At 37.9% G+C, this 144,179-nt stretch overlaps 2 protein-coding genes across 6 annotated transcripts; one reads left to right on the top strand and one right to left on the bottom strand.

Moving 5' to 3' along the window:
- Positions 1-26,972: 26,972 nt before the first annotated feature.
- Positions 26,973-125,320, top strand: mcph1 (microcephalin 1). 2 transcript variants are annotated; one of them, XM_084092747.1, is made up of 15 exons: positions 26,973-27,044; positions 27,520-27,572; positions 29,038-29,129; positions 29,210-29,328; positions 40,466-40,553; positions 41,585-41,696; positions 41,800-41,931; positions 61,562-61,654; positions 61,745-62,923; positions 63,358-63,458; positions 73,463-73,500; positions 79,147-79,309; positions 79,429-79,506; positions 123,013-123,250; positions 124,939-125,320. In XM_084092747.1, the coding sequence occupies exons 1-15, from the start codon at positions 27,013-27,015 to the stop codon at positions 124,989-124,991; spliced, it is 2,571 nt and encodes an 856-aa protein (XP_083948873.1). In that variant the 5' UTR covers positions 26,973-27,012; the 3' UTR covers positions 124,992-125,320. The 2 variants fall into 2 exon arrangements, with proteins under 2 accessions (XP_083948873.1, XP_083948874.1); XM_084092748.1 differs by having other exon boundaries at positions 26,986-27,099.
- On the bottom strand, positions 87,401-114,108 carry angpt2a (angiopoietin 2a). Of its 4 annotated transcripts, none has more exons than XM_084092751.1 (10): positions 113,414-114,108; positions 113,105-113,339; positions 109,374-109,529; positions 105,753-105,874; positions 105,346-105,581; positions 97,488-97,615; positions 96,331-96,432; positions 96,072-96,238; positions 91,412-91,542; positions 87,401-88,629 (listed from the first exon to the last, which is right to left on the bottom strand). In XM_084092751.1, exons 2-10 carry the CDS (start codon positions 113,132-113,134, stop codon positions 88,469-88,471), a joined length of 1,233 nt encoding a protein of 410 aa, XP_083948877.1. In that variant the 5' UTR covers positions 113,135-113,339; positions 113,414-114,108; the 3' UTR covers positions 87,401-88,468. The 4 variants fall into 4 exon arrangements, with proteins under 4 accessions (XP_083948877.1, XP_083948878.1, XP_083948875.1 ...); XM_084092752.1 differs by having other exon boundaries at positions 105,355-105,581; XM_084092749.1 differs by having other exon boundaries at positions 113,105-114,108.
- Positions 125,321-144,179: the final 18,859 nt, after the last annotated feature.

Raw genomic sequence — 144,179 nt, 5'->3', positions numbered from 1 at the left:
AGAAACACACTGCACACAAAGATATACATAGGGCCCTATTTTAACGATCTGAAACGCAAGTGTCAAAGCGCAAAGCGCAAGTAACTTTGTGGGCGGGTCTCGGCGCTGTTGCTATTATACCGGCGGGATAAATGACTCTTGCGCCAGGCGCAAATCTAAAATGGGTTGGTCTGAAGTAGCTTCATTATTCATAGGTGTGGTTTGGGCGTAACGTGAAATAAACCAATCAGAGCGACATCTCACATTCCCTTTAAGAGCAGACGCGCTTTTTCCTTGGCGTATTGCTATTATAACGGCGGATTTGCCAGGCGCGCGCCAGGAGCGGTTCACAGCCGAGGAGAGCAACGCTCTCGTCACGGCCGTAAAAGAGAGAGAAGTGACATTGGGGATGGAGAAACACACCCAAATTAGCTTCGGTTAAACAGGTATATAATAATGTGGGTAAATGTGTAAGCTAGATGTATGCTTTTATAATAAATTGTCTATCTATCTATCTATCTATCTATCTATCTATCGTTTGTAATAATATGATTTGCAAAAATGAAAACTGCTGCTTCTGTGTAGATTAGAGAATCAAAGTGTATGCGCGTTGTGCACGCTATACATTATGGTCAAGCATGCGCCCTTAAAATAGCATAATGAACAACGCGCAACGCGCCACTGACTTTAGACTAGGTTTTTTCTGGCCAGTGGCGCAATTGTTTTATGGAACAGTAAAATAGCACCAGGGATTGTTTGCGCCGGAACACGCCTCCTTTTTTGCGCTGAACCGCCCAGGGAGCGCAAGTTCATTCCCTAGTTTAGCAACGTGCTTCTGTGGAGGGAAAAGCGCGCTTTGCGCGGGTGCAAAATAGGAATGAAACATGCGTCGGTGTACAAAGTCAATTGCGCTGGGTGCAAGATAGGGCCCAGAGAGTTCTGGAGGCAGGTTGATGCAAGTCCCGATTGTCTTTAAAGAGTCCAGTGATGTGGAGGCTTGATGGCAAACGAAACCCAACAATTGCAGACAACAGTCATCAAACACATATATCTCCCGTCAAAGGCAGTCCGCAGCAGCAGTCAAATCATGAACCTCATAGAAGTACTCAATGTGGCATAATCCCAACCAGGACCACAAAACTGGCACAAATTCATTCAGCAGATACAAAAAAGTCCTTCTACAAAACACAAAATGCCTCCTGTTATTTATCTGCATCAAATCCCCTATATTCAATAAGCACAAAGATAATATTTCACCAGTAAATAAAACTTAAACATTAACATGAACGTTTTACTTACAGTTGAGCATGAAACAAATTGTTTCCCAACAGGACCTTGTTTGACCAAGGAGGTCAGCCATGATAATTTATTCTACTGCTCACCTGTCTCTATCTAAACACAGTTGTCTCACTAATACCCCTAGTGGTAAGGAGTGTAATTGCGGTCTAAGTAACTGACAGGTGTCTGTTACATTCTGTGACTAAACCTTGAAGGGAAAAGATATCGCCTATGGGGTCAAAGCCTCACTGTTAGACTTTGCCGCAATTTTACAGTTACTTACCGCAAAAAAGCCCAGTAAAATACCACTTATATTATTTACGGTTAACTACTGTAATATGCACTGCATTGTGGGTATTTCTTATGAAATTTACAGTAACTTACTTTATATGGAATTTACAGTACTTTACTGTTTACGCAAAAGCAGTAGTGCTACTGTAAATGATTTTTTGAAGTTTTATGTATATTGCATTTATGTTTTAGGCATTAAAATATCATATGATAATGTTTTATATCCCCCCCCCCCCCCATCTTGTTCTGCAGATGAAAATCATGAATCTGCATTCTCATTTTTAATTTTTGGATTATGAAACACTGGATGTTTACAAGTTAAATAAAATAAATAATAATAAAAAAAACACGTGGATGGAAGGATTTAAAATCAGTTCTTAGTGAGAGACCAGAGTAATTTTTATATTAGCATTTTCTGCAATAACAAAATAAATAAATAAATATATTGTATAATATATATATGTAATAAATAGACCTATATATGTACAACAATTCACAACTGGTTCCCATACAGGCAATATAAATGATATAAATGTATTTTTATTTTATTTCAAATTAATATAAACTTAATATATAAAAACTTTGCTTAGGCCTACACCTCACAAAATTTAAATTGTTGCAAAGCCCGCGCAACAACCTGGCAGAATGTAAACTGAGGTTTGTGTGACGTCACGTGTTGAGTGCGCGCTCATAACGGACGTCCCTGCTGAGAGTGGATCGCTAGACGCCAGCTGGGGGGGTTTCTGAGGTAAGTACTTTTTACTGAACAAATTTATTTTATAAGTTACTTTTACAAAGCAAACCATTACCAATATCAATTAACCCTTTCATGCATGAATTATGATAACCTCAGTCAGGATTTTTTTCCTATGTGTTTTTATTGCTCTTAGGGCATGAAAAACAAGAATTGATTTTTATTTTATTTTTTTACAAATTTTTCAAAGAGCTCTTCAGATGGACAGCATGCGGTTGGTTTAAACTTAAGATATACTATATTAAATATAAGACAATAATCAAACACATAAAGTATGTGAATTTAACAAACTAATCAATACAATTATATCGAATCATGTGAAAACTATAAAATATATACAAAAAATATAAATGCAAAATATTGCAAAGGCTTCATACAACTTCATATAAGTTGCACTTCGCGTATCTTTGATATCAGAACATGAGGACGTGATTCCATCAGAATTTTCTACAGTCTGTCAAGGTACAACTGTGGAAACCACTCAGATGCTCCCTCCAGTGCACCAGAGTATGGAGATTTACCCTTATTAGCAGATAATTCTGATTATGTTCAAGATGGACATGCACATTTCTATCATAGCCCTCCTCTGAGAAAACCTGGCGATACGTTTTTTTCAATCTCATCTGAAATGATCAGTGTTGGGGGTAACGCATTACAAGTAATATGCATAACGCATTCAGATTACTTTTTGATGTTATGAGTAAAAAAACGCATTACAAGTAACATGCATTACGTAATCAGATTACTTTTTGATCTAACAAGTAAAGTAATGCATTACAAGTGTCATACATTATGTAATCACATGACTTTTTTTGATGTCAATGAAAATTACATTCTAATAAAACAAGTACATTTATTTACAGTAAAAAAAAGTCACTGCAGATTAAGTTTTTAAGTTTTAAATTTCAAAAACAATATTCACATTATAATTATGAATTGTAGCTGAAATATAGCAATTGATGCATGACGTCCACTACAGTGGACATGTGATTAATCAGTTTTCTCTCAAAACTTGGAAAATTTTACTGCGATATGACTCATTAGATATTGCTTGATGCTGCAATATTTTTTTTTACCTACAAGAGTCTCCTAGGATAGAAGGAATGGGTGGATATTCCGGAGCAACTTGGCATGTCTGACTGACCCTTGGCCATCTTGGTTTGGAGGGAAAAAAAATCGAAACACAAAGGCTTGCCACTTGGTTGCAATTTATAGGATGATGCACCAGGGTCCAATGAAGAGGCTGATGTGCAACTTTGCCATAAAAACCGTGCAAATTCAAGAAAATGCTTTTTTAATAGCTGGCCACTGTAGTGACCACTATGCGTGAAAGGGTTAAATATAGCTAAATTTATGAAGAAAGTAAATAATAAATTCTAATAGGCTTTTAATAACAGCTCGCAGGACAGTCTAATTTTCCTCGAAACTGCCGCTTTAATATCCCATTAAATGCCATAGAATTGACTGACTGCCTTTTCCAGTAGATGGACCCAATCTAATATTTACACAAACAAAGTTTTTCTGTTCTTTTTACGACCTGTTATGACATATTTTACTCATCAGTTAAATGTGTGGCGTTTTGAAGTAAGTTAGGCCTAGCGCGTTTTCTCAAAGGCACTCTTTCGCGCTCTCTCTGCCCCAGGCCCGGTTCTATGGGGGTGCTATGCACCCTCAAACGCAAGCCTCGATTAATACTGTTATAATATATTGGCGAAACAGATTTGCCAAACCAAACGCTCTAGTGCATTATTTGTGCTTATTTGTTTTCGCGCTCTGGAGAACGCATGAGTTTTTATTCAGTGCCGAATTATGCAGGCTGGCGAAAACTCTCATTAACAAAGTGTAGTAACGTTAGACACGATGTAAGAGATGTGACAGCTACGTATAAATGCTGGATTCACTCTGCACAGGACCGAATATGACATGTTAAAATAGTAAGGCATTTAAAGCAATGTAAAGGCAGACTAATTGAAAAATATTCATTGCAAAATATATTTGTTTTTAATTCTATGCCAATTATTGGTAAAACTGTCATCTGATTGTGTAATTGATCAATCTAGCAGTCATCCTAGATCTGTCATTTATCATGTTCATAACATATAGGCTAGTCATTTGCCAATAATCATTGCTGAAAAATAATGTTTCTTCTATTTCTCTCTTTTCCCTGTCAACAGGAGCTAACAACAGCCCAAAGGCTCTTTTAAGAGCCTCAGCACTGAGCATCTTTGGCTTTGTAAGTATGTTTTGACTAACTATCAGATGCATTATGTGATTAACATATTGTAATGCAGAACTTGCAGCAGAACTTTTTTTAGGAGCACTTGTGTGAATCAAGAAACATTTCTGATTATTTTCAGTTGTACACTTCTTTTTCAGGATTCTTTGAATAGAAAGTTCAAAAGAACAGCATTTATCTGAAATAGAAAGCACTACTGTTCAGTCAGTATTTTTTATTTAATTTTTTTTGGTTGTTGAATAAAATTAATACTTTAATTCGGCAAGGATGCATTAAATTGACCTAAAGTGACAGTAAAAACATTTGTAATGTTTAAAAAGCTTTCTATTTCAGATTTAAGTTTGAAGGGTCATAAAGTTACTCAGTGTACCTTTAACGTAATTGTACATTCAGGCAATTAATAGAGTTCCCTAACAAGGGATATGCAATAAAGCTATACTATTTAAACTAACTCGACTGGTAATAACTGCTGTTGCACAAGTTGATTCCTCGTCTGTCTATGAACAAATTTAGATTAAATAAACTCATGACCATTTCTCACACATTTTTTCTGTTTTTTTTGTTGTTTTTTTCCAGATCAGCCATCAGTGGTTTACCGTATGGAGGCCAGTCAAGACCAACTGGGATGCTTTTTCATGCTTCATGCTTTTTTTGCGTATTGTCATGATCCCTGCTTTAATTTGTTATGAATTCAGTTCTCTTTTTGCATCCTCCTTTTGATTCTAAACTGAACTCAAATGGCACTGGGAATTGGGTAAGAGACAAACATAAATTACTTAATTGGGGAAATTGAGAGATGAAACCATGCTGATGACCTCTGTCTGTGGTGAAGTAGTGTGTTTGACGTGTAATTAAACTCGAGGTTCTGTGGGGTGGACTGAATCGATTCCATTCCTAGAGCTTCCGGACAAATCTTTGGGGTGCGGACTGATGGGGCAGTGAACCCGAGGTTACCCCATGAGTCAGTCCTAGAGCTTCTCATGGACGATTTTAGGGAATCGTTGTTTTTTTTTTTTTATTTTTTTTTTTTTTTATACGTTGATTTCTTAGGCGTGCCGCAAGAACACCACAGACACAGTGTAATCACCATGGGAAAATCGTTGTGAAAAATATGATACACCGGTGTATTGCCAGATGAGAAGTTTATCTATGTATTATCTTTTTACTCTTTTAATTCATTTTATAACTGTACTGTACATCTTTTTAAATTGTTTTTATAAGTGCCCCTATTATGCTATTTACTACAACACTTACCTACAACAGGTTTACGTGCATCAAAGGTAAAAAAAAAATTAAAAAAACTGTTTAATTTTCTCATAATATACATTTGCACATCACCACATTTTTTCAAAGATTCTTAAACGGCTCGTCAGATGAATCAATCTCTCTAAATCACTTCTTTCCACATGCTACTGGCCAGACAGCTCAGTCTGTTGTGATTGGTTTACTGCGTACAGCGCACGGTCTTAAACAAAAACACCCATTGCCATAACAACATCAGCTGTCCTGAGGCTTCCTACACCGTAAACTAAACACAGTAATGAACAATGACGTCGATTTTACCATATCAATCCGAACGCGAGTCCAATAATGAAACGCTGGAAGAACTAGTTATTCAACCCGAACCTCCATCACAAGGACGACTCAAGCAGGACGTTTCTCAGTGATACACTGCATTAATGGACACAGTTATAGATAATCGTGGCCCACAAACTGATTAAGAAAGTGATAATGTGAGTTAGCCAGTTAGCAGGAGACCTATGCAATATAAAACTCAAAACTAAGTATTTTGAACTCCATCTTCCAAGAGCAAGCGGTTTGCGAATCCTGCATTGAACTCCGAGATTTGAGAAGCAGTCGTCAGTGAAATAAAGGGAACACAGCAAAAGTTTAGGATTCTACTGCTATGATATCATGGTAAAGATGAACTTTAACCACTGATTCTTCACATGCTCGTCCTTGGGCAGTGAAAATAAAACTGGCTTTACCTTCACATTGTAGAGCACACCATCTTCTCAACATGATGCTATCCAGCATCCACAGGGATCAGCTGTAGTGTTTGAGGGGTTTCAAGTTTTCCCTGGTGTCGGCAATATGCTAATGTTTCGTCTTGACGTCACAACTAAATGGCTTATGACTCGTTTGAAAAACGATTAGGCCTCAGAGGCCTCGTTTACACTGCAGGTCTTGATGCCCAATTCTGATTTGTTGGCTATATTAGATTTTTTTTTGACCGTCCGTTTACACGTTCTTTCAATTGTGACCCATATCCGATTCATGTGTTTACAATTGCCATACTATCTGAAACATTGCGCATGCTTAAAGGGTTAAATTATCTTACACAGATGGACAAACATGAAATATGCTTGATGCTAGCTCTGCGATGTATGCAAAGTTCGCCAAACATCACCATGATTATGAGGTTGGAGGAGGACGAAAAGTGCCATCATTGCAGCCTGTGCATATGCTTCATTTATTGTGTGCGAGAGAGATCTCAGGACTGGTGGGAGCATATTGTGGCGAGCTTTAACAAGAAGCAGTGGGTCCGAAATTTTAGGATGAGCAAGCCAACCTTTGATATGTTGTGTCAATGTTTGTCCACATTCCTCTCCTACGACGACACAACGTTTCGACAGGCCATCTGTCCCTTTGCGGATGCGCATCGGGGTTGCTTTTGTTGGAGAGTTAGGAGAAGTAACCTAATGCCTCAGAAAATCCGATCAGCCTGTTTACATGACAGTCGCATTGGCACATATCCGTTTTATATCTGATTTATTTCCACATATGAATGAGGCCTGAAACCGATCTCGAAATATCTGAATGCATGTGTGTGTGTTTTTTTTTCAGTTTACACTATCATAGAACACATCCGATCCGTGTCACATATGAGCAAAAAATCAGAATTGGGTTACATTTCACTTGTAAACGAGGCCTTAGAGCTGTTACACTCTACATGAAAGGTCATTTTCAAAAATCCATAATAGGGGCACTTTAATTTTCCTTGCTTTTATTTTGTGATTATTTCAATTCCTTACTGTGTAAAGCACTTTTAATTGCCAAAGTGTATCACGTGCTATATAAATAAAACTGCCTTGCCTAATGTTGCATCACAATAAATAAATAAAATGGATGTAATTGATTGTGAGAGTGAATAAAAAATATGCTGATGTACAAGTTGCTTTTTTGGAATTTATTAAATTCAATAGCATTCATGTAAAATATAAATAATAAAATAGTGTAAAATGGGCATAATACTGTGAAATGAAATTGCGGTAAGGGCATCATACTGTAAAATGAAATTGCGGTAAGGGCATCTTACTGTAAAGTTAAATTGCAGTAAGGGCATCATACTGTAAAACACATTTACAGTAAGCTACTGTAAAGGGGAACTTACGGTAACTTACTGGCAATAGTGCTGCCAGTAAGTTACCGCAAAAATACGATAAAATGTCTAACAGTGCTGTTCCCCAATGGTACCTGCTGAAACCTTTGCAAGAGGCATATATACCCCTCGAGTCCCAGCAAGTTCTCACCAAGGTGGTAGGATCCAGCGATCCTTTGCGCCACTTTGCATACCTTGTTTATTCGTGTAGCCTGCCCTCCAGATAATAAATATGCACTTGCTTTGCAATTCATCCATTGGGTTATTATGGAATAAAACTAATCAAGAGTTCTAGACTTTGACGGGTTCTTCTTATTTGCTTTCATGTTGCTGTTCTCATGATTGCTGTATGAGATTTTTATAGACAACTTTGCCTATGGTCTTGAAGTTCTATCACACCACATGTAGCTACTTACATGTATGCTTACTTGGCATATGTAACTCTTTAGGTATTTACAACACCACTGGTCACTATATGATAAAAGTGTGAAAATCAATCATAAGTATAAGTTTATATTATTTCAAGTTTGCTCTGTGTGGATGTATTGTTCTGTTCCAGTGATGTTCTATGACTAAACCTTGAAGGGAAACGATATCACCTACGGGATCAAAGCCTGTTCCCCAATGGTCTCTGCTGAATTGGTTCTGTATTGTCAAGACTTTTCACCACTACAGATGGCTGCCAACAATTCTCAGCTCTCAGTCTCACCCTTTCTCCCTCAATCAGAGTAGGCAGGTTTCTTGCCCCACAAACATAGTAAAACATTTGCTTCAACTGCCTGTCCTTCAGGCTTTTCTGAACATCTTTGTGCAGTTGAGGCTATAGCAGTTTACTCGCTGTTGGTAGGCTTTCAATCTACGGCCCATAAGAAGCTGTGCAGCAGATAACTTCACTCCTCTATAGAGGCGTATTCCTGTACTCAAGAAGAGCAATGTAAGGATCTCATTGACTTTCTTGCACCTTTTTGAGTAGGTTTTTGATGGTTTGTACAGCTCTTTCACTTTGCCCATTAGACTGAGGATATCTTGGACTTGAACTCCCAGTTATCTCTGAAGTTGCTGAATTGAGCACTGACAAACTGCGGTCTGTTATCTAAAACAACTTAATCTGGAATCCAATGTCTTGCAAATATTGACTTCAGTGCCATTATTACATGCTGACTTGTTGTCTGTCAACTCTGTAGCTTTCTAGACAGCTTCAAGTTTCTCTTCTGAAATCGGTGGACATTCTGACAACTGAGGTTTCTTCCTCCAGGTAGGCTCTGCTAAGTGTATCTGCTGTAGGTGTAAGTTGTTGTAGGTTACCTGGAGATCATACAATTGAAGTTTCATCAACATCCTCTGCAGTCGTGTTGGTGCTTTTTCTAGAGGCTTTTTGAACACTGTCTCCAGTGGCTTGTGATTTGACTGCACTCTTACCGGTTTACCAAAGAGGTATTGTTGGAATTTTTCACACCCATACACGATGGCTAAAAGCTTTTTTTCAATCTGAGCATAGCTTTTCTGGCAGTCAGTCAGTGATCTTGATCCATATGTTACAGGATGTCCTTCCTGCAAGATGATAGCACCTAAACCCTCTGAACTTGCATCAACAGAAAGAGTCACGTCCTTGATGATGTCAAAGAATCTGAGAACTAGGGCATTGCTCAGTTGTGACTTCAGCATCTCAAAACTCCATTGCTCTGAAGTTTCCCAGTGCCAAAGTATAACACTTTCCAGGAGTTTCCTCAGTGGCGCACTTATCTCAGACAGGTTTGGAACAAACGCTGCAAGATATTGAACCATGCCAAGAAAACTCATCAAGGCAGCTTTGTCTTGTGGCTTAGGCATCTCCACAATTGCTTTGATTTAGTCTTGTTCTCGCTTCAAACCTTCTCAACTCAGTACATGCCCTATGTACTTTATTTCTGACATTCTGTTCTTACATTTTTTCCCAATTTAATTCCAGATTTATGCTCCTGATTCTCTCTAGAAGTCGCCTGAGCCTTTCAACATGTTCTTCTACATTTTCTCCCCACATAAGTATGTCATCCATGATATTCACAACTCCCTCCAGGTCCTCGAGCCTTTGAGCTATGCACTTCTGGAAGACTTCAGGGGCTGATGATACACTGAAACAGTGTATATGAAACAGTGATACACTGAAACAGTGTATATTTCTAACCTCACGAAATAGTGTCTGCCAAAAGGTGTTTTAAACATACAAAGTTTGGAACTTTCTTCATCCAGTTGTATTTGCCAAAAACCATGGGTAGCATCCAATACAGAAAAAAACGTTTGCATTTGGCATTTTACTCACCACTTTAACTGTCTTGAGTGGGAAGTGTTTTCTTTTCATCGCTTTGCTCAAATCTTTTGGGTCAACGCAGATTTGAAGTTTGTTCGGCTTCACAACAGTCACCAGACTGTTGACCCAGTCCATTGGTTCTGTATTTAACTCGATCACTCCAAGACTTTCCATTCTATTTAGATCCATTTTATTTGGTCTTTTAGCTTGATCTGCACTTTTCTGGGTGGATGTATCACAGGAGACACTGTCGGTTCAATCTTGATATGATGCAATCCAGGTATGCACCCCAAACCATTGAACACATCATCAAATTCCTTCATGGTGTCTTCTTCAAAGTCTACTTTATACATTTTTTTGACCAGTCCTAACTCTGTGAATGCTGAGCTTCCCAGAATAGCAGGTATACGGAAACGGAAATGGGGTTGTTTGTGGGCTGGAGTGTCTATTATTCAAGCTCTCAACGGAAGAATATACGGGTGTGAGGCGTTTGGAAAAATAGGTCCACAGTTTTACAACGAATGGTAAAACACCTGTTGGAAAGCATCTTTTGCAGCGATTTTTGTGTGAGCATATCAGTGAACACCCCTGACCACTCGGTGAGTTTCACGTCTTTGTAAACGAAAGTTTAATGCGTTTTAGGAAGGACTGTTCCAGTGCACCTATGCAGCCATTGTGGAGGTGTGTGTGTGTGTGTGGGGAGGGGGGGGGGTGCTACCACAGAAACCGAAGATTCTCTGGCCAGCAGCATGTGTCCAAATTTCAATCTTAACCTTTCTATTTCATCAGAAACGATCTGAAAACAGGCCTTTAAGTGTAAAATACCGAACTTGTCCTTTAAACTCAGTCTCTTTGAACTGGCAGATGAAATTTACTTTGCCCTTTGGCTCCATCTTGTGGCCAGAGTACACCACTGACAAGCAGTTTGACGTGCACATTGGCACAGATTTTCCTGCAACTGCTCTGAAGTCTATATGAAATCAACTTGCACTCCGCTCCAGTATCCAGTTTATAAGAAAGCCCTCTTCTGTTTACTTTAAGTGTTTCTTTCTTTAAGTGTCTTTCCCCACAACTGTGGCATCAGTTGCTTTTTTAACCTGTGTCTCGGTTTTCTTTCTAGTCTGCTTCTCTTCAAGGGCACCCACAAACAGTTCTGTGTGATCCTCTTGTTCAATATCATGAACTTTTCTCACTGTGAACCGTGTTTTGTCTTTCTGGGGTTTTTTTGTTGTTGTTGTTGTTTTTTTGCACATACATGCAAAGTGATTTTTTTCTGCAACATATTTGTCCATATACAGGACACTTCTTCGGTTCATGCCTGTAATGCATTTGGAGCAGAACTATTCTCAGGTGACTTCTTAGCTTTTATTTTTAACTTAAGTTAAAACTGACTGTTCACAGTCACTTCAGTTTCCTCATGGAGTGCTTTAATTTAGCTTTTTGTGACTTCACTCGCTCTGCAGATATCCACAGCTTTGTTCAGATCAAGATCTGGGGCCCGTTCTTCGTACGTCGCTAACTCAGTTAGCTGGATTTGATTGTTGGCGATTTGGCATGATCTTGGATTGTTTGGTTCTTCGAAGCTCATCCTGGACTTGCTGTCATAGCAACAGGTGCGCAATCTTAAACCTGCTCGGGAGCAGGCTTATTTCATGTTAACAGGATTAGATCGCGCCTTCATAAGCGGAGCTGATACGGGAAGTCCAGCGCAGCGCGATAGTGCACTTTCTGAGATATATATTTTTTCTCGTGAATCGTGAGATTGTCGTTTACATTATTAATTTGTTGGAAACGCACATTTATTTTCGACTTGTCGGAGTCGGGCTTTAACTACAGCACAAACTGTTTGCATTGCCCTAAGATTATTTGCGGCTCTTTCCTTTACACTATTGGAGATGCGCGAACTTGACTGAAAGTGGTGTCTGTCGTGTCATTCGGAGTTGACCTGGCGCTTTTAGGTTTTAAAAAAAAGTTTTGGTTTTTTTGTGGCATTTCCAACTAATTAAGACCCAATGCTGTAAAGTAGTTTTTTTAAGGCTATCATAATTTTTTTATGAAGATCATGCAATCATGACCATGCCGATTACAGTATGTGTCACTCAGGCTTCACTAACGTGATTGGTACCATAGACTATAGGCTACCATAGACTGCCATCAAGGCCTCAATGAAGAGGATTATGTGAACAGAAAGGGGATTCACAATGTAAATGTGTAGCCCAGTTACTATTGTGATTCTTAATATTCCAGATTAATAATATTATATCAAATAAAAAAAAGGCAGTAAAATCTTCCATATCACAAATGTGAAAGCAAAATGGCAAGGATCTGTGCATGACATAATAATTTTCAGAGATTCACATTCATGCACATTATTTGAAAGTGGTAAGGAAAGTTCCACAATTAAATATCAAGCTCACTGTATTACATACACTTATGCTGATCCAGAACTGCATTTTTTATAGGTGATTATGACATGTTCCTGCCTGCAGACAGGTGTTTTATGACCCCATTCCCTGACCCAAACCATTTACAATGCAGCTCTAGCCAGGACAAGGGCACACAATGAAATGAACTTTGGCTAACTAAAGGGAAGATTTCAGTGTCTGAAAAGTCTGAGGGTTGCACACCTGACAGGGCCTGTGGCATTGTTGCATGTGCCATATTACACAACATTGCCAAAAAAACAACAACAAAAAAACACTTTTCATTAAATGTTTAATAAAAGACAAATATGCTTAGTTCCTTGAGTTTTATTTCAATTGTTCTTTGTAAAGAAAAGCCAGGGGTCAAGTGCCTGCAACAAGAGATATTAGACACATGCCTCATGCAACAAATAAAAAGGAAAAGTTGGCTATATACTGCCCACCTGTAGGCCTATGTCTCCTCTGTCTGTGCAGACTCTTCTGTAGGCCTTTCTGTAGATGTGGAATCCTGCAACTTATATTGCAGCCATAAAGCATACAAGTATAAATTAAGTAAAGTTATTTATGCACTTGCAGGTAGGCTAGTTCCTCCATATGACAGTTATCTGAGAGGGTTTATTCAATGGAAACAAATGGACATTACAAAGCCTTATACTTTCTTTCCTTTGGAAAGTTAGAAAATGTCCACTTACTGCACATATTTCAGCCACCACTTTCTTGGGAACAGAAGTGTTGGTGTATTATGTAAAAGTGCACAAAAGAGGAAAACACAATGTCATTACAATGAACTACACTCTGGAAAATGTGATCAATAACTCATGGCAAAATATTTTTACATTAACATAAGTTTATCCGTTTTCACTTTCACAAGTCAAAGCAATTCATCATTACTCAAGATTTGACAGTTGAAATGACTATACAGCCTTAATTTAATGCAGCAAAAATTATTTTACAGTGTAGGCTACTAAGATCTTTTCTATTTTTTTCTCAGCCTTTCTCTTGGTTGCTTTTATAAACAAACACCATTTATTTAACAGTGCCTTTTATAAAAGAGACTATAATAGAACTAAAAATTAGCCTACCATTATGTAGAATATTTTTGTACTTCACTTTTATTTGCTCCCATGTTCTAGTGTGGTGACTCTGACATTACAATGAACAAAGTAATTATGCAATTATTAAAATACAAAAATATAGGCTAATAAGTGATAAAAACATCTAACATGGCCACTTCTAACGGATTTAAATTGTCTGCTACTTTTTGCCAGCCCTCTCTCCTGGCTTTTGCAGACTTTGAGGTGTTCCCTGGCGTTTTGATTAAACATTAAAATTCCGAATAAACTTTGACTATTAGTTCATGCTCTGCTGAGGAGAAAAACTGAGCGCGCTCTTTGGCCACGATGAGCAGCCAATAGCAGGGTTGCTGATCAATGTTTCTACTATCGATACATATCCCCTTTTAACCATCGCATGAACGCGCAATTATCTCAGATAACTCAATCCAGCGATACTAATCATATCCGGCAAGTGTGTTCGAAGAACCGAGTTAGCCAGATCATGATTCGCACGATGATATCATCTTGGATGTGTCATTTGATCTCGGATGTAATAAGCAATGTATGAAGAACGGGCCCCTGGTTTTATTGAGTCAACAGTCGAGCTTTAATTTGATCATTGTTTACACCACACACTTTGCGGTCTCGGATCAGTGATTCAGTGAACTGTGCAAATTCACATTCTTTAGCTTTGTTTTTTAGAACTAGACATTGGAAGTAATACAAGCCCTTTCTCTCCCGGTGTAAATTGATGTTGCCGTGTGCCTCTGTTGTACAGCCGACTTTGTTTGTCTTGAGCCTGGAGAAAATTCTCCATTGAGAGCCGACTCAACGTGTGGAATTTTGCTCGGAGGTCTATGACATACCGAATTTCACTATGGCTGGTTTGAAGGCCTCTCTAATGACGTCAAGCACCCCACAGGGCTGACTACCATAGAAAAGTGTAGTGTCTGGACCGATAAGACGCACACAAATTATTCATCATATTTAACAAATAATTTGGCAAACTCACTCTCCCAACAAAGGTCTGTGAACCATCCCCCAAAACTGCAACTAACATCCCAAATGCAGCTAACACCGGGCCTCTGGTTGCAGGACACATGAAGACTGAAGAGGTTTATGGCTAGGGATGCACCAATACCACTTTTTCCAGAACGAGTCCGATACCGATACTTTAATATTTGGTACTTGTCAATGCTGCGTACCGATACAGATACCTGTATTTTCACTGCATTTGTAATTTTTAAATGTATTGGTTAGAGAAACCAAAAGAATATAAATCATATTAGTTGGCTTAATTTGTTCAGCAAATATATATTTCCTTCAGTTATTTTCATGCTTAATTAAGCCTGTTAAAATGTATTGTATGAGCTTCTGTTACTTTCACTGTTCATTCTATTGCTCTATCATATTTTATCTATTATTTAATAGCACATTTATAGCTGCTTCAGCAGGGCTCAGTGCTAAGGATTTGGTCACTGGTTCAAATGTTTAGATGAAATATCACAATTCTCTATTCTAATTTTGATACTACAGCAAAACTAGCCTAATTAATTATGTAAATGTAAAACATTTTTAAAGACAAGTAAACAGTCAGTAATAAAATAAGAACAAATAATCAAATTACAAATAGCACAAATAAATACAATAGAACAAAGGCTACAAATGAAATAAACAGTATTTTTAGAGTTTTTCAGGTAGGTCTAACAGTAGATTTCAGGTACAGAAATATTAATAATCAAATGTGAAATAACACTGCATGTTCATGTGTATAAATTAAATATAGATGGATATTTTACAAAGTTACAAAAGGTATTTAGTAAAGAGCACTGAGTGATTTATTTGTCATTTGTCTGACTAACATTAAAACACAGCAGCAGGTTTATTAGACTGCTGCCCCTTTATGACCGAATGCACGGGTCCAATATTGTCTACATGCACTTGAGATACTCGACAAGATGGGAGTTTTTACATAATTGTGTGTGAATTCATCCATACAAGCGCAAGACGTGAAAGAGAATTTATTTATTTATTTTTTATTTAATTTTAATCAGGGACAGTACACATTAATAATACATAGCCATATGTAAAATGCGACAGATTTAGCCAACACTGGCTAATTTTCATCCGTTGTCCCTTCTGCAGGTTGATGTTAAGGACATATACAGCACAATATAAAAAAATAACAAATAGAAAACTACCATACCAAAATACCTATAAATGTTCACAATTTTGATTTAACATTAACCAACTTTTCAGCTTTTTTGAGAAACCACAATGACCTGTTATTTGTTTTAATTCTTTCAACTCCGTTGGAAGTCTATTCCATTCATGTGTTCCTCTAAAAGCCAAAGATAGCTGGCCAAAGGTAGTTTTTCTTAATGGCACCTTACAATCACCCCTAATACCAGCTTGTGTATACCGTCCTGTTAGCTGATCAATATAATCCTTAAAAACCGGAGGAGCAATGCCATTCAAAATTTTTAAAATAAGTATCAAATCAGCATATTGAATCAAATGTTCCCAACTTAAAAGGGAGTACTTTGCTAAAATACTACAATGATGAAAACTATTTTGCTTTTGAACCTTGAGAGTTTGTTTATATATGTTTTCAATGGGCTTAAGAAATGACTTGAATGTGTTTGTCCAGGTAGTCATACAATATGTAATATGTGGAACAATCATTGAATTCATAAATAAGACTGCTGCCTCTGTAGTCAAGCAATTTCTAATAAATCTAAAATTTGCTAAATTAAATTTCACTGTGTTTATCACTTTCTTCACATGTTTTTTAAAAGAAAGCTGAGAATCTATTATTATTCCTAAATATTTAAATTTGTGTACTACCTCAATTTTCTGCCCCTGGATGAATACTTCTGCTTTTGCGTCATGATCTGGCCTTTTAGTAAAAAACATACAAACAGTTTTTTTTATATTAAGATGTAAACATGATTTAACGATCCATTTTGAAACCAGATCCATGGTATCAGTCAATTTCTGTGCCGCCTGTTTTTGACTTTTCGCATGTACATACAGGACAACATCATCAGCATACATTTGACAAATAACATCTGGAGGACAAACATTTGGCAAATCATTTACATACATACTAAACAACAATGGACCCAAAATAGAACCTTGTGGAACTCCAATATTATAATCTCGATATTCTGATGTTGCATTTATAACTCTTACACACTGTTTTCTATTTTTTAGATAAGATTTGAACCACATAATGGCTTCAGTCGAAAAATTAAAATTAAGTAACCTAAAAAGTAGAATGTCATGATTCACAGTTTCAAAGGCTTTCTTAAAATCCAAGAACACAGCACCAACTACCCCTCCTTTGTCCATCTTAGATTTGATATTTTCCAACATAAAACAGTTTGCTGTTTCTGTTGAATAATTTTTTCTAAAACCAAATTGCATAGGATGAAGAGAAAACGTACTATTATTGAGATATGTAATTATTTGCTCTGCTACCCATTTTTCAGCAACTTTAGACATTAGGGGGAGAATACTTATTGGTCTATAATTACTTATTTCTACACAATTTCCAGATTTATAAATTGGTGTAATTACTCCATATTTCCATACAGAGGGAAAGATTCCTTGCTTTACTGATAAGTTAATAACCTGAGTTAGTGGTTCTCTGAGTAATTCTTTATGAGTTTTTTAAAAAATGGAATCTAATCCATATTTATCTCTAGCTCTGGAATTTTTAAGAGAGATTATTATTCTGTCAACATTTGTGTTGGACACCTGCTTAAGAGTAAATGTAGGTAGAGCAGTATCCGTCACTGTAATACAAGGAATTTCTGGACAAAATGACTTAGAGAGAGCACTTATTGTGTCCACAAAGTAATTGTTAAAAGTATTTGCTATCATACCATGATCACTAATACATTTTCCTTCTAACTCAAGTTCTATATTTCGCACTCTTTTATATTTTCCTGTTAAATTTTTCAAATTTTCCCATATGCGTTTTGTATTACCCTTTCCTTCTTCTATTATAGAAATATAAAATTTAGCTTTTGTTTTTTAATTTCTCTTATTACTTTATTCCTTAATTTATTAAAATGTTGCTTCTCGTATTCCATCCTAGATTTAAGAAACTGTTTCAGTGCATAATCTCTCTGTTTCATAAGTGACCAAATATTTTCATTTAACCACGGCAGACAATTTTGCTTCCTCGGTCTACTTTTAACTTGTCTCATAAAACTATCTACAGTATTTTGAATGATATCTGATAAAACCTTTGAATCTTTTTCAGTACAATTATGAGAGAAATGCTCTTCCCAATTGATGTCTTCTAAAGCCTTTTTTAAAGGTCCCGTATTATGCCCCTTTTCACAAGATGTAAAATAAGTCTCTGATGTCCCCAGAGTGTGTATGTGAAGTTTCAGCTCAAAATACCCAACAGATCATTTTTTACAGCGTGTTTAAATTGTCATTTTTGGGGGCACAGAAAAACGCGCTGTTTTAGTGTGGGCCCTTTAAATGCAAATAAGCTGCTGCTGGACGACCCAGGGGGCGGAGCTTCATGAGCTCGCGCTCAGTCTGTCAGGACAATTTCATCTCACGGAATGATGATAATATCAGAAACTCTCAGTAACGGTGTTCATTTCGTGTCGGACAATAATGCCTACAGAGTCAGAGTGCTGTATAGAGATGAAACAGGTATAGTTTAGTAGTTTAATTACGGTTATTATAACGTATTTGTCATCTGCTTGTATGTATCCATTATTTATTAACAGGGTTGGGGAGTAACGGAATACATGTAACGGCGTTATGTAATCAGGATACAAAAATCCAGCAACTGTAATCCGTTACAGTTACGTCAAAAAAACGTAGTAATCAGATTATAGTTACATTTTGAAAAAAGGGGGAATACTTTCAGGATTACAATGGTTTCATTTAAAACTAAATAAATACGTATTTTGGCATAATAACACTATATTAAGCGCTGCTTGATTATACAGTAGTTCCTGGTTCTGTTGCCAGTAATGACTCACGTGTGCAACGCGCTGGTGCATGAGCAAATAACAGCTTTCTACAATCTCCTCAGACGCAGATTGAATCACTGCTGCTAGTAGAAACGATGCTGCCTGCGGGTAAAATCGCTTTTAATTCATGGAAATTCCGCTGCTATTTTGTAGAAATTAGGAGAGTAGATTTTTTAGTACCCAAAATGTCCTTTCTTAATCTTTTCTCACGTAACGGGATGTTCGCTGTCTAGGTAACGTAAGGGAACTCCCACTGCCAACGCCCCAAGTTCAGTCAGGCAAATTAAGAAAGATCACGGCGGCTTTAGTCAACATGTAGGCCTATTTTAAAATAAACTAATATGTAGATTGTGTAAAAATTTTAAATGTTGTGTTTTCATTTTTTAGTTAAAAATTTGTTAAAAATAAAACAAAATAATCTGTAATACCATACATTAGCCACTAGATGTCTGTATAGCCCTTTACATAAATATATATTCAGGCCTGTGTCTATATTTTGCAAATATTGTACTGGACCAAATTCTTAATAAATATAGATATATTTTTTTTATATAGCCTAATATTTCTTCTTGCTTGACTTTATTTATATACGTGACCTTGAAGTAATCCAAAAGTAATCAGTTACATTACTTTCATATTATAGTACTTGGATTACGTTACTGAATACTTTTTTTAGGAAGTCATTTGTAACTGTAACGGAATAAATTTTTAAAGTAACCCTCCCAAGCCTGTTTATTAATAGCCTACAAGTCTGCTGTCTGAATGATGATCAAACATATAAGTTACTGATGAGTTTAATAAAGTTTATTGTACATCACACAAAAGATGAAGCGTCAGTTTTACTTCAGAAAATCACCATAAGAGCTGAGTAAACACAGTAAGTTATAAGAAGTGCGCAAGTACATAAACGAATTTCGGTAGAGTTGAGGGAGCATTCCTGTGGGCGGAGGTTAGTCAAAAAACGGTTCTAGTGACGTCATTAAAGAAGGAAGTAGAGGGATGTAGTCCAAACGGGCAGTTCGATGTAGGCGACTTCTGTTAAATAAAATATCTCGCTTGGCATTGAACTTTGAGCTTTATAATTTTACAGATATTATTTATGCTCTAACAGCAACATTACACACTAACTAAAGTTTGAAACATGGGATCACGAAGAACGGGACCTTTAAATGACTAAATTCACTTTTTGGTATTCTAAAATTATCTGTTTTTTTTATTTAAAGCCCGATGACTAAACCTTTTTTTTGTCAATTTTCTCACTATAAGTGTTAAGTTATGGTCAGACAATCCTGTAATCATATTAAAAGACTTAACTATATGATCAGATTTATTGGTAAAGATTAAATCAATTTGTGTTTCAGACGATCTAGTTATTCTTGTAGGTCCATTTACAAGTTGTTCCAAATCAAAACTTCTAGTTATGTTTTTCAATTTTTTCCTACCAATTTTATCTAACCAGTTTACATTTAAGTCACCGAGTAGAATAACTTCTTTAGTAAAATCACACATTTTAAGAAGCCCAAGTAATTTATCATAAAATTCATTATTTGTTGATGGTGGTCGATAAACAGCTATAATTATAAAAGACATTTGTGGTGAGAGGGAAACATCTAAAACTAAACATTCAATATCAAAATTATAAGCTATTTGTAGCTCTGTACACCTAAATCTATCCCTAACATAAAACATAATACCCTCACCCCTACCAACCAACCTATCTCTTAGAAAAATATTATAGCCAGGGACATCTAACATTGCTGATGGTGAAGTACTACTTAGCCATGTTTCAGTCAGACATAAAAAATCTAAATTCGAATTTCTGACAAGATGTTTCATTTCATCACACTTTGCCATAATACTGCGAATATTTAAATGACCGCCCAACAGTCCTTTTGGTTTGGCATCAGTGTCCCATAAGATCCGTGCATGATTTACAGTTTTAAAAAGTTTCATTTGTCGCAATTTGACAATCGCCGGGTTTACTCTATACTTAAATCCAACCTCTAAGCTTTCTTGATTTAAAAATTGCGAAGATGAAACAGCCAACACATTTTCGGATGGTAAGGAGTCTGGATTACTCACGTCTGTCTTTGGGAGCTGTGTAGAATCTTGATTGCTCTGTGACACCATAACGGAGCACTCACCCTTCGCTTGATGAAATATACCATCTACAAGTCCTTGTGTTTCAGGAACACTCAAGATGGATTTCAACAGTCTGGGTTTCCGATATACACAGCCCGGATTGCTTTGCAACACATCAGCGAAACACTCGCCCTTTGGTTGTTTAGGTCCACCACCGTCCACAGCAAACACCACTGGGACATTTAGACCGGCTGTCGTCGTCATCGGCCCAGGACCTAGATGTTCAAAGTCCAAATTACTCTGTAACACCCTAGCGAGGCACTCGCCCTTCCAGTGGCGTAACTTTGTTTTAAAAAGTGGGTGGGACAGGTGGGGGGAGGGGGGGTAACTCAATGCTAAATCATAAAACAGATGTATGTACAATAACATTACATTACGATGTCCAGCAATCGATTTAAATAGTACAGTGATTGGGTTTGATTAGTCGTTTAATGAGGCCTATTATATGTTGATCCGACTATTTTAAGCGTGTAATTAAATGGTCCAGGGGCAGAATTTTCGCCCAGCGTGTCAGAGGTTCTTGGTTCTAACCGCACTCATATATATATATATATATTCTCGATTATGTTTTTCAGTGGTTGTATATCAGGCATGGACACGTTTGTGTGCATTTTGTTTTGTAATTTAACTGGAACGAATAGAGAGTCTCTCCACAACGGATTGAAGCGCGCGTCCGAGTGAAGACTGTGCGCGAGCCACAAACAAACACAGTATCCGCGCCACTGATCGCAGCGGCAACGAGCACTTTGATCACTTGATTTCAAAAACATGCAGACATGGGCGAGACAGCTCACGCGCCCATTGGCTGCTCTGCGGCAACTGCACCAGCCTATCGAGAGAGGCCCCTCATGACGTCAGAACCAATGAGGGCGCTTCGCGCCCAATACGTCATGTCCCGCCAAAAGAGGGTGGGGCTCGGCTATAAATATAGCTTCGAGAGGCTGGTTTGACCAATTTTTCATCTCTTCAGCGAAGCTCACGCATCGCTGGATCCAGAGAGGAAGCCGCGCCGTCTGGAATAAGCACTCAGCGGGATTAGCGCCACATCTGAAGCTGCTGGACGACAACTCGCCGCCTTCAGTCGCCGTTCCTGCTCACGCTTTCCGGCGTATATATCCTTTACTGCTGTGTGTGTTCGCCACCGCGACACACATTTTCTCTAAAAGAGCACGAGCGTCTTTATCAAGATGCCTCGTTCATCCTGTGGCTCATGCCGAGCTCCACTCAGCGACGGGGACCACCATGTCATCTGTGTTTCCTGCCTGGGTGAGGATCGCGCTCGCTGAAGCTGAAGGCGGCTGCCCTCACTGTGAGTTAATGCCTATGGTGACTCTGCGGACTCGCCTGGCATTTTTCTCCGAGACTGCACCTTCGCCCGCTGCGTTGCCGTGCCGTAAAAAGCGCCGCGCTCAGCAGGTCCCGGAACCTCCTCCATCCCGCGAAAGCTCTACTGGGACTACGAGGAAGCTGAATGTGTGGAGGGCGACAGTTGCTCTCTCCTAGCGTCGACCAGTGAGGACTGGTCGAGCTCTGCGGACCTCGCACCGTCTTCTCACCGGCCCCCTGGGAAAAGAGCCAGCATTGAAGCGGAGCTTATGCGTCTGCTCGAGCAGGCCGTCGAGAGCCTCGGCCTTGAGTGGTCGACGCCCCAGCAGCCTGCACACAACCGCCTGGACGGCTGTTTTCTGCAAAGGGACCGTGCTTCACAGCCTTCAAGACCAGCGCCCTTTCTTCCTGAGCTTCACGAAGAGGTCGCTAAGTCTTGGAACGCTCCCTTTTCAGCCAGAGTGCGTGCTCCCGTGTCTGCAGCATTCTCCGTAGTCGACGGTGCTAAAGACAAAGGGTACCACTCTCTCCCCCCCGTCGAGGAAGCGGTAGCCGCCCATCTTTGCCCGCCCTCCGCTGGACGGCGTGCTAAGACGGCGCTGCCATCTAAAGCCTGCCGCACTACGTCAGCTTTGCGCGGTCGCGCTTACACCGCCGCCGGGCAGGCTGTCTCGGCGCTTCATTCAATGGCCATACTCCAGATCTTCCAGGCCAACCTTCTCCGCAAAATGGACGAGGAAGGACCGGAAGCTGTGAGTCTGTCGGATTTGAGGAGCGCGACGGATCTCTCCCTTCGCGCCACTAAATCCGCTGCACAGGCCATAGGGCGGAACATGGCCTCTATTACCGTGGCTGAGAGGCACCTGTGGCTTACGCTCTCGGAGATGTCGGACTCGGAGCGCTCTGCGTTTCTCGACGCCCCCGTCTCCTCCGCTGGCCTCTTCGGATCTTCTGTCAAGGATTTCGCAGACAGATTCGCTGAGGTTCAGAAGACATCGCAGGCCATGAAACATTTCCTGCCCAAGCGCTCAAGCTCCGCAGCAGGTCGCCCTAAACAGCCGCCTGCTCGCAGCTTCCAGCCGCAACCCTCAGCTGCCGCCGCTCCACAGCGCGGTCAGGCCCGGAATCAGAGACCGCGCTCTCGCTCCGCCGCCCGCCGCCGCGCGGGCCCCGGCCGAAGATTGTGGTAAAGCCCGAGGCCTCTAAGTCTTCCTAGCTAGCTTAAGGAAGCGACGGTGTTCAAGTCCCGCTGCGGCCGGACTTCCACCGAAAATTTGGTGAAAAAACAAATTTGGTGATCTGGTCATTCGCTTCCTTAGAGGAGCTAAGAGGCTGAATCCTCCCAGACCTCCCTCGGTTCCCGTTTGGGACCTTTCCACGGTTCTGGAAGCCATGAAAGGTGCCCCATTCGAGCCAATACAATCAATAGACCTAAAACACTTGTCTCTCAAAACAGTGTTTCTTCTGGCTCTCGCTTCAGTGAAGCGCATAGGGGACTTGCAAGCGCTCTCAGTGAGCGCGACGTGTATGGAGTTTGGACCTAATGACTCGAGAGTCATACTCAAACCAAAGCACGGATATGTTCCTAAATCCCTCAATACACCGTTTAGGGCACAGGTGATCTCCCTGTCGGCCCTGCCGGTATCTGAAGAGGAAGGGGATGCAGGCTTCCTTTGCCCGGTCAGGGCGTTAAGAGCCTATGTGTCTCGCGCATCCGTTTTCAGACAGACGGAGCAGCTCTTTGTTTTGTTCAGCGGACGTTCTAAGGGACTAGCCGTGTCAAAACAGAGTTTATCCAGATGGATAGTTGATGCTATAGCGCTAGCTTATACATCTAAGGGCCTGCAATGCCCGTTAGGTGTCAAAGCGCACTCCACGAGAGGCATGGCCTCGTCGTGGGCTTGGTCTAGTGGGATTGCCTTGCAAGATATCTGTATGGCGGCAGGCTGGGCCTCCCCGTCTACATTTATAAGGTTTTATAACCTCGAGGTTCCCGCTTTACAAGCTAAGTTGCTCTCGGTCTAAATTTTCAGTATTGCCTGCCCGATGCTATCGGCTCAGGATGCTGAAACTGCTAGAGCGTCGATCACTGATCGTCTGTTTACTTCTGTGGGCAGTGCGTAAGTCCCCCATATTTATCAGTCCAGGCCGAGTTCGCCCTGGCTGTGTGGAACACTTGATATAATTTGCTCTTATTAGAGCTCTATATTACAGGAATGATGCTATTCTAGCCCCTCTTCCCGGATTCTCTGTGAGTCCCGTGTGATTAGGCACTGTATGAGCCCCGGGCACCTGCCCTTGGGACTTTAGTGTTGTATCTCAAGCACGCACGGCGTTTTACACTGTGTTCCCCTAGCGTAAGATATTACGCAAGTACGAGAGAACCTCTCGTAAGAGAACGTACTCGGTTACTAACGTAACCTTGGTTCTCTCTAGAGAGGGAACGAGTACTTGCGTATCTTGCCGTGCATGCATCACGCTCTGGTTCACTTCGGCGATGAAAAACTGATCAAACCAGCCTCTCGAGGCTATATTTATAGCCGAGCCCCACCCTCTTTTGGCGGGACATGACGTATTGGGCGCGAAGGTTCTGACGTCATGAGGGGCCTCTCTCGATAGGCTGGTGCAGTTGCCGCAGAGCAGCCAATGGGCGCGCGAGCTGTCTCGCCCATGTCTGCATGCTGCTGCAATGCGTTTTACATTATTGCAAAATTAAGGATAATTTTTGGCTTCAGTATCTCGTGGAAAAGAGGTTTTCCCCTAGCGTAAGATATTACGCAAGTATTCGTTCCCTCTCTAGAGAGAACCGAGGTTACGTTAGTAACCGAGTACGTTTTTGAGGTGTACAATCCGCAGCAAATGCCACCGGGATATTCAAACTGGCTGTAGTCGCCGTCGGCCCGGGACCTAGTTGTAAAACTGGACTGCTCTGCAAAATACCAGCGAGGTACTCGCCCTTTGATTGTTGATGTATACAATTCAATTCAGTATTCATGCTCTGTCTGAGACGCAGGTTTTTAGGGCGCACGCTTCGGATGTTCGCGTTCATGAAACTGCTTGACTTACAAACATCCTGTAATATTGTATGGAACGACTCAATATACATACATCATGCGTTGTGGTCATGTCTAGGCGTAGGTCCACCATCTGATCTGGATACGGCCCGGATCCAGCTGATTACAGTAAACCTCGGAATAAGCAGAAAGACTAACACTAGCGTAGATGTCATTCTTCTTATGATGAATTCATTCTTCTTAGCGAGTACATCGGGTGTTATATCAAGTCAAGTCAAGTCATCTTCATTTATATAGCGCTTTTAACAATGTAGATTGTTCCAAAGCAGATTTACATTGATAATAGTAATTAAAGTAAAGCGTTTTGGCTTTATAGCAGCTCTAGAATAAAGTTATTGTCCATCTAAAGTTAGTTTGATTGATTCACTTCCGTCGCAACGATCATTAGTTATTAACTTAGGGGCCACTAACACGACACCGTTTTAACAGAAAACTCTTAAGTTCTTTCTGCGCAAACTTCAAAAACGCGAACCAGTGAGAACGCCGATGGGAAGTCCTTCCCTACAAATCAACCCTCAACATACTACTTGTCTGGCCTTAAAATTAATAATACAGAATTTGTAGGCTATCGCTTCCACGTATAGCCACGTGAACCGGAATTATCCCAACAACGCTTTATCTGTAGAGAGGTAAAGGGAGGGGAGGGAGGCCTTCACAGGGAAGAGCTTAAGTGAGCCTAAGAGCCTATATGAAGTGGGAGAACTAAAAAATTATTTATACTGTAAGTATTATATAACTAAGGGGTACTTAATCTACTATTATGATACAACAGCCTTACATTTGGGAGCAATTTAGCGAGAACATAGACTGCGAACCTTTTTGTAATAATGGTGTACCAATACATATTGTATAGGCTTTTTAAAAATTACAGGGTACAAATCCATGCATTTAAACAGTTTTTTTTTTTTTTTTTTTTTTTATAGCAAAAGTGCAGATGTTTAAGTTTGGGCTTACATGTTTCAAGGCAAGTAAAGCTAAAACTATTGCAATTTTTTGAAATACTGGGAAATATACTCTTATTCTTATATGTAGTTACAGGGTGCTTGTTACCCTCTTGTTTCATGTAGTTACAGGGTAAGTGTGACAATTCAAGTAGCCTAAGACGTTCCATGAACGTTGTACTTAGAATGTTTTATGATAACTATAAAAACTATATATTATTATTTTATAGCAAATAATAATAACGTTAAAAGGACTCGAGAATGTTGTCCTATAAGAACGTTTTCTCTCAACATTACGAGACCGTATATTAGCTATTAATGACATTATAAGAACGTTCCATAAACATTATTTTAAGAACGTTTTGTCCAAACATTTACATAACTTTTAAATAACATTAGTGAAAGTTATGGGAGCGTTCCTGTTAGCTGGGTTTTTTTTTATTACAGTACAATTAAAATTGCATTAAGGCAATACAGTAACCAAAATTCTTTTTAAAAAACAACAAAAAAATATGGCTTTGTTTTAAGGCACTTACATTTATGAATATAACATTTCCCCAGTATGAAAATAGTAAAAAACTAAATGTTTACATCTTCCATTATTATACCAAATGTTATGTCATTTTTAGAGCACTGAGCAATCAAATTAATTGAAATTTTATGCAACAGTAGCCATTCATGTCAGACCAAAAGGCACTGCTGTTTGAACAGTCACAAAACAATTGTACTGTTACATCACTACACTCCAGTTCAGTAGGTGGCGGTAATGGCACAGAAACTGGTTTACTAACCGACAGAAAACAACACAAGAAAAAGAACCATTACCGCGAAATGTCAAATGAAAACAACGTGTGTCAACGGCACAATGAGGTAAAATAAAAACAAAGATAATTTCGCATTGTTGATCCGTTGTTCTTCAGTCAAGGTGAGCAATGAACAGCGCCCGGTGTTTCCTACTAAACATTTTAGATGTTTACGTCTCACCACGTGTGAGAATGTTGGTTTCTTTGATAGGACAGTTGCTAACTAGGGTGATCTAGTTAGTAAAAGTTCTGCATAGTTAGTAAAAGTTCTGCATTTGCTCTTGTTTTGTTGTTTACGACTTGCTTTTTAGAATTACCTCTGATATTTGTCCTCCTTAATTGATTAATAATTTTGACGTGCTGATCTTGAGTTAGACTTCATGATGCGGGTACGTGTTGCTGGACTTAACTCACCATGCTTTGTTTTTCATTGACATATTGTGCATGTCTTTGTTAAAATCTTTGCATATTATAATGCTTATTATCTGCTTTGCTTGCCTCATGTTGAGATTTCATGTTTTATTGTCTGTTGTTTGGTGCAGTTTTAGAAGGAACCCTTTAGAATCAGTCATGACTTCCACTGCATTCCTCAAAGGTAACGTTAACTTACTGATGGATATTTCTTCAATTAGGATATATTTTGGTAACACTTTACAATAAGGTTCATTAGTTTACTACCTCAGTTTACATGAACTAAGAATGAACAATACTTCTTCAGCATTTATTAATCTTAGTTCATATTCATTTCAACATTTACTAATACATTATTAAAATCAAAGGTTGTATTTGTTAACATTAGTTAATGCACTGTGAAGTAACATGAACAAACAATGAACAGCTGGATATTTATTAACTAACATTAACAAATATTAATAAATACTGAAACAAATGTATTGATCATTGTTAGTTCATGTTAGTTAATACATTAACTAATGAACCTTATTGTAAAGTGTTAAAACGATATTTTCTGTCCTCTAGGATGCTCTTATTTTAAAACATGGATTAAAATTGTGTTAACATTTTTTAACACGGTCTCATAGCACAGTGGTTCCCAAAGTGGGGGTCGCGACCCCCCGGGGGGTCGCGGGACCCCGGCGCAGGGGTCGCGAGATGATTTCTAAAAAAAAAAAAAATGATTTCTGTCGCGGGGCAGCAGTGCATTTATCATGGGGGTCGCGGGCTAAAAAGTTTGGGAACCCCTGTCATAGCAGAGTGTCAGTTTGAAATCTGAATATTTTTAATTTTAACATTTCATGCACAGTGCTTATTTAATTTATTAGACCATCTGTCATAAAGAGAAAACACAAATATTTTAGGAATCTGTCAAAAAATGGTGTTGTCATTTTATTAGGCAAATAACAAACTGAAACAACTAAATTGTCTTTATTCACACATATTAACTAAAAAAAACTTAATATTTTTAATTTTTTATGCTGTCCTTTGGCCTTGATAACAGCTTGCATTCTTGCTGGCATTTATTTACAGTACTTTTCCACAGTCTCTTTTGTTATTGATTTCCAAATAGTTTCTAGTTGTTCTCAAAGACTTGCTTTTGATGAAACTTTTGTGCGAATCCACTAAATCCCAAATTTGTTCAATAGGTCTCAAGTCTGGGCTTTGAATTGGCCAACTGTGCCTAAAGAGCTTACACATACTGGTGGATTAACCTTTACAGAAACATAAAAATAAATATTTTGGTAATCCCCAAAACTGTTAGTTTAGGGCAGCTGTGGCACAAATTTTACATTGGGTGGTGCTCTAATAATTTGGTTAAGCACTGTATATTGTATCAAATCAGAGTTAATTGACTGAGCTGCTTTGCTTTAGCTTGTTCAAGGGTTTTCCAACTCTCTCAAAAAGTGTGAAATATCAATATGCTATCAATAAGCCAGACTTCCACATATTATACCAAAAGATCTTTATTCCTGGATGTGATAAATGTTTTAACATTTGAAGATTATTTGCCAGTGGTGCCATAACTTTATTATTATTATTATGAAACAAACTTTTTTTTGTGCATTTGAATTTGTTTATCCACTGTTCTGTTTCTCCCTTTGAAGACGTGGTGGCGTATGTTGATGTGTGGTCTGCGAGCCGGGTGGAGGATTACTCTGATCCGTTCATCCAGCAGCTGTTGGACATGGGTGCAGAGGTGATAACTTTTTTGGCTACTGTGTTACAAATGAAATTTGTATTAAAATGTAAAATAAATGACCACATTTTAAATTGCAGGTATCAAAGACACTCAACAAACAAGTGACCCATGTAGTCTTCAAACATGGCCGCCCGTCCACATGGAAGAAGGCCCAGAAAATGGGTGTAAGGATTGTTTCTGTCCACTGGGTAGCCAGGTAAAATGTGTAGCACACACAATTAATCTTCTGCATGTTCATCTCAACATCTCAATAAAACCAGCAGTAGGGCTGTCAAAAGGGCTGAATTTGAATTTGAATTTGAATTTAAAAGGCATTATTTCAGTTAGAGAAAAAATAGCTTTTGGCTTGTCTCCTTAAGGCCACAAGAGGTCACAATGAGCCAAATATTCATGCACAGCATTATTAACTAATATGACTGTCTTTTAAAAAGTGTATAACGTTTAAACTAATGTTCATAAATCTTATAATTTCGTAAATTAAATATAATTTAGTAAATTCCATGAACAATTATAAACATAAAAGCATCATTCAAGAGTCGAAGCGCTGACCACACTGAGTACTTTTTTTTTCTTTCTTTTTTTGAGATTTTTAAAAACATGACATGCAGTGGAATGGAAAAAAAAAATACCCACAAAGTCTCAAGATATATTTTTTAAAAGTTAAACTTTTAACTTTACATGGCTTTCTAAACATGCTGCTCTCTTGTGCGAGACGCAAGCGCAACAGTCAAAGTTGTCCGTCTTGTGCATGTTTACACAGAAATCAATGGAAAAGCAGTGCAGAAAATGCGTTCTGTTTGTGTGAACGGCTTGGTTATGGTTTAGACCAGGGGTGTCAAATTCATTTTCACTGAGGGCCACTTCAGCATTATGGCTGCCCTCAAAGGGCCGGTTGTAACTGTAAGACTGTAAAATGTTACTACTCCTTAACATATTGTTAAAAAATTGTCTCTTTATTTGATTATTACTTATTTAACCCTCTGGGGTCTGAGGTGTTTTTGGGGTCCTTGAGATGTTCTGACATGCCCTGACATTTGTGCTTTTTTCAGTTGCTTATAAACATATTAATGGCAAAAAAAAATTACACTCTATTTAGCACAAACAGGGCTACCATAAAATGTGAGCAACAAGAATGTACATGTTTGCATTTTTGAGAGAATAATGTTTATGCATGGTTATTGAAAAAACTAAAAACTAAAGTTTCTGAAATAAGGCCACATACTAAATATGTGTCAATAAGACTTTTGACTAATGGATGTTGCCTAGAGTTTTTTCTTCAAAATGATGTGAAAATCACCCTGCCTTATCATTCACATAACACAATACATTGATTTAAATTTTGCAAAGCACTTTCTGTTTGGAAAGGCAGTATTCGAGTGGGCGTCAACGATCCAATGACACCATCATGCATATTTAGTGGTTCGCACCTGAGGAGACAATGGGGCCCGCATACTTAATGAGCCATTCATTCAGGTGTGTCACCTATAGCCACAAGAAAGAATGCAAGAGCAACAGTTGGAAGCATCTCAATTTTTATTTATTTTTTCACAAATTGTGCTTGCAAATCGGCCTATAATATCCAAGGAAAACATGTCTAGTAATTGTGCAGTTAATTCAGAAAATACTGTATTTTCAGTTTTGGAATATTTATCCTCTCCCCAAATTTGTCACTAATAAAACACAATAAAAATTATTTAAAGAAAAGGCTTATATTTACCTTTTAATAGTTTGTTTACATCTACCTTGTAAATATATTTTTTTATTAAAAAGGTTACAATTACAACAACAATTCAAGTGTAATCTTTCTTTGTAAAAACTAAAGTATACATTTTATCATACATATTTCAAAGTTAAGGATTTGATTGATTATTTGATTGCTTTATTTTTGACAAAACATACTATATTTAACATATGAGCAAAAATTGGCAAACAAAAGCTTATTTGAGGTGGCAGATATTTTACAGTAAAAATGTATAATCTATCCAAAACTAATCAACGAAATGTTGTCTTTCATATGTCTGTAACATAGGTCTTTCGTTTTTATTATAAGAAATATAAATGTTAATTTGCAGTTTAATACGTTGCTTATACAAATACATTTTATTTCAACATATTTCAGTCGATTTTTACTCAGTATAGCAATACAGTTTGCTAAAAGCGAAACATTCATTCACACACAGAAACGCCTGACTGTAACGTTGTTTTTATGAAATATTAGGGCATATAAATGTTAATTTGCAGTTTAATACGTTGCTTATACAAATAGCCTACATTTTATTTCAACATATTTCAGTCGATTTTTACTCATCTCAGTATAGCAATACAGTTTGCTAAAACATCATCATTCATTTACACACAGAAACGCGATTTAAATTTAAACTGTCTTTTTGCGAGCTGTGGTAAACAGCGCGCATCTCTGCCGTTCATTCATTCACAAACAGAAACGCGATTCACTTGAGAAGGAAAAAAAACTTACTTCAGTATTCCTCAGCTCAGTCGAATCCTTGCTCCTCGAAATACCCGCACTTCTGAGGTACATTTTCCATTATTATTATTCCTCACAGCGCTGCGAGACGGTGTAAACAAGTACAATGATCTGATTAAACTTGTGTTTTCGAGCTGATATGGGGGCGTTCACAGGTTTGCGTGGATTGCTTCAGTAATTTGCGTTTGAATAGCGCGTGCTCTCCGTGGGCGGGGTCACATTAAAAATAATTAGATGAGATGAGAACGACTGACATCTCTCTCTTTTCTTACAGATTACATGAACTGAGAATATTTGTTTTTTATATAAATTACTTCTGTTTGACTGAGTATTCGCTGAGTTATTGTTCATTTTCGGATGCATTTCAGAATGGACTTAACTGACAGAGAGAAGGCAGAACTCGCTTCGTGTTTATTTTTCTTTATTTGGCAAAAAGCACAACACTTTGTTTTTATTGTGAGTATACACAAAAATAATACACATTTAACAGGATCGATTGATGTATGAAACTGGTTTGTAAGATCAAAGTCAACAGAGTATTTGGACTCTCGTTTGAACTAATAGGAAAAAAAACGAGTAAATCACTCCGGCGTGATTGCCGACCTCAGAGGGTTAAGTTACAAATACTATGCATTTGCAGGGGCGTTTCTAGGTTTTAAAAACATCAGGGGCTGAGTCCGAAACATCAGGGGAGGGTAAATTTGGATTTCTCTGCCCTACATTTGTGGATTTTAAGGTGTTTGAATGCCGAAAAAATTGGATAACAATAGCTTTAAAAGCATGTCAGTGGGCAGTTGCATAAATTATTTGTCAAGCAGATAACAGATTCTTAAACATTAGAATCAGTTTAAATGTCGCAATGAATGATCCACACTGCAAAATGGAAATGCAGAATGTTTCTGCTTATTCTGTTGACAATACACAATCACATATTCCAAACAGGAATGGCCTTAAATGAGAAATCTTTCAAGGATTATTTTGCATAGATGTTACATTTCAATCAAACAGCAGTGCAATCTTTATGTGTCCAGAGGCAAATGAGCAATTTATATTAGCATTAAAGATTGGTTTCAGCAGCTTGGTTTTCACGAGTTAATCAATGTTTTTGGCACTAATCAGTTCAATTAAAGTTCAATTGTTCACTCATAAAGACAGTCACTTGTCGCCACCTACTGGCTTAATGATGCAAGTCAAACGGTGAAAAGGTTGATACTGGTGCCTATATTAAAATATTAAATATCAATATATTATTCTTCATTCAGTTCTATGCAGCAGAATCAGATTTAACAGATTTAGTTTTTGACCAATTGTCAAAATAAAGTATAGTCCTACAAAGCTATTATTATCAGAGCATGTGAGCAGATAGCAGGGAGAGGACCAGTGAATGAGAGTATAGCACCATTTTACCAGTGTTGCCCAGCATGGCTATACACACCATGTTACAGCACAGTAGTGCTATTGCAAACAGAAACGAGTCTAGAGAAATTTCATGTCGGCATGTTTTTTAGCGGACTTTGCCTTTCCGGTGAGCGACTGAGCAGAGCGCGCAACATACACACACACACGGAGGTTGCAGCGGAACATTGAGCAGAACGCGCTGCGAACACGGAGCAGAGAGCACAGCGCAGACACACAGTGGAACACGCTTCGAAGTTGTGCATTTTCGGAAGCGGAGCCGCTCACAAAGTCACAAAACATGCTGAGCCAGAGTGAAACCAGATCGCCGAACACGGAGGGGCGCCCCAAAAACCTAAAATACAATTTTCGTCAGAACATTTTTGACAGCCTAAATTTGGTGCATCCCTAATTTTAAGACAATCATATATGCTCTCGCGGGCCTTATAAAATAAAGTGGCGGGCCGGGCCTTGAGTTTGACACGTGGTTTAGACGTAACCAAGATTTTCTCCGCATTAAAGGAACACGCCGACTTTTTGGGACTTTTGCTTATTCACTGTATCCCCCAGAGTTAGATAAGTCCATACATACCCTTTTCATCTCCGTGTGTGCTGTAACTCTGTCTGACACACCCACCGCTAGCCTAGCTTAGCACAAAGACTGGAGGTAAACGGCTCCAGCTAGCATACTGCTCCCAGTAAGTGACAAAATAACGCTAACATTTTCCTATTTACAGTAGGTAGTCAACAAGAATGCTTATTACCGCCGCACCAGCCACCGCGGCAAAAATAAACCCGTCGCATTTCAAAGTCATTCGTGAAATGACCGCCAGGTGGCGCAAAGGGATATTGTGCAAAACAGCAGCAATTGCTGCATTTTGAATTGTAAGTGGGGTTAATGTCAATTAACAGTAAGGATGAAATACTACAACTATGGTAAACAGAATTATATTTTTTTAGAACAGAAAAATAGAATCAAAGCTTAAAAATATAGACGACAACAATATAGCCTATATTTCATATTGTAGACGTCGGTGGGAACATAAGACTATTTCCTGGGGGAGCTGCACGATAACAAAAAAACACAAAAACAAATTAATAACAAAAATAAATTGGGTGCAATGAAGCGGATTATTTTTTACTATTCTATTAAGGAATGAGACGAATGAAGAGTGTTTCTCGCTTGTGTGAGCGAACACTAATTGCTGGACAAATGAACTCCTGGGCATTTCTCAGTGAGTAAATTTGTGGCCGAGTGGTAGAACTTAGCTTTCAATCATTTTAGATGACATTGGTTCAAATCCCGAACAAACTGGACTACTGTAATTTTTATATTATTAATGCATTTTATATTATTAATGCAGAGAGATTTATCTAGTTCTAAAACTCTGTTACACCATATCGGTTTTTGCTTATATTTATAAAATAAAATTACCATGCATTTCCATTTTACACTAAGGAACAAATATTATCCAACAGAATGACTGAATTTACATCTGTATAATAATTCCAATCGTAATTTCAAAAGCAGTTTTGTTAAAAACATACAGTGAGGAAAATAAGTATTTGAACACCCTGCTATTTTGCAAGTTCTCCCACTTGGAAATCATGGAGGGGTCTGAAATTGTCATCGTAGGTGCATGTCCACTGTGAGAGACATAATCTAAAAAAAAAAAAATCCAGAAATCACAATATATGATTTTTTAACTATTTCTTTGTATGATACAGCTGCAAATAAGTATTTGAACACCTGTCTATCAGCTAGAATTCTGACCCTCAAAGACCTGTTAGTCTGCCTTTAAAGGAGAACTCCGGTCAATTTTAACATTGAGCTCATTTTTTTGTACATTTGGAGTGCTGTCAATACAGAGAACAACGACAAAAATCGGTGTTGCCTACACCGAGTTATTCTATTTTTAAAATTTGCACCCTGTTGACTTCAATGGGGCAATGTTTAAACCTGCTTTTAGCCTCTTAACATCCTTGATGTGTCATTACAAGTGCACAGAAAATGTGAGTGATTCCTTCTGAGTGAACACGAGTGGATCTGACTGCAGTAGATTTAAAAGATATGTATAAAAATTATGTTATTTAAGCCAGCGCAAATACCTGTTTACATCCTGTTTTTCGGTTGAAGTCCAAAGTAGTCGATTGCCGAGTTCACGCGCATAGGTTTAGTTACCAATGATCACGCGCGTGAACTCGGCAATTGACTACTTTGGACTTCAACCGAAAAACAGGATGTAAACAGGTATTTGCGCTGGCTTAAATAACATAATTTTTATACATATCTTTTAAATCTACCGCAGTCAGATCCACTCGTGTTCACTCAGAAGGAATCACTCACATTTTCTGTGCACTTGTAATGACACATCAAGGATGTTAAGAGGCTAAAAGCAGGTTTAAACATTGCCCCATTGAAGTCAACAGGGTGCAAATTTTAAAAATAGAATAACTCGGTGTAGGCAACACCGATTTTTGTCGTTGTTCTCTGTATTGACAGCACTCCAAATGTACAATAAAATGAGCTCAATGTTAAAATTGACCGGAGTTCTCCTTTAAAATGTCCACCTCCACTCCATTTATTATCCTAAATTAGATGCACCTGTTTGAGGTCGTTAGCTGCATAAAGACACCTGTCCACCCCATACAATCAGTAAGAATCCAACTACTAACATGGCCAAGACCAAAGAGCTGTCCTAAGACACTAGAGACAAAATTGTACACCTCCACAAGGCTGGAAAGGGCTACGGGGAAATTGCCAAGCAGCTTGGTGAAAAAAGGTCCACTGTTGGAGCAATCATTAGAAAATGGAAGAAGCTAAACATGACTGTCAATCTCCCTCGGACTGGGGCTCCATGCAAGATCTCACCTCGTGGGGTCTCAATGATCCTAAGAAAGGTGAGAAATCAGCCCAGAACTACATGGGAGGAGCTGGTCAATGACCTGAAAAGAGCTGGGACCACCGTTTCCAAGGTTACTGTTGGTCAACACTAAGACGTCATGGTTTGAAATCATGCATGGCACGGAAGGTTCCCCTGCTTAAACCAGCACATGTCAAGGCCCATCTTAAGTTTGCCAATGACCATTTGGATGATCCAGAGGAGTCATGGGAGAAAGTCATGTGGTCAGATGAGACCAAAATAGAACTTTTTGGTCATAATTCCACTAAACGTGTTTGGAGGAAGAAGAATGATGAGTACCATCCCAAGAACACCATCCCTACTGTGAAGCATGGGGGTGGTAGCATCATGCTTTGGGGGTGTTTTTCTGCACATGGGACAGGGCGACTGCACTGTATTAAGGAGAGGATGACCGGGGCCATGTATTGCGAGATTTTGGGGAACAACCTCCTTCCCTCAGTTAGAGCATTGAAGATGGGTCGAGGCTGGGTCTTCCAACATGACAATGACCCGAAGCACACAGCCAGGATAACCAAGGAGTGGCTCTGTAAGAAGCATATCAAGGTTCTGGCGTGGCCTAGCCAGTCTCCAGACCTAAACCCAATAGAGAATCTTTGGAGGGAGCTCAAACTCTGTGTTTCTCAGCGACAGCCCAGAAACCTGACTGATCTAGAGAAGATCTGTGTGGAAGAGTGGGCCAAAATCCCTCCTGCAGTGTGTGCAAACCTGGTGAAAAACTACAGGAAACGTTTGACCTCTGTAATTGCAAACAAAGGCTACTGTACCAAATATTAACATTGATTTTCTCAGGTGTTCAAATACTTATTTGCAGCTGTATCATACAAATAAATAGTTAAAAAATCATACATTGTGATTTCTGGATTTTTTTTTTAGATTATGTCTCTCACAGTGGACATGCACCTACGATGACAATATCAGATCCCTCCATGATTTCTAAGTGGGAGAACTTGCAAAATAGCAGGGTGTTCAAATACTTATTTTCCTCACTGTATATTATATATTTTGGGGTTCTCTATACAGAAAGAGTTTTTATAAACATGGTTTTAAGCAAGGTGCGATTTGCCAGGGGGGATGGGGATTTCCTTCTGGTCTAAACATCCCTGCTTCTGCTGAATTATTTTACCCAAAAGTTTGTCTGTCGTCTCTGTCTCCGGGACCTGCGCGTCACAAAAATGAACCGAAAGCCACTTGCCTCAGCTTATTCATGATAAGAAATAGGCTATGTCTAAAGCCTTTAAATGTCTAAATATTGAATAAATGTTATCTGATTATGTAATCCATATGAAATCGAGAGGTAGGCCTACAGAGGATCTTCTCAAACATGCTATCATGTGAGCGCTTTCCAATGCGGAAGGACAAGGCAAGAGTGAAAATCTCGCTCTTATTAAATGAAAATCGCCAAACAGATCAAATAATTTATTTGTCGAAATGTTGCTATATTGTTCCATTTAAGTTCATAATTATTCATATCGTTTTATTCACAAATCGCACCCTGGTTGTAAGGATCCAAACATCCCTGTGGAATTTAATATTGAGTTGAACATCTTGTTCATGACAACAAACGAACATGCGTTTGAAGATTGTATTTAGTTTTGCTTGGAAAAAGCTGGCCCAAACCAAAGTAGCGTTTCAGTTCTTCAATTATTAAAATAATGAAATATTTAGTTAATAAACTTTTATGACAGAAATATTACTACATGTAGCCTAAATTATTTAATTCCTTCATTATCAACACTTTAATAGCCTAATGCTAATGTCTAGAATAGTGATTTAAGTGTGAATTGCGACTTCTCTTTGTTTTAAAGGGATACTCCACCGTTTTTTCATATTAAACTGTTATTCCCTTAACTAAGACGAGTTGATACATACCTCTCTCATCTCAGTGCGTGCACTTAATCGCTCTAGCGCGCGGTGACACTCTGATAGTACCTAGCTTAGCCCAGTATATTCAATGGTATCTGACAGCAATTAATTTAGAAGTGACCAAACACATAAGCGTTTTCCCTATTTAAAAACAGTTACACGAGTAGTTATACAACCAAGTATGGTGACACAAAATAAAACGCTATTCTAAGCGGGTTAAAAAGGATAACTATAATGTATGGCGTAATAGCACTTTTGGGAGTACTTTGACTGGCGCAGTAAAAAGTCACGCCTGATCCTCTTCCTCTCGCTTCTGTCAATAGTGGGAAGAGGATCAGGCGTGACTTTTTACTGCGCCAGTCGAGAAATATCGATTTCTCGGTTTTAATCGATTCTTAAATCCCAAGAATCGATTAGTCATCCTGTTTTCAGTTGATGAATGAATGTATCATTGTAGCGCGCATCCCATCCAATAAATCTCAATAATCTTTGTGCTTTGTTACTATTGATATGAAACAAAGTCTCAGATTTCAAATTACGTCCATTTCCTTACGAAATTCAAAAACATAAATACCGTTTTGGCGCTATGGCGTGAGATCGTTCTGGCGCAGCTCAGCTCAAGAGAAGCAGCAGCGCGGAGTGCACAGGATCTTGTCTTCCGCCTTAATAATACCAGTTACGGTGCGAAATAAACATGAATGAGCATCTGAAAGTATGTTAAAAGGTAGAGTTCAACTTATCGAAATCCGTATCATGTGATATGGAATCGCTCAATCAGTGTTTCAACCGTGGAAAGATGTCAGTAAATCAGCTTGTAAAGTGTCATGTAACGTCACATTTACCTCAGAAAACCATATCCAGTGACCATAAACTCGTCAGTCAGCTAGAAAAATTAACTCTAGAGAGGAGCTTTTTGTTAAATATATGCACCATATTACATATTCATTGTAATTTTGAATGTTCTTAAATTTGTAATGCATGTTTGAATAAATCTGGCAGGTTTTTATGACAGCCACCATTTAAATGTTTATATTTCATATAACTTTATTATTATAAAAATAAATAAAAGTGTAATTTAAGTGTTTGTATACAAATCAGTTCAATATTATACCTTCAATAGTAGGCTAATGAAGCCTAGTAGGCTACAACTGACTCCCATAGTTTACAGCATTAGTTAAGAGATTTGTTTTCCTTGAGAAAATTTGCCATGTATTGTACCTGATATCCAAAATAATCAATATTGAATCGAATCGAAATCAACTATTTGAACTATTTTCATTTTGTACTGTTTTAATTGGTTAATTTTGCTGCAGTTTCTTTGGCAATACAAATTTAAAATGTCTCAAGAATAAGATTCTGTATTTCTTATTTTGCATCGCAAAGGGAATAAACTTTAAACTCGATGTAAACCTGTTTTAAATAAATAAACTGGCGATGCATAAGGATGTAGTGTAACAACGCCCAGTTCCAGGAATGCACTAATATTTTGTTGGTAGTACCAGTTTGCAACAATTATTAGTTAACATTAAGTTGTTAACACTTTGGAAAAAATAATAATTCGTCGTTACACTACATCCTTATGCATCGCTTTCTGCCAGGACTTTTATGTGCTTTTCCCAAACCCCTGATGTGACGTCGACGTCCAGGTTAGCAGTAGCATGAGCCGCCAGGCAAGTGTTATTTAAATAAACTCCTGATGTACTTACAAACTTTCCAATGCCTCGTTTTATGAGTACAGAACCTATTTGTACTACTGTATAAGTTTGATACCATTCTGGGCATTATTAGTGAGCTAATTTACGAGATACATACTTGGATCCGTAAGCGCCTGCACTAAGCCATCCAGCTGATTTCTCTAAATAAGCTCTAACTAAATGTTCAACCAAGGGAAAAAAAGCTTCTGGGGGGGTGTTTGGCTAGAGGTCATGGTGCAAAGGACCCTAGGTTGATTTTACTCCGAACCATCCCTTTAAGCTTCTCTATTTCTGCAATGTTTTGCATCTAGCGCCACATATAAAGTGGGTTCAACTAGCTTGGCTAACAAAAACATTAAAACACAATATCATCATCCCATCTTGTGCACCACTGCTTGACACACACCTAAAATTCGAGTTTCATGTAATGTGCAAATCGGTGGGCGGGGCTAAACAGGCAGTGTTGAAGTAGGCATTGATCATCTTCTGCAGAGGCGGTGTTTGATACCCTTTGACGTCATAGATCCCCACTTTGAAAAACCTGTCATTCACTGTGCCTGGTGTCAATAAAAGCTTTTATTGGACTAACAAGGAAGTTTGCAGTTCTGAAACTTACAGGATATTCTTATAGTATGATGACCTCTTGTATGTCAAAAGCTCAAGGAAAATTTGATTTCTCAGTTCATGACCCCTTTAAAGTCAGTTATATAAAAAGTAGATCAGTCTAATTTGAATGAGAAAAGTAAGACTGATTACATCTTGACCAATTGCTAGGTGGTCAAATTAGTTCTTAAGACACAGTCTTAACATAGTGGCTAATTTTATGCAACTAGCCACTAGTCCAGTTTTAGTTCTCGGACTCCATCAGTAACCTTTTTTTTGTGTGTTGCATTTCTTTGGATGGCCTTTAGATGTCTCTAGACCTCAATGTTTCCTTTTCATGAGCCTTTCGAATTCATGATATGTTTGCAGATGCAAAGAGAGTAACGAACATGTAGACGAAGATCTTTTTCCTGCTCAGAATGAAGAATCCAAACATCATCTTCTGAATAAAAGAACCGTAAGAAAATAAAAGAACATGCATATATTTTTACTAGAGATGCACCGATTACAATTTTCTTGGCCGATTCCGATTTCCGATTTTTCATTGAGTTTGACCTGCCGATACCGATTTTAGCCGATTCCGATTTCATTTTTTTCTAACCACTTTACAGCACACACAAATATTTATTTTCTATCTTTTCTTTAATAGAACATTTTACATTTTGCATAGAATTTTTTTTTTAACAGATAATCGCTATAAAATAGTATGTATATACACACAAATATAGCCTTGCAGTATAAAAATATTTCTATATTTTCTGGCTAGTTTACTTTATTTATTTTGTATAATCATAACCATACTTGCGACCAAAACTGAATAATTAAAACAAGTTTAAATGGGTAAATCTTCTACAAATATTTTTGAATCTTCGTTTTCTTTTTTGACATACTCCAGTTCTTGTTAAAACACACTAGACATGCTTATTCTGTGCATTTTGAGCACTTTTTGTGTGAAATAATTTTTTTATTTTGTCCATCAAAAGTGTGCTTTCACTTTAATTGAGCGTGGGCAGCGCTGCGAAAATAGACTCGGCGCCGAAACCCCCACTTCACTACTGCTCACGCGACACTCCTGCTTGACGCTCACGCGCTGCCTTCTTCTGCTCCCGGTGTGAATGCACTCAATGATTAACATGCACGCCGGAAAAAATATGCGCTGCTCACGCCCCACTGACGCTTGCGGTGTGAAACGGCAGTAATTCATGAGGTTTCCTACATGTGTGTTCCGTGTGCACGTGTGATGCTGATGTTGTGCGATGTTAATCATGCAGCACCCGAGTGCATTTGACCGGCATAAATCGGCATATGTTAGACTAACCGGCCGGTCGTCGGTCATGGCCGATCACGTGAAAATTGGCCAATTCCGGTCACCAGCCGATCAATCGGTGCATCTCTAATTTTTACTTTGACTGGTTGCTGTACAAATCTAGGTAAATAAGAATGAAATAACCCCACACTTGTTTTTTTGTGTTTGATTTGTTTTTGCAGCACCGTTGCATGCAGCCTAGAGATTTTCCTGTAAAGACCCCTGAGAATGACAGGCGACTGAAAAAAAAAATTGACAAGATGATGGAAGACATGATCTCCTCATCCCCTGTTGGTGAGGAAAGCATACGTTTGTTTCATTAATTTCATGTTTATTTCATTCAACAATTAAAAAAAAAAAAAATTTATGCTTTTTTTAATATATTTTTTATTTATAGTTTCTGACACATCACCCTTCGTTATTGATGAGGAAAGTGGAATAGTGTACAGTCCCTCTTTAAAACGCTCTGACAGCATGGCTCAGCGACTGAGAGAAATGAGAGCGCAACGTGAACATCTCTCACCCACTGGTATTTCCTCAAATCCTTTTGAGAACTATTTTAATTCCTGATCTAATAATTTTGTGATTTTTCTAGGGGTGTTATAGAGATGTGAATCTTTGAGTTGACAGTGAATTGATTCGATTCACTATTCATTGGTTTTCATTTTAGGGCTTTTCACATTTGAAATGTTTAACCCTGGGTCATTCTAAACCACAACAGAATACTGGGCTATCTTGCCTTTTCACATTGCTTATAATCTACCCTGGGTTAACAGTTAATCCTGGGTATTCATAATACATACCTGCAAACTAGCGAAATTCGGGGTGAAGTTGCAAGTAGGGCTGGGCGATATGGCCAAAAAAAATTATCATGATAATTGTTTTATATCAGTTGTTTTATATCAGTTTTATATCGATAATTATCACAATAAATGTCAAATCTTTATTTCTTTCAAGTTTAAAGGCAGATTTTTTTAACCAGAGCGTTAATTGTGGTTTTAAACTACTCTTTATTGTCAGAACATATCATGACAAACACTTGCCAAACAGGTGAACATTTCACAAATCTGAGGTAGAACATTCAAACATTTGTAATTTTTCCTTAACAAAATAAATATCTTAATAGAAACATTAATTTCTTAGTTTCTGCATGTGCTAATGGAGGATATTCTTTCAAGTCTTGAAACAGGTTTGTGTTGCTTGACTTTGATGGCACGTATCTTCAGCACAGTTTGCAGTGCAGGCTGCAATATTAATATTACATGTTTTATCTCGAAACGCATATTTGACAGTGAGTTGACTGTAGTATTAGCTTAACGCTTGAGATGCAGATTTACTATGTTAAATTTATGTTCATTAATAAAAACAGTAACATCTGTTAATTTTTTTAACAACCTCATTTTTATTTGGTAAAATGTAATATTCTGATTGTTTGAGTTTTATTAAAATTAACCATTGGTCATCCAGTATCATGCATTTAGATCATGATAACCACAGATAAAACCAGGCATAGCCTATAGCACCTCACTATCATGGCAAAATGTAACTTTATGGTTTCTTTGGTATTTGTATGAAAAACAGTAATCTAAATACATAATTAAATACTGTAATTATATTCCATTAGTCCTTTAATACATTGACTACGTTTACATGCAGCCAATAACCCGTTCAAAACCGTAATATTAGCAATAACCTGGTCGTGCATGGCCATGTAAACACCGGCAAAAACCTGAATATGCTCATGTCCCGGTTTTTAAAAACTCGGATATGATCCCTGGGGTACCCCTTTTCTAACCCGAATATTTGGTCATGTAAACGCGTATCAGCATATCCCCATCAAAAGGAACATTGATTTGTGTTCTGCGCATGTTCTATTCGCAAGGAATCTTGGTCTTTTGAGTAGAGACGGCGCATACAAAAACCCGCGTGCAGTATACCGGAAGTAAACAAGAAGTAGAGGTAAACATGGCGAGACGCAGCACAGCACCACACTTTCGGAGCGAGGAGGAAAGCACAAACAAAGGCGATCGGTATCTGCCCCGAACTATTCATTATCCGCGTGCTGCTGCTGTTGTTGTTGTCTTTGGATACAGGAAGAAGAATCGGAAATGACGCATATTGCGTCTTAAGGTTGTCTGTACGTCCAGACGCTAACCGTGCGTCGCCGTTTACATCGGGATATTTCCAATTGATTACAAATTCCATGTATACAGGAGTAACTCTCTCTGCTCACGCATGTAAACGGGTTAGTCCGAATGTTTCAGAAACCCAGAAAGTGACCTTAATCCGACCATAACCCGAATATTGACAGCTTGTAAACGTAGTCATTGTCTGCATTAATAATATGATACAATTCAATATGTATATCCCACATTTCATGGTGCAGTTAATATTACTAGGCTAACGTTACAGTAAATCCATGGTAAATTATGGGAATTTGTAGACGGAAAAGCCTTCTGACTGTATCGTTGCGCACAGTGTTTCTCCTGTTTGTCAGCACTGTTTCATCTGCCTTTAAACTGGTTTAAATCACTGAGACATTTGTGTTCTTCACTGAATTCAAGCGATTCTCACTGGATCTCGTGACCGAGACCGATCAGAGTAAACGCTTCTGCTCTAGTGAGCTCGCGCTGCCGTTTGGACTTTGAGCCGAGCGGATAAATGGTCCGTGTGGCGCGCGGTTCAAATGAGTTTCGTTACGCTTTTGGCGCATAAACATTATCGAACATTTATCGAACTCTTGATATCGTTTTATCGAGAAAAAATTATATTGCGATAATTATCGTTATCGTTTTGTCGCCCAGCCCTAGTTGCAAGCACTGTAAACTTCACAATAATTATTGGAAATGGGCTAATTTGACTGGAGGGAGACCATGGTCGTCTCTCGAGCTGTCACAATCTTTTTTTGGCGCTCTAACGTTGCGTGACAGATCGCTGTAGCGCCTCAGTTCAAGCAAACAGCAGCACCAAGCGCACATGAACCGATCACCTGTTCCGCTTTACAGCACGAAAAGAATCATGAATGAACACAGGGCTCGACATTAACGCTTGTTGTCCGGGACAACTGTAAGACAAGTGGCTTAACTTTAGTGACGAAAAATAACTAGGGAAGCATCTAAACATTAGAATAATTCTGATTTAATTACATTCAATGTAAACAGTGGTTGATAAGGGATAGTGTATTTCTGGTAACAAAATCTCGTTGAGGCTTATGCTGACTGTCTCTTTGTGAGAGACTTTTCGTGGAGAAATGAGCATAACAGCACACACAAAAAACTCACAGACGAAATATATTGGGGTAAAAATTCAAAATGTTTTTTTTATTATTAACATGATATAGTTAAGTACCATAACACGACTATGGGAGCTGTTTTGCTGAATATTTTCACGATTGCAAATGTTACATTGAATTTATAGTTCAATAAAAAAGTAGCCTAGTTAATATTAAGTTACTACATTTTAAACGCAAACAATATTGACTGTTTTTGTTCTATTTCACCAACGAAAATAGTTCCAAAGGTAAGCAACACTCTTAATTTTTCACCTTAATTCTTAATTCTTTTGCAGCTAACATGTGTCATTTCTTCTCCACCTGTTTTTGTCTGACCCTACTGACCCAATGAGCATTTCATTGTCCAATGGTCATGCCTTAACTGCAATATCTCGTAATCTAGTTAAATCTTTTTTTTTTGGCTTATTTTATGTGTTATGTGCTTAAGAAAACGTGCCTAATAATTATGCACACCTGAATATAAGGAATTTTTCATTTCCAGCCTTCATGAACAATTATATATCACTTATAAATGATTGGAATTGGTAAAATGTGTCTGGGAAAAAAACTATGATCAGAAAATCAACGTGCCTAAAAATTCTGCATGCACTATATATATATATATATATATACAGTGAGGAAAATAAGTATTTGAACACCCTGCTATTTTGCAAGTTCTCCCACTTGGAAATCATGGAGGGGTCTGAAATTGTCATCGTAGGTGCATGTCCACTGTGAGAGACATAATCTATAAAAAAAAATCCAGAAATCACAATATATGATTTTTTAACTATTTCTTTGTATGATACAGCTGCAAATAAGTATTTGAACACCTGTCTATCAGCTAGAATTCTGACCCTCAAAGACCTGTTAGTCTGCCTTTAAAATGTCCACCTCCACTCCATTTATTATCCTAAATTTGATGCACCTGTTTGAGGTCGTTAGCTGCATAAAGACACCTGTCCACCCCATACAATCAGTAAGAATCCAACTACTAACATGGCCAAGACCAAAGAGCTGTCCAAAGACACTAGAGACAAAATTGTACACCTCCACAAGGCTGGAAAGGGCTACGGGAAAATTGCCAAGCAGCTTGGTGAAAAAAGGTCCACTGTTGGAGCAATCATTAGAAAATGGAAGAAGCTAAACATGACTGTCAATCTCCCTCGGACTGGGGCTCCATGCAAGATCTCACCTCGTGGGGTCTTAATGATCCTAAGAAAGGTGAGAAATCAGCCCAGAACTACACGGGAGGAGCTGGTCAATGAGAAAAAAGAGCTGGGACCACCGTTTCCAAGGTTACTGTTGGTAATACACTAAGACGTCATGGTTTGAAATCATGCATGGCACGGAAGGTTCCCCTGCTTAAACCAGCACATGCCAAGGCCCGTCTTAAGTTTGCCAATGACCATTTGGATGATCCAGAGGAGTCATGGGAGAAAGTCATGTGGTCAGATGAGACCAAAATAGAACTTTTTGGTCATAATTCCACTAAACGTGTTTGGAGGAAGAAGAATGATGAGTACCATCCCAAGAACACCATCCCTACTGTGAAGCATGGGGGTGGTAGCATCATGCTTTGGGGGTGTTTTTCTGCACATGGGACAAGGCGACTGCACTGTATTAAGGAGACGATGACCGGGGCCATGTATTGCAAGATTTTGGGGAACAACCTCCTTCCCTCAGTTAGAGCATTGAAGATGGGTCGAGGCTGGGTCTTCCAACATGACAATGACCCGAAGCACACAGCCAGGATAACCAAGGAGTGGCTCTGTAAGAAGCATATCAAGGTTCTGGCGTGGCCTAGCCAGTCTCCAGACCTAAACCCAATAGAGAATCTTTGGAGGGAGCTCAAACTCCGTGTTTCTCAGCGACAGCCCAGAAACCTGACTGATCTAGAGAAGATCTGTGTGGAGGAGTGGGCCAAAATCCCTCCTGCAGTGTGTGTAAACCTGGTGAAAAACTACAGGAAACGTTTGACCTCTGTAATTGCAAACAAAGGCTACTGTACCAAATATTAACATTGATTTTCTCAGGTGTTCAAATACTTACTTGCAGCTGTATCATACAAATAATTACTTAAAAAATCATACTTTTTTTTTTTTTAGATTATGTCTCTCACAGTGGACATGCACCTACGATGACAATTTCAGACCCCTCCATGATTTCTAAGTGGGAGAACGTGCAAAATAGCAGGGTGTTCAAATACTTATTTTCCTCACTGTAAATGTATGGTGTCGCGATGTAACGGTTAAAACTTCAAGTGGTGATGAGGTCTTAAATGTATGGAAGGGGTCTTAAAAAAGGTCTTAAAGGTATAGTGGAGGATTTTCTTTTTCCGGGTGGATCATCAAGCCTATTGGTCCTCCTAGTTGTCAATCATTCTGGTGATATGTTTACGTAAGGCCGTCGTACGTGCTCATCATCACTTTCAGGTGTATTATGTGTGGTGAGCTACGGTTTCAGTCATTCATTGAAGCTCGCCGTTCTCACCGGGTTTTTTCAAAATGTCTGAGGGTCGCAAGAGAAAAAGTGTCTACGAATTGTATGACGAGAAGAGAAAGGCCTCTGAAGAAAGAAACAAGACCAGAGTGTTTTTGGGAGAATATTTCACACGCTGGCGTGCGCTAAAAGCACAGGTTGGGCTTCCCACTGATGCCTCAGTCGCGAAGTTTCTACTCGACAGGTAAAGTTTGGCATGCTATTTGGAGAAATCCATTTAAAATCACTGCTAGTAAAAGTTAATGTAAGCTATGATTAGCGATGGCGAGTCTGACATGGTGGAAAAAGTGCAAATCTTCTTTTGGAAAGTAGGCTTGTATGAGCCATGCCGACAGCAACTTGTAAACAGAGCGTGCACGAGGAGAACTAGGCTCGTGCATGCTCTCTCGTGCACACCTTTAATAGGCGTTCCCTCTCGGGAGCAGGTAGAGTGTTGCGCATGTGCATTTTTTCAAAAAGTGGAGAGGGCAGTTCTTTTCTAAAATTCGGGAAGATCCTCCACTATACCTTTAAATTTAATTCCATGATTCTTGTATATACCGTTTTAGTATTAGGTAGGGCTGCACGATATTGAAGAAAAGTGCAATATGCGATAACTCATTAAATAATGCGATATGTGTAAAAGAATAATGCAAGTGTGTAAAATAAACTTAAATTATCTTTTAAATATATTTAAAATTATATAACCTACATGTGTTTCACATTCTTTTTGTGACAAGAAAATATCCCTACAACTTCTGAAAGTGAACAGCAGTGTTTTACTGGAGCATAAGAAGTGTTATTTTAACATCAGTGTAAGCCACGGGGTTTAGGGTTTCAGATAGGCCTAGGTATTAGGTTTATTAAAAAACAGAAACCGAATAATCAAATGTAAAAATGAAACACTGCTTAGTTTTCACTGTATGAATTAAATATATACTGATTCTTGTTAAAGCTACAAAAGTTATTCAGCCAAGAGCAGTGAGTGATTTTCTCTTTCTTTTGTTCATGACCCCAGTTATTGCAAGCTGTTGCAATATGCATATCACGATATATACATTTGCAATATTTCGATAATTTCAATATATTGTGCAGCTAGTATTAGGCTATGCTATGCAAAAATAAAGGTAATTTGGAGATCACAGATTTCTTGGATTGGATTGTCCTTTTGGCTCTCTGGTGGTAACATTGGTATTAAATCCTTCATAAATGGATGATATTTAAAAAATTGCTGTTTGCGCCCTGGTCATCAGAAATTGTATATTAATTAAGAATATCCTGCATGTAGGGGTGGGAGATATTGACCAAAATGAATATCTCGATATTTTTTTCCAATATCTCGATATCGATATTCAGAAGATATTTTTGCCATCCTTCAAAGAAACTTGTGCAAACTGGCAAAGAAGGTCCAGTTGGTATTTTGACTTGCTGCATTTGACCTATTATTGTAGGCTATAGAAAAAAAAACAATAAAGGAGCTAACTAAACAGAATCTGAGGTAGCCCCTACTTTTTCCACTTACAAAAAAATAAATAAAAAAACGTAACTAGGCACCTCTTGGAACAGTGATTATTAAATCAAACAACAATATTGTTGATGATAAATTCAAAGTAAAAAAAATTCTTTTCAAAACGCTATAAATCCATCCATTTTTCCCCAAAACGCTATAAATCCATCATTTTTCCCAAAAATTGATGGTTTGTCTTTTTAAAAAAGTCTTTTGTCTTTTATTTTTCGTGTTTGCATTTATGAGGAAAAAAACACGTGACACGTGACAGTTCTCCATTATGGACGCGATGGCTCTGAAAGCGGCAGTAAAAGACTTTCAAACTTTCACAGAGACCTCAAAACAGAAAGCACAAAGCCTTTCTTTAAAACGAATTTCGTTTTGTATTAATTGTATCTTAATTTTAATAATTTTTTCATTAACCAATTTCCTGGATTTCATACATAAATATAGGCTAGCAATCACAACAAAGGTGCTTGAACTGGAGATTATATCATCATGAACCGAACCGTAGCCTACTCGCCTCACAGGCCTAAAAAATGTGAAATATATTTACAGAAAGCTGGTTCTAAACAAAACCATCCAAAACAAAATAAAACTATAATAAATGTGCATTTCTCCGGTGCGTTCACTAGCCTACTGCGAAGATCGCGAGTCTATCGTCGACTTCATCTTTGCAGCCGACACAGAAATTAATAAACAATTAAAATATCTTATTGCAATATTTTACATATTCATAATCATTACTTTTGCTGGTTCTTTGAGGCAGCTTTTTAGGTTTATGGCGTTTTGGAAAAGAGCTCTTCACGTACAAACACCGTTTCACCAAGGCACAGCGGCCCTTCAGCACATAAGAACAAAAAGAGAAAAAGCACGGACTTACTAATTACGAAACTTTGATGTGGTTGAACTGGTGAAACAGTCACAAATTCCTCTGCAACTCAAACCTTCTCAGTACGAGTTATGAAGGAAGAGAACAGCATTACAGTTTTCAGCGCGTCCTCCTCTGATTGCTGATTCTTAAATCATTTTACAAAACGGTTTTGCGCATGTGCTTCTGCGTGCACTATTTCGAATTTACTTATGAATGTGCGTTTTTGACGACACGGGACCATGGACTGGGCCACTCGGAGGTTGCTTCCGGGAATAGTACTGCCCTACAGTATTAAAAATCGCTACATATAATTGTTTAGAATGTTATAGTGTGCGTTATTTGTTTTCTCTTTAACTTCTTTCAGCTCTTTTCATGTTTGGGGGGTCGGATTGTACAAATTATGAAATATTCGATATCCCAATTTTGCATATCGTCCAGACAACAATTTGGATATTATCGTCTAAACGATATATCGCCCACCTCTACCTGCATGTTTATTTAGAATATCCTGTTGACTCTAGGTTTGTTGGATTTGGACATTTCAGTCAGCAGAAATAGACAAATTTGTGCAATTGGGCATTGCCAGACTCATAAATGAACTTTTCAGCGCTTTGACAAATCAAAATTCTTTTGGTAACTTTATTATGGTAACTTTTATATTAAGCCACTAGAGTTTTAAACCGCTAAAATTTTCAGTCTGAGGATTCAGTAAGCGAATGCATTCAAAAAGGCAGTCCAAAACAGCGCTAATGCAGAAAAAAACACGGCCGATTAAATCAGAGATGGTAGAGATAATAGTGACTCACGTCCAGTTTTCAAGTGTGTATTTAGTTTTAAAAAACAGTCCTCCGTCGCAACGCTGTGGGAAATACAGACTGAACCGCAGGTCAAAACATCCAACTGGCATCTGAGCATTATGATAGCAAACTACGAGTTTTGGCTTTTAGTATGAATATGTTAGCCTTACTGTTGTCTATAAGCTAGTGTGCTCCCAAACAATGACAAAATTCGCATTTAGAAGATATAAGCATTCTGACTTCCACCAATAAGGATCAATGATTTTGATGGCATCACTCTGCACTTCAGTTTCTCATCAGACTTTCTGTCCAATCAAATGCTTTCTAGAATCTAAAGTGTCCCGCCCCCTGCATTATTAATAGACGCTTTAGCTGCAGCCAAAATTGTACTATATAGTCAAGGCAAGTCACCTTTATTTATATTTAAGCAATAAGCCCCACTAAGCCGTGTTTTACAGTGGATTTAGAACAGCTAAGGGGCGTTGTTAAGCACGATGCGGAGCTATCCCTTTTTCAGAAAGGAAACAGAGTTCCATTCAGACTGTGTTTACGTCTTCTGGGGCTGATGGCCTTGACGGATTCTGTCATTCCACTGGGACTGTTGCGAATGAGGGAGTTTCAGCACTGGACTCTTGTGTCCAACCTCAACCGCAAAGTGATAGTGACGTCACTCTGCATGGGCGCTCTCTGTCAGTGGAGAGATCACTCTTTTCTCAAATCAGGGACTCTGCTGGGGGCAGTTTCTCTGAGAAAGGTGGTTACAACGGATGCTTTGCTCACAGGTTGAGGGCAGAATAGTCAAGTCACCATTTATATAGTGCTTTTAACAATATGGATTGTTTCAAAGCAGCTTTACAGTGTCACAGTGATAATAGGAAATTACTGTAACAGATTGTTTAGGCTTTACAACAGCTCTAGTATAAAGTTATTGTCAAGCTAAAGTTAGTTTTGATTGATTGATTCACTTCCGTTGCGAAGACCATTAGATATTAACTTAGGGGCCTCTAACACAACACCGTTCTAACAGGAAAACCCTTAACGTGCTCCGGCCGCCCATCCGCACAAAACAGTGCCTGATGTCTCGAGAATAGCGAAAGAGAAGTGGCCCGTCTCGCTACAGAACGCACACAAACTTCCTAGAACAGTTAACAGTGTTTCTGGCATTAAATAATTTTGTGCAGTTCCTAAGGAACCACCACTTTTTGATCAGATCAGACAACACAACAGTGGTAGAATCAGGGGCCTACTTTGTTATGATTTTAGTATCATAATGATTAATAAATGCACGCACAAATATCCGTGAACTTGATTTGAACAAATGCCTTTCAACTTGTGTGTGCAAAATTCAGAATTAAATGAATGTGCAGCAATTTGTACAAATAGAGAGTCTGTAGGCCTACTATACTGTTGTAGCCATTAAATAAGCACATTTAGTTTCATATTTGTTAAAATATTATAATGTTATTTTTTTCCATTTATGTTGATAATGAAAAGTGAACAGCACGAGTAAGATAGGATGCACAATATATCGAGAGACATGGAGCGGGTCAGACATGATTTTGACCACTTCATTAAGTTTTGTTTTATAGAAAGCCTTTCTTTAAAGTGAATTTCGTTTTATATAAATTGTATCTTAATTTTAATTAATTTTTCATCAACCAATTGCCTGGATTTAATAAATAAGAAGCAAATATAACAGACAATATAATCATGGAGGCGCCCGCGCGGTCAATTGCATTGCACGTTAACTGGAGCGCATCTCATCCTAACTTAACGAAACTCAGTGTATGCCTCACACAGACATGAGAAATACATCAAATACACAAAGCTTGAAATGTCTTTAAACGAAATAATTCAAAACGAAAAGAAAAAGGCTACTCTCTGATTACATAATCCATTATGTGCATTTCTCTCTATAGGCGCATTCACTACGAATATGGCCATCGTCAACTTCATCTTTGCAGCCGACACTGACAGAAAACACTAATTTATTAATAAAAATCAATGCACTTGTCACCGGATTTACAAATGCACATCTTGCTTGTTGCACGCACACATATTATGTCGAAATAACGAGATATTATGTTCAAATAACCTTATTATTAATAATACATATTTTAGAATATTTGATTGAATGCTGAATGTTGCACTTGTTCAATTTAATAAAATTAAAACTTTAATTGTGATCATTAAAATAATTGAATATTAAATATTTAGTGGCCAAGTTTTGCTCAATTATTATTAGTATATATGAAGAGTTCAGATGCAAAAGCCTCTAAGTGCCATCTGAAATTTTCTTATAGAATGATCATTTTTATGAAGCTCGTATATTTAAGTTCAGTAATTTCACTTAAATGACAATTAATAGGTAATTTTCATTGCCATTTAAGTGAAATTACTGAATTTAAATATACAAGCTTGATAAAAATGATCATTCTAGAAGAAAATTTCAGATGGCACTTAGAGGCTTTTGCATCTGAACTCTTCATATATATATATATATATATATATATATATATATATATATATATATATATATATATATATATATATATATATATATATATATATATATATATATACACAGGGTGCGATTTGCCGGGGGGGATGCGTGGGATTTCCCCCTTTCTGGTCAATGTATCCCTGCCTCTGCTTAAAGGGATAGTTCACTTTGAAATTAAATTTTGGTATGTTTTAGCTTACCTCAAGGGCATCCAAGATGTAGGTATCTTTTTTTCCGCAGTAGTTTCAATTTTTATATTTTTAGGTCAAACCGTTCTTGTCTGTCAGTCATTTAATGCAGGTCTATGGTCACTGTCTCAAAGAGCATGCACAGAGTCCAAATTAAAACAATTCCCCGTCGTCCAAATTAAACAATTCCCCATCGTAAGTACACATTGATGGCCTAAGACACAAAACGAGCGGTTTGTGTGAGAAAACGAACAGTATTTATATCGTTTTTACCTCTTATACACAGCCACAGCCACGATTCTTAGATGCATCGCGATGCGGACGTGGACGATTCTGAATCGATTCACAAAATGTCAAAAATCTATTTTCTAAAAAAAAAAGGTTTTTTTTTCTTCTAATAACGTAATATTGACGGAACGCAAAAGGCGGAACTCTAAAGCGGACGTGCAGTGCACGGACAGTCTGTGGCGTGCGCATAACAGAGTCGTGCACATAACAGTCTATCACTGCATCCCAATGTGCACCCAATATCCACCCTATCTGCCCTAAATAGTATTGACAATTACTAATGTCACTTACTATTTAGGATGGATAGTATGCACATTGGGACGCAGGCTATGTAGCAGACGCATGATGGCTGAGCGCCAAATTCGAACGGCACCCTCTTCGTTAAAAGCTAACGTATGGAAAATTGGCAATTTCATTGTTACCTATTTAGTATTTTTTGTATGAGAGCTGCTTTCTGTATGGTTTAGTTTTCACATCAATATACTGTAAACCGATCTGTTATACATACGTTATACTGCCCTGCAATATGTGCAATGCCAGTCACAAAAAGTTACATTTTGACTGTGCTCTCTGCAGATGTTCATTCACTTTTTTTGTATAAGCTGTTTTTGATTGTGGTATACAGCAAACATTTCAAGTCATAACTCTTTATTATTTAGTTGTGTATAAGAGCGGCTTTGTATGTTACTAATTATTCAGAATATGCATAAGTCCACAAGCATTATATGAGAGCTGCTGGTACATAATTCTATATTTTTGAACGAAAACTGTTTGTGATTTTGCTACAGCAAAATGTTTTTTTTGCCTGAAGGATTATATTGCTCATTGGAAATAACAAGAGGATGTTGGTTAGAACAGAAGTCTATTATTAAATGCTAGAGATTCAGAATATGCTGAAGTTTGTATTAATTCACTACAAGTATGCTGCTAGTACAGGCACACATTTATTTTCCTGTTGGTTCTTTGCAATGTTGGGACATATGCTGGCAAATGTAACCTTACAGTTGACTTGCCAAATCACTTCCATTTGTTTTATTAATAAAATTAATATAGGAAGATTGAAGTAAGTTCCTTATGGGGCATCATAAATACTTTGCTTTAAAAGTACCAAGTAAGTCAAAAAAAAAAAAAAAAACGTTAATAATCGATAATCGTTACCCTGTGAATCGTAATCGAATCGTGAGGTGCCTAGAGATTACCACCCCTAATGTTAAGTCAATGTAAAGACGCGTTTACGCACGTCTAGAGGTCCTTCGGCACAAATGAGGCGTTTAGCGTGGCGCGGCCAGTTCGCACGAATGAGGCAAATTGACTAACACAGATAATGCATCTGTCTTTTCTATCATTTCACTGTAGCTCAGCATCGCGATGTAAAGTTAACGTTATTACTTTATCAGCAGCAGTAAAACTGTTTCTACTGTGATGGTTTAACTTTGCAATCAATCCGTGGTTCAGCAGAGGCTGATATATAGAAGTAGCCTAGCACGAAGTAAAGCGCTGTAATGTGCCATTCATAAATAAGTGTTTTGACATGTCTAGCCGAGTGGCACTATTCGTACTGGTAGGGAGATTTAATTCTTGCATGTTTTTTCATTGTGCATGAGTTCATATGTGTGGGGAAAGATAAGCTATTAGAGTAAAAATATTGCGTTAAAATAATTGCCTAGGCTACTTCATGAGTTAATAAGAAAAAATATTTTACAATTCCTGCAAATGCAGTGATGAAGTTCATGTTCTCATGATTTATTTTTATGAATAAAAATGTTTTAAAACATCCCCCCCCCCCCCTGTTTTTTTCATAAATCACACCCTGTATATAGCTCCCCCTGTCAATGATCTAGCACCCCCTCAGCACATGCGTTAAAAATTCTCTGGCGCTGAGAAGGTCAGACTCAAAAGGAAAAAAAATATGGAGGAGGAGGCAGTGAAATGCTCCAAAATAACAGACATGTTCCCGGGCATCAACGAGCAAAGATACTACAGGTGAAATAAACTGAAGCACATGTCGTCAAAGCTAGGCACAGATGGGAATTAGCACCAGCTACCAGCCAGCCAGCCAAAAGCTTGTGAAATTTGAAAGTAGCTGTGGTTAATATGAGACAAATGAATAGTTTACTATTGAGTGACTCTTGAATTTGTCCTTCAGTGGTTGGCAGATTTCCCTAGTTTTAAAATGAGTAACTTCCCTTGGCTGCTGCTGCTATGTTAAGTGTATACGGATTATGTTAACACTAGCAGTTAAGCTAACGAGCAAGGTGTCGTGTCACCGTGAAAATGGACCCTTTTCAACAGGGTGATAATGCGTTTTAATGGTCATCATCAGCATAAATCCTGGAAAGTTTTTTTATATTTTCAATTTTAAAAAATATGTATTTACATTTATAACAATATACTTTATATTATATTACCTTTTTATAAAATTACAAAAAACTAGTTAATGCTGCTGTGAGGGTTTCTAATACAGCGTCTGTGGGAGTGATGACAAATTGACATATATTTCTCTCTTCTGAGTTCTGACTGCCGTTATCCATCTCTCGCAATTTTTTTCCTCTCTTTGAAAGTTGTGAAAAAACTATAGAGGAGTTTTTCTTTTGCTATTTGAGCAAATGGAAAAAAAAAAAAAAAAATTATATTCTCTCATTCACCGCTATATTTTTTAGCAATTTATTTATTTTTTTGACCACCGAGGGCCAGTGGTCTACGAAATTTCCCGGTAGATTTTTTGGTCCCACTCCGCCCCTGGGTAGAATACATAAATCGCCAGGGAGGCACACAACGCTTTTCTCTGTTCTCTGATTAACAGGAATACCATAGGTCAACACCCACTCGTATGCAGGTTAATGAGAGGTGTGCGTCATGTGTAGGGATGGCGAAAACTAAAAAATTTCTTGACCGACCACCGAGCCTCATTAGCCGGTTGAAACCGGTTAACCGATTAGTTTAAAATATGCGACGCTATTTGAAATAACAGCCGCGTCTGCAATTTCGCAATGCGGGTGTCGCGTTTTCAGGTGATACATAGATGATGTGCTACTACTGTATTTAAGCACTGTATCACACAAGGGGGTCGCGCAGCGCCACGTCTTTTAAATTCGAACACATTATTCTCTATGAGTATATCCGCGCTTGTATACACACCTGCGACGCTTTTCGGCGTCTGTCCGCGGCGCCCAGCTACGGCCAAAGAGTATAGAGTACTTCTTGTTCAAAATCCTGCCGTTAATGTATATACTGACTTCACCCTGTGCTGCAATATACATTTAGTTTTACATTAATTTACAGAAATCAGCCGCTTGAATGAAAATGGATGATGTTATCGGATTTTCAGGTGATATTTTCAATTCATTCAGTTAACGGACGCTCTGAGGTAACGTGTTCAGATTGCAGACTCAGCAACCATTCTATTTAATTGTACAGTACAATCATAACATAGTACAGACATTATCTTAATTTCATAATGTCCTTAAACATAACAATATTGCTGGCCATAAACTGAAAAAGTGCGCGTCCGGTGTGCGATACCTCGAGTTGTCCTAGATGTAGCGCGGCGCGGCGCTGCACTGCGCGTCCGGTGTGCGACCCCCTTACAAGTTGCAACTTACATCTGTGTCATTCTTTTTGGTGAAATGGTCCCACACACTACTTTTCTTTGCACGCTTCATCGCGTCATCTGCCCTGGTTCTAACCTCGAGTGTTTTAGCCTGTAGCCTTTACTTTTCGCAAACCTTGTGAGCGCGCAAACCCAAACGCTGTGACCTCGCGCCAAATGTTTTTATTGGTTTATTAAGTACAAACAGGCGAGTTATGAAAAAAAAAAAAATAGTGTGAGGGATTTGTTCACTTCACACAAAAAGATCTTGGAATGAGATGGCTAACTGTAGTAGCGTTTAGTCCACTGTCTATAATAGCCTAATTTAGAGATCACTTTTTTTTTTTTAACCGACTACCGACAACTTTGATCGGTTAACGTTGATACGGTCAACCATCGGTCAAACGGTCATCGGTTAACATCCCTAGTCATGTGCACAGGGTTTCAAAGCCACTGGTTCCGTGGGGTCTGTCTGTGGTCCTTTAATGCCAGGGCTTGAAAACAGAAAAAAAATTCAGTCGGTTCATTCCGAGCAGAATCAGTATTTTAACTTTTCTATTCTGTTCATTCAAAAATCTTCTGTATTATTACCGTTCCGAAACTCTTTTGATTAGAAAAAATACCGGGTAATAACGTTTTTTTTTTTTTGCCTGTATTTTAATAATAATAACAGCGTTTTTTTTTTTTTTTGTTTTTTTTTTTTTTTTAAACACGAAGAACATCATCTGGTATTTGCCGTCTAGTCATAGCTAATACAACATCATCTTTTTTTCAAGATATTTTAAAATGTTTGCTGCATGGTTAAAAAAAATACGCTACCTCCTATAAAATTGCGTTTTTAAGAGGAAAAAAGATAAGTCGCGTATACGTCGCATTTTATTACATTCAGAAATAATGTAAAATACCGGTAAACGGGAAAATGTTTAAAAACATTATAAACACTATAAACCTATAGGCTATTTTAGTTTTCTTCACTCCACAACAAATCCTCTAAAGTTAACAGTATTCAGCTAAATAAACGTCAAGCCACAACGAATTAATTTAAATTGAAACTGAAGCCTGCTCATTCGGTACAAATCCAAATCATAGATCCAAATGTTCCCAATATTCGCAACGTATTTGAATGCTAAACTATTATTTATTAGCCTATGTAAACTAGGCTTTGTACTTCACTCGCATTATCGATGTAAAACATCATCCACATAAAACACACAGTGAGACAGTGATCACGCTGAACGACACAGCTTGTAGGACTATTTAAATTGAGCAGTTTTTATATGCTTGTTTGACTGCATTTTATTTTGATTATGAACAGGCTGTAATGTCAAGTTAGCAATGCTAAAATATGTTGTGCGCCCATGAGGCGCCGGCGCGATCACTGGAAGTTTTCCTCATGTTATCAGAGGACCGGGGTTACGTAAGTAACCTAAAAAAATGTCAGTTCTCCATTCAGAAAAGCGCTGCAGGTGCATGATGTGTGAATCTGCATGTTCTATTGTTTATGCGGCTATTTGCGCATGTTAACTAAACCCCTGTTAAAAAAAAAAAAAAAACCTTTGTGCTATCACAGACTCTTATTTATTGTCATTTCATTCTAATTTAACATTCTAATCTTGTCATTTTATGGTTAATGATCGGTTAATGAGTGACGGTTGATGTTCAAGAACAATAATCAAATTGAACATCCCTAATGTGAAAATATCATTTGGAGCTTAAACTTTATCTTAAGCTCTTTTAAAAATATATAATTTATTTCTATAATATGTGTAGCATTCTATCTTTTTAAACAGTGTATTTGTGTGAACTGTTGTGTTTAAAGTCTAACGTGAAGTATTTGAACAACTAAAACTAAAACAATGTAAATGCTTTAATAAATAAATAATTTAATGTTTTGGTAGACATCATAATATAGTATAATACTGGAATGCAGAAATACTGCATAGAACAAATATTAATGTTTGAAAAAGTGAACAAATTGAATAATTTTTGGGCTGTTGGTGTCAGGTTGTATGAGAATGTGCTGTCTGTATGATTACATGTTTGCAGTTTAACACACAAGTGTTTGTTTTATTATTTATACCACAACAGTAAATGAGTGTCTTAATAGAAATTCTGTAATGTATATTATCTTGAAAAAGATACCAAATTAGTAATATCCGAAAAAGCATAATGGGGCACTTTAACCCTCTGAGGTCTGAGCTGTTTTCTGGGCCCTGGAGGTGTTCTGACATGCTCTGACATTTCTGGTTATTTCTGTTACTTGTGACATTTTCATGGCTAAAGTCTAATTACACTGTATTCAGCACAAACTCTGCTACAATAATATATCAGCACCATGTATGTAAAAGTTTGTAGTTTTGAGATAATGACATTTATGCGTGGTTTGTGAAAATACAAAAAAAAAATCTCACTGAAATAAGGCCATGAAACCCATACTGATTATTTCTTCACAAGACTTTTGAAAATTGTATGACGTAGCCTAGAATATTTGCTGCAAAACTATGTGAAAATCACCCTGACTGCTCATTCAGATAAGACAATATATTGATTTAAAAATTTTACGACGTGTTTTGTGTTAGAAAGCTTTATGCGCAAGCTCATTAATATGTAAGCTTTTCTCACCTGAGAAAGACAAAGAACCTCCCCTAACGGCCCTATTAGGAGCTATCAGGCCCTGCCATTCTGAGCAACCTTGCACAATACTGTAAATGAGGAGATTTAAAAAAGAATGGCTTTTAAATTGTTTGGATTCATTTACAACACAACATAATCCAAAGATACACAACAAATGCCAAAAAAGCACTTCAAAGACAGAGACCTTTGTGCCATTCCTAAAAACATTGTACATACCTTTCATTTCCAAGATTTTCACTTTACCGTGTTCACGTACAGAGACTCATGTGAATGTTGAAGTCCTCAGTGGCATCTGGGCCCTGAAAAAAAAAAAGTGAACATACTGATATCAAGAGAAAGGCCTGCACGATTTTGGAAATAAATATTAGATTTTTCTGGTTAAAATTGCTTTTTAAAATTCCTTTTTAAAATTCACAGAATACACACACACACACACACACACACAAATGTTTCCAACAATATATAATATAATGATGAACACCAGGTTTGTTGTGCCTGTAGGCATAAGGTATATGCGCAGTGCCAGATAAAATAATAATAACAATAAATAACCTATAGCAGTATAAATCTTCCAAAAGATTTCAGTAACAACTAAGCTAGAGAAAAATATATTGATTATCATGTTACTTCAAATGTTTCCATCCGTTATGATGATATGAAATGAGATAATAATAAAAACATGAAGCCGTTTGGTGCGTTTTGCTTTCATCCAAAATATGATGTGTACATTCAAACGCGATCGCGCAGGAAAATATGATGCATTCAAACGCGATCGCTATCAAAAATATGATACATTCAAACGCGATCGCTATCAAAAATATGATACATTCAAACGCGATCGCGCTCAAATATAAAACATTATGGTTACCATATACATATCTACGTTTGAGCAGATATCCACAAACACAGTAACAGTAAACACGGGTCTAAATATTATAATATTCCCCATATATCTAGCAACAGTTCAACTGCAACGTGACATTTATGCAACAATAACAAACTAATATGTAAGAATTTCTTACCTTACACCTTTTTTGTCTTCAGATCGCGTTCTTCTTCTTCTGAGGTAGCCTAAATCCAATGTAAGCTCAGGCACGTCTTTCAAACTCGACGAAAAGTGAAGTGAAGTGTTTTGTTGTTGAGGTAATGAGCGAGACGCGGTCCATGTGGAGATTTGCATGTGAATATCTTTTGCGCGAGTGGGCGTGGCCAAATTAACTGTAATGAGGAAGCGTTTGAGAAGCTGGACATCTTGTTGGTTTTATACAAATTACTTAAACAGAGAATATTTGTTTTCGTTTTGAATCCGATCATTTAAAAGTACACACTTAAATGTTTATAAAGGTATATGGCTCATAAATGTGTGACAAGTATTCACTGAGTTTTGTTTCAGTTTATAGACGTGCTCAAGAAAAAAAAGTTCACCGCGACGGAGAGGCAGAACGCACACCCTGTTTATTTTCTTTATTTTACAAAAGCACAATGTTTTGGTTTGATTGTAAGTGGACACATACAAAAGGAGAAATATCACAGATTCTTTTTTTATATTTCTTTTTTCTGTATGACTATAAATGACTGAGTAATTTAAGTTTATAGTGCTACAATGTGGAGAAAATCCAGCAAAACGCGCCCGCGCGTTTGTCGACCTCAGAGGGTTAACACTGGTTGCTAGCACAAAAAGTTGTACCGCTTACTGCACATTGTCATTCTTGTAGTTATCTACAATGGCTAACGAATCATTCGCACATTCATAGAACAGTTTTCTTCCACATTGGAGTATAAGGTGGATGGGATTCTTAAACTTCCCCTTTTTCTTTTTTGGGTGCAGGAATGTACCCCACATTGTGCTAGACTAGAGAATACCGCTTGGTGTGAATAGTTTGCACATGTAACCCAATTTATATTTGTATTTTTAATAAATGCATTGAGAAAAATAAATGAATTGTTACACCCTACAGAATCGCAAATAAATCTTTCTTTCAGGCTTTTATTTAATTTTGTATATATTTAATTGTCTTGTCCCTCAGCCTCACAGATGCAGGAAAGCGGCTCAGGATATGATTCATCTTTGAGAACTTCTCTTGGGGCATCTCCAACACTGTCTTTCTTGCAACAGCTAGGTTAGGGAAACAAAAGTCTGTTTTGATATTGGAAGAATTACCATAGTATCCATTTTACATTACATAAAAAGTGTTTAATTTTTTTTACAGAGGAAGAGCCTTTGGATTGTTTCTCAACCTCTCATTGTCACTCCTCAAAGAAAAGAGATGAACAAGAGAAGCAGAACTACAATAAGTCAATAACGAAAATAACAAGTAAAATAAATCACACACCTCCTGAATCAGACACAGCCATGGCCATGAGTAATCTGTCCAATGGTGAAAGTAATATTAATGTCCCACCATTATCTTCAAGATCACGACGGTCTTTAGTGAACTACACTGGAGGAAAGAAGCAGTCCACTTTAAAGGGTTTCTTTCACAAAACCTGCTCTGAAAGAAAACAAAGCTCACACCTCAAACCAGAAACTGAAAACATTGGAATATCTGCAGAGTTATCTTGCAGCCCTGAAAGACCTAAAAGTTCCCTGCCTGAAAGCCTCACAAAAACAAATCACAAAAACAGCAAAAGTATACAGCACTCCAAAGAACTGCAGACCAACTCTAAACATTCCTATTCCAGGAATTCATCGTCAGCACGCAGTTGTTTCATAGCAAATGAAAATGTCATTCAAAATGATGAATCTGTTACGTTCAAGCCTGTTCATAAATGTCAACGTCAAACTTCTGCTGCACTGTGTTCAGCTGACTCGATTGGTGATCTTCCTAGTAGAGATGTTGAAGATGGTGAGGTGTTTGAAGACATCTTCTCACCAGCCAACAATGCCCTTAAACAGAGGGTCATTTTGTTTGGTTCAACCTCAGAAGCAGTGCACATGTCCACTTTTGACCTAGAGGACTCAAACAAGAAGAGCAAGAGATTGTGTAGTAAAAAGCGAAAACATGAAAATATTGATATTAAAGACTTGGTTCATTCATCAGACCCTGTGGATATGATGGAGGAAATTGTTCCTGAGACGCATGAATCAAGGCCTGAATGTTTGTCTCTGGGGACGTTTGAGGTGCCTCAGTCACCCAGGTTTGTAGAAGTAAAATTCAAGCCATTGGCAAAGAAACCAAGAAAGCAAACTAGGCTGAGCTCTGCTGTTCTCTCTGAAGTGAAGGAACGTAAAAGCTCATTTAAACTCAGTCCTGCTAGCGAAAAGGCATCAACGGCTTCCCCTCCAATGTCATCCTCTGCGGTTAACATGAAGCTGCAAATACAGGAGTTTCTCAAACCTGACCCTGACCCCAAACGTGGTATTGAAAAGAGACAGATGGGTTTAAAAAGTATGTGAATTTTATTTAGTTTTTTTATTTGTAAATTGGACCTTGCTTATCTCTAAACAGAGCTGGATTTATAAATTCAAATGGCGGGGCTTGGCAGTATATTGGTAGAAAGTATTAAAATGTAAAAGCTGTATTTCAGGTGAAAATTTGCATCCCTGGAGCTGTGTTAAATTGTACTTAGTGGCTGCGCAATGATATCTAGGTCCCTGCTAAACTGTAATAAGATGAATTCTTTACTTTTTTATACACTATACCTTTCTTTGTATTAGTTGAGAAACACTCCACAATAAAGCATGCTTTTAAAATGTTGCACGGTTGACCAAACATTTAAGAAATGCTCGTCTGCTGCTCGTCTGCTGCTCAGCTGTGTTGCTGCACACCTGCTGTGTGCTGCTCTCCTCTGAACTCAACTTTCTTTGTTTGCATTATTTCAGTTGCAGGGAAAGAGAATAAAAGCACTGCTTATGGGATCATTGAGAGAAGTTATGAAATGTGTAGCAAACCGGAAACTATGAAAAAGGACAAGTACATGAAGGTAAAGTAGCTACAGTTTTTTCATGGATTTTAGGTGGTACTAAAGATATCAGTTGGGCAAAGATTCATGTAAATAAGACATTTATGTAAGCTAATTTAATGTTAAAGACATTTTTGAGAAATTGCAAACAAGTGAAGTTAACTATCATGAAAGCAGTGTTTTTTTTTTTTTTTTAAGGGAATTAGTACTCTTTCGCTCTTGCTGACGAGGTATTATCTTTTTCTGTGAACAGCACAAATTCACAGCCCAACACACAAACGTAGTGCCAGATTTATTAACAGCCAGCGCAAACCCTCTTTTGAAGTTAAACTACTGTCAGGATCTACTAAAGGACACGCAGTAGAAAAATTAGTAATGAAAAGGTGTGAACAGTTTTTTTTGCATCTGACCTTGCATATGCAGTATTTGTAGGAGTTTCCCGTTCAGATGCAATATTTATGGGAGCAGAGTTTTTAAATAAGTTATGATTTACTAAGGTTTGCGCTAAGCAATTTACTGCTATTTGCACCATTTAATCAAAAAAACAAAAGCATGTGTTAAGCCACTTGTGTTAGTAGATCACACATGCCTGATTATCATCGGCTCTGCTTGTTTTGTGTACATTTGCGCTAAACTTTAGACTGCATTGGTCATTATGGAAATGATCAGGGCTGCGTTTCCCAAAAGCATCGTAAGCCTAAGTTGATTGTATTGACCATTGGTGGCAATGGTCAATTTAGGCTTACGATGCTTTTGGGAAACGCAGCCCTGGCTGTGTCTGTGTTTCTTCAATGTTTGTATTGTCAGTAAATCACCCCCACTCCCATCTGCGCTTTTATGGGGTTACGGTCTTATGCTAATTTACCCTGTTTAGTAAATCTGGCCCTTAGTGTGTACAAAAGTAAACAAAAAGGCCCTTAAAATCAAATATTGAGATGAATTTTTAAGCCAGTACTTCATAGCATAAAACTCTTGTGGTTGGAACGTTCTGTTTATTCACATTATCATGCAAGCAAACTCGTATATAATGAAATTGGTTTTCTTTTACCTTGTATAGTTTTGTTCATTTTTCTTAAAGGGCATATGTGTTGTGCAACCCGCCTGGCATCTGTCTATTTTGATTCGCCAAGAAACAAATTTGTGCAGAAATACCATAGTTAGATTAGATGCTCAGTCTTTGACATCAACAGCAAAAGATATATAGTGTTTTCTCCTCTCTTTAAAAATTTGGTATGATTATTTCATTTCTTTTGCTGTCCTGACTGCATGATTAGATGGTTAGTTAGTTAGTTAGTTAGTTAGTTAGTTAGTTAGTTAGTTAGTTAGTTAGTTTATTTTTATTAGCATTTGTCATTGCTTTTTTCGCTGCAATCAGAACAGACCCACTGCCCTAGTCCACTAATAATTGTATAGCAACAAACTTTTTTTTTTTTTTCTCTTGGTAGGATAGCCTTCTTAAAGCTATCCTGGGCGCCACAATGTTTTTTATTTGCAATATTTTGTCGTCTTTACTTTTTAATGGTCCTTTCTTACATAAGAGGAATAAACCGTTTAAAGCTGTATTCTACCCCATGTTTCCAGGTGAAGACAGAGCTTTCAGCTTGATGCTTCTGTCTCCATGAGCGTAGTAATTTGCTTTGATGCAGTTGTTATATGCAAGTCTCCTTGTTGCCTTCTTGGCTTCCTGTGTGCTTTCTTTGCTACTGTGACATGCACCTGGCAGAGGTCTGTTTGCTTTTTCTCAGCCTGAACTAAACTCCTTCCTGCCGCAGAGAGAAGCAACAGGCTTTTGTCTCAATCCCCAATGTGATAAAGTCCAAACATTTTATTGTGGTAAAGAATTTACAGATGGGCATTTGTCATCAGTGTTCCCTTTTGACAAGATTAGAGTATACATACTTAAATAATGATAATTGGATTAGAAGATCTCACTGGTGATCCAGATGCTAAGTATGATAATTTATGGAGAGGTACTTTTATGGCATGAGCAGGATGATGCTTCTCCTCTGGGACTTTTCTTTTGAGTGAAAGTCATGCTGAGGGGTGCTTTTTCCAAAAGATCATCAGCCAACTATGTTGCAAGTTCCGTCGTTAACTACATAGTTCAACATTGTCTGTGTTTTCCGAAACCATAGTTCCTGAGAATGTTCGCAAACAGCAAATAACCTGTGGTTAGAAGCATATTTTGTTGTTAGTATGACGTGGACTTAAATAGATCATGCTCTTGGGCACAATAAGCAAGCCAACATGCAGTGCATTCTCTATCTTAGGATCCTACGTAGTTTGGAAAAGTATGAAACAATATTTGTTTCCAGGCTATTTCAGGCCCTATTCAGTTTTCTAAAATGTAAAATTAAGAAAAGAAAAAAAAGAAAAAAAGTATCATAAAGAGTGATTTTCATGGCAAAAGTTTGCGAAAAGCGAGTCTCTTTTGAACTTCACTAAATGAACCATCAACAGTTAAAAGTGCAAACTATCATTTTATTCAGACTGTACTTTGCTGTTTTCTGTTTTGGTGATCGTTCAACTAGTCACGATTATAGTATTAAACCAGTGTATCTGAGGTGAATGTATGCAGGTTATAAAGCATTTTAGATTTCTTATTATCATGCAAACACATTATCACTTGAAAAAAACAAACAATTGAAATTACCTGAAAAAATATTTACATGTGATTGTACTATGCTGAACGAATCATTTGTTAAATATAATTTGAAAAATCTACAGAGGTTTTGAAATCTACAACAAATTAGAGAGCTTTGGTGATCAAAAGTGGAAATCGTTGGTCAAAAATATTTTTGTGCACAAGTTGACCACCAACTGCAACTTCCAGATGCCATCTTTATTTTTTAGCTTAACTGACACAGATTGGAATGCACAGAATTGTGGGATATCATTGGCAGTGAAGGATGTATCTGCTGCCTTCAGAGATACCTTCATCTGATCGATTTTTGTAGACAGGAAGTGAAGCTAACATTGTATTCGGACGTGCCTTGATGCCCTCCTCCTTGGAATGCATCCTCTGAAAGCAGCACGACTAGTTGGTTTATTTCTCCAACGATGTATCGTACTGTGGGAGTTAATCAGCGAGTTACATCGTACAGGAAATGCACCCCAGGCAAGGGCTATTATAGTAAACTAAAAGTAATGATTTTTTTTTTTTAAATGGTTGTAGTTAAAAATAAATATTAACTAAACTAAAAAATATAAAAAATAACTGAAATTAAATAACTTGAAAAAATAAAAGCTGTAAAAAAATGCTAATAAAAATGACCAACAAAAATAAAATGAAAATGAACAGAAAAAAATCCTTTAAATCTTTAATAAAAACTACAATAATATCAGTGATACTAAAATAACAATGATTTAGGCATATTTTGCCATATTTTTCTGTAATATTTTTGACAAAAAGAAATTGTTACAAATATGAAGTAAACACTGCAAACAACAGTGCACTCAATAATCTGGTAAGTTGGTGTGCACTGGGAATCATTTTTTGATTCAGCTACAGCTAGTTTTACATACAGTAGATACAGTGAATATGACGTGAATACGACTGGCCAACTGGATGTAGCACAGCATCGTTTCAATACAGGGATTGATCTTGTCCAGTAACATCTTAACTCTCCTGTCCACATTCAATTTACGTGGAACACAGTTCAGAGTACACAGGTTTTTATACAGTCTACAAATGTACCCTTCAGAAGATCTCTCGGCTGGATTCGCTAAAGATTGAAAGATTTGTGAAATTTTCAAAGACACTTTAAATTATACAGATGCATATTTACATAATGTCGACTATGTAAATATGCATCTGTAAATGAGAAAGTATTATAGCGTTTGCCTTTCTATTACTAATAGAAAGACAAACACTACAATTATTTTTCATATCCCGTTCAATTTTAGGGCGATATACTGTTGTAAGTGTTACCTGTAAAACATCATTCATCCTTATTTTTATTTTTCAAACATTTCATTACACATTTTAATTTTGTTTTTGTTTTTTATGTTGTAAGTTAATGTTGCAAAAAATTTTAGATAATACTTTACAATAAGTTTTCATTAGTTAACATGAACTAATTGCGCTTCTACAGGATTTAGTCATCTTTGTTAATGTTAATTTCAACATTTACTAATACATTATTAAAATCAAAAGTTGTATTTGTTATTATTAGCTGATGCACTGTGAACATTAAGAGATTCTTTTGGATGCACTGGGTCTCTCTCGCAGTCTCGGTCTCTTACGAGGCGCTGTAGGGCTTAAATCAAACTTTACTCACTCATACATCACTCAAACACTTGCATGCACATGTTAAGTAGTCACACAAATGTCTATACTATTGAATGCTCAAACATGCACTCACCTAAAGGATTATTAGGAACACCATACTAATACTGTGTTTGACCCCCTTTCGCCTTCAGAACTGCCTTAATTCTACGTGGCATTGATTCAACAAGGTGCTGAAAGCATTCTTTAGAAATGTTGGCCCATATTGATAGGATAGCATCTTGCAGTTGATGGAGATTTGTGGGATGCACATCCAGGGCACGAAGCTCCCGTTCCACCACATCCCAAAGATGCTCTATTGGGTTGAGATCTGGTGACTGTGGGGGCCATTTTAGTACAGTGAACTCATTGTCATGTTCAAGAAACCAATTTGAAATGATTCGAGCTTTGTGACATGGTGTATTATCCTGCTGGAAGTAGCCATCAGAGGATGGGTACATGGTGGTCATAAAGGGATGGACATGGTCAGAAACAATGCTCAGGTAGGCCGTGGCATTTAAACGATGCCCAATTGGCACTAAGGGGCCTAAAGTGTGCCAAGAAAACATCCCCCACACCATTACACCACCACCACCAGCCTGCACAGTGGTAACAAGGCATGATGGATCCATGTTCTCATTCTGTTTACGCCAAATTCTGACTCTACCATCTGAATGTCTCAACAGAAATCGAGACTCATCAGACCAGGCAACATTTTTCCAGTCTTCAACTGTCCAATTTTGGTGAGCTCGTGCAAATTGTAGCCTCTTTTTCCTATTTGTAGTGGAGATGAGTGGTACCCGGTGGGGTCTTCTGCTGTTGTAGCCCATCTGCCTCAAGGTTGTGCGTGTTGTGGCTTCACAAATGCTTTGCTGCATACCTCGGTTGTAACGAGTGGTTATTTCAGTCAAAGTTGCTCTTCTATCAGCTTGAATCAGTCGGCCCATTCTCCTCTGACCTCTAGCATCAACAAGGCATTTTCGCCCACAGGACTGCCGCATACTGGATGTTTTTCCCTTTTCACACCATTCTTTGTAAACCCTAGAAATGGTTGTGCGTGAAAATCCCAGTAACTGAGCAGATTGTGAAATACTCAGACCGGCCCGTCTGGCACCAACAACCATGCCACGCTCAAAATTGCTTAAATCACCTTTCTTTCCCATTCTGACATTCAGTTTGGAGTTCAGGAGATTGTCTTGACCAGGTCCACACCCCTAAATGCATTGAAGCAACTGCCATGTGATTGGTTGATTAGATAATTGCATTAATGAGAAATTGAACAGGTGTTCCTAATAATCTTTTAGGTGAGTGTATACTGTATGTAATGCTCACACTATGTGAAATGCAGACCGTTACATCTGTTTCTCGCACATACGTACAAACACTTTGCGTACATTCACTTATGAACTGCTTGTGCATACACAAACTTTTCAAGTTTTTTTTTTACACTAATGAAATGATACAAACTCTTTGAGTGCATACACCAATGACATTCTAATACACGGAAGACGCTCTTTAAAATTCATTGGTACATATGCATGCAACTGATTTTGTGTGTTAATTTTGGTTTTCAGGGGAAAACTCAAGTCATTTTAGCATAAACGGAAGCTGTTCAAGTGTAAATGGAGGGCAGTTCAAACATTTTTTTTAATATGATGGTAACACTTTACAATAAGGTTCCTAAGTTAAAGGGTTAGTTCACCCAAAAAGGAAAATTCTGTCAGTAATTACTCACCCTCATAAGTTCACGTAGTGTAACAGCACAGCGCTTCTGGCTTCCAGCATCACACACATGACCAGCGTGTGCCAATAGTGAGCCTACGTTCTGACGTACAACCCAGAAGCGCTGCACTGTTACACTATGTGAACTCACTCAGAGGCCCACACAGAAGAAAATGAATAGTTGAATAAAGTCGTTATTTTTGTTTGTTTTGCGCACAAAAAGTATTCTCGTTTACTTTCTTGTATAATCCTAGTACTTCCTACAGAATTTCAGTCTGTACTTAATGTTTTTCTTGGAGAGAAGTGGCTTCTTTGCTGCCCTTCTTGACACCAGGCTGTTGTCCAAAAGTCTTGGCCTCACTGTGCGTACAGATGCACTCACACCCACCTGCTGCCAATATTGAGCAAGCACTGCACTGGGGGTGACGCAAATCCATGGCTGACTCTTCAGGAGGAGTCGGTCCTGGTGCTTGCTGGACACTTTCAGATGTCTTGAAGCCTTCTTCACTGCAGTTGAACCTCTCACATGAAGTTCTTAATGATCCGGTAAATGGTTTTTACTGGTGCAATTTTTGCCATTTTGATGCAAAGGAATGATTGCTGCACTTCTTCCCTCCTTTTATAGCAATCAGCCAGCTCTTATAATCCAATCAGAATGATACTTATTCACACTTTTTCCATGTGCTGATATAATTAGTGAAATTATGTTAGCAGTGAATGTGAATAAACAACAACTGAAGCAGCAAACTTTGCAAAACTGTCACTGCCTCTACTTTTGGCCACGACTGTTTTGTCTCAACGTTTGTATGCAAGCGTGAACGTTTCATAGGTGTGTGTATGCGAAGGGTTTGTATTTATGCGTGAGTAACATTAGATGTGTATAGGTCTGCATTTCACAGTGAGTGTAAGCATTTCATATGTATGTTTGAGCGTTCAGTAGTATACACACGTTTGGCTACTTAACGTGTATGCAAGTGTTTCATGTATGTACTGTATGAGTCAGTGAAATTTGATTTACGCCCCACATGGCACCTCATAGTCTCGTTCAGACACACTGGGTCTCTTAGTCATTACATCTTCTTTTTCTTCATTACATTAAATTGCACAGGAAATACAAACACTCATCTCTTTATGCAAACTCATTTTAAAAGAATTACTGTCCCAAGACTTTATGTAAACCTTGAAAATGTGTAATTCACGGTGCCCCACACAACATGTGTAAAAAGGATATTAACTTAAAGCATGTTTCATTCATTCATACCTTATTTTTAGTTTAAATGTGAGAATGTTTATTAGGGATGTGATGATATACAGATTTGTTTAAAAAATTTGCGGTATGGTTCTTTCTGTTTGGTACACGTGTACCGAACGAATACAGTGTTGTTTTAGTGTTTAAAACTAAAGAGTGAGTGTTTAGCTGAAAAATAAAGGACACAGCAGTCTGAGCTGCTGCCTGATAAGTGCACCATGTTGTCTTAAACATGAGACGTGCTTTATATTAAGCTCTTCAAACTAAATCATAAGGTTATTTGCATATTTGCACTAAGTTTAAACAGGTCTTAAAAGGCCTTAAATTCGATTTTAAAAACCCTGCAGATACCCTGATTTTACTTATCTGTTCCTTCATTGTATGCCTAGCTGAAATGTGGGAATAAATTAATACAGCTTGCATTAATACAATACATACAATTGTATTAATATAATTCATACAATAATACAATTTGTCAAAAAAGATTTTCAACCTTCATTCTGACACTGTCTGAGATTATCCATTTATAAGAGGTGGCTCCTTTAAGGCTGTTATGATTGGCTAACATCATTGCATAGGAAAAGTTGTCAACGTCCACTCGCTATTGCACATGAGTGTTTTGAAAACATTATCCATATAAAACCACCACAGGTTTACAGGTTTGAAATTTACTATGCTGCTTGGATTCATTCTAAATAACAAACGCATACTGTACATATAAGTTCGTAAGTGCTAAATTTGCTTCTGTGAATACTGTATCAATTATTTTAACTACAGTGATATACCATGCCATTTTAGCTTGTTCCTACAATTCTTTGATCTCTTTTGTAGTGACTCTTATCTGAGTGCTCCACATTGAAAGTGCAGTGGTGTACCAAATGAGCTACTGATCAAGTTTGCCATGTCAGAAAAAGCATATTCATAGTATGTGATGCAAACATCAAAATGTATTAGTTTACAAATTATGCATTTTGGTAAAAGGTTTTGAGGTCATACTCGTGGTATTAAGTCTTTTGGTAATCTGCCCTTGTAATCCTTAATTTAAGTGAAAAGGAATAATGTCTTAAATAGGATTATGTAGGTTTTTATTTTATTTTTTGGATACAACGTAAACAAAGGATTTGTATTGTTTTTGTTTTTTTGGAAGGCTTATTTTGGACCATTTTTTTTTTTTCACTATGGACACTGCTTGAATGACCACTTTCGTCTTCATTAATATCTAACAGATAAGAATTAGTTTTTCTACTTTTCTCATGTGGTTGTATTTATTTGAAAATATTGTTAATAGTAAATCACTTTAATGATTTTGAATTCTTTTTGTTATTTTGTAAGAGTGCAAATGCATATGTTTTTTTATGACATAAGGCACGGATAATGGCTTCAAAGTGAATAACAAATTCTACCAAATAATTGGGGGGGAAAATCGGCTGCCCCTTTCACTCCTTGTGTTTGCTGGATAACTGCCAAGAGACCGGATAGCAATTCATCTACATAAATCTCTAAAATGACTACTCAATAATGAGTGTGTGAAGTGAATGAGTATAAACTTTATGAATAAAATGAGCAGAGCACGATTGCAAATGTAATAGCCATGTTGCCTTGCATCTCTCAGAAATAAGAACTTGGGTGAGTGATCTCAAGTAAAATACTACATTAAACACATTTTCTACTATTTGATTGATCTCGTCTTTTTAAATGTTTTAAACCTTATGATATTACCTTACGATATTAAATGTTTCACACAGAAATAGCATTTATGTATTCTGTATAATATGTTCAGATCTGTATTTGTATGCATAGTAAAAGTTGTTTTAGCAATTTTCAACCAAAAAAATAGCGACGTAACCCCTACATTGCTGGGAAATATAATGTAGTGATTCAGTAGTGAAGCTATTTTATTACTTAAAGTCGGGGCGGTGTCAATAACAAGCTTCTTTGCTCCTGAATGTTTCTGTGTGTGTGCAGCATGATCTCTGTGAATGTGTGCGTGCGCTTCAATGAAAACAGCGCATTAATATAGAACGGTGATTAAACTGACTTGGAACTACCTGTGCATTAAATGTTTTTATTTTAATAAACATATTCCTGCCAAACTAATTCTGTATTGAGACAGACTATGATATATTAAAGTTTAATTCAAGGGTTACGTTTTGAGAAAACTCCACAGAATATTTGATCTGAATCAGATGTGTATGATATTTAACAGAAATGTTTTACAGGTTGAGCATCTACAGAATTGTCTTCCTTGAACAGTCTGACACATTTTACGAGCAATGACGTTTGCTTCTGTTGACTGGAATAATAATTGGCACCTGGCCACATGTTTGTGTCATGGTCTCAGAAAGGATTTTGGTAAACATGTTATGTGTAACCTGTTTTAGCTGCCCTGTTCATTGATGGATGTAAACCCCAACTTCCTGTAGGAATAGAGAGGAAGACCATTCATGTGTTTGTACTACAGGGCTGTTGTACTGAGGCCAGGGTACAGGGGACAGATAAAAAGGTGTCACAGTGTTCTGTGCTTAAACGGCTCTCAAATGCTTCCCCTCCCATATGGCCTTGGGCTTTCATTTCCTTTTTGTTCACCAAATATGCAGATATCCGGCATGTGTTTACTGGTTTATGCTACTTGCCAACAAAACAGGAGCTCAACAGTACATGTGTCTGAGATAATAGAAGTTTAGTTGATTGGCATCAAATAAACTGTGTACGAGTAAAAAGAAATGAACTGCAACAATTAATTTCTAATCTTTCAGTGTTTTTAATTGATTCTTTCTGTCTTTCCAGAAAAATAGATCCTTGGTAATGACAAGCATGCCCACTGAGTGAGTATCTATTATTGTGTTTTCTGAGTACTTTGAAACAATGAAAATAATAAAGCTGGGTCATTCCATGTCAACTCAACCCCGGCTCAAATTTTTGATGTTGTTAATATTTTTTTCTTGTGAAAGACAAACATAAATAGTAATGAAAGCCAAAATATCAAATGTCATGGATGAATATTTGAGTAATTGACTATTTTGTAGAGGTGGGTCAAAATGACAATTTTCACCTGAGATTTGGAGTAAAATTACAGGGGGGTAAAATGACTAGAAAGATAGCAGCATCATTATTTTATTTTTACACAGAGATTGGTAGGTCTGTTAGTAAAATTTGTTGACTTTAGTCATCTGTGTTGGATTATATGCCAATGGTGACCGTACAAAATGGGAAAAAGCACTTGTGTTTTTCCCCCTGAAGTTTGCATGTTGTAACTCAAGAAATATTAAAGATATCTTTATAGGTTTAAAACCTTTTAGGTTTTGGTTCTTAAACTTTTCTTTTGGTGTCCATATTTCTGAATCCCTTATATGGTTCAATTCCAGAGAATCTCTAAAGAACAAATATTGTTAAAATTAGAAATATATCTTGTTTCCCTCTATCAAAACAATTGACACTCTTTAATGTGTCGTGACAGATCGCTGTAGCACTTCAGTAAAAGCTGCTTGTGAACCGATCATCTCTTCCTTCTAGTTAATTTGTAGCATCAAATAAACATGAATGAACATCAGAAGGAATGTTGTTTCAACCGTGAACAGATGTCAGTACACCGTTTTTCAAGTTCAAGTCCACCGACGTTAATCTACTAACTCCCCTGACTGCTTTGTTGGACAAAATGGTCGATTCGGCGGATTATGATTGGTCAGATCGTCTGTCAATCAAACTCCTGGCGAAGGGTGAAGTGCTAAGAACACACCTGTCTGAGTGCCAAAAACAATTAGGAATTTTTTCAAAAGTTTGCCTGCCTGTAACTCAAGAAATATTAAAGATATATCAATATGATTTTAGGAATTTTTGGAATTTTCAATTTTAATTCTGGTTCAGTTCCAGAGATATCAGAGTCTCAATGCAGCTCCATGTCCAAATTGTTGAATTTTACCCATTTTCAATAGTTGAAAACCAAATGTAATTTTGTGTTTATCCATTCATGACTGTTGTCACCACATATAAGAACAGTAACCCAGGGTTTAGGAATGTATAGTGTGACGTCAAATTATGAATAACCAGGATTAATTGTTAACTCTGTGTAAAGTATGAACATAGTGAAACAAAATAAGATAACCCAGGATCCCATTTACCCGGGGTTTAGAATAGCCCGGGGTGAACTATTTCAAGTGTGAGAGCCCTTAAATGTTTCAAAGTTTGAGGTATTATCAGTGATACCACAAAATATGCCCCTTAGCAGTGGATACTACTAAGTCTATGACTATGCTTCACATGTTATAACAATAGAAGGTTGTAATACTTAAACCATCCAGTTGAGGAAAATCTTGGTTTACTGATGTAAATACAATGTGTGGGGGGAGTTCCTAGCAGGCATGAAATTTGTTTCAAACATGTAGTTACAATACTGCATATTTGTCTTGCTAGCTTTAGAAGCTGTTAAAATGAACAAACCCCTTCTTCCAAATATCTATAACTGATTCAAATATAAAATCTTATGAACAGGCTACTGAGAGCAAGTTAATGTTTCACAACTTGACCATTTCAGTGTATTTTTGACACTCAGGCAGGTATGTTCCATGCAATTGTTTTGATAGAGGGAAACAAGATACATTACTAGTTTCAACATTATTTATTCTTCAGACTTTAATACAATTAGCTGTCTGCAAAGTGACCCACATTTGGTTTTTGACAGTTAAAATGGGATCCACATCTATGGTACTGAACCATAATAGGGCCTTACAAATTAAAATACCAAAAGAAAAATTTGCTAAGAACCAGAATGTAAAATCATATTGAGATATCTTTAATACTTTGAGTTACAGGCACGCAAACTTGGGAAAAATTATATTTTTGGCACTCAAGACAGGAATGTTGTATGCAATTAATTTCATACTGTAGAAGCAAACAAGATACATTTCAAAACAAGATTATTATTATTTTTCAGACATTCCTCTTTAAAAGAAAAAAAGTATCTTGTATGCAAATTGACCCACATTTGGTTTTTAACCATAGAAAATGCTTACAATTTAACAATTTAATCTTGGAGCCACATTGAAATCTCTGGAATTAAACCACATATGGCCTTCAAAATGAAGACACTAAAAGAAAAGTTTAATAACCTAAAACTAAAAGGATATTAAGATATCTTTAATACTTGAGTTAGAGGTCTGCAAACTTTGGAAAACTGATTTTTTTTCCAGTTTTTGAACTGCCACCATTGGCATATAATTCAAGAAAGATGGCTGAAGTCAGCAGATTTTACTAACAGACCTACCATTCTCTATGAAAATAACACAATGATGCTTCCATCTTTCTAAAGTCATTTTTACCCCTTTGTAATTTGGCTCCAAATCTCAGGTGAAAATGTTCATTTTGGCCCACCCTTTTACAAACTGGTGGATTACACAAATATTAATCTAATCCATGAAATTTGATATTTTGTCTTTCATCACTATTTATGTTTGTCTTTCACCAGAAAAAAAATATGAACAAAATAAAAAATTTGAGCCGGGGAAGTTTCCAAAATTAGATTTTGATTTGACTCGGAATGACCAAGCTAACTGTTGTGCTGCATGAATACAAGCAACCCTCTAGATCAGAGGTCTTCAATCCTTTTCCTGGAGGGCCACTGTCCTGTATTAATTTCCAACCCGCACCGCAATTGACAATGTAAAAGTTTTTTCCACACGTTACATCAAATATTAATGGTTCACCTCCGGCTCCTGCTCACTAGGCCTGTCACGATAACTACTTTTTGTTGGGCGATATATTGTCCCAAAAATTATTTTGATAAACGATATTATTGTCATCATATGACCATATGCCACTGAATATAATAATAATATAACAGCATATTAATGCCTTCACACTTTCAAATGACAATGAACTTTCAATTTTAATATTTAGGTATATAAAACAGAAACACTGTGCAGTGGAATGTAAAAACTTGTTCTCTGTAAATGAACTAGACACTCGCGACTTCCGCGTCCCGTGTGAAACAGCCTTAAAGTCCCCATTTAATCAAAATTAAATGCAAAAATACAAGAGCAGATCATATGCGCGAATCGCCACAGACAACACAAAAGGTATTGGACCCATTCGAATTCTGCACAGAATGATATATTTTAAAGGGAGATTAGGAGGAGAAACAGTTAGACAGTATCGGCATTAGAAACAGCACTGACATAACACCAGTACTATGCACCAACATAAATTACACTTTTTTTTCAAACTACACATCCTCAGCATAATTATGATCACGCTTTTGCTTTGGTGACAGTTTCATATTAAATATAAAAGGGGAATCTATTAGACTCTGGCTGTCATAAGTTGTCAAATGCTGCTTTGTCAAGCTCAACGGCTCTGGTCAAGCTGTGATATTAACAAAGCGCTATTGGCTATTTTAAAAAGGGGGAGGAGCTGCTCGATATGTTGCGCCCTGTCTTCCTGTTTCAGTGGAAATGACATCAACACATTAAATAGGGCCTTTAACGCTAGCTGCGAGCGTGCACCATTTCACGCTGTCATGTTTATATTTGCACAGGAACAGTGAATGCCGACTTTGATACTGAGTGCATTTGGACTTATTCTTATTCTTCAACTGTCTGTACTCTGTAGTTGTCAGGAAAACACTATAACACTATACCTTTTCTATACCTATCTTTTCACCTGTCGATGTCTGCTCTGTGTATAAAGGAGCTGCTTGAGTCTCCAACATGGAGAGCAGATAAGATGAGAGAGGCAGTGCGATCGGCATTTATAATGGGCAATATATCACGTCACCAAAATGATCAGGTCATGTCCATATATATTGCGATGAGTCAATATATTATCTTGACAGGCCTACTGTCCACGTGCAGAACTCTAATCTAAAGTAAGGTTATGACCAAATTCGGTATATTATAGGATGAGAAATTATATATCAGAATAATGGAATACATCAAAATAAAGTTATTTGTGCTGAAAATTCTAACCATGTGGGAATGCAGATTTTTGGATAAAGTTGTGGTCATACACCAGTATAAATAGTATAAATGTCGGTGTATAAAACTGAAAATAAACTGGACAAACATGATTCGTGAACAGGTTTTGTGAAGGTAAATTTAAGACTTTTTAAAGACCTTTTCAAGACCAAGTAAAGAAAATTTAAGGAATAAATTAAAGTGAAAACAATACGACAATATGTTCTCGAAGGGCGTTTTCACACCTGGCTCATTTGGAGTGTTTGTTGATGTTCTCCCTTAGTTCGGTTCGTTTAGGCAAATATGATCATGGCAATTGCGCTCGGATCTGCTCCAAAACAATCTCTCCGAGATCGACTGAATGTGGTTGTCTCAGCCCAATTAAAAACAAACTCTGGGGCAGTTTGGTTGAGGTGAGAAAGCAATTCAACCCAACGGACCAACAAACCAAGTGGTATCATAAGTCATAACGGGAAATGTGTTATATACACTTTAGAGGTTGAAATTACAGCATTCAGCAAATAAAAAGTAGCTTTAATCGCTTTGCTCCCAACCAGTAGAATATGGAAATATCTTTTACTCCACCTTCTGATCACACTGCAAAAAAGTGATGTGTTCTCAGTATTTTTGTCTTGTTTTCCAGTGCAGATGTCTAAAGATAAGCTGCAGTAAGCGATTTGAGAAACACTGTTGATTATTTGAAATCAAGCCAACCAAACCCCTTTCTTAATTTCTCCGCCTCCAAATGCACACGCATGTAATGCACGAGTGGATGTCTCTGTAAAGCTCTTGCCTGATCATAACCCTTCTTTTTCCAGTGATTTTCCTCTGACCTTTTCGCTTTTGTAAAGTCTCGGTCCTCTCTCTTTCTACAGTCTTTCTTCAAATCTTCCTCCTGCTCACTCTCTCTCTCTCTCTCTCTCTCTCTCTCTCTCTCTCTCTCTCTCTCGCTCTCTTCCCCATCCTGAGTGTATACACCCCCTACTGCTTATTAGCTACAAGTGTGTGGTGGTGCTCGGTCTGATCTCTTTCAACAGCGTTTATCAGAAATTGCTTACTGGGCCTTTAAATCAAGATACATTTACTTGAGATGCAAAATGACACAAAATATAAAAATAAAAAATTCTGTGAAGTTCATCAAAATGAAGTGATGAACGTTTATGATTAAAACAAGAACAATATCTGCTAATGGGTTCAGAAAAATAAACTTAATTCAAAGGGAAGTTTTCATAATTGACTGATAAACATTTGTTCTTGTTTAAATAATGAACTTTTGTTACATTTTTAAAGACTTCATTTTAGATTTGTATCTCAAGTAAATGTATCAAAGATGTTTAGATATTTTATATTGGAAAACGGAACAAAAATAATTATTTTGCAGTCCATGCAACCGTCATGCCATGACTTTAAGACTTTCTGCTCTTGTTTAAGACCTTTTTAAGGCCTTAATTTGTGTAAGGGTGAATTGAGACTTGCAGAAACCATGAAGTTTATGATTTTTGTTTGTTATGTATTTGTGTTTAGGAAGCAAGAGGTAGTCTTCCAGCTGGTCAGAAATCTGGGTGGTTTTACAGTGGTCGATAATGTGTGTGAAAGCACCACTCATGTGGTGTCCGGCAGCCCACGGCGGACGCTTAATATCCTGTTAGGCATTGCACGTGGCTGCTGGATCCTCTCCTTTGAGTGGGTGTGTATAGTGCTTATTGCTTTGTGTGTATTTTTTCATAACTGTGATAAACATCATTCTGTAAAGATTTAGGTGATAGTTAATATATTGTATCTTTATTTTTTTTCTTATCTGTGCAGATCCTATGGTGTTTGGAGCACAGGCAGTGGGTTCCTGAAGAACCATATGAGCTATCCGATCATTTTCCAGCTGCACCTGTAAGTACACAAGTACACCTATATTAATAGTGCATACAGTCACAAAATCTGATTTTGCCTGCAGTCTGAACATAGTCTCAGATCTTTATTCCTGGCCATTTCTTCTGCATCCAACACATTGATTACGAGAGCTCATTGTTTGAGTACCGTCTAATCTACCCAGATTTTAATATATGGCCTTGTTAGGAGAAGATTAACAATATTCTCTTCACATATGACTGGTTTTGGATCATCAGTAATTTACAATAGGGATGTTTTGTCCCCATTATGACCACGCAGGAGAGATGGTGTTTCAAATCGTGTACTTTTTTTTAAATATACAAATTATATTACATAGTTACAGCTACATTTGTAATATTAGACAGTCAAAATGAAGTGAACCTGCAGTGTTTTGCGTTCACAATGGGTATAAAAAAAACCTCTGTGGACATAAGCGAACTAAACTCGGAGCACCTACTGATGGTCCTGATGAGAACATTTGTAGTGCTCGCATAAACTGTTTTCAGACCTCTGACGCTGAAAAGAATGAGTGAAAACTTTTTGCTTGGGCATTGTGAGAGTGCTTGTGCTCATGACTGCGGTTGAACATCTAAACATACAAAATACAACGAATGAGATGCTCATCGACAGATTTTCTTCCGTCTGTTCTTCAAAATGTAATCGTGTGTATTTTGATATTAATGCAGTACAGGTAATGACATCGATCTGTGGTCTCCTAGTGGTTTACGCACAATTTAGCATTTTGTGATTAATATCCAACAACAACAAAAGAATACAATGACTTTATCTATACAATCCTTTTTTTTTTTTTTTTTGTCTGTTATATATACAGTAGCACACCTGCAGTCATGTGTATGCAACATAATTAGACACTGCTGCATTTTATGTAATACATTTCAAATTATGAAGTACAGATGGCACTCAACTAGAATATATTTTTTGCTGCCTCGGTTGCGGCAGCCAATGCATTTCTGCTCTTGACCACTAAGTGGCTCTATAACCAAAGATTTTGACTAGTTTCACTTGTAATACCTGTATTTCATTAAAACGTATTCTTTATATCTATTAGCCTGTTATTTTCTCCTTGCAAAAATGATTTTAAAAAATGCTATAGAAAATGTGAATTATATAGGCTACACATTTATTATAGGCTTTGTCAATGTTATGACCACATTATTTAATATTTATCACAAATGGAGAAAAACATTTACATTTATTAATTAGAAACACTTTCTGGTGCTTTATTTATTGTCATTTTTATTAGTTTTTTTTTTTTTCATAAACGCACAAACTCAAAGGTCTTCACGGCAACCCGTCAAAACAAAAGTTTGGTTTAACTTGACAGAAATATATTACTGTTGAACAGTAGAATTTAGATACGTCTCAATGTAATAATACTACTAACAGTAATACAAATAAATTATCATCAAAACTTTTTGTAACCAGTTTGTGTGGTATTATCATATTAAAAGCAGAACTAAAATCAATAAAAACCATCCTTACATAAGTGTTCTGGTGCTCCAAGTGTGTCAAGGCTGTGTGCAGTGAAGTTGAAACGGCATCCTCCGTTAATCTACAGACCCTTTCCAAAAAATTAGAATATCATGGAAAAGTTTATTTATTTCCATAATTCCATTCAAAACGTTAAACTTCCATAGATCATAGATTCAGGGCCCACAACTTAAACGATTTCAAGTATTTAGTTGTTTATTTGTACATAATTTGGGCTTCCAGCTCATAAAACCCACGAAAACAGGATTTCAAAAAATTAGAATATTACATGAAATCACACAGTAATTACACAGTGATACCATGGTCATTGAACCAGGTTTTGGTTATTTTGGCAGTGTGGGCAGGTGCAAATCCTGCTGGAAAATGAAGTCAGCATCTCCATAAAGCTTGTCTGCTGAAGGAAGCATGAAGTGCTCTGAAAATGTCCTGGTAGACGGCTGCGTTGAGTGGACAGCACAGTGAACCAACACCAGCCGATGACATGGCTCCCCAAACCAACACAGACTGTGGAAACTTCACACTGGACTTCAAGCATCTTGGATTGTGTGCCTCTCCATTCTTCCTCCAGACTCTGGGACCTTGGTTTCCAAATGAGATGCAAAATTTGCTCTCATCAGAAAAGAGGACTTTGGTCCACTGTGCTTTACTAAATCCAGAGTCAACGCAGCCGTCTACCAGGACATTTTCAGAGCACTTCATGCTTCCTTCATTTTCCAGCAGGATTTGCACCTGCCCACACTGCCAAAATAACCAAAACCTGGTTCAATGACCATGGTATCACTGTGTAATTACTGTGTGATTTCATGTAATATTCTAATTTTTGGAAATCCTGTTTTCGTGGGTTTTATGAGCTGGAAGCCCAAATTATGTACAAATAAACAATTAAATACTTGAAATCGTTTAAGTTGTGGGCCCTGAATCTATAATCTATGGAAGTTTAACGTTTTGAATGGAATTATGGAAATAAATAAACTTTTCCATGATATTCTAATTTTTTGGAAAGGGTCTGTATTTGCACGGTAGGCAAACTGATGATGGTCAAAATCGGGGGGGAATTGCTGCCTTTATGTGTGTCACAGTGTTAATTTTGTTAACGAAAACTATGACGAAAAATGTTCGTTGACAACCTTTTTTTCACTGACTGAGACAAGACGATGAGAGACGACACCCACGTCATTAAACGATAACTGTGACTATATCAACACATACAATATCGTTGACGAAAAAAGACTAGACTGAAATGTGAAACATATTTATTTTTATTTTTTTACTTGACCAAAACCACTTGTTTGTGTCAAATAAAGGAGACGACAACACATTGACTCTTTTTACGAGCGTTCAGGCTTACGGTTGCCAGATTTCAATAATTGAACCTCCCAGTCAGAGCTTTTCTGTTAAAAGAACACGTTTTCTACCCGGCCTTTTCAATAGTATCTGGCAACCATGCGCGCGCGCTCTCTACACTGCTGAAGAAGTGCGATGATCTGAAAACACAGACAAGTAAACTGGAGTTCAGCGATCTTCATTTGAGATTTTCTACTTAAAGTGTCATTCAGTCGGTCTGTGTTCTGTCACGAGCTGCTTGCGTTATCTGTGCGACTAAATCTGCGATCAAAATGCAGGCTGATATCCAGCAGTGTTTTTAATGTTGATCATATTATACGAGCAAGAATGCAGTGTTTTCTGAATATACACACGATTTCAAATGTGACATTGATTTTATACAACAGTTCAACAAACAGAAGGGTAATATTAAGTGATGTACTACATTTAAAACAGTATTGTTAGTACAGTAGGCTTATTGCTGTATTTTGCAACAAAAGCCATAGCAGAACTGCAGCACATACTATAGCGGTGATTCGTGAATGAATCTGTGGCTTTGAACGAATCGTGAGATTCAATGACCCCTGACCCGTTCATAAATATAGCAACTTGCTTCGTTACTGAATGAATGAATGACTCCATGACTCACTAAAGACAAACCCTGCGTCCCAATGTGCATACTTTTCGCCCTATCTGCCCTAAATAGTATTGACAATTACCAATGTCACATACTATTTAGGCGATTTTAATTTAATATTTAAAAGTATCACTCCGTTTTTACCATCATTGCATATTTATTGAACATTGTTTAATTTAAAGCATTATTTATTTTATAAAGGTACTTATAAAGGTAAAAAATGAACTGGAAAAATCGATTAAAGGGGGCAAATATTGTCCCTTAATGGAAAAGGTGTGACTGACTGCAGTCTAAGTGGAAGAGAAGGGGTACGGCACCCTAAAAACCACTGAACTAAGGAAAAGGGGTATGTAGAATTGCACAAGTGCTACTGCTAAAGAGTGCAATGTCAATACAGCCTGTTACCTTAATTTAAATTTCTCATAAGCTTAATTGAATTGGCCTAGACAGAAAAATTATGATGAATTTTTTTGTCTAAAGACAACATAAAAATTTATATCGGTAACTGCAGTTTGACTAAAATTTGACAAAAAATGCAATGACTTTTCGTCAACTAAAACTAGACTAAAACTATGAAAGACAAAATGACTAAAATGTGACTAAGACCAATAAGCATTTTCGTCTGAAGATGAAGACTAAGACTAAATCAAAAATGGCTGCCAAAATTAACACTGGTGTGTCAGTATCAGCCTTTCAAAACACTTCATAATAATAGGTTTCAAAGCAATCTGTCTGTATTCATTCAAGCATTTTGCTGTAGATTTCTTTGGCACAGGGATAATAGTTGATTTGAAACAAGTGGGGACTATAGCCTGTCGAAGTGAGTTATTGAATATATCGGTGAACATGTGCTAGCTGTCTCAGCACACTCTTTTAAAACTCTTCCCTGCACTCCATCTGGTTCAGCTGCTTTCTTGATGTCAATTTTCGTCAGAGTGGACCTCGCTTGTTATGGGTTCAGAATGAGTGCTTGCTTCCGTCATCAAAACGAGCAAAGAAATGGTTTAGGACATCAGGGAAAGCAGTATCATTGTTGGGCATTTGGCTGTTACCACTCTTGTAATCAGTGATTGCCTTGATTCTTTTCCACATGCTGCGGGAGTCATTTTTGTTGAATTAATCCTCAATACGCTGTTTATAGTTGTGCTTTGCATCCTTGATGCCCTTCCTCAGTTTTCCTTGTGCATTTCTGTATTCCTCTATGTCCCCAGATTTAAAAGCAGTATCCTGAGCCTTTATAAGAGTTTTAACCTCACTATTAATTTAAACCAAGTCTTCTGATTAGAAAACACATTGATGTGGTTCTTCTGATTGGTTCTTCTTGTAGTCACATTATCAGGGCAAAATGTTATGTATGACAGGACTGTCGAGGCATATTCCTCTAGGTTAGCTCCTTGTGCAAAGGTGTCCCATTCAGTGTTTTCAAAAGTCTAAGTCAGATGCTTTGCTTGCTCAGATGATTTACTTCGTTTTACAAGGCCGGCTACCTTTTTTCCCTAAGCTAAACGAAATGGACTTAGTGTCTGAGTGTTTTTTCTCTACGAAGCTCCCCCTAGTGTCTGGTAGTAAATGCTTTCAAACACTCTGTCGTAAAAACAAACTGTTGTCCCTCCCCCCCTCGCCACGAGCAACCCAGCTGAGCAGAGGAACCGGCTATTTCAAAACCAGTTAGGTCTACCGAGGCAAGTAAAGCAATATTTTCTTTCCAACTGATGGCGATATTTTTTTTATATTTTTTTTTATTTTTATTGTGTTGTCATGCATACTATTATTTTTACCGGGAACGAACGATATGAACGAGGCGAACTACTGCTTTGCTGTTTGTTTGTTTTTGGGAGAATGGGCATGAGCATATATATATATATATATATTAGTAAGGTCTATAAGTTAATCTGGTAGAATGACAGTTTACCTTTGCTTGTCTAAGAAAACATCAGAACGTTTTTTCTAGCTCGATCATGATATGTGCAACATGTTTATTGCCTATTATCAGACGCGTTGACTTAGTGACATAAAATAAAAGTGTAAGTTACACAAATAAAACCGACAGAGGAACGGCCAAACAACTACAGAAATCAAACGTGTTTGCTAATGACAATGCTAACATCAAAGTTATAGTATCTAGCGTACTAGTAAGCCCGTAACAGACAGCGATCATAATAAAAACCTTTACAGACAATAGCAAACATCCTGAGGTCGCAATTACTTGAAATTTAAATATTAAATGGATAGTTCACTTTGAAATTAAATTTTGGTATGTTTTAGCTTACCTCAAGGGCATCCAAGATGTAGGTGTCTTTTTTTCCGCAGTAGTTTCAATTTTGATATTTTTAGGTCAAACCGTTCTTGTCTGTCAGTCATATAATGCAGGTATATGGTTACTGTCTCAAAGAGCATGCACAGAGTCCAAATTAAAACAATTCCCCGTCGTCCAAATTAAACAATTTCCCATCGTAAGTACACATTGATGGCCTAAGACACGAAACGAGCGGTTTGTGTGAGAAAACGAACAGTATTTATATCGTTTTTACCTCTTATACACAGCGACGTCCAAGTGATCTGAGGGCGCGGGCGCTTCCTAGTGTGTGACGTGTACGCAGACTGGTGCATAGAAATATACACTAGATGTCGCCTTGGCGACGGCAGTTCATTGAACGAATGCCGTAGCCAAGGCGACATCTAGTGTATATATCTATGCACCAGTCTGCGTACACGTCAGATCAGGTCACTTGGACGTCGCTGTGTACAAAAGGTAAAAACGATATAAATACTGTTCGTTTTCTCACACAAACCGCTCGTTTCGTGTCTTAGGCCATCAATGTGTACTTACGATGGGGAATTGTTTAATTTGGACGACGGGGAATTGTTTTAATTTGGACTCTGTGCATGCTCTTTGAGACAGTGACCATAGACCTGCATTATATGACTGACAGACAAGAACGGTTTGACCTAAAAATATCAAAATTGAAACTACTGTGGAAAAAAAGACACCTACATCTTGGATGCCCTTGAGGTAAGCTAAAACATACCAAAATTTAATTTCAAAGTGAACTATCCCTTTAAACACAGTTTATTCCAAAGATACTTACAAGTGCAACAGCAGGATCAGCATCCGTTTTGCAGGCTTCTGTTTCTCTCAGTTCTCCCCATTCTGAAAAAGCCGGTCCGATATTTACTCGAGTCTGACTTCTTGCTGACTCCAAAGCTGTTCAGTTAAGGTTAAAAAGTTACCTAGAGCACCTTTAAATTCCACAGAGATCTTGAGATCCTTACTATCATGTTTTAAAAACTCTTTCAGGATAGCGAACACCAAATTTGTTCCCCCAGAACTGCTGTTTGTTGCTATTCCAGTCACACTGTTGGATAATATTTGTTGCTTAGTGTAAAATGGACATGCTTTGTAATTATTACATAAATGTACTGTATATAAAAAGGTGTAACATAAATCAATGTGTTAACATTATCACACGTTACTGACACAAGCAAATTTAAGTTATTATTCCCAAGCATTAGTCCGAACCCCTGGTATGGGGCCCCCTGGTGGCCACGGGAGCCCTATGGAACTGCATATATTGCCTATTAAGTAGGACTGGCACTTTTTTTGAGTCTATATGAAACATTGAAACATGTTTTCAATATACTGTAAGAGCTGTATGACATCTTTCAACTGAATAACTTGCAAATGCAATCATGCATGTTAGTGTGCAGATTGGTATAGTGTGCATTACTGGATAAACCTGTCTAAACTAAAGAGATTAGTACAGGAATGGTCAGACGTAACATTAGGATAATCTGGCAATTATTATTTTCTTATAAACCTGTTTAAATGTTACAATGTCTATAAGTACATTGTATATTTACGTTTATTTTCTTCACAATTAAAGGGATAGTTCAAAATTAGCCCATGATTTACTTAACCTGAAGTCATCCTAGGTGTATATGACATTCTTCTTTCAGACGGATACAATAGGAGTTCTATTAAAAAATGTCCCGGCTCTTCCAAGCTTTATAATGGCAGTGAATGGGTGTATGTCTTTGGAAGTCCATCAAAGTGCATCTATTCATGATTAAAGTGCTCCACACACACTCCGGGTTTAATAAAGGCCTTCTGAAGTGAAGCAGTGCGTACATGTAAGAAAAATATCCATATTTAAAACTTTATCAACTAAAATAACTAGCTTCCGGCATACGGCCGTTCGCATCGATTTACGCCAAAAGAGTAACCCTTGAACTTGACGCACAACGTAATGACGAGCGTGGTTGCCCAGCCCTGTTTGTTTGAACCACAAGAGGCGGCAATTGCCAAGTGCACTCAGGGGAGGATCTATGCTAATAGGGAAAAGTCTGTCACCAGTCATGGGAGGGGCCTGTTCCATTTCGATGTCACAATGGGTAGAAAACATGAACAGATAATTTTGAGACAATTTTTATTTTTAGGGAATACAAAAAGGAGTGGGTGGATTTTTACAGTTATAGGTTAGTTGTCCACACTGTGGACACTTTTATTTTTTTCAAAAAACCATGTAAAAGTGAATTTTGCATTTTGCAAAAAAGGGACCCTTTAAGAAATGCTGTGGAATTTGGTTAACTGTCAACAAATGTCCACAGTTAAGATATCTACAAGAAGGTCCAAAGCACTAAACCATGTGTAAGCAACAGTTTTATAGAGTAACAATTTGTACGACATGTTTAAAGAACCTCCTCAGCTTTATGCATTTAACTCACTCTTGTACCATGGTTACATTTAACAATTTATCAATAATATAATTTTTGTAAATAATTTGGTATTTACAAATAAAATAAGCACACTAAGAAAGTAGTTCTGATTCCACTTATCTACATGAAGAATTAAGGAAATCCTGTAAAATATCAAGGTACTTCAGTTTACAGGTGTATATCCCTTTTACAGCTGTTCTTCAATTAACAATACATATTAATACATCCATTTGAACAAAACTTGTCCCTTGACGAAGTTCCATTAATATGTTGTATGTCAGGATTTTATGTTCAATGGATTAGCAATTTGACACTGTAACAGTTTTTTTTTTTTTTTCAAGTGCTTTATCTTTTAAATAGAAGTCCTGTATCAGAAGTGCATGAAGGTCACACCTCTCCAACAAATGTTTCACTATAGGATAGGAAAGCAGTGACATCAGTAGTCATTAGCCGTGTTTCCACTGTCGGGCCAAAAGCAGGCATGCTAGCACCAGTCGTGTTTCCACTGTCACTTCCAGGGCTTGATCGGGCCTCGTCGGGGCTTCTCCTTCTCTGTCTGAAAATATAACTCTATTGGGACTGTCTGTTTTTTTTAAATTATAATGATCATTCTTTCTAAATGTGATGAAACTATGCAGAGCTTCTGACCCGTCGGTGGAAAAGTTTGGGGCTCTGTGCTACAGGTCCGAGGCTATTATCCCAGCACAGCCCGTTGCCCTGGCTCGCACTGGCCCGACAGTGAAAAAACGGCTATTGTGCCTTAGGACTAGAGGCTTAGAAGTTTGATGGTCTTATCATCATAGTCGTGGCCTTTAGTGAATATGCTGAACCTTTCCAGTAGTACCATTTGATGCCATTGAAACGATTAGTGTTCTGTCCCTGCTGGTAGTATACTCCATTGAGATTGGATGGTCCACAGGCATCAAACCACCAACCTAAATTATACAACAAAAATATATACTTTAGGATATAAAAACAGAAGTATATTGTGACAACACAAAATGTTGGCTGTTGTTAACATACACCAGGCTCCCAAATATTACTACAGGTATTACAAATGAACAATTTTGTTTTTGAATGCATCAATGCTATTTCCTCAATTATTAGTATTAGTAGTTGTTCTTTTTTTTTGCTAGCTAAAATAAGAATGATTAAGGGGAAGTCTTCAGATTCCAGACCATTAATGGCAATGTTCATCAAGGCTAAGTTCCCAAATGAGCTACTCAATGACTAACTCCTGGCTAATTTAGTAAACCATGACCCAACTATAAAAAATGCAAAGCACCTTTTTTATAGATTTTTGGGGTAAGGGGTGTAAAATACTTCATTTTACTTTTTTGGGTATTTATACTTTACTCCAGTTCAATTTAAACTGAATACTTGTACTTTTACTTAATTCAATTTCTGAAGAAAAATCTGTACATTTTACTCCTTACAATTTTATTTTGATTTGAAAAGTACTCGTCACATGTTTGAAGATTATTTTTGTCCGTCTTATGCACATCACATGTGATAAACGAAAGCTCAAACATGCATAAATTATCCAGATAGAAATGTATTGCCCATTTTCAATGGGAAAGTGCCCAAGCAACAATCGCTCTGCAAGATTGCCCAGCAACATTGCTCAAAAAGTTGCCCTGTGTATCATCACCTTTAGATGCCAGGTTAGGGTTACACACTCATTTTCTGTCATGGTCAATGGAGCCCCTGAACTTGGCCACCCTTTGAACTCTAGTTCAGCCACTGCTTGATGCGTGATAACCAGTTATGTTTGTTTTTGTGCATCAAACCTATATGCTTCAGTTTTAACTTTCTTCAATTTCTGGCTTCAAAAGTTCACCATCAAATCTGAGAAATCACATTTAGGCAGCTAAATTGCTTTCCCCCCCCTGCTAATGTAATGTGAAATCTGTGCATTATTTTTGTCTGTTTTGATATAGCTGCTAGACATCTGTGTAGTACCTTGGCTAAATGTATAAGATTGAGTGCAATTATTTTTATTTTTTTGTCTTTAGGGATAACAATCAGTCAATCAATTAATTTTTAATGTGATTAATTACATGTTATGCGGATTAATTATTTGAAATTAATCACATTTAAATATTTGCTACCATTAAAAAGAAACAATTCAAAGACCTTTCATTATTGTTGCAGACGGAGCCATTGAATATACATCACAAAAAGTGGTTTTAAAAGTCAATATTGTACGTTTTAATTCTCTATCACTTATCATAAGCCTCTCATTGGACTACAGTACACAGAAATCTTCCAGAGATAGATTTAGGGGTGATTAACTCAATACACATTCTTGGATTTTGAGGTTATAATTGTTACATTATTCCAAATAAATAGATTGAGATTCACAAATAAATGAGATTCACAAAAATGTATAAAATTCACAAATAAATAGATTAAGATCCACAAATAAATATAAAGAGATTCACAAAAATTAAAAAAATTCACAAATAAATAAAAAGAGAATTGCAAATAAAATATACTTACAAATGTGTTTTATGTCACAAACACAAATCTGCCTGACATTCATTTGTGAATGACTTTCTGTGCATTTGTGGATGGCTGCACACATTTGTGAATCGCTTCTTGTGTATTTGTTGATCCCCGCAAGCATTTGTGGATTTTGAAGCACTAGCGTCAAGACATGCAGACAAATCCACAAATAAGTGGACTGCACCTACCGTCTACTTAAGCTGACCAATCGTAGCACGACACGATGATTCACCAACAGTAAACGAATGCTCGTTCTTCTACATGCACTTACGTTAATTTACATTAAGGACAAATGAATCTCATGTTTGCTTTGTCCAGTGTTGACAGCCTCACACGGGGGTAGACACGATGTATGACATGGCACAACGGCTGATTTTGCCTTTTATAAAAAAAAATGATTGGTTGGAGCGAGAGCATGCTATAATTGGTCAGCACAAACGGCTATTATCTGATTGGCTTAAGTAGACAGTGGGTGGAGTCCACTTATTTGTGGATTTTTCTGCACATCTTGACGCTAGAAATGTTTCAAAATCTACAAATGCGTGCAGGGATCTACTAATGCACAGAAAACGATTCACAAATGAATGCCAGGCAGTTGTGTTTGTGACATGATTTGCCAATCTCATTCTATTTATTTTAATTTTATAAATTTTTGTGAAAATATTTACATTTATTTGTGGATCTCAACCTATTTATTTGGAATAATGCAACAATTCTAACCCCAAATTGAATTCTGTCTGGAATACAATTCTGGCCTCTGCATCACATCTGAATGTGCTTTTTAATTGTTGCATGCACTGACTAGAGAGATGTTTTTTTACCTCTGCGTCATTGTGTTTTGTTTTATTATTTCAACCAAATCTTTGTGTATGTATGTCTAACAAACCATTTTATGCAGTAAATTCACTTAGCATTGAGAAGATGATCCAAAATGATTAAACGAGTATCTCCTCTCTCGTTTTTCATTTTTGCTATGGTACTTTTACTTTTTTTAATCCTTAAGTACAATTTAAAGTTGTACTTTTTTTACTTTTACTCAAGTATACTATATCAAGTATATCAAGTATTTTTACACCCCTGGTGCCAAGTAACAGACTTATAAAACTGGGGCAAATGAGTACTCTGAATCCATTAGAATAAGACAATTATGATGCATACTGTAAAACACTGGAGAAATGATAGAGGTATTTGAAAGTAATTTGCTCTTACCTCCTGAGAGCATTTGTGAGCATTTGCAAATACATTTGTCGTTGTCTACATCTTTTGTGCTGAAATCACTTCCTGGCTGCCCCATGCTGCTGGTTCTACCCGCTGTTCCACTGTAGTTGTTGAGGTGTATCCTATAGAATTGGAAAATCAGAAATATAAATAATATATTATACATGCGAGTTAGTCTGGTAATTCAATTATCAATAAGACATGGACAACTGCTAAAATGTGTAAACTCTGTTCACAATTTTATTCTACCATTCTCAGTATTTGCGAGTACTCTCATTTTCCCTGTAGTTGGGGTACGTAGTAACGTGTGATAAGTTTACGTACTTCGTCAAATAATTCAGTTCTGCTGTATTAAAATACAGGTTTTCTAATTTAAAGACATCCTAGACATGCCAGAGATGAAGAATGTTCCCAAAGCTATAAAGACCAACTTAACCCTCTATATTGCAAGTAAATCACTTGCATATGCAACTAAAATTTATATATATATATATATATATATATATATACATACATATATATATATATAAATATTGTTCACAAATCTGTCTAAATCTGTGTTAGTGAGCACTTCTCCTTTGCCGAGATAATCTATCCACCTCACAGGTGTGGCATATCAAGTTGCTGATTAGACAGCATGATTATTGCACAGGTGTGCCTTAGGCTGGCCACAATAAAAGGCCACTAAAATGTGCAGTTTTATCACACAGCACAATGCCACAGATCTTGCAAGTTTTGAGGGAGCGTGCAATTGACATGCTGACTGCAGGAATGTCCACCAGAGCTGTTGCCCGTGAATTGAATGTTCATTTCTCTACCATAAGCCGTCTCCAAAGGCGTTTCAGAGAATTTGGCAGTACATCCAACTGACCACGTGTAACCACACAAGCCCAGGACCTCCACATCCAGCATCTTCACCTCCAAGATTGTCTGAGACCAGCCACCTGGACAGCTGCTGCAACAATCGGTTTGCATAACCAAAGAATTTCTGCACAAACTGTCAGAAACCGTCTCAGGGAAGCTCATCTGCATGCTCGTCGTCCTCATCGGGGTCTCGACCTGACTGCAATTCGTTGTCGTAACCGACTTGAGTGGGCAAATGCTCACATTCGACTTTGGAAAGGTGTTCTCTTCACGGATGAATCCCGGTTTTCACTGTACAGGGCAGATGGCAGACAGCGTGCATGGCGTTGTGTGGGTGAGCGGTTTGCTGATGTCAACGTTGTGGATCGAGTGGCCCATGGTGGCAGTGGGCTTATGGTATGGGCAGGCGTATGTTATGGACAACGAACACAGGTGCATTTTATTGATGACATTTTGAATGCACAGAGATACCGTGACGAGATCCTGAGGCCCATTGTTGTGCCATTCATCCATGACCATCACCTTATGTTGACGTTTTACAGTACAAACTGCACTGCCTAAGGCACACCTGTGCAATAATCATGCTGTCTAATCAGCATCTTGATATGCCACACCTGTGAGGTGGATGGCTTAACTCGGCAAAGGAGAAGTGCTCACTAACACAGATTTAGACAGATTTGTGAACAATATTTGAGAGAAATAGGCCTTTTGTGTACATAGAAAAAGTATTAGATCTTTGAGTTCAGTTCATGAAAAATGGGGGCAAAAACAAAAGTGTTGCGTTTATAATTTTGTTCTTTGTATATTGAGGCCTTTACAAGGCAGCTACTGTACCTATGGAGGCAGTAGACAGCTCACTAGGTTTCAGTCCAGAGCCTTACTGTATACCCTGTTCATCTTTTTGATATCATTACAAAAATGGTAATTACCCACTAACTTGTTGGGGGGTCAGATGGCAAAAGTTGTTCAGGGAACTGTGTTGTCATGTTTTCACATTACATAGACTGTACGTATTTCCAGATTTCAAAATATTTTCTTTGGAGTTGTGACAATAGTGTGCCAGCCCTCCAGAGTTTTTATTGCAGAATGAACAGCAGTGTTAACATGGGTGTGTACCAAATCAACAGCTAACTCGTAGCTTCCTGGTGTTTTACTTCAAACATGAGAGCATACTGATGTCAGACTTTATGGTCACAAACCAAAAAGATTAAAGAAGATTAATTAGATGGAGATATTCTAAAATAGCTGATATACACACACCTGTTCAACCTGTTCACATCAATTCTGTCATTATGAATATCAAATCAAGTATATTTGTATAGCGCTTTTCACAATACAGATTGTATCAAAGCAGCTTCACAGTATTAAATTAAAATAAAATAATACAACAAGGTTTGTTTCTAGTGGAATTTATTGATTGATAAAATAAAATTAAATATCCCCAAAATATCCCCAACTGAGCAAGCCAAAGGCAACAGTGGCAAGGAACCGAAAAAAACTCCATCAAGTGACCTAATGGTGTCCTAAAACTCCATCAGGTGACCTAATGGAGAAAAAAAAAAACCTTGGGAGAACCCAGGCTCAGTCGGGGCCAGTTCTCCTCTGGCATTTATGAACTAGAGGCCGGATTGTAGTTTGAACTGTAAGATTAAAAATATTATATGAATGCCTGGCCGAAAAGATGCGTCTTTAATCTAGTTTTAAACTGGGAGAGCGAGTCCGAGCAACGAACAGTATCAGGAAGACTATTCCAGAGTTTCGGAGCCAAATGTGAAAATGCTCTCCCTCCTTTGGTTGATCTGGATATCCTAGGTATGACCAAAAGCCTCGAATTTATTGATCTTAAAGAGCGCGATGGATTATAGGGCGATAGAAGATCCACATAATAATGTGGTTAGTTGTGATGTTGCTTGATGTTGGTAAAGAACTAAACTCTGCTTCACGATATGCTTAACTACAACTCTTAATACCAAGTTCTTCATGTTTCTTTGTTGCTCTCACATAGCATAAAGCAGACCTGCGTACTGATGCAGATATTCACTGTATAAACAATATACAGGAATGTGATTTTCTCATATTTATACGGCTTTCTGTATTTTCCGACCTGAATAGTATGACTGACGTGAATTGCATAAATCCGAGAAAAAAATAGTTTTTACTGGTTACTGTATGATGATTGAAATCGCATAATTGCTTTAAACAAATACTAAATAAACTGAAAAATGTTTTTGTTTCTAATACATTTATTGAATGCACGGATTGCTCATGACAGCACTGCATGAGCTCGCGGCGCCATCTGCGCAAATAACAGTTCAAATAACCAATTGTGAGAAAATCTACATTGAAACTGTTATCCGCCAGTTTAACAGCTATTGCCTGGTAACTTTTTATGAATTTTGACAATGCATGGTTGTGAGAATGTGATATGGCTTAGTGCGATCCAATGTTCCCTCAAAAAAAAAAAAATTCTCTATTGGGTGGACATTTTTTGCCACCTGAGCAAAAACATTCTTTATACTTGACCTGTGTACAGCATACATAGAGAAACAATGGTTTCAACATGCAGTTGTAACTTTTAACTTCTATTTTACTTGAACCTTGATGTAACTTATTGGTATTAAATCATATTTTTGAAAACAAGCAGTTAATTAAGAAGTCACTAAATGAAGCACATTTTAGATTACCTGAGAATATTTTGTTTTACTGTGTTGTTTACTGTACCAGTCTTTACCAAGAAATTCTATAAAAAATCATGGAATCAGGACAGTTCAATTCTTTAAAATAATATAATATAGTATGAAAAAAAGTAAGCTGTTACACTGAGATGGTTTGGTAACCATAAAGTTTTTTTGTATAGTCAATTATTGGCTACAGACAGCATTAAATTAATTTCTTATGAATTTCCAATATTTTCTTTAGCAGGGGGTCCCCCCCCCCCCCACACACACACACACACACACAAAATCTATTTAAACAATGAATGTAATTTATGTATTTTGAGTTTGCACGCTCTGCAAACTTAAGGTCTGTAGTTGTTACCGTTCTGTGCCCATCATCCGTCATTTCCACCACTTAATCAAACCACTCTTCTTTAAAACATGATGACGTTTTATTTCACGTCTTTGCGTTTCTCGTTCCCTCTCGGATTGAGTTATTTGGTCCGCAAACATGACTGTTCTTACCGTGACTGATTTGGCTCACTGCCACTCACACGCACTCATATCATTCTCTTTCTATGAAACCTGTAAACTGCATTGACCATTTTTTACTCTGTACCAATACCAACTCTATAGCGGTTGATCAGAGCACTGCAAGTATTTCTCACTTAATCTAAAATCAAATGGATTTCCCCACTCATTTCTCCTCTGTCCTCTGCGCGGCATTTAATTCTTAATTGCGCAGCCGCGGCATCAGAAGTGCACTGCTGCGCATGCGCGCAGCTTAGAGGGAACATTGGTGCGATCATCAAATTGCTGTTGTAATTATATAAATAAAGTCGCACTGCATGTTTCAATAGCATTCGTTCAGTGGATAATTCGTTCATTTTCCGTTTCGATTCACAGTAAACGCTACTCTGTAAGTGCTGTGTGTTTGAGTAGCTTATAATTTGCGTTTGGGAATGCAACAGGCAACCATCTTTCAAAATTCATAGATTTTCCTTCTTTTTTGTCTTTAACTAATCACATGCTTGGATATAGCAAAATTCTAGCATCACACAGCATACTATAAAAACACCCAAGGAGTCACAAAACTCTGAGGTATATGAAGGCACGGGGTAGTTCTTCACCTGTAATTCTGCTTCTCTCCATCAATTGAGAACTGTTCATATTTTGAAAAGGCTGTGTTCCCCTCCCAGTCTGTCAGATCTATCCTGAGGACATGTTGTTTTTCTTGTGTCAACTTGGAGATGATTTCATTCCCCAACCAGTGTTCACCTGAGATGTCTCCAAACCCCTGAATTGGAAATACAGAAAATCCATGTTTCATATCAGTGTAAAATTGTCAGAAGCATACAAAGAAAGATGTAAGAGCAATTAAATTCTTACCATTGTGTAATTTTTCCACGTTTGATGAAAATCAACAAGGCCATTAAAGCGCTTCTGTATTACTGTCCATCCACCTCCATCTATTTCCATGTCGCAGTAGGCCTGGAAACAAAATAAATCGTAAATTACTGGCTAAATTTCATCATTCATGTCCGTTCTGTATACACTTGAATCTCATGTCATGCCTTTCTTCCAGGATATAACAAACAAATAACCTTTTTCGGCAACTTTCTCAGAATGCTAAGAAAGTCCAAAAATAATGTTAAATTGGCAGTATTTCATTACTTCTAAAGAAAGGTTTCTTAGAAAATGGCTCTCAGTGGGGAAGCGTGTTTAGAACTTAAGCAAAAGGGTTGCTCTTAAAAGAATAATTAACTCATTTAGTCACCCTTGTGTCTTTCAAATTTTTATTATATTCTTAAAACAAACATTTTTAGGCAGAATGTCCATACTCTTCTATTTCACACAAGAGAAGGTTTTTTATTTATTTATTTTTTTTTACTTTCACTTTCAGGCTCAAACTGCACCATTGAAGTATTTGAGTGTATTTAGGTCTCCTTACTTTAGATGATAGCTAAGTGTTAAAGTCAAGTCAAGTCATCTTTATTTTAAAAGTGCTTTATACAATACAGGTTGTTTCAAAGCAGCTTCACAGTGATAACAGGAAAATTATGCATTTTGCTTTTGTTCAACTGAAGTCATTTCAGTGTTAAAAAAAAGATCATGGATATTCACTTTTGTATTTTGGCATCGGTAATGTCTAAAGGCTCCATTTTTTAATTAAACACAATTGATAATTTGCTTTAATATTATTGTTGTCTTTTTTTGTCTTTCAAAGTACAGTGTAAGCAGGAAAATAAGGGTTAGATTGAGGAAAAAAGATCAGGACATGACTTCAAGTGTTCGTGAGCTTGTGCAATCAAATTACTATCCACTTTTGGTCTATGAAAAATAGTGACTTTGACATTCAGCCTTTAGTGTTTCGGTGGATAAAAAAAGAATGTAGTACATGGTCAGAACAATACACGGGGGAGTAAATGAGAATTTTAATTTCTAATGTTTACTAGTACTACTTTGAATGTCAATGCACTGTTATATATTTAAGTATTTTGCTGGTATTTTACTACTTTGACTTGAATTAAGTTGATAGACGTTACCTTGAACTGCTGTTTTGTATCAGGTATGGTCAATGAGTAGACCCCGCTTTCCTTGTTCCCTGACTTGAAGACTGCAGCACAGTCATTGTACTGATCTGGATCATCCTGCATCATTGCAGGATTGCTACCTGATAAAAGAAATGTTTTGTTAAACCAAAGTGGACAGTATGTGTAAATAGTTTTAGGAACTAGCCACGGTGGGGCGGTTCCCCAAGAACTAAATGTTTCCTTAGGGCCATTTTCCTGGTTGCATTTACACTGCCATGTAGGTACTCTGAAGTGACGTAAGCCTGCCGACATTCAGCAGTCAACTGAATGGAGGATGCCATGATCGGAGCTATGTTTTTGTTGGTTCATGGTATTCATGATAAATGAGATGGAATGTAGACCATATAAGTGATACGATTGAAAGGGCTTTGAGATTAAATCTCTTGTGACAACTTGCGGGGCTACATATCATAGAGGCTGAGAAAAGAACACAACACCACAGACAAAAGCGACAGGTAAATGCCGTTAACATTAGCTTTCTGAATGTCTCTGTAGGATTTTTTTTAAATACGGGTGCTGTTTCTTATGGTTCTCGTTCGACCAATCAACGTACACTAAAATCCCTGGTAGTTCCTATTGTGCTGGGTTAGACCCTACTATGAAGTAGGGACTAATTTAGTTCCCCCAAAAACAAGCACAAATGGCAAGTTTTTGCTTGAGGAGTCTGTCTACCATCAGTGGTTGGGCTGCAGTGGAAAAATAAAGTGTTTTTCCAAATCCTCCCGAGCAGTCATGATACAGACAGGACACATGACTTAAGTTGTCTTTGTAGCATCACACATCACAACTCTTGTTGCTGTCTTAAGGGCTTCCTACACCTTTATCTCTGTCTCTTGGTACGCCAAGGTACTGTTTTCTGCGTAAAAAGCCATTGGGATGTATGCTACACCTAGGCTCAATAGTCTGGATCAATTACCGAAAGCCTCATGTTTGTAGTGTTTCCAAAATACTTCACTTTACCAAACTTGCATATTTACCAAGCTTGCATATAAGTCTTGTCAAGCATCTGCTTCACCTGGAGTTGATAAAATCCAACGTTTGTCCAAACACTTGCCCACCCTGAAAATGGGGCAGAATGTAGCCTATCTGTTTTTCCTCCTCTATTGCTCATGCGTGCGTTAAACCTTAAACCTCCATTTTATTAAGTGTGCTTGCTGAAAGCAGCACACTTATTGTTCTTCTTAAGTTTTCTTATTATTATTATTATTATTATTCCCGGGAGAAAAATTTTGGCCAGCTCCTGCGCCTAGGCCCTTTGAGACAGAGACACCGTTCCAACTTTAAAACGTACGGTCAGTACCGGTGTAAGTTGCTCACGAAGATGACATCGAGTCCATGTCGTTTGTCCGCCATAGTGGATTGAACAGAAAGCGAAACTAAACGTTCACAGGTCACAAATTTGGTCCGAACTTCACGAAACTGGACGTACATGGTCCTTGGACCAAGCCTCACAAAAGTTACTAGAAGGATTTTTGATTTTCGGAAGTGTTTGCCCGTCACAGCCAAACTAAATCAGCGGCGTAGTCGCCAAAACAGGAAGTAGTTCATATTTCAGGAACTCTGTCACGTATCGAAACCAAACTTTGTACATGAACTCGGGACTCCAATGTGAGGATGCACAAGATCTGAATTTTTTTTTTTTTTTTTTTATTTCAGGCTAATTGACAAACCCATTTACCTATGTCTATGCAAAAGTTTCACCTCACACTTTTAATGTTAATGCATTTAGACAGTAGGTGGCACTGTTGTATTACATTTCATAGAGCTGCCAAGTCAGTGTATAGACTGCATTCGTTTTTAGGTTTGTCTTAATAAATGCAGGGCCTGAATTTCGTTTTTTGCATCGGTCTAATTTAATCATCTTCATTTATTAATATATACAGATTTGTATGCATTAATTGTGCATTTCCAGTTCTCAAAACAGTTACTAACAACAAAAAAACTTTATACAAAATACATCATGCTCTTCTTCGCTAACCGAACAAACAATTCATTGTCTGTGGCTGTGTTTGTGTGCACGGGAAATATGCTGCGCATAACAATAGAAAACAAGGAGAAATGCGCAGTCACATGCTCAAACAATCAACAACGTCTCTCTAGAGGTGCGTTGTGGACTGCGAAGTGGACTTCACAGGGTTTTCCGCCATCTTAAGTGAGATTTCAATCCGAAGGGAGCGAACATGTACAGCTCGAAGGGCACTGCGCACGGCATAGGGAATAAGGGAACATCGATACATCACTTCACAGGAAGTGGAGAGCGATGATCACCCAACTGTCATTTCGCGCACCACGTCATCACCAGTCAGAACAGTCATTACTAACGATGGAGGAGTTTACGTATGTGTGTAAGTATTCATACATTTCGCCATTGTTATACAAATGACAGTATTTTAATGGTTATTGTTGTGAATATTACATATACTACTTTTGATGATTATAATTTACCTCAGTGAATGCAGCCAGCTTAGCTAGTTTGTGAAGTAAAGTGGTTTTATTTTAGGTAGTTGTAAAATAGTGCAATATAATTGTAAATATATAATATAATAATAAAAATTAAAATATGAATGTAGTCCTATATATATTTATGTTATATCATAATCAGCGCGACCCCGTCGTTGACTTTCTTTGATGACGTTTGCACGGGGCGTTTCAAATGAGCGGTTATTGTCAGTGAAGTCCACTTCAACTGATATACCGTGCTCAGGGAGTAGGGGAGCAGTGAACACTGCGTATGGACCCTGTCGAATGGAACGCACCTTAGATGTGTAAAAACAAGTGGAAAGCGCAAGCGCGCCACTCTCTCCTTTCCACAAGCGGTTGCTCTCCCGTGGCGTCTGTCGTTGCTATGCAACCATGAACTGCGCTCTCCATGATGACAAGGAAGTATCAGCAAAATTTTTATTGATTTCTAGCCCTTGCATTAGCTTTACTACTAGATATATTTATGGAGATGAAAAATAAGGCGGCGCCCTGTACAGCTATGATCAGCTGTTCGGCTGAACATTCAATGTTGTTACGCGCTGCAAGCTGATCAGTTGGTTCGTTGCTGCCGCGCTCTATCACTCGCACACCATAAAGAGCAAATAGTTTTTTAATGTTTCAATTTAGTGATTAAAATGACATAATTTGGAAGCGGATAATTTCTTCACAAACAGCTCATTATGACTCAATGTTAGAATGCTGCACCTACACTCGATAGTGTGAATAAGATCAGCGCAACGCAGACCACTGCATTGACAGCGTGAAACATGATCTGTCTACGGCCAGGGCTCAGCGGAAGACAGAAAATGCCGGTCCAGCGCTGATTGAGGAATTAAATTCGAAAATAAAAGACAGTTTGACATCTTTTTTCTCGCATCTGTGAATTTATTTTTTAATTATTTGCTCTGAGATGAAGCGAATATATTTGTGCGGGAATTTCTCGCACTATAAAAGCTAACCTTGCGGGAATGGTTTAAATTATGCGCAATCCCCACATTCCCGCACCAAAATTCAAGCCCTGAAATGGCAGCAGGATGTGTAACTCTAGCATATGGCGCATATGTCATATAAAGTTAGGCAATGCCAAACAGCGTTATCCATGTTGTTGCGATTGCATCGCTAGAATAAGCTAATAGTGAAACTGATAGCGTTTTTCATTTAATTACAATATGAGGACTGATGGTAGGCTATAAAAATCAGCGTTTCTTTGTAGGTGATGACAACCATCTTGACAGCAGCAATCAAAGCATCGCTAATTACGGTAGACCTTAATTTGAGATAGTAAATTTGTTCCTAATCAAAGGGAACACTCAACCACAGAACAGCTGGGTGACTTTTGTATTGGCTTGTTGGATACAGTAAATTAAGACTGTCAACTTCTTTTCAATAGGCTACTATATTTCATCACCCAAAACACTCCCACTCTCTGCTGTATATTCATAACCAATTATTTCAAAACCAACAACCAAGCCACATAAACAATGCCATTGGCACTAGTCTACATTGCAGACATGTCTCTTAATGCACATAACTTTTCACCTTTTTGCACAATCTTGAAAAAAGTACTATTGTTGAAATTCTCAGATCAAGCAAACTTCAACGCACCCTTATCCACTACCTGCTAACGTTAGTGCACTGCACCCGAGCAAGCACACTTTGCAGTTCCCCCGGAAATGCATTTTTCTAGTTGTGTGTTATTGTGTATTGTTTATTTTAGCACTTCCGTAAGTGAAACACCACACTACAGCCTGTAATAATTGAACATTGAAATAAATATCAGTAAATATTGGTAAAAACATTTGTTTTATATTTCCTGACAAAGATGTGTCATATAGCCTACCGCTGTGCGCTTTGAGAGGGATGTGGGACACAAGCAGGAAAGAGACCATCTCTTTTCTAATATCTTCATGTTTTCTTCTGATGTTCCAAGCAACTGACACTTGTTGTAAAAGGTCTGAAGAGCGAATTTTATCTTCCGCAGTGTCAAGACATTTAGGCTATGTTTGATTTTGTGCTGCCAGAGAAAGCGAAACTAATGCCTGGTTCAGATTACACGATTTTTTTCGTCTTTTACGATACACTGTGTCAGATTACGCGATTTTGACTCCTAAAATATTGTTGTGTCGTGGACAAGAAACATGTCAGACTACACGTTGCTTCCCGACCAGTCATCGTGTGCCGTCTCACACGCACACATACTGTAAGCACACATTCACTCACACACTGAAACTCACACACACTCGCACAAACGCGCACACACACACTCACTCACGTGCACACTCACTCTCGCGCACGCACACACACTCACTCGCACACACTCACTCACTCTTGACGGAACCCGTCGTGGAGGGCCGAAAAAAAATTAAACATGCTAGTCTTTTCATCGTGATGTAGTGAAGCATCGCAGATGCGGCGTTGGTTGTCGTCCACTGACACACTATATGAGATGAAACGATCGAATCTTGCGTCCCGACGCCCATTGTCGTTTACGAATCCCCAGGACACGTCAAACGGATCGTGCCAAAATTGTAATCTGTGTAATCTGAACCAGGCATTAAATCCCAAGCGTGTGTGAAATGCGCTATACAAATAAACTTGATGTTTATCACTGCCCTTACCATGATAACAAGCACAAACTGTGTTTTTTGTTTTTGTTTTTTTTTATGTGCAAGCAAAAAGGTATCAGGCCTATTATATTCACATTTTTACTGTGGTAAAGTAGAAAAAACGCGTAGGACAAATTAAAAGTGAACCAAAGGAAGAAACTTTTATAATCCACTGCGAAAATGGGCAAGACGTGAGTGAAGATTTGGGAAAAGAAACCAGATATTCTATGTCCAATGGAATATTGTTAAATTCGCAAAACATAATACAAAGCTTAAATATATGGGCTCACGTGACATGCCTCTCTCATTCGGCACGAATCCAAATGATTCCATGGCTGCAATGTAACATTAAATTGCAAACCTATTATTTCTTTTGTAAACAAAGCTTTGTGCTTCACTCGTGTCATAATATTCACGTAAAACAGCATTCACGTACAAAAAAAAAAAGTGTTTTGGCGGACCACCGCGGTGATGCGGTTGTCAAATTTACCGGCACAGCCCTATCGTCACACCACTATTCATAAGCGGGGTGGAAAAGAGGGAAAAACTAAATTCCTAGAAAAAGTTCTAAATTGACAGAACAAAAAAAAAGTGCAGTAATCGGTTTCATAAAATGTTTAAGTTAACAAACTCAAAGATTAAGTTAATAGAACTTTAAATTTAGATTTTTTTACTACACAAACATGTTAATTGCAATTATAATGAAGTATTGACTACAATTTGATTTCATCAATATCATATTAACTCAAATATTTTATGGTTAACTGCCAGCTACCTTAGCAATAGCACACAATAGCATGTGCTACTGTAGCAAAGAACTATAACTATACAGCTGTATTGTATTGGTATTGGCAGTGACAAATTTTGTGCTTCACGAAGTTTGCTGCTGAGGAGTCAGCTACGGAATCATGTCACCACCAGTGCAGTGCTTGCTCAATCTTGGCAGCAGGTGGGTGTGAGTGCATCTGCACGCACAGTAAGGTAAAGACTTCAGGACAACGGCCGAGAGAAGAAAAAAGTAGCCACTTCTCTCCAAGAAAAACATCAAAAACTGACTGAAATTCTGAAGGAAGTACATGGATTGGACCGCACAAGATGCTACCATGAGTCCTGTGTCATGCCGACAGTGAAGCATTCTGAGAGCATCCATCTGTGGGATTGCTTTTTATGCAAGGGAGGGGGCTCTCACAATTATGCCCAAAATCACTGCCATGAATAATGTAAGAACAACTACTCTCAATGATCTAGGAGCAATTTGGCAATGATCTGTGCATTTTCCAGCGTAATAGAGTACTCCATGTCACAAGGAAAGAGTGATAATGAAGTGGCTGATCAATACATGGAATGAAGATCAATACATGGACATTTTGGATCTGTGGCCAGGAAACTCCCTGGATCTTAATTCCATAGAGAACATATGGTCAATCCTAAAAAGGCAAGTGGACATGCAAAAGTCCACAACTTGTGATCAACTCTGAGCACTTACAAAGCAAGAATGGCTCGCCATCTGTTAGGATTTTTCCCAGAAGCTGATTTCCAGCAACACTGTAAATATTGACTCTTTGCACATATTGAATGGTTTTGCCAATGAAAGACTTTAAAATGTATGAAATGCTTATTGTTTTCCAGTGTACCATAGGAACATGTGAAAAAGATAATCTGCAAATACAGAAGCAGCTTCTTCGTTCTAGCGTGTGTCCCGCGTTGGCGCAGGGTCCGCTTGTTCGCATGCCTTTCGCCACTTGCCTCGATCCAGGGCATCAGCAGGGGCGATATTGACTGCTCTCATGTCCTCTGCCAGGCGATCGAGCTACCGATTTTTCATCCGGCTGCGCTGTCGTCGTCCAGATGGTGATGGATGATAGTCCGTCCGATAGTCTCGTCGCCGCTTCTGATGACGTGGCCATACCAGCGGAGTTGGGCTTTGTTCATCTTGTCAACTATAGGCTCATGCCCCTTTGGTCCTCTTTGTTCATGATGTGGTCGAGCCAGAGAGGGACCAGAGGAACTTCTTCATCTCCATAACGTGGAGGGCCTGCTCATATTTGGTCGTGGCTGGCCAGAGAATACTGAAGCACCAAACATTGCTAAAACCCAATATTTGTCACTGGCAATACTTTTGGCCACGGTTGTACTATTGCATGTACACAGATAATCAACATGCAGCATATAAAGTCTTAAGGTTTTATAGCCAATTCTCAACCTAACCACAGGCTCTATTCTTGACCACAATGGTAACCTCTGCAAAACTACAACATAACAGAACAGTAAACACTAACACATCTCTACCTCTATTATTCTTGTGCAAAAACACACACAAAAAAACACTTAATTTCATAATTTATTCTCCTTTTATACAGTTTTATACATTTTTGGATTTTGATCCATCCTTACTGATAGAGTGTTGTATTCATGCATCAAGTTACTGTCAAGTAATATAAGAAGTTTTGAGAAAAGAATTTCATTATGACTAGTGCCTTAAAGGTCTTTAACTGAAACTGTTGAACCGTGACAAAGTATATTGTGTTTACCGTACTCTGATGATTATCTTTCTCTGCATCTCTATCTAACTTGCGGTCTAGCCTTTTCCCCAAACATTTGAACAGCTGCATAATATTATAGGTGAATAATAGGTGAACTGTCTGGCACAATATTGTTTTTGGAGTTTATTTTGCCCCAGGTCCCATGTGTAATAACAGTTGAAATACTGATGCAAACCCCACCTTGCTTACCCACAGAGATGGTGTGAATTAGGTTGTTGACTGTATTTGTCAGCTCCTGTTGCTGCTGCTTCATGGCGGAGTTATCGGAGGAGGTGCGGAGCAGTTGTTGCTCCATCTCTTTTATGATGCTAGTCTGCTTCTCCACCAGCTTCTTGAACTGTTCCTTCTCCGCTTTCATGTTTTCTAGCTCTGTATTTCTCTTGCCTTCCATGTCCTCCACTCGTTTCTCCAGAAAACTAAGAGGAACCAAGAGAACAAGTTTTGAAAAACACTGGAGTCAGTAGCAATGTGAATTTAAGTTTCTATAAAAATGTTTGTGACTTGAATAGATCTTCCTCCAGAATTTGGAGAGAGAAAGTGTAGAGTTTTTCTAAACAGCTCAATTAATATTATATTAATATTATTACCTGTTCTTTTCATTCAGCTTTTGGATTTCATTTATCTGTTGCAGAACTTCATTTTCCAGTTTGCTGGTTGAAATGGAGTTCTCAAGAAGCTGACGTTCAAGTCGAGTTGTTTGGTTAATTACCTAAAGATGAAAATAGACATTGTGTTTCCAACAGAAAGCATCTTAGATGAGACTCTGCAAACCATGAGTATTTCCATATTCACTTTCTGTCAGTGAATCAAATTCCATCCACTGAAGGTGTTTTCTAGTTTTTTTCAGCTGTTGTGGTCTTCCATGTTTCATTAAATGAAGTATTCTTAAAGCACCCATACAAATATCTTGGCTTTAACATGTATGTTGGAATTCTGACTTCTAACTATAAAACCATTTTCTTAATAATTTAGTGGTTCTTGATGATATTTTTGAGAGAATAACATTGCTTTCCTCTGCAAGTGTCCCCCTGTGGTGAAAATCAAGCTTTTAATATTGTTTATATGTCTAATGTGGTGTTTTTAATATGCTTTAAGACAAACCATGTGTAAATTCATAAGTCAACACCATTGCTGAGTATTTTCTCCTTAAAACTGCAGTGAAAAAAAGTCAGTCTCAAAAACGCTTCTGACGTCAGAAACCACCTTGTAACCAATCACGACAACGTGCCGGCGGGCTTTGGCATATCATTTACAGTGAACTAGCGGGGGTCTTAAGAGATGCCAGGTTATCCTGGTTTATTTATTTTTTTGTTGATAAGAAAAATCAGGTAGATTTAGCAGTATAGCGGGTATATGATGTATATTACGATGTTATGATGAACATATTAATGGATTCGCGTATACTAAATGAAGCAAGGGTATAGTTACATTCAAGCTATTTTAAGGCATGAAGAAAAAAAAATCACAGTAAAAAACATTTAAATATGTCATTTTGGTGATCAAAGATGAGTTTTAAGGGATAAAATGATTTACTACTGGGGACTTTAAAAGAAGCATATGTCTAGAGATCATTTTGCTATGAGATGAGAGAAGTTATCTTCTCAGCTCACTGGGGGTACAGCTGTGTTTACCTGCAGTCGTGAATGCAGTGATGGACAGCTGTCCTGGTGTTTGGATTTCATGTGATGTCCTGGTGGCGATATTTAGGATATCTCCGTTTCATCAGACAATGTTTCATGACATGTTGACCCATTTTATCAAAAGTAATTCCATTTTGTAAGTTCATTTAGTAAAATAATTTTGATCAAAGTAATTCTAAACTTTGCTGCGCCTAGAGGCAGACGACGACATTCTGTGATCAAATACAATCAACTTGTTAAACTCCACAGCGTCACCCGATGCATTTAGTTATAACTGAGTTTTAGTTTGCATGGATTTAACGGCATTTACGGCCAGCAAAACTATTCGTCCACACCCCTAGAATCAATGCATATTCAATTCATACAGTAAAGGCAATGCAGTTTTTTATTATACAAATTTTACTTTACTTTATTAAATTTCTCTAGTAGTATTTCTTGCTATTAGACTGACCTTATAGACTTAAAGCACAATTTATTTAACGTGTATCTTTGCTCGGTTGTATTTGTTTGTGCTATTGCTTGTTTGTGTATAACAGACAGATTCATATTGTTTGTGAATTAACAATTCATTTTGACAATTGGTGCTCTACTCTAATGTGTGCATACTGGAGGACCTGCAAGAAATGATCACTTAAATGTATACTCAAAAGATTTGTTTTTGCCTCTTGTTCAATTTAATTAATTAAAATGAGCTAAAATAACATAATTTTTATGTTTCATAACATTTCATCAACTTAATTTTCATTGTTCAATCCATCAAATATTTTTAAAACTGAAGTCTACTTAATATATTTGTTGAAACTACATAAATCATTTTGTTGACAACTTACTGGGAAGTGGATATTTAGTTCCTAGCATCCTTTGCAAGGGTCTAAATTAAGAGTAAATTCAGGGATTAATTATTATTTTGTGTTTTTCAGTAAAGGGAAAGACATGTTAGTGTTTAATTATGCTCAGTTATGTTTGGACATTAAAAATAGTTTATGTAATGTTTTTGAGTTTTGTGGTTACCATTATGCTGAAGAGTGGCACTTAAAAGGTTAATACTACAGTGACCGGGAGGGGACATGTTCGGTTCACTTAGTTTTGTCGTGGCAACGACATATTAACTCATGGGAACATGACCATATGTCATGGCCACGAGATATTAATTTGTGGGAACGTCATATTAATTCTTGGTAACGTTATAAGTCGTGGCCACAAGATCCTTTTGTGGAGGTAACGGCCACATGATGTATAGTCATGGCCTCGAGATTCTATGTTGAGGGAACAATATATTTTTCTTGTGGCCATGACTTCTTTATGTTGAAGGAACAACATCTATTACTCATGCCCACAAGTTAAATGCATAAACAAACCTGCGTGATAAACTTCATTCCAATGCTGTCTTGCACCATATGCACCATCGCACACAATACAATACATATAATGGGCAATATGTTAATATAATAATTTCTTAATTTCGTGCTTTTTATTAATTAAAAATAAATTATTATTATTATTATTATTATAGGCCTATCCATTTCTGATTATTCCAGGTTGCTACGGTCGCGCAGGTTGTTTACGCATTTAACTATGGGAGCAGTCATGGCCTAATGGTTAGGAGAGTCAGACTGATAACCCGAATGTTGCTGGTTTGATTCTCAATACCAGTAGGAAATGACTGAACAAAGCACCTAACTCCCAATCACTCCCCGGGAGCCACAGCAAAAATTCATAATTTAAATCATAAATTACTCACACTCATGTCTTTCCAAACTTGTAAGATTTTGTTTATCTTTAAAACACAAATGAAAATATTTTAAAAGAAATATTTCTGTCCCTCCATTGACAGTCCACACAACTACCACTTTGTCGCTTCAAAAAGTTCATAAAGAGATAAAACTAAAATCCATACAAATCAAGCAGTTATATATTTTCACCATATTCTGTATTCTGAAAATTATTCCCAGGGACCAGGGGACAGTTTTTACATCAAATATGTTTGCCAAGATAGTGGAGCAGGTATGGGTACAACATCAACAATCAAGTGCTTATCTGTTGCACATTTACTGCAACTGGGAGAAGGGAGTACCTTGACTTCTTTTGGCAGCTAGAGAGGTAATGCAGGCTAGTTTAAGATTTGATTAAGAAATGCACACTTTAACTTTCAAAGATTGATGAACCATGTCTTGACTTACAGGCTACGCTTTTTATTTAGATGATGTAATTGTCTGCAACAAAACCTGGGATCAACATCTGAAGCCTGTCTGTGTCTTGTTTTCCCATTTAGCTGAAGCTGGACTTACCATCAATTTATTAGTTTTTAAGCTTAGTCCTCAAGTATTAGAAATTTTGCTAGTATTTACATTTTTGGTGTTGCAACAATCTTTTTTATTGTATAGTTACATGGGTCAAAAACAACCAAAATAGAGCCAGTAAAAAAAATTGGCAGGGCAAGTAAAAATGTAAACCGCTGGCCAAACTGGGCCAGTAGAAAAAAACCTTGGCGTTGAGCCTGTTCGATTTTGAAACTGAACCCACTAAACCTAGCCTACTGAATTACTTAGAGAAGTATCAACCCCTTACCTGTGCTTCAACAGTAGTGATTTTCCGTGTTTGCTCTGCTGTTTGACTCAGAAGGCTGGTCCCAATCTTGATCATGGTCACTGTGTGGTTTTGCACTGCGTTATTCTGAATTTGGGCCATGTCTTGTTTGAGGTTCTCCTGGATGTAGTTCTCCAGCTGTGGGTGAAATCAGAAGGAATTATTTAAAATTCAAATAGAACAGAAACTCTTTTTAGATAAGACTACAGAAAATACAACCTCAACCTCTGAATTGTTAAACAAAAATACCCTGAAAAGTCAACATTGGCGCAAGACATTATTTAATCAATATTTTTCGTCAACACATGACCTATTAATACTAGCACTTACTTATTCTATTCTATTGTTTTCTATTTATTAAAAAAAAATATTGCACTTTGCTAGACTAACTGGGACTTGACACAGCACTTACCTACTGTTGCCCTGTTTGATTGTTGTTGTTTTGATTGCTTCTATTGTTCTCATTTGTAAGTTGCTTTAAATAAAACTGTCTGCTAAATGATTAAATGTAAATGTAAACGTGAAACTAGCTTGTTGCTTTCAAATTCTGGGCTCATCTCCATGTCTATGCTTTACAATGCAATACAATACAATATTTATTTATAAAGCACATTTAAAAAAAACAACAAAAAAAACAAGGCTGACCAAAGTTCTGTACAGAAAAGAATAAGACTAAGAAAGACTAATACGTTATGAAAGCATGAATCACTGCTTGGAATACTCCTTATTTATTAAAAATGGAAGCCAAAGGTAGCATGTACAGGGTAAACAATACCGGCCCGATGATTGATCCCTGTGGGACTCCACAATCGAGGTATACCAGAGGAGGACTGATGACCAATATGAACACTGAACCATGTGTTGGTCAGATAAGAATGGAACCACTGTAAGACTATGCCACGAAGACCCACAGATATCTCCAGGCGTGGACCTGGACCAGGACAGGACCTCATGGTCGACCAAATCAAATGCAGCACTCAGATCTAATAAAACTAAAGCCGTGCATTTCAGATTCCAGATTGAAACGTTTTATGAAGAGAATTTACAGCCAAATAAGACTGTAATTGAGACAGTACAACTCTCTCAAGGATCTTTGAGATAAAAGGTACATTAGAAATAGGACAAAAGTTAGAAAGATAGGAAGGATCCAGGTTTGTTTTTTTAAGATATGGCATCACCACAGCAAATGTAAGACTGTTAAGGGAAGGAACCAGTTGACAAGCACTTAAAATCACACAACAGCAATCTTTGTTCATGCCTGGTATCCCCACTAAATCCCCCATTAGTACAGCAAGTTCACTTAAAAAGTCTCTCTGTTTTGCTGAGGATGACAGTATATTAGAGCTATAGCAATAGGGTTTACTAAAACTAGTTATAGCTTATTAATGTTTGTAGCCTAGTGATCTTGTTCTTTTAATTCTTTTAATTCTTAGTTCTTGATCTTGCGTTCATATTCAACCTGATCTGCTTTTCTACATAGTAGGCTATGCTTTATAAATCAGGTGTATGCTGAATTTGATCCTCCAATATTACTGTCTTAGTACATTAAGCCACATATGTCCCGCGCTTTAAAAATGTCCCGCGTCGCTGTGGGTGCGCATTTGCTGTCAGTGTAGTGACAGCATTTCTTTTGGACATGTATTGGACCCCTCGTGAGTGAGAATGGGTTGACTTTTTCAGAAGCAACACCAGTTACATCACTTGCCCACCATGGCACCACCCCCCACTGTCGATTTATTTAAAAAAAAATCATGAAATCATTTAGTTCAGTTAGAGAACAGACCACTACAATTAAAAACTGAACGTGTCTGCTTAGTAAATTGTGAGCCGAACAAGAGTCGCAGCACAAATCAGTAACAGGAGTCTGTTTTTACTAGCATTTTTATATATGCTATATAAATGCAGTCCATAGCATTTTACCACATCATCACAATGGCTTTTTTCAGTTTTATTAAAAAATAAGACAGTTGTTGTAAATCTCAATCTCCACAATGTTGAGTGCATATGCTTGTATGTTCTCTTTCCTGTATCAAGTTCCTGAAACAAGCCAAGACTCAAACAAACAGGATGGAAATAATGAGTGACAAGTTTCATCCTCACTGCAAACATTTCTAAAATGCTAAGATGAAGAAAAAAATGTAGTGAATCAACCATTCAATCTTGATGAATGAATGAATGAATGAATGAATCAATGAATGAATCAATGACTCATTAAGACAGTGACTTGCCGCCATCTACTGGCAGTTTTAATTTTATATCTCTTTTATGTAGCCTATCAGTTAATTGCAGTTTCTCATTTCATATTTCAAAATATTATGAAATTGTATATAAAATCATAGCATAATTTATGCATTTATAATTGCTGTGTAAATACATTTAAATACTGCTTTAGATGCAGCTTCTGTGCCATTTCTAAAGTGCAAAAATAGATGATAAATTGATACTGATATTGTTTGATTAGTAGCACACTAAGCAAAATATCGTTAGCAATAAAAAATTTGATTTCATTAATATGAGTCATCAATGATATCAAAAACAATGAGAAGAGGTTATTGGGTCAGATTGCTCTCTCTCCACACATGGACCACTGCAGAGATTGTTTTCAATCTGGCCGAGAGCACCTTGTTCAGGCAATTTTGGACTGATTATTTTGATGCGGATACGAACATGGTTGCAATGTTCATATACATTATCCTGAAACAAACTGAACGGTAACACTTTACAATAAGGTCACATTAGGTAATATTAGTTAATGCATTAGCTAATATAAACTAATAATAAGCAATATGTTTTTAAAGCATTTATTAAACTTTGTTGATGTTAGTACTTCAGTAAAATCTAATTGTTCATGTTAGTTCACAGTGCATTAAATAATGTTAACAAACACAACTTTGGATTTTTAAAAATGTATTAGTAAATGTTGAAATTACCATTGACTAAATGCTGTAGAAGTTTTGTTCATTGTTAGTTCATGTTAACTAAAGTAGTTAACCAATGTTAATTAATGAAACCTTATTGTAAAGTGATACTAACTGAACTAACTCTTCCTTGCCTCACTGATGGCACTGAAAGGAATAACGTTCATTCCTTTAAAATAAGCATTCATTGTTGTTTCCTGATTTTTAGCTGCTTGATTGAACTGATTACATTGTTTCATTGTGAGGAAAGCACACTAAAGTCATACAGCTCTCTGGCTTAAGTCTTGGTTTGAGTTTGCTTGGCTTGCGTTTGACTCTAACACCTTTTCCCCTCCCCTAGAGGTCTGTCTTGACATTATATTTGGGTCTGAACTATGGTACATTTGCATCAATGCAAGTACCACAAAGAATACTAGCGGAAACTTTCCACCAAATCTTTACACGCACAAATCAGCACTTGCATTTGTCTGCCGTGAATGCATTTCAAGAGATGCGAACAGAGATACAATAAATGAATAGTTTTTAGTAAGTGTTAGTGATGGCTTGCCAAGATGCAAATTATACATCAGTAATGATTCACTTCCACAAGTTGAACTGCAAGCCATACTCCCATTTGTAAGTGGATTCAGGTGAAATTCACATTTAAGTGTAGAAAACTACTTTCACATACACAAAACAAACCTAACTCTGAAATGAAACCACAAAAGTGTCCTAAAATATAAGCAAATTACTTTTAAAAAACACATCTATTTATGTACTTGTTTTCTACTGTCATGTACAAGAGGAACTTGGTACCTTTTGCAGCCACTGTGTGTTGTTCTCCATGATGGTCTCTAGTTGTTCTAGTCTTTGGACTGAGCTGTCATAGTCAACCAGGTCATCTCGCTGCACTTGGTTGGTGTAGGTACTTGAAGGACCTCCACAGTTTTGCGGTTCTGGCAGCAGAAAAGTGTAGGTGCATGGCCCGTTCTGGATCTGGTATGACTTCTTTCCTGTTGCATCTGAATTGGTCGTAAATGCTTCCCCAACGCTAAGGCAATAAATTAGAAATAGTGTGCCGGTGTTCAGCATATTTGTTTTGAAAATATTTAATACTACTTCTACCTGTTTAAGTAAATATCTTTGTTCCTGTCTTATTAGAGGATGGATGTTTGAAGAATGAAGACTCTAAGTCTCTACATCCAGTTGATTCTCCTTTTCCAGGACTGTGCTCGCACTCATTTATATGCCATCAAGAGTAGGAGGAGGAGACAGTGTCACAGAAGCAGTCGTAGAGTGTCACTCGCTCACAGGCTGATTGTACTCATCCCTCATCAGTCTAACAGGCTGTTGTATTACCCAAGTCCTCTGTGAAGGACTGAGACTCCTCCCATGACCCATGGCCTCTACTTGAGGAGCACTGCTTGGAAAGAGGAGGATAAAGAGCATTCCAGCCAGACCCTGAAGCTCTTAAGCTCTCCCTCTTGGCTGTATCTGCTGCTCCAACAAAAGCCAAGACAATGGTTCTGGTCGGCAGGAGAGGACGGGGACGCAGTGGTTGTATTTGTGTTGTTCTTAGAGGCTGCTGCTGAAAAAAAAAAAAAAAAAAAACTAGTCAGGATGCAGCTGTATAATTCAAGTAATGCAGCTTCAGCAGTGTCCAAGTCACACCAGACGACCACATGTCCAGATGTGTTTTTTGCTTTGCTTTTGTCCTTCCACATTCTCCTCTTCAAAGCACTGGTCCCCTTGAATGTTTGAAGAGAGATTAAGAGAGGGTCTTTCAGTTGTCACTCACACTATCATTTCAAGACCATCACTTCCTGTCCTAAATCTTGAATACAGTGGGATCCAAAAGTCTGAGAATCTTGTAATTGAAAACTGGAAGCACATTTTTAGGTTTTTGAAAAATGTCTTCAAAAAATTAAGAAATTCTGATATTGTTTGTCAGTTTTTCAGGTTAACTTGTTACTCAAATTGATATGTTGGTAATATGCCAAAAGATGAAAAGCTGCTTGTTTATAAAAGTATTTGGCTTTCACTAAGATGATATTTGTAAAAGCTCTTATCATGGAATTTAAAATGATTCCTGATTGTCATTAATGCAGTTGCTAAAAATAATCTTAATTTTCATATTGTCTGATATGGTCATGCATTTCTAGCGGTCATTTTTTTTTTTTGGAAGGGAGAAGCAGATGATTGTGTTTTTGCTGTCTGTTCGGTTGCTCATGGTTTCAGCTGTGTCTCTTGAAATGATGTACAGCAGTTTAAATGCGTTTTTTTTTTTTTTTTTTTTTTTTTTTTTACTCTGGCATTTTTATTTATTCAACATTACCAACAGCAATATGTGTATGGCCTTGCCTTTTTGGTGGGGAAATTCTTCTGAAATCTGTTCAAATCAGTTTTTGTAAGGCTCTGGTGTTGAAAAAATAAAATGTATTAAACTTATGATAGTTATTCAAAGATGCGTAAAAAGTCCACCAGATACTGGTAAAAGATTTTTTTTCAAAATTACAAACAGCCTACATTAGTATTTGACCTATAAAAATAAAATATTATTAGGCAAGTCCGTAAGAGCACTTCCTGATTTCAGATGATCACAGTATATTGGCCTGAAAAGCTGACATGAAGGAAGGGGAAGGCAGGTGTTGTGGGAGGAAATAATTCCGCTCAGAGGATGTTTTGTCTTTTAACCCCTTGGGTGTCTCCTCTGCTTGGATATTATGTCCTTGTCGTCACTTCCATTACACTTCCAAGAGAACATTGCTTTATGATGACCATCAAAGCTTCTATTCTAGTGTAGACACTCAAAGTATTACACACTCAAAGAAGAAGAGGTTCTATATAGAACAGGGGTTCTCAACTCTGGCCCTCGAGATCCACTTTCCAACAGAGTTTTGCTCCAACTCTAATCAAACACACCTTGAACAATCTAATCAATGTGGAAAGAAAAAAATGTCCAGGGTGCTCAGGGAGTTCAAAAAAAGTTTTTGAAGGTGCTCTTTGGGGTCGGGAATTCAATTAAATGTAGTACACATTAAAAACAACCCACGCGTAGCGGCACAAACAGCCTTCTTCAGGGTAAGGCTGTTTGTGCCGCTACGCGTGGGTTGTTTTTTTTCCCCATGTCTTTTAAATTTTCTATTATGATATAGCCAGTCAAATAAAGGCTTTTTAAATAATTCTGAAGAAGAGTGCCTTGGATCTTCTCTTTACTAAATCTAATCAATGTCTTCAGGATTACTAAAAGATATAGATAAGTGAATTTGATCGAGGTTGGAGCTAAACTCTGCAGGAAAGTGGACCTCGAGGGCCAAAGTTGAGACCACCTTATATAGATCCTTAAAGATTCTTTAGGGCAGTTGTGACCTAATGGTTAGAGAGTTGGACTTGTAACCCGAAGGTTGTGGGTTCAAGTCTCAGTACCGACAGGAAATGTAGTAGGGTGAATCCAGGTGGGATATTGAATATTTAATTACTACAATATTTATTCTTAAAATTACATCAGAATGGGAATTTTTTTTTTAAAAATTTACATTTACACACAAACAAACCACTAACCGCAAATAAAAAAATTTAGCTCAACTTTCATGGGATAGAACGGACAGGATTGTGGAATATCAGGGTTTTTTTTCCTGGCTCAAAATGAGGTGAAGGTGGTAAAATCCTGATCATATGCACCGTGTCTTCAACTGGCTAAAGAAAACACTTTTTACAAGCACATATTTTAGGTATTTTGATAAGATAATTAGATTTTTATTTTGAGAATATTACCATTATATAGTGTACACTCTGAGAATCCAAAGCCATGTTCAGATTTGAAAGTTCAAATTGAACAAAGAAAAAATGCATTGACTTGTACCTGAACTTTAAAGGGGACTCAACCCTCTTTTTAGCTGATATAGTGTCTCAGTCTACATTACATTCACACTGGTGTTTTAGGAAAAATAATTATAATACAATAATTATAATTTTATATTATTATTCCTAGGACAGTAATAGCCATATATTGTAAAACAAATGCACTGTAAAATAAATGAAAATGACTATTTCACAAGTATATTATTTTATGCTACAGTAGGGAAATCATAATACTTTTGTCCTAATTTCTGCACTTGCAAGAGATAAACCATTGAGCTTTTATTTTCACTGAAACTAGTTGAGCTTCTATTCGTCACAACTGGTAGTCGCATTAAAATGATTGAAATTCTCATTAAGCATGATGAAGTGGTAACATATTACACTGAAGTAGGCTTCTTTTAAATCAACATTTATTTTAAGTAAAAGGTCTTCTTTGGCAAAAGTATATTTCCCTAATAGCCTATAACACATGCTTTACTACCTTCAAACCTAAATTAAAAACCCTGGATATAATTGGCAGTGAATGATGCATCTATGCTGCCCTCAAAAATTGGTCAGATGAAGGTATATCAGTAATAGACAGGACTATGACACAAGCATTGGATTAGGACATGCCTTGTTGCCTTCCTACCGCCGTATCCTGAGGCAGCATTTTTCATCTGTCGGACACAGTGTATATAGAACCCCTTTGAACCTGTTTTTCTACAACTGCAGTTTTCACTAGAGAAATGCACACCAGCAAACAAGTTTTATTTTTATTTTTATTTAATAATTTTTACTTTTGACAAATCAATGTATCAAATGTCAGACCTGTATAATTTTTTGTAATACTATTATCATCTATAATATTTATTATTTAAGAAATAATAATGGTGGGAGTAAAATGTGTGAAAGTAAATCCAGTATATCCTTCTGAGTGATCACAGTATTAGTAACTTTGTTGCTGCATGTTACCAGTGGCTCTACTATTTGGTAGCTAATAGACGACATTCCTGTTTCTCGACATTCCTGCCCCCCCCCCCCCCCCACACACACACACACACACACACACACACACACACACACACCTAAAATCAGTGCAGAAAATGCAAAGAAATGATGGCCATCGCTCAGGTGCAGGGGATGAATAATTTTCCCGTATTACATGTTTGGGAGGGCTCCTGTTTGTGTTAGTCATTTAATGTCACAAGGAAGTTGCAGGAGGAAGGAAATTACACAATGACCTTCTTTTTCTTAAACAGTGTTTACAACGTGCAAAAGCTCTGTCCATTTTATTCTGATGAGAGAGTTTGTCATTTACAGGTTTGGGAGGCTATTTTTTCCTTTCATTACACTAGAGACCTGCTCACACTGTGAAAAACATTGTTAAATAAAACATTAATATGGAAACTCCATTTAACCCTTTAATGCATCAATTAAAACAAAGAAAAAAAAATCTTAAAAGAAAAATGTTGTGCAACCCCTACTTGTACAATTGTGATGGGGCAACTGTACAGTCTTATTTATGACAGCATACTTTAAAATTACTTCTTTAATATCTACCACTACTACTGTGGTGGACCATCTAAAAATACATCAACTATCCGTTCAATGTCCTTTTCTCTCCAAAACAAGAACATTCCCAAAATCTATTTTTCAAAAATGATGTATTTTTAGATGAATTACACATGTCCACTGCAGTAGCATATTCAAGAAGTAATTTTTAAAGTATGCTGCCATAACTAAGACTGCACAGTTGCCCTTTCACAATTCTACAAGTAGGGGTTGCACGACTACTGATTTCTCCTCGTCGATTACCGGGTCTACACCAGACGTGACCGTTGACAAAGCAACCTTTGTAAATCCATTTGTCCTTCTATCACGAGTGCTTGGAGTACGTCATAAATAGAACGAGGCATAGGTTTACTGTCAGGGATTTGGTGTCTGGTGTAGACACGGTGTGACTCGTCAAAACAATACCCGAGTTACCGCTAGAAAGGGACAAATATAAGTCAACAAGTGTTTATTAATTTGCACGATGTTTTCAACAATTACGTCTTCTACATGTGTTGTAAAATCATTAAAATAACAGGTTTTATTTTGTTTTTAACAGGAAAAATAACATGTAAATTGGCATGCAACATTATAGCCTTAACATCTGCATTTTTACGTAAGACATTTCTCCTTATATAAAACCTTATTTAAAGCCAACTCACCGGGAAAATAATACGTACATACACTCATTAATAAAATTAATTTTAACAGTTAGCAGTTAGTTATTATACAACATTAGCCACCTCATATACAATTTCACAGGTCTTCAACAGTAAATAACAGATCTGTACTTGCATCACTTAGATCTTCACTCAACCGGTTCAAAATAGTTTCTAATAGAATAAGAAAAAAATCATGTAGTCTATTTCCTGTCATCATCGTTTGTGTCCGTCATTGGTTGCGGTCATGATTCACTGGTTTGCGTTTAGAAAAACAATAGTGTCTACACGAAGTTATGGTTATTGCACGGTTGATTAATCGATGGCTTCTGACAGCTCCTACTAGTGGTTGAAGTAGCCGACTACATGAATAGAGCACCCCCTAGAGCAGAGGCCTCAATCCTGCTCCTGGAGGGCCGCTGTACTGCAGAGTTTAGTTCCAACCTTCTTCAGCACACATGCCTTTGTATTTTCAAGTGATCGTGAAGAGCTTGATGAGCTGATTCAGGTGTGTTTGATTGGGGTTGGAACTAAACACAGTGGTCCTCCAGGAGCAGGATTGAATACCTCTTCCCTAGAGCAGAAGGGTGCAAAATGGACACAAAGGTGTCCACTGTAGATCTCAACAGGTTGAGATCACACTTGTTCATCTGTAACAAAAAACATATTGAAGTTACATTTTTGTGATCCTATATTCCTTCAGTTCAGAACTATTTACCTTAACTCCTGTTAACAGGGTCAACTATCAAGTGTCCAGTGGTTCATCACTTTAAAATCCCCCCTTGACATTATTTCAGCAGATTCCTCTGTTTGTTTGTTTTTAAGCTGGAAGGCACACTTGGTTGGCAACACTATCACTGAATTAAACTATACACATCTTTACATACTGTATATAAATCAAATTTCTTATCAATATACATTGAGTGACACAGAGAGGAAAACTAATGACGCAGTTTACTAAGACTGCGATGATTAAAATGGCGTCTTAAAGACGGACAGATAAAGATAGGCGCAAACAGAATACTATACAGTGACATCAACATTAGTTTTAATAATCAAGTTTTAGTATCACACCGGATGCTATTGTGGTAGTAAAACTGTGATGAGTCATGCATCTAGCAGTTAGAACGTAACGATAACATATACACTTTTAAGCAAAATAATTATATTGATTCAATCATTTAACATTTATAAGTTAATTTCTTGTCAGTAACACACACAATATTGCACAAATTATAGCGATCACAAAGAAGTAAGGTCTTCACTCTCTGTCCAAAATGCGTACAATCTGGGCCAAAATGAACTAACATAGTAAGGTGGATATATACCACACCCCATCAGTTATATTCAGTTCTATACTCCCACCTGTTGGCGCAGTTGTGTAACTTGGAGAACAACTTTTGTTATGTCAAGATCTGAGGCAGGGAGCTGACCCTTGCGCGAAGAGTGTGAAGTGTGAAGAGAAGACATGCCCTTTTGTTAAAGGTGGGGGCAACAGCGGTGAACTGCTTTATAGCACACACACTCATAGGGGACAATAACAGCACTAGCAACAAACACACTGCCTGGAACTGAACAGGCGCTTGGAGGTGAGGGCCCTGGCGCTTTGGGAAGGGGTTGCGCTTAACGCACTGGTTGATGCAGGAAATGATGCGATGACGTTTGAGCCGTAGTGAAGCATTCGTTGAAGCTGTCTACTGCAGAGCCAAAAAGGCCTGTCAGAAAACCGGGAAATCAAGAAGAGCTGTTTTGTCCGCTCATTTGATCTCCAACAAGTTCAGCCAGAGGTGGTGATCAAGGACCACTAGGCTGCTCTTTGCATGGCCGTCATCTTGGTGGCGCGCAGGGTGAGGTTGGTCACTCAGCACAGGACTCTGAAGATGGATGTGTCTGGGCCTGACTTGTCCATAGACCGGAGAAGCTTGGCCTGAAAAACTTACAGGACTGCCATCGCGTGGAGGGTGGATCCTTCTTGGCCGCCAGGGCCAGTGTGACCCTGCAGGGCTTAGAGGCATGGGCAGCATGTGTCTTTAAGCCGAGGGCCATATTTTCGTTGGCAAAATAGAGCAAAAACATTGACTATTATTGACTTAATATTGACTATTATGTCTAAAATCTAAAAAATTACTTTTTTATTGAATTTATTTATTTATTTGTTGTATACAATCAATATCAATATTCAATAATAAAAAACAGCTCTCTTGTTTGTGTGATATCTTGTTTAAAAAGGAACTCATTAAAAGGAAATTTTTGCTCCCATAATAAATTTGAGGCATTTTTATTGATTTTTGGTTTTGCCCCACACTCCGACTCGAATTTCTGACTAATAGACTACTGAAACATGACATCTCATAAACAAGAATATACTCTGTTCATTTTGATGGAAATTTGTCATATAATTGAAATGTGTAAATCTTAAAAACAGACACATTTTGCGTAAAGCTCAAATTGCAGAATAAATGCTTAAATTTCCAGACTGAGAGAGCTTTCCTGTACTGTAGACTGCGTTTAAACCCCGTTCATTCTACATCAATCCCAATAGACTTTTCAAGCACCGTGTGATTAGTTCACATCAGTATTTTGTGCTGCTTCATAAATGTATGTATTACAAAAGATCATGTTGACAAATAGGTGTATGGTGCGTTATTGTTTTGCAACGTAGTCTGCTAAGTTCAGTGCGAGCTGTGTGGGAAAAATCACCCTCGCCTGCAGAGTTTAGGTCAAGTTAACAAGACTTTGTGTCGATCTATCATTAACAGTCTATAATGAGAATAAACGCCAATATATTTATCAATATTTTGCTTGCTAGCATAACCGTGAAAATCAGAAATCTTGATTGCGTTCATATAAGATTAATTATGAAGCACTGGTCTCCTCTAGTCCGCTTGTTCATTCTGTGACACAGAAAACAGTTTAATAAACGGCAGAAACGGAGCAAAGCACTACCATCAAAAACAAACTCCGTCAAGGAGTTTCTGCAAATTCACTATAGACTAGAATGTAAAATGTATGTCGACACTGTCGTAGATTTTTCCCTAAACCTAACTATCTGAGTCATCTCCAATCGACCTTTCCCTGGGTCGTCTCCAATCGACGTTCCCTATATAGTCTACCTAACTAGCTTTCTTCCTGCGCAGGAATAATCGACAAACAGACTTCTGCAAATGTCCTCTAAATGCTTTAATCATGGCTGGAGGATCTCTCGAGCAGTTCTCAGAGAATCTCCCCCAAGAAGAAGCAAGGCCAGAGGATCTCAGACAAATTCCATTGAGAATCCCACCAGCTAAAAGAATACAACAGTTTTTATAGAATAAGGAGGTATGGCAAAAATGTCATGCTGCATTACATAATTTCCCCACAATTTGATTGGTTTTCATAGACAAACCCTTCTGTTACCAGGTAGAACCAAACTCTGTTTTTGGTTTCAAGTTTAGACATCTGTCTAGTTTCATTTCCCATATTTGTTATTTTTACACTCAACAACCAAAGTAAAAGGGGTATGGCAACACAACATACAACATTCAAAAACACAGGATAGAACGTTTTAGTACATTGTGTTTCAAAGTGTTAGCATGTTAGGCCTAATTGATGTTAGATGTTAGAAACATGGTTAGTTTAATATACAGTTTACTATTTTATCTATTAAAAATCCACCACAACATGATGGAGGAGCAATAGGAACTTGGAGCGTGGTCGGGGTGCGTGCGACAAATGGAAACCTGGAAACCAGTAAATCTGGAGCAGCGGAGACATTACAGAATGCATTTAGTGTGGATTAAAATCCACTCCGCCATTATACTGTACTCTGCCTGCTGGAGGTGCACCTCAGCCCATGAGCCCCATAGCCCCATAGCCCTGTGCATAATAGTGTTTTAATAGTCTATTGCTGACATCAGGGCACACTGTGACACTTTCCAGCTTTTTGCAGACCCCTTTTTAGCTAATGTGCAGTGTGTCCCGTGTGTTGCAAATGGAACTTGTTGACTTGCAGTCAGCTAAATTCACACGGAAAAGCAAACATGACTGGACAGTTTTTACAAGAATTACTTCTATCCTTCCCAGAGCTGTCCAAAGTGTTCAGTCAGGTAAAATGCCTTTTTGGGGAGTACATGTCTGTGATATATATATTTTTTTCAACTTTGAGCTTTAATAAATGCAAATACATATCTTGATTTGGTGGTGCCCATTTAGAAGCTGTACTATGGGTTTGAACTGTGACCTCCATCAGAGCAAATGTGGATCAGTGTGAGCAGAAGCTTTCAGGTGTCTGGCAAGAAATAGAATGAAGTACAAATATATTAAGGGATTGCATTTGTTAGTTCAATGCAAGGTTTCAATTAGTTTTAAAAAAGAAAAAAATTGCACTAACTGTAAAATAATCTAATGCATATAAAATGTATACAGCAACTGCTGTATTTTTTATTGTTATTTTTTTTTCAGTATGACAAAACGATGTACGTAATGGCATTTAAAAAGTAAATTATCAGAAATATTGCACTTTCTTGTACTTGAATGTTGAAATGGCCCTCCTGTGAGTAAATGTCTGTTGTAAATGTCAGTCAAGTGCTGCAATTTCAGTTTGAGACCCCTGGTGTTTGGGCTCATGTTACCCAAAATACTGTATTTGGAAAAAGAACATGGGTTGGAATAATATTTTCTCTGTTTTTCCAGATATGCCGACTGCAGCAGCATCTCTCAGCTGGGGAACATCAGCAGGACCTGTTCCAGAAGCAGCTGCCCATGTTTGTGTCCCCACACTCCCAGCCCCCCTGCAGCAGCCTAACAGAACTCATCCAGCTGTGTGGAGGAACTGTGTGCCGGAGTGTGCGGCAGGCCGGGATCTGTATTGGAGAGTATAATGGCAAGAAACCAGAGGGGAGCCACAGTCTTTCTGAACAGTGGATTTTAGGTAGGATGGCCTATTAATGATAACGGTGTGATGTATTATCATATCACCATAACCATAACGCACCCTAAACAAAATCCATGTGTGCCACAGGACATTAAGGGAGGGAGGGATTTCTTTTTTCCCCCTCTTTTATGCTTTGAAATTCCCCCACAAACATTGATTCACTTTAGCAAGTAGATTGTATGAGTAGCCTAAATTAATCCACACAGATTATAAAATCAAATCTATCATTTTAAACCTTTCGCAAAGACGCAATTTCACAAACCGCGTGAGTGTTCAGCGGTGCTGCTGCTTCTCTTTCTGTGTCTCTCAAAATGGGTTGGACAAAGCAAGCGTCGAAACTACACTCTCGCGTTTAGGAGTCGGGACATGACGGAATTGTCACTTGCACAATCAGGCCAGTATTGCATCGTAACTAAATTGATCTTTTTCACTTCTTTCTTTAAGTCTTATCAGTTTAAACATTCAAGCTGAGAGAGTTTACGGCTTCGGGAGGGGCGGAAGTGCGCATGTCATTCAGAAAACAAGACAAAATAAGAGTGTTCTTGCAAAACAGAACATGGCAAAATAATCGTTTTTACTCGATTGTACTATTTTGATGATCATTGGGAGCTGAAATCGAAATCGAAATTCAATTAATTGCACAGCCCTACCCTCAACATTAATAATCATTGTTACAATATTAAGAGCTTGTAATTATCTTAAGTATCTTTTAAAGGGCAGTACTAAATTTAAAAAAAAATTGATCTTTAAACAATAAAATTTACACATACTGTTCAAAAGTGTATTTATATGCATTGGGTTGCCTTCTTGAGCATCAGTAAATGGTTTCACCTTTTGTTATATTTATGCGCATTTAGAATTTTCTGAAAAACCTACTTTTTCGAACTCCTCCTTGATGTTCATGAAAATTGAACCAGATCGTCTTCAGACCATGCCGACACAAAAATTTAAGTTGATTAGTCAAAACATTTTCGAATAACTCCCAAACAAAAGAGCATGCCAAAGTGGACATGAGGCTATATCTTTAAACATAGATATAAAAAACAATTTTGCCGTAGTCGGCTGAACTTCCTATCCGCCGTTTTTCTTTTCTTTAAAAAACCTTTTTTTAACTCCTTTTGGAACGTTTATCTGATTTTCACCAAATTTGAGTCAGATCATCTTCAGACCATGTCAGCGAAAAGTTATGGATTTTGTGTTGATAAATAAAATCGTTTTCGTACTCTGCATCAACGAATTTGATCGCAGTATGCAAACTGTATCTGAGGATGTATCTCTGGAAATAATTACATATTGACAACAAACTGTATGTGTGTAATTGTCACTGGACTGACCATGCCAGATCAATTGGTTTCAGTGCCACATGTTGGTCAAAAGTAATAAGCGATCGTCACATAAAAAAATATTGTATTTATGGGCTTTCAACCATTTTGCTTAAAATTATCTCCAAATGTTTTTACTGTTTTACTGCAGTTTTTAAAATTAAGTTTTTACCAGATGTTGTGTGTGTTTATCTCTTTTTTTATAAAGCAGTAGTGTGTAGTTAGGTGAGGTATAGATGTTCTTAACTGATTAAACAAGAAAAAACGTATCGTTAAATGCTCAAGATAATGGTATCAGACATGAAAAAGTGATATCAATCAAGCTTATATATTTTATATAACTAATGTTTTTATGCTTTTCAGACAGTGTCACCCATCTCATACTACTCCCATATAAAAATTATGTCTTGGAATGAAGATCCCTGGAATTTGATACTCCTGAAGTTGTAGAAATTGGCTGTGACTTTATTATTATTTGTAATCTGTGTAGCTACTATTATTAAACATTTATATTGTATTATGTGTTTTTGGCAACTTAAGTAGTGCAGTGTTATTGTCTTATTATTTAGATTTCTTATGTTACTGTGTGTTTATTTGTAACAAGCAATTTAATAAAACTGTGACTGTAAAAGCTGATAACATACTTGCAATAAATGTAAAGGTGGTTGAGAGTAAAGAGTACATGTTCGCCTGAATGTACCATGGTTGTACAAGGCACTGTTGAAAATAAAATTGACAAACTTGACTGTGTCTTGTCTGATAATGTAAAAGTTGACTGTCAAATACTTGTCTGACTTGTCAGTAAGGATGTTACAATTCTCTTTTGTTGCCCGCCTGGCCATGTAAAGAATGTTAGTTTAGATGGCGTATAGCAGTGTTATTCAAATGGCAGTCCATCCACACCGAGGAACATAATTGCATCATTTTACCGTTTCTACAGATCAAAGTGAGTAACGTGTTAAAACAAAGGAGCAGTTCCCACCACAAGCGCTCAAGGTTCTTTACGGTAATTATATTTTGCCACTACATCCACTAATATTCTTATTGCAATGACGTTTTATTTTATTGACATTGATTAGCTTGTTCAGATGTGATTAATTAGGGTTGGAGCTAAACTCTGCAGGATAGCGACACTCCAGGTGTTGCCTATCCCTGGGTCTGTTTCTATCAGTTTTTATGAAAAAATAAAGGCATAGAACCAGTTTTTTGTAGTGCACTGACAACATAGTTTTAAAGTTTAATTATAAGGTTAATAATGACGCCAGGGCTTGGGCCCGTCAACGCTGCTTGCAGCTATTATTGTGTACTATTATTCAATAATTGATTATCTTTACAATGGAACTGAATCAACACTGAACTGACTTCAGCTGAATAACAAAATTTTCCTGTTATCACTGTAAAGCTGCTTTGAAATTATTGTATAAAGCACTATATAAATAACGGTGATTTAAATTGTGCACATCGCCACCCAATTAGTAGTTGTGCAATCTTTTCGTTTAATATTTAATCACTGTGAATAAGAATTATATTGGGGGGTTTTTGTTACTAATGAAAAGAAATACCGATTAAACAAACAGTATGTGATTTTACATTTACATTTATTCATTTAGCAGACGCTTTTATCCAAAGCGACTTACAAATGAGAACAATAAAAGCAGTTAAACTAACAACAGGACAACAATATGCAAGTGCTATGACCCTTCCCAGTTTAATCTAACGCAGTTCCTGTATTTATTATTATTATTATTATTATTATTTCATTTTTTAAAGATAATAGATATAGAATAGAAAAAGTGTTAGTATTAATGGATCAAGTGTTGCCGAAAAAGATGCGTCTTCAGCCATTTCTTGAAAATGGCTAAGGACTTAGCCGCTCTGGTTGAGTTGGGCAGATCATTCCACCAGCAGGGAACAGTCAAGGTAAAGGTCCGAGAAAGAGATTTAGTGCCTCTTTGAGATGGTACCACAAGACGGCGTTCACTTGCAGAGCGCAAGTTTCTGGATGGCACGTAAGTCTGAAGTAATAAGTTTAGGTAAAAGGGAGCAGAACCAGTGGTTGTTCTGTAGGCAAAAGTCAGTGACTTGAATTTGATGCGAGCAGCAACAGGCAACCAGTGCAATTTTGTGAGGAGAGGAGTTACAGAGAGGTTTTATAGTGCAAGCTTGAAGACCTGCCAGGAGAGCATTACAATAGTCCAGTCTGGATAGAACAAGTGCTTGGACAAGGAGTTGTGTAGCATGCTCTGATAGGAAGGGCCTGATCCTCCTGATGTTGTATTAGGCAAATCTGTAGGACCGGGTAATTCTAGCAATGTGGTCTATAAAGTTCAATTGATCATCAATCACAACTCCAAGGTTCCTTGCTGACCTTGGAGTTATGGATGACGAACTAGCTGAATGGAGAAGTGGTGTAGTGTTGGGTTGGCCAGGACCACAAGCAACTGTGTCTTCGCAAGGTTTAGTTGAAGGTGGTGGTCCTTCATCCAGCCAGAAATGTCTGTCAGGCAGGCTGAGATGCGAGTATCTACCGTCAGATCATGAGGCTGTAATGAGAGGTAGAGTTGTGTTTCTGAATCATAGATCCTAGTGATGTCATGTAGATGGAGAAGAGAAGTGGTCCAAGCACTGAGCCCTGAGGCACCCCAGTAGCAAGATGTTGGGTCTTAGACACCTCATCCCTCCACGGCACCCTGAATGACCTACCTGAGAAGTAAGACTTGAACCATTGGAGTGCGGTCCCCGAGATGCCCTTCATCTTTAGGTTTGACAGGAGGATCTGGTGGTTAACTGTGTCAAAGGCAGCAGACAGATCCAGCAGGATGAGAACTGAGGATTTGGAAACTGCTCTTGCCAGTCTCAGAGCTTCAATTACCGAGAGTGGGGCATGTAGACGGCTGTAATATGGTTGTATACGTTGTTGTTTTTTTGTTTAGTCATTTTGCTTCCACATTGCTTGAAAGGTCTATTTCTAATAAACATACAAAATACACTGTTATTCTCTGTAATGCTCTTTGACCATGTGTCACTGTATACCTGGATGATATTCAATGGTTATCATTGTTACAAATGGTTTATCTATTTTGATTACACAGCAAACATTCATTCAATATTATTGGTCATAAAGATCAATAAACATGCATGCTCTTAATGCAGCTTTAATTAAGGGTATACCTCTGACTACTTGAAATTATGAAAAAATAAACTTCTACTTTGTTTGATCGGTTATATTAAAACATCTGTAATGACTGGACCGATCAAACACACCATTGTTACACTTAATCTTCACAACTCCTCACCCAAGCAAACTCTGTGATGTCTTGTTGCCCCACTGTGAATTATTACCCTTTTGCTCCACTCATACACTTCAAAGACACTTGGGTCATTGATTGTTCTCAATGAAAGAACCGTACAGGCTACAAGAAACAGACATGCAGTCACATAGAAATGGAATTCTCTCCACTAATTAATTGACAGATCTGTCTAATGAATGAACTTGCATTTCCCCAGTACATTTTGTGTATTATTGCTGTTTGTATATTTTCTTTTTATACTGTATAGTGTTATGCATGCCTGATAATAGAACTACTTGTTCTATCCCCCCTCCCCCTGCCTACATTGTCCTCATTTGAATGCCTTGCATTTAAATGTCAACCTTCCTTCCCCATGGCAATACTTCTGATCTACCGGCCCCCCAAACCAAACTCAGCTTTCATCCCAGAGATACGTGACCTTCTCACAACACTCTGCACCACCTCTACCAACATTACTATACTTGGGGATATTAATATTCATGTAGACAACCCCTCCTGCCACTTTACAGCTGAGTTTCTGCAAGTACTAGATTGCCTCAACCTCCAACAACATGTTGATGTCCCCACACACTCCAGGGGGCACATACTGGATCTGGTCATTTCGAACTCCGCCCCTATTAGCAACCTTCTGGTGTATGATTTGGGTGTATCTGACCATAAGGCCGTCTCAATGGAGCTGTCAATACTGTCCCCACACAACAAAGTCAGGCGTCAAATCTGTTATAGGGACCTGAGAAAGATCAACCTGGACACCTTGACCATCGACCTCCAACATCTCTCCTCTGCCGACTTCTCTTCAGCCACTGAGTCAGCTGACTTCTACAACAAATCTCTAAGCAGTCTCCTGGATCTCCACGCCCCTGTCAAAACTAAAACTGTAAGCTTCTTACGCTCAGCCCCCTGGTACACAAATGAACTCCGGCAAATGAAAACAGCTGGACGTGTCCTTGAGCGTCGTCTCAAGACCTCTGAACTCAATGTTCATAAGCAGGCCTACAGAGAACATCAGAGGTCCTATGCAAGGTCCTTGAGAAATGCACGTTCACTGTTCTTTTCCAACATTATCAACAACAGCCCTGGAAACTCCAAGCAACTTTTCTCTACCATACATGGCATCCTCAAACCGCAAACTCATTTTCATTCAGAAGCAACAGAGGAGAGGTGTAACAATTTCATTACTTTTTTCAGAAAAAAAGTAGACACCATTCGCTCCCTGCTATCTAGTTTCTCCACACTGCCTGCCCCGACTACTGAACCACAGCCCGAGATTTCCCAACATCTCTGTTGTTTTTTGGCCATCTCACAGCGAGAGGTGGAGGACATTATTAAAAAGATGAAACCATCCACCTGTGCCCTGGACCCCTTCCCCACAGCTCTGGTAAAATCCAACTCCCATGCCATAAGTCCCCTGATCACCAAGGTCATTAACCACTCCCTCCGGGCTGGCTTTGTCCCATCAACACTGAAAACCGCTGTCATCAGGCCAGTTCTCAAAAAACCCACCCTAGACCCAGAAGTCTTCGCCAACTACAGGCCTATCTCCAACCTTCCATTTCTCTCTAAGGTGATGGAAAAAAGTAGTTGCCGCGCAGCTCCAGGACCATCTAAAACAAAACAACCTATTCGAAAAGTTTCAGTCTGGTTTCCGCCCTGGCCACAGCACAGAAACAGCCCTGGTCAGGGTCACAAATGACCTGTTGATGACTGCTGACTCTGGCTCTCCATCTCTTCTCATCCTACTGGACTTGACTGCAGCATTTGACACTGTGGACCACAACATCCTCCTCCACCGGCTAAATTCTGTTATCGGTGTCTCTGACTCTGCCCTTGAGTGGTTCTCATCTTACCTAACTGGGAGAACTGAGCATGTCGCCTTGGGAAATACTAAATCTCTGTCACACAATGTCACCTGTGGTGTCCCTCAAGGTTCAGTGCTCAGCCCCACCCTGTTCATTCTTTACATGCTCCCCCTTGGCCACGTCATCAGCCGACACGGAATTTCATTCCATTGCTATGCTGATGACACTCAACTTTACATCAGGACAAGCCCAACTTCCTCTTCCGCCTTGATATCATCCACTCTGACCACCTGCCTGGAGGAGGTAGAGGCGTGGATGAAACAAAACTTTCTGCAGCTAAACAGCACGAAGACTGAAGCCATATTAGTTGGCACTCCACACCAGGTTCGGTCATCTGACATTACTAGCATTACCTTCTCTGGCCAAAATATTCCACTTTTAACATCAGCCACAAACCTGGGTGTTAAAATGGACTCCCATCTGACATTTGAGCCTCACATTAAACATCTCTGCAAGACCTCCTTCTTCCACCTCAGGAACATTGCCAAACTTCGTTCCATACTCACCTCTGCAGATGCTGAAAAGCTTGTCCATGCCTTTATCTCCTCCAGGCTGGATTACTGTAATGCGCTCCTTACCGGGATCTCTGAAAAAAGCCTTCAGAAGCTACAGAACATCCAGAACAGTGCCGCTAGGATCCTGCTGAGGGTACGCAAATATGACCATATCACCCCCATCCTCAAATCACTCCACTGGCTTCCTGTCTCACTCAGGATTGAGTACAAGGTCTCTCTACTTACCTACCAGTGCATCCATGGTGAAGCCCCCCCCTACCTCAAAGAACTCCTTACTACACAGACCTCAACACGTGCCCTCCGATCTGCCTCTGCGTATCTCCTAAAACCTCCCAGGACCAAGCTTCGTACAATGGGAGATCGGGCTTTCTGCTCAGCTGCCCCTAGTCTGTGGAATGCTCTCCCTGACTACCTGAGGACACCACAGACTTTGGATGCTTTTAAACGAGGCCTTAAAACCCACCTTTTTAAGAGAGCTTTTGATTGAACTCCCTTTTTTTTTCTTTTTTTTTTTCTTTTTTTTATCATGTAGCACTTTGAGATTTTCTTAAATATAAAGTGCTTTACAAATTAAATTTATTATTATTATTATTATTATTACTTGTTAATGTAGCCCCATGTAGGTGGTGTCTCCTATCAAAATATTCCTCGTTTAATGATTCACACTTTGGTGGACATCACCTTCTCGTACAATGCAGTGTGTGTTTGTTATATGTATCAGAGTATAAATGCATATTTATATATGACCGTGCCGACAGGCTCCGCACACATCGAGCCATGTGTACCTTCCTCGACCATAACAGAGTCAACTAACTCCTCAAGTTCACCATCGCTTCTTCATTCAACGCGGAAGAAATCGATTGCAACTTCAGCAGTAATCGATCTTGTATGTTTTTCCCATGAGTTTTATTAACATTTTATAATATACAGTATATATACAATCAGAATATTATCCAGTTCCATCTGGTTGAAGATCGGAGTCATCACGCCGGTATGGAGACGGGTTTGTTGAGCATCAGTGCCGATGACTGTTGTATTGATGAGGCCTTACAGGGGAGAGTCTAGTTGACAACCTCTGCTGACACTTCAGTGATGCGTTGTGGTCGTGTCTAGGCGCAGGTCCTCCATCTGATCTAGATACAGCCCATTCGGCTGACTACATGCATTGTGGTCGTGTCTAGATGTAGGTCCACCATCTGATCTGGATACGGCCCGGATCCAGCTGATTACAGTAAACCTCGGAATAAGCAGAAAGACTAACATTAGATGCCATTCTTCTTATGATGTAACGAGTACATCAGGATTTATGGGAAGTGTTCCCGGTTCCGGCTGACCTAATCTACACAGCCTAACATTGAATTATAGAAATTTATAATGTGTTATGTGTATGCTAGGTCAGAGAGATGTGTTTTTAGTGTAGATTTAAACTGACTGAGTGTGTGGTTTTTATCTTGATTTATTTACTTAAATTTATTGGTATTTAAGTATCTATATGTATCATTTATTTCAACATATTCATGAATACAGTGATTCAAAGTATCTTAATGACTCTGAAGTACAATGTTTATTAAAAGACAACAAAGAGGCAACCACTAACTCTTATCTCTCTCTCATTTACTGCTAAGTTTTGAAACTGCTAACAGTCTGTCCGGGACCTGTAACAAATGCATTTGTATTAAAATACCATTCAATGGTATGGAATCATATCTCATCCTTCCCTCACGGGTCAAAATGACCCGAAGCCCTAAAATTATACTTTTCTTTTTTCTTTTTCTTTTTGTCCAGAAAGCTTATTTTATTTCATTTTGATAATATTTTTTTTTACTAGATTTGATCAATAAATAATAAATAAATAGTAATTTAGTAATTGAAGCACATTCCTCACATTCTTTCAACTTAAATTCAAAATAACTCCCAATTTCATTCATAAACCTTTTAAGCTCAAAATATCTTACATCGACCTCTTTGCCGACCTCTTGTAGGAAAAAAAATATAACATGACATTTCATGACTCTAGCTACTAGATGGCCTTATATGGAGAAAATGAGCTGTTTCTGCTGGTTCCTAAAGTCAGTTCACTTCAGTATGCATTCAGATACAAAAAAAAAAATATATATATATATAATAGTCATGTTTTCAGTGAATATATGCTTACCAAAATCATAGCAACTGGTAATTTTGTAATTTTATGTGTCCACTTCAACACTGTCAAGCATCTTATGTCAGAAATGGCAGCACATCAGCAGCAGAACGACTGTGCTGTGCAAGCAGATATGTTGATCCAGAAAAAAGGGCACAATATAATTAAGAGGAAAAAAAAGTCTTCAACCCCGTGACACTATTCACAACATTGTCACATTAATATTTTTGGAAAAAATAGGGAAGACAATTACAAATTAAAGCATTTCTTGCTGATAGGTCCGTGTACGTTTTGATCATTTCATTTCCTGTTTGGAACGGAATAACGAGAAATGAAAAGACAGCTCGTTTTATTCTTTTTTTTTTTTTTAAACATGAAATGAGATTTTAGTTCGATTTCTCATTTTTCTTTTGTGGTTTACAAATCGGTTTATGATTTCATTCGCACATGTGGGCGGTGCTGAAACGCCCCTTTAATCTGATTGGTCAAACCGCTCCGCCTTCACGGCCTTTTAATTCTGTCAGGCAGAATAAGAGTCAGTACGTGTGCAGCACTTTAATTAAATAATGTCTGAAACCACCACTCACTGTTAACTACGCATAGTATTTGAAGCAGAAATATGTTGCTGGTCACATAATTCGTGCTGATGTGACTTGCAATCAACCCCATTAATGTGAGCTAAATGCTAACAGATTATTTTAGCATTGTATAGGTCTATGTCCCATTGATAAATACAGTGCAAATAGTTCCATCTCTTTGGATAAAAGTGAAGTGGAAATAAAAATCAATAATAGGCTGAACTGTACCATGATAATATGTCCGTAACATTTACTTACGTCTTTTATTTAGATCAATGTGTGTGACACATGTATAAATAATTGTGAAAACTGAATATAAATAAAGTTTACATTTATGAATGTAAGCGTGTAGCCTATAAGTTAACATGAAAAGAAAGAGACAGAAAAGAGAGAAGCTAGAATCATTGAATGTAACACAATACTGACAAAAATTAGCAGGGTTTGGGATAGGCCTTAATTAAAATCCCTTTGGTTGAAGACCACGGCATGCCTTAAAATTGTATTAGTTTTATTATGAAACTAATACAGTTTTACTAAATTGGTTTAGTTTTCTTTATTGGCTTGAGAAAGCCAGCATATATTTAAACATTTTATTTATTTATTTAACATTCTTTGGAATTTTTGCAATTGGGCCTATATCAAAAACAATTTTTTCACGCCATTAGTTGTTCTAAATTTAAAAACTCGCGGGATGTTGATGGGCATGAATTGTTTGAAAAGCTTACCATTTTGCATAGATGGCCTCAGCACATTACCGTATCGCAATCTGCGTGTGTTTGATCACATTAACGATAATTAACTGAGCCAGGAGAAACTGTGCATCTCTTTAGTTTCATAAAGATTACATTGCAGGAGAATATTTGTTTTAAATTTGAATTATTTTATTTAAAAGTAGCCTAGACATTTCAAGCTTTCTTTAGACGTATATGTTTCATGCTTGTGTGATAACTATTGGCTGAGTTTATTCATTTTTTAGACGTGTTTCAGAAATATTTTCGCAGACACAGAGCTGAAAGCACACAGTTTATTTTCTTTATTTTACAAAAACACAAGGTTTTATTGTTATTGTGAGTGTATACAAATAAAAGTAGAGCATTTATAGTTCATAATGAATTTTCTGCATTTATCTGTAGGCTATGGCCAAAAATAAAAAAGTATTTTAAGTTGTCATGAGGAAAAAAATCCATCAGAATGCGCCGGCGCGTTAGTCGGCCAGAGGGTTAAAGAAAGCGTCAAAGCCTATTTATTTATATTTATGTTTAAATATTAGCCTATAATATTCATTTTAAATTTCATCTATGTTGATTATAAAAAGTGAACAGCATGAGTAAAACTCAAAACTTAAAAGCAATATGTCGGGAGACATGGAGTGGGTCAGACATGATTTTGTCCACTTCATTAAGTTTTGTTTTGTACAAAGCCTTCCTTTAAAGAACTTTGTTTTGTAAAAAAAAATATCTTCATTTTAATCAATGTGTTATCACCCTGGATTTAATGAGCAGCGTGCAGATCCTCCTTTATCTCATGACTCAGGCAATCGAAACAATTCACATAATGTTTTAGGCTATCTATGATTTGAACTAGTAAATCTTCACCTAGTAAATCTTTAAATATAGAAGCTCATGACAAATAAAAGTTCCAGATGGACAAACATTAAATGCATAAACCAGTGTGTATAACAATAGGCTATATTAAAATAAACTGAAGTGGCAAACTTTAAAAGTATTGGGTTCAAAAGGCCTGAATGGAAAGTTTTAAGTAGGCCTAGTTGTACAGCTTGAAGTGTAAAGCTTGTTCTCATACACAGATATGGACTATTTATGAATGAAATTCATGCATTTATTTGTCATTAAAACTGATGCAAAAAGAGAAAAAGAGTAGACTGAAAATATTTCTTATCTTGTCACCCGCTCTAGTGGACAGCATGAAGTATTACGGCCTTCTTTGCTCAGATAATGCAAGTCAATGGGATTTTTTGGGAAAGTAATTTTAACAACATCTGCGTTGCGTGACTACATTAATAGCCCTTTGAATATTTGTCCTTGTTTTCGCATGGGCCCGGTTGCAGTCTCTTTTTTTCTATAGCCACTCTGAAGTCCGAAGTCTCTTGCATTTTACACTGGTGATTATCGCTTAAACCTTTCTGGATCCGCCATCAAATTGATAAGTTTAATTATATCAAGTGCTGTGAGAAAAGGCTATAAATCTCCACCTCCAACAGCCTCACCTGCAATATACTGTAGCCTACTAGCCGAGACTCCTTCTTTATGTGTACAGATGTGATGTAATGACGCAAAGACATGCTCGAATTTCCTGCGGAATTCCACCAGTACAACTGGAATTAAAAACATTATTACAAGCTTACCGTTTTGAGTCGAGCTAAGGCAGATAGTTTTGAACACTGGCTGGTTATGTACTTGCTAAAAAAATGATTTTGGGATAATTTTTAACCCAAAAAAGTTACGGACTGCAGCTTTAAATATGCTGGCTTTCTCAAGCCAACATATTATGCGTCAGAGAAACATTAACCAATTAATATATGTAATAACATTTTATTAATTTTATAATAAAACTGATCAAATTAAGGCATACCATGCTCTTCAACCAAAGGGATTTTAATTATCCCAAACCCTACTAATTTTTGTCAGTATTAAGGAAAACGTTCACTGATTCTAGCTTCTCTCTTTTCAGTCTCTTTCTTTTCATGTGAACTGAGTAGAATGCACATGCTTACATTCATAAATTTAAACTTTAATTCTATTCAATTTTCAAAATTATATATACATGTGTGACACACACACTGAAAAAAATGATTTATTGACTTAGTTGAATTTACTAAAAAAAATTATGTTAATTGGTTCCACGTAATTCATTTTAGCTACATTTAAACAAATGCATTACGTTGAACTAAGTTCAACTTGATGCATTTGTTTAAATGTAGCTAAAATCAATTGCGTGGAACCACTTACGATAAAAACATTTAGAAAATTCAATGAATTTACTGAAATCATTGAATTTACTAAAAAAAATTATCGTAAGTGGTTCCACGCAATTGATTTTAGCTACATTTAAACAAATGCATCAAGTTGAACTTAGTTCAACGTAATGCATTTGTTTTAATGTAGCTAAAATCAATTATGTGGATCCAATTAACATAATTTCTTTTAGTAAATTCAACTAGTCAATGAATCATTTTTTTCAGTGCACCACGACACACCAGCATGCCTTTTGATCTAAATAAAAGTCAAGAGTGGTAAATGTTACTGTCACAGGGTCTGGTTGTGTTCCCCTGGTATCCATTAGATGTCCTCATTTCCCCACGGTGTCATTCACAGGAACTACCTTTCCCACAATTCCAGTCTGTGTGATTGCACAGGTGTTTGTTATCTGTTTCCAGCTGTCTCTCGTTGTCATCTAGTTTGTTCCTGTATTTAAAGCCCTGTTTGTTCCATGTCCTGTGTGTATCGTTGTTGTTGTCACACCGCGTTTGGTTTCCCGTGTTCCCTGAGCCTGTTTATTGTTTACTGTTTTGGATTGCTTCACTGGATTTTGAACCCTGCCTGTTTTGACCATTCTTTGGATTACCCTTTTAATAAACCTCACCTCAACTGCACTTGGATCCTCCTCGCTGTCTTTCTTGAGCGGATCGTGACAGAACGATACACCAATGTATGGATCTAGCAATTTGGGGTTTCGTATCCCTCCTCCTTCCACTGAGCGGGAGAGGAGAGAGTGTTTCGAGGGTACCCGTCTGGTCATTTTCCGTGGGACCCGGGGAGCTCGCAGAGGAATGGTGGGTCGAGAGGGAATCCAACAATACCCTCCACCATGCCCCCTCTTCGAATTCGGGTTGCTGAGGGACGGGTCGGAGCCCCCATCTCGCCGTCGTGGACAGAGAGGGGATAGGAGACGCAAGTCTGCCGGCCGTGAGAATGCTTCACCGCTGCCCAGCCGAGACAATGCATCGCCGCTGCCCAGCCGAGAGAATGCTTTGCCGCTGCCCAGCCGAGAGAATGCATCGCCGCTGCCCAGCCGAGAGAATGCATCGCCGCTGCCCAGCCGAGAGAATGCATCGCCGCTGCCCAGCCGAGAGAATGCATCGCCGCTGCCCAGCCGAGAGAATGCATCGCCGCTGCCCAGCCGAGAGAATGCATCGCCGCTGCCCAGCCGAGAGAATGCATCGCCGCTGCCCAGCCGAGAGAATGCATCGCCGCTGCCCAGCCGAGAGAATGCATCGCCGCTGCCCAGCCCGAGTCCGGTGGTCCCGAGTACGGTGATTCCGAGTCTGGTGGTCCCTAAACGGAGGAGGAGAAGGAAGACTCCCTCCAAGACTGTTCCGGTGGTCCCAGTGCCGGTGGTCCCAGTGCCGGTGGTCCCAGTGCCGGTGGTCTCAGTTTCAGTGGTGCCAGTTCCAGTGCCTGAGCCGGTGGTGCCAGTTCCTGTGCCGGAGCCAGTGTCTGTTCCTGTGTCTGTGTCTGTTCCAGTTCCTAAGCCAGTGGTGTCTGTTCCAGTCTCTGGGCCGGAGCCAGTGTCTGTTCCTGAGTCGGAGCCAGTCTCTGTTCCTGTGTCGGTTCCTGTGTCGGTTCCTGTGTCTGTGTCTGTTCCTGTTCCAGAGCCGGTGACATCTATTCCTGAGCCCTCAGTGACCGCGACACTGGCCATTATGGCCACAGCCATGTGGTGTGTGTGGGCTACGCACACACTTGAGCCGGTGGTGTCTGTTCCTGGACCGGTGGTGTCTGTTCCTGAGCCGGAGCCAGTGTCTGTTCCTGAGCCGGAGCCTGTGTCTGTTCCTGAACCTGAGCCGGTGGTGCCAGTGCCCGAGCCGGTGGTGCCAGTTCCAGTGCCCGAGCCGTTGGTGCCAGTTCCAGTGCCCGAGCCGGGAGTTCCAGTGCCAGTTCCGGTGGTGCCAGTTCCAGTGCTTGAGCCGGTGGTGCCAGTTCCAGTGCCAGTTCCGGTGGTGCCAGTTCCAGTGCCCGAGCCGGTGGTGCCAGTTCCAGTGCCAGTTCCGGTGGTGCCAGTTCCAGTGCTTGAGCCGGTGGTGCCAGTTCCAGTGCTTGAGCCGGTGGTGCCAGTTCCACCATCCGAGGGGTCGTCTCCACCGTGGCCGCCCGAGGGGTCGTCTCCGCCCTGGCCGCCCGAGGGGTCTTCTCCGCCCTGGCCGCCCGAGGGGTCTTCTCCGCCCTGGCCGCCCGAGGGGTCTTCTCCGCCCTGGCCGCCCGAGGGGTCTTCTCCGCCCTGGCCGCCCGAGGGGTCTTCTCCGCCCTGGCCGCCCGAGGGGTCTTCTCCGCCCTGGCCGCCCGAGGGGTCTTCTCCGCCCTGGCCGCCCGAGGGGTCTTCTCCGCCCTGGCCGCCCGAGGGGTCTTCTCCGCCCTGGCCGCCCGAGGGGTCTTCTCCGCCCTGGCCGCCCGAGGGGTCTTCACCGCCGTGGCCGCCCAATGGACTGTCGTCTCCATCCCGGCCGCCCGAGGGACTGTCGTCTCCGTCCCGGCCACCCGAGGGACTGTTCGCTTCGCCCCGGCCACCGGATGAACTGTTTGCTTCGCACTGTTTCCCCAATGTACTGTCTGTGTCACCCTGGCTCCCTTTGAGTCTGTTACCCCCTGTTTCTGTTTCCCTTCATGGACCTGGCCCCCCGTCCCTCCCCCTGATCCTCCACCTTGCCACCTCCCTCCTGAGTTTTTGTTTTGTTCCGTGTCTGGTCTTGGAGTGTCTGGGAGCCACTCCGTAGAGGGGGGGGTTATGTCACAGGGTCTGGTTGTGTTCCCCTGGTATCCATTAGATGTCCTCATTTCCCCACGGTGTCATTCACAGGAACTACCTTTCCCACAATTCCAGTCTGTGTGATTGCACAGGTGTTTGTTATCTGTTTCCAGCTGTCTCTCGTTGTCATCTAGTTTGTTCCTGTATTTAAAGCCCTGTTTGTTCCATGTCCTGTGTGTATCGTTGTTGTTGTCACACCGCGTTTGGTTTCCCGTGTTCCCTGAGCCTGTTTATTGTTTACTGTTTTGGATTGCTTCACTGGATTTTGAACCCTGCCTGTTTTGACCATTCTTTGGATTACCCTTTTAATAAACCTCACCTCAACTGCACTTGGATCCTCCTCGCTGTCTTTCTTGAGCGGATCGTGACAGTTACGAACATATTATCATCGTACAGTTCAGCCTGTTTTTGATTTTATTTCCACTTCCCTCTCATCTAAAGAGATGGAACTATTTGCACTGTATTTATCAATGGGACATAGGCCTATATCATACAATGCTAAAATAATCTGTCAGCTCACATTAATGGGGTTGCTTGCAAGTCACAGCAGTACGAATTATGTGACCAGCAACATATTTCTGCTTCAAATATTATGCATAGTTAACAGTGAGTGGTGGTTTCAGACATTATTTTATTAAAGTGCTGCTCTGTACTGGCTCTTATTCTGCCTGACAGAATTAAAAGGCCGTACTGAAGGCGGAGCGGTTTGACCAATCAGATTAAAGGGGCGTTTCAGCGCCGTCCACATAAACCGATTTGTAAACCACAAACGAAAAATGAGAAATCGAACTAAAATCTCATTTCATGTTTAAAAAAAAAACCGAATAAAACGACCTGTCTTTTCATTTCATTCCAAACAGGAAATGAAATAAAAGAGACCGCAGACACACAATTTGTTTATTTTTAACTTCAGTAAAAATTTGAAAATTATCATAAATGTTACATTTGTAGTTGTAAAATTGTAACGAGGGACACATGAGCAGTAGGTAGTGGTCCGTGTACGTTTTGTTCATTTCATTTCCTGTTTGGAATGGAATAACGAGAAATGAAAACCAGCTCGTTTATTCGTTTTTTAGTTTAGTTTAAAAAACGAAAAATTAGATTTTGGCTCGATTTTTCATTTTTCGTTTGTGGTTTACAAATCGGTTTATGGGTTCAATATTTCATTTGCACATGTGGGCGGTGCTGAAACGCCCCTTTCATCTGATTGGTCAAAACGCTCCGCCTTCAGTAGGCTACGAGCTTTTCTTTCTGTCAGGCAGAATAAGAGTCAGTATGAGTGCGGCACTGACAAATGCACTTTAATAAAATAATGTCTGAAACCACCACTCACTGTTAACTACGCACAATATTTGAAGCAGAAATATGTTGCTGGTCACGTAATTCGTGCTGCTGCAAGCAACCCCAATAATGTGAGCCACAGTATAGCCTATGACAGATTATTTTAGCATGATGTATTTCCCGTTGATAAATACAGTGCAAATAGTTCAGATATCTCTTTGGATAAAAGGGAAGTGGAAATAAAAATCAATAATAGGCTAAACTGTAGGCCTACCATGATAATATGTCCATAATATTAGATGTCCGTAGATGACATACCCATAACTGTTACATTAGAGTTAGGGGATAACACAGTTTGTACAGTATAGAAATCATTATGTCTAAAGTTCCCATTAAACATGAAAACCCAACAACCCAATGGGAATATATCCTTATTGTGTAAAACAAAAGTAACAAAGTACAAACAAAGTAACAAAGTACATTTACTTGAGTACTGTAGGCCTACTTAAGTACACTTTCTGAGTATCTGCAGTACTTTACTTGATTTTACTGTACTTGAAACTGATTTTCATTTTCAACGTTGGGTTTGGTCTTCTAAATGTGAATTTTGCCCTTGTTTTGGTGCACACTAGCTTATAGATAACAGTGAACACTTATAGAAACTTATAGAACTTATAGAACACTTATAGAAACATATTCATACTAAAAGCCAAAAAACATTAAATCCCTCTGGAACTGTGTTCTAGAAATAAATTTGATATTGATATGAGGGTAGAAAGGCAGGCATAGATTCAGAGGCATAAGGTAGCCTACTGTAAGTATTACACACAACAATGCAACAATAATAAAAAAAATATATATATTTTTTTTTTAGTAGGCTACATCTTAAAATATAGAGCTCATGGCAAATAAAAGTTCCAGATGGACAAACATTAAATGCAAAAACCAGTGTGAATAACAATATCTTAAAATAAACTAGAGAGCGGATACATAGATATGGCCTATTTATGAATGAAATTCATGCATTTATTTGTCATTTAAACTGATGCAAACAGGGAAAGAGAGTAGAAAACACTTATTATCCTGTCGCCCCCTCTAGTGGACAGCATTAAGTATTACGGCCTTCACTGCTCAGATAACGCAAATCAAGGGATTTTTTGGGAAAGTAAGTCTGACCAGTTAGAAAAGATATAAGCGAGTCAGACCAGTCTGAAGGTCTGAGCTGAATTTGGTGAAGCATTAAAGTTCTAGGTGGAGTCAATTTCTCATAATAATAATAAATAATAATAATAATGTTCAAATGTGCTGGCTTTCTTAAGCCAACATAATAAAGAAAACTCAGTATGTAATAAAATTGTATTAGTTTTATAATAAAGGTAGCCTATGCCGTGCTCTTCAATTTACATGATTTTAATTAATCCCAAACCTGGTAATTTTGTCAGTATTAATGTACGTTCACTGATTCTAGCTTCTCTCTTTTCTGTCTCTTTCTTTTCATGTGAACTGAGTAGGCTACACATGCTTACATTCATAAATATAAATTTTATTTCTATTCAATTTTCAAAATTATTTATAGCCTAGGCTATATAAAAGATGAGAGTGGTAGGCTACATGTTATGGACATATTATCATGGTACAGTTCAGCCTATTATTGATTTTTATTTCCACTTCCCTTTTATCCAAAAAGACGGATCTATTTGCACTGTATTTATCAATGGGAAATACATTATGCTAAAATAATCTGTCATAGGCTAATACTGTGGCTCACATTATTGGGGTTGCTTGCAGCAGCACGAATTACGTGACCAGCAACATACTTCTGCTTCAAATATTGTGCGTAGTTAACAGTGAGTGGTGGTTTCAGACATTATTTTATTAAAGTGCATTTGTCAGTGCCGCACTCGTACTGACTCTTATTCTGCCTGACAGAAAGAAAAGCTCGTAGCCTACTGAAGGCGGAGCGTTTTGACCAATCAGATGAAAGGGGCGTTTCAGCACCGCCCACATGTGCAAATGAAATATTGAACCCATAAACCGATTTGTAAACCACAAACGAAAAATGAAAAATCGAGCCAAAATCTAATTTTTCGTTTTTTAAACTAAACTAAAAAACGAATAAACGAGCTGGTTTTCAATCCGTGTATCATTCGTTCAGTCGTTTTTTTATTTAATATTGAAAGTAGAAAAATTAGAAAACAGTTCATTTTTCGATTTTTCATTTTTTCCCAAAAAACGAAAAACAAGAATTCAGCTTTAGTTTTCGTTTTTCGTTCTGAGGTAGCAAAATTAATAAACAGCTTGATATTCGATTTCTACACATGGGCGGGAATGAAACGCCCCTTTCCTCTGATTTGTCAGCCGAAGATCAAACTGTCCCGTCATCAGTTCTTCCTCAGATCTGCACTGCAGAATAAGAGTCCTCCGTTGTGCGGATTCTTAACGCGTTTATTGCAACTTTTTCATATTTGTTTCCATCAACCAGACTAACGAATGGCTCGACACAGTCCGTACTGGGGAATAGACTAGACAGGGCTTTTTCTTCTTTGTAGACCAGAGTTCTCAAGTGCCAGGGGTTTGCTATTTTCCGAACTGTAAAGTCACGTTTTTTTTAAATTTTTTATCATGAACCACGCTGTGTTTTATTCCTAAGTGACTATATAATGCATTTTACTTAAAATAATCTAAATGTTGACTTTCAAAAGTAGGCGCGTCAGAAGGCTATTCACTCTATTTTGGTTCATTTTTGGTGTGCGCCAGAAAGATGTTCAAGGAGTCTGAGACGCAGCGCATCATGTTGTTTTCTTTATTTTTTAAAGGTCATTTGTAGTCATTTTGAATGTACACAAATAAAAATATAAATTTTACTGCTTCGAATGACAGTATTAAAAGACAGAATATTAAGTTATTTCCCCTGCTGAGCAACAAATCCAAGTGATGGCGCTGGCGCATTGCTCGCTCACACAACATCTAGGCCAGGGCTATTCAATTAGCTTCATTCGAGGGCCGGATTATCAAATCGAAAAGTTGAGGTGGGCCGGTGGGTTGGTTTGGGGGTTTAGCTTATTTATTGAAACATAACAGTTTCAATAAATAAGTTAAAGTAAACCTAAAAAAGTATGGTATTTACTTGAAAATGTGGTACCCAACAGTATGCAGATATATAAAACCATAATAAATAAAAACTTGATAATTTACAGCTGTGTACAACTATTTTCCTTGGAACAAATACATTAATTATACAAACTCGTAGCTGTTGGTGAGAAATAATAATAATTTTATTTATAATTGTTACGCTTAAATGAAAATATTCTGACAGTGAGACTTGATAACCACAGGCTACTCACTCCCACTGTATAAAAAAATGCCTAAACACAGGTTAAAAACTATACGCACCTTTACAAAGAAACTGACATAATTTCATAACAAACATTAATTATATATTCCTCTACCCACCTAATAAATCTAATGCAATATAAATCACTATATTTACTATTATACTGTATAATATTATAGTAAATATATATATTTACTATATTTATTTATTACTACACAGTAATTCAATATAAATATTACACATTTCTGCCCAACCATGGTAAATTACTACAGCACATTCATGTTAAATGTTTGTAAGGGTGATTAGCGGATTTAAAGTGTTCTAATTTCGTTCATGCCACAATGTTTCTTCTCCTGCTTTCCTCATCAGTCTTGTTGGGAATGTTGAGGCTGTTTCATCTGATTTAATACTAGTTAAATCGTCGAGTGATTTGTGGTTTGTAACAGAGAGGTTTCTGTCGAACTGAAAAACGCTTCCCACTGGTTGTCGCAACGCTGTTTAATAATAGTGCCCGGGACCGGAGTAAACGCAACTATTTGTTGTTACTGTACTGACCGAGAAACCGCTTCAGATGATTCAGTGACGGAGCGGTCCGAATGAATCCGAATAGTTTTAGACCGTTACTGACCGGCCACTTTGACGCTCTCGTCTCGCTGGCGGCGGTGTGAACGCACAGTTATGCAAGCGCGTTTAGAAAGGATCGAACTAAAAGAATGATTCATTCACGAATGATTGGTATCGCTGGTTCAGTCGACATAAATTCGGGACACATAACTGCTGAAATATTCGCACGTAAAACGTTTCTCAGGTTAATCGGAGCGAG

This window comes from Abramis brama (assembly GCF_963993115.1).
Source record: "Abramis brama genome assembly, chromosome: 19".
Taxonomy (NCBI): Eukaryota; Metazoa; Chordata; class Actinopteri; order Cypriniformes; family Leuciscidae; genus Abramis; species Abramis brama.
Note: the sequence above shows the minus strand (reverse complement) of the source record. Positions and strands in the feature narration are given on the sequence as shown.

What these genes read in the sequence shown, in the direction of transcription:
- mcph1 (XM_084092747.1), top strand. Translation starts at nt 27,013, where the DNA reads ATGAAAACAACGTGTGTCAACGGCACAATGAG. An exon ending in TTCCACTGCATTCCTCAAAG is followed by an intron (nt 27,573 to 29,037) that starts GTAACGTTAACT and finishes CTCCCTTTGAAG; the next exon opens with ACGTGGTGGCGTATGTTGAT. An exon ending in TGAACATCTCTCACCCACTG is followed by an intron (nt 41,932 to 61,561) that starts GTATTTCCTCAA and finishes CTTGTCCCTCAG; the next exon opens with CCTCACAGATGCAGGAAAGC.
- angpt2a (XM_084092749.1), bottom strand. Translation starts at nt 113,380, where the DNA reads ATGCTGAACACCGGCACACTATTTCTAATTTATTGCCTTAGCGTTGGG. An exon ending in TCACTACTGTTGAAGCACAG is followed by an intron (nt 105,875 to 109,373) that starts GTAAGGGGTTGA and finishes TTTCATCTTTAG; the next exon opens with GTAATTAACCAAACAACTCG. An exon ending in GGAGAGAAGCAGAATTACAG is followed by an intron (nt 91,543 to 96,071) that starts GTGAAGAACTAC and finishes CCAATTCTATAG; the next exon opens with GATACACCTCAACAACTACA.